General features: G+C 46.0%; 1 protein-coding gene and 1 long non-coding RNA gene across 4 annotated transcripts; both read left to right on the top strand.

Annotated features, from left to right (window-relative positions):
• The first annotated feature begins 18,005 nt into the window (after positions 1-18,005).
• On the top strand, positions 18,006-21,895 carry sox4b (SRY-box transcription factor 4b). Its single transcript, XM_023812806.2, has one exon. It carries the CDS (start codon positions 18,892-18,894, stop codon positions 20,011-20,013), a length of 1,122 nt encoding a protein of 373 aa, XP_023668574.1. The 5' UTR covers positions 18,006-18,891; the 3' UTR covers positions 20,014-21,895.
• Positions 21,896-30,079: 8,184 nt separating this feature from the next.
• LOC111844378 (uncharacterized) lies at positions 30,080-134,979 on the top strand. Of its 3 annotated transcripts, XR_011993117.1 has the most exons (8): positions 30,080-30,446; positions 31,801-32,047; positions 110,229-110,479; positions 111,643-111,931; positions 112,195-112,357; positions 126,643-126,718; positions 134,465-134,625; positions 134,861-134,979. It is a non-coding gene; the product is annotated as an uncharacterized lncRNA (long non-coding RNA). The 3 variants fall into 3 exon arrangements; XR_002838372.2 differs by having other exon boundaries at positions 134,465-134,979; XR_011993118.1 differs by lacking the exon at positions 126,643-126,718 and having other exon boundaries at positions 134,465-134,979.
• Positions 134,980-144,179: the final 9,200 nt, after the last annotated feature.

Genomic DNA, 144,179 nt, shown 5'->3' with positions numbered 1-144,179 from the left:
GTGGGCACAGACCCCTAATGGATCAGGACATGGGCACAGACTCCTAACTGATCAGGACGTGGGCACAGACTCCTAACGGGTCAGGATATGGGCAGGGGCCCCTAACGGGTCAGGACATGGGCAGGGGCCCCTAACAGATCAGCCTGCTCTCAGGTAGAATCCTGCAGCTACCTGGCCATCAAAACAAGCCACACTGGAGCTACTTTTAATATAACTGATGTTTTCGACCAACGTTCATGCACATTTGAAATTCATCAACATATTCATTTAGTTATTTTTTTGTAGATCTTTAGCAAATTAAAAATGAAGTAACATCCTAAAGGACTTGCAAGTATTAGTTATCAGGGTGCGATTTTACAAATTCATAAAGTGAGAGGAAAACCTATCAGGACGGCTTCCAAAGGAGCCTGCAATGCAAAGGAAATGTAATTAGATAATGTCTGATAAGATGTGGAAAGCAAGTGTCTGTATAAAAACCTCCTATTAAAAACCATGGTGGGGGGGGGGGGGGTGGCACATAGTCATGGATTGCCACATTGTGTTACTGAAGCTAACAGCCTTCTGATTAATTTGAGCATGAGTCATTTTATTTCACTCTGTTACCTGCTGGGCTGCCTTTACTATTATCAGTATTGACCCAGAGGAGAATATGGCAGGCTGTTTTATAGAGATTGCATCACAGAGGGATTTGTAGTCCATCTGAGAATATGCATTGATCCATCTACTAACTGCTAGTGAAGGTTGCGGGAGGGGGGTGGAGGGGGGGCGGCACTGGAGCTTATCATTGGCAGCACTGGGCACAAGGCTGAGACTCCAGTCCATCGCAGGGCACATATACTCACACACTATGTCATACTCTATAGGCAATTTAGAGATGCTAGGTAGTCCAACTATATATCTTTTGTACTTCAGGACATAATCAGAGTACCTGCATATACACATAACATTCGAACCTCCAGCCCTGGGTGTGTGAGCCACCACCTACATCATACTGTCATTACAAATTTCACATATTTAGGTCTGTTGCCTTGTGCAGCAGTAATTGGCAGGCTTTGCTATGGAAAAAAATGCATATTAAAAGTGCAGATATAAAAAAACAAAAAAAACAAATGCCTACAACCTGACAGATAATAGAAGTAACCTTTTAATTTGGCCTCCCTTTGAAAGTCGAAAATCATCACTTTGTTCTGAGGTCTGAAACGTTGCCAAGTAACTGAAAGCTATGACGTGCAGCATAGCTCACCGTACGAAGAACTGTAGAAAATGACAGAGAAAAGGGAACAATAATGAATTAGGGATGGACAAAAGAAAATGAGTAGTGTGAGATTAACCTTTAGGAAAGACGCCACAGCTGTAAGTGGGCTGGATGGTGAGCACTGGGCCTTTACCCAGCTCCTCTCAGTGAGACTGATGTGCCTTTTCTGGAAATGAGTGAAGCTACAGTTGTGTTTTTTCAACTGGCCACGCTTCTTTACCACAATGAGGATCAAAGAGGGGAGAAAGAATGCCTGAAAATGTCTAATATTTATTGCCATTTTTTTTTCTCTCCTTTTACTTTTTATTGCTTTGGGGAGGGGTTAAGACAAAGCCCCAAAGAGATTAGCCAGCGGAATGAAATCAAACACAGGCCTGTAAATCGCCAAACATGAAAGGTGCAATCTTTTGTAGTATAAAAATTCTTTGTGCAGCTTTACATTTAAATCAATTATCAGCTGTTCAAAGACCTTTTTAAGAACTCATTCAAAGCCACAAGAGAAATGTTCTTTTTTAAAATGCATTTTCCTCTCTTGTATTTTGCCAGTAACTGTAAACTGGGGGATTTCATACTGCACATTTCACAAAGACGGTACTATAGCAGGGAATTTGTGTATTTGGGTTGACGTCTTTGGTCATTCCTGGATGCAGTGTAGACAACATGACATCAGGTGGTCTCACTTTAACTCTTGCACGGATGTATGAAGCCCTCTCCTTTCAGTTCGACATTTTGTTTCAGCCAAGATTTGTAGTTTCAAAAGAACTTAGAAGAGGACTATAGCTAGCATCAGTATACCGTGTCCTAGGGAGTGACTACTTACTCCAAGGATTACACAGAGTGTTCATTTTAAACTGGACTTAACCCATTTAAGAGAAAGTGGGTCATGAAAAATCAGGAGTCAACAAATATTTACTGTAAAACATGATCTCGTTTGTAATCATTTTCTCACCCAGAGACACTAGCTTTGCCCCCTGTGCTGTGGTCTGGAGCGGCGGGGCCCAGCCAGCCAGGCTATGATCCTGCCATCTCCCACAGAGGCCTCTGGCAGATACTGGCAGGCTCAGTAACCTGGATCTGCACCAGTCATTTTAAGTTTGTGGGTTGAATCGCTTTCTTATGGCCTCCCAGGGCTCAGATCCAGCTACTTTTATGGAAGGCCGTGAGTCATAAAGTGGAAAAGATAGGAAGAGTGTTGAAGTGGTCCGTTTGAGCGTATAATGAGATCATTAAGTGCAGAGGTGAAATGAGAGGCAGTACATCTGGTGGCGGGCGAAGCAGGCCGACATTACAGGTAGGCTGAATGAAGAGACGCCACCCTCACAGTCCATCCGGACTGCCCGTTAACAGGGATGCATTCTGCAGAAACTCACTGCTCCTTGATCCATTGATATATTCTACTGAATGGGTTTCCTCTTTGATCTGAAGTAATATTGAACCACGTCTATAGGGAATCCACATTATTGGTCTTATTGCAGTTTACTAGTAAAGTATGTACTTTTGCATGTGAACTGGCAAACAAAGCTTTGATACCTTAAAATAAACATATATTAGTATTTGCAATATACATATGAATAGGGAGTTTGAAGAGCTAAATTGCAAGTTGTAAACCACATTTATTTAGATTAACTGCTTTGAAGGTGGTGAGCTGATATGTTCTGTTCCTTATGAATGTCATATGCAGACAATGCGCTTGATGTTCATTACACAGGGGTTTATTTTAGCGTTCTGAAATGTGTTACTGATTACTCACTGAGTATGTTACTGGTGAAGGAGGGATGCCAGACGAGGAAGGACTACGACAGCTGGCTGTATTTCTGCAAATGGGGAACGTAAAATGTGAACGTACTGTTTGCCTTGGATTTCACAAATACTTAATCGTATTTAATTGGTACGGATGACAAAGGAATATATTTTCAGCTTTTTCTTACTGGACCACGAGATGCAAGGCCAGTATAACCAGTTAATTTAAATATAAAAGAGTACTCACTTAAAAAGCGGTAATGACCGCATGTTTGCCAGGCAAAGACCCCATTACTTAATTTTATTTCATTTAAGTAGCTCATGGTGCTTTTAAACCCACCATCATTTTGGGGGTTTAATGAGCCTCAGACACAGAGGACCTTGGCAGAGATATCTGAAAGGCATCCTCTTGGGCACCTCTCTCTTGGGGTCCTTCCGTGCCTATTTGCACGGATGGGAGGGAGGGGGAGATTTGACAGAGATTCAGGAAAGTGAGACAACTTTCTGAGTTGCCACCGGTCACCGGGGCGTCTGTCACCTTGAGAAGCAGGGCTTAGACACCGGAGATTGAAGCAGGCCGTTTAATGGATGCTAATGTGGGAACCAAAGGCAGATGTCCAATTAAAACGAACGGCTCTGGGGGCAGGTGCAGCCACGCGCTCAGTTTACGTCCCAGCAGGGCCGTTCCCCTGTTTTTCTTCTCTCCAGTGATGGCATAGAAATTAGCGTGGGAGGTCATGCAGAGTTCTCACAGAAAAGGCCACTTTGGAAGACTTCACCAAAGAATTGTTAAGAACTGAGTTATGATACTGGGAGGGGGGGGGCAGCATTGTGACTCAACAGGTTAGCCCTCTGTGCCTGTGATCAGAAGGTCACCGTCCTTAGCAAGAAAGTCACATTTCTGTTGGGCTCCTGACCCTTAACCCCCTGAAATACTCCAAGGGCTGAAACTGCACTCAGACCCTAAGCTTGACTTTCACCTGTATATTTGTTTCATTCAGTCCCCTGTGGACTGTTTGCATTCTGTCTGATAACCATAATCTGTATTTGGGAATTGACGTTGCTTAGCATTAGCTTATCTTCACATTGCTATCATCAGTCATTTGGAGATTTTATTGAACGAATTGTAAATCTAGGTCTGACTGACTTAACAGGGCAACCAGGTAGAGTGTACTGCAGAGTGTGCAATATATATTGTCAATTTCATTGAAAAAGCAGATCTCCATTACAGCATTGATGGATTTCCATTTCATCTTTGCCATGTAAATATACAGTCTGCCACTTTACTGGCTTATGAATGGATTCAAATGACTTTGTGTGTTCATGCCTTTATGTTTTTAATGAGTTCTGAGCAAATTTCACTCTACAGTATAATTTCTAGAAGAGATGTTCAGAGGAGGATTTCTTGCCTGGAGCACCGTTGGACTTGAGCTTGAGACGGTGGTGAAAAAGAAATGCTTAATGTTAACTATATCATATATAATATATCATAAAAAATATGCTTAATATAATTTAGGGACTATGGAGATCTGGTTAGTCTAATCCTTTTGACAGCCAGCATAAAAAAACTGAATAAAGAAAAAATGAATTAGTGAACTCTTCTTATCATCAAAAGCTTGGAACAGGCATGTCTTATGTCAGAATGGCACAGTGTCTGTGCATCAGCACTGCAGACTTTGTCTAGATCTAAATTCACTAACTGGAACCTCTCTAATGTCTTATCATCTTACAGTTTGAGAAGAAAAAAATACTGATGTGGTTCTGAGGACTGAAAATCAAAACAGGGATTTAGGATCCAAGGACATGCACATACGATTTGGAAACGGGAGGGGAAAATGCCAGTCTTATCTTTGTAATTAGAATGACTGGTTTTGTTTGTTCCAATGAATGCTTTTACATGCTGGTAATCTTAAATAAATAAGCCATCCCTCTCTCAGGTAAGGCTGTGCCTCTCTTTTCCCTCCCCTGCCTCTAACAGGTCTCTGGTGGTTCACATGCAATTTGAGCACGTTAAGAGGACACCGGGGGAACCTTGGCCACCTGGTATCTCAGAAAAGCCCCAAGGAACCCTGGGAGATGTGTCAACACTGAGGGTAGGTCCACCCATGCCAATTATTACGAGACTGCAGGAGCAGCCGGCTCTCATTCTCCCCAATGGGGAGATCTCTCTCAGCACATAAAACAAGACCCTCGCTCACTGCCGCTCTGTGATGGGCGCTGTATGCCTTCTCACGGAACGCCGTCCCTGGGGAGGATATCAGATCTATACCTCCGCTGGCTGGGCTCACTCGGGAACCAGCAAGGTAACGATCAATACCTAAAGGTCATTTCTGAATCATAAGTGATACTTTCAAAAACTGAGAGGTCTGGGTCGATGATGGTAAAGCACTTCTTGTGTTTTCAGTGAAATGTGACACACACATATACAATATACATACATTATATATATATATATACACACGCACACACACACTTTCCTGGCACTGTCTATTCTGTTCTCAGATTGCATTCAACAATGTATCTCAATACCCTGTGTTTGTTTTTTGTGTAAAAAATTCAGATGCAAAGTGACCTCTTGCCTCCAGTCTCATAAATATGAATGGTTAAATGGTTAGATTTCACATTAAAAAACACAGATGTTGCCGGGTTCATGTTGTGTTCAGGCTGCCCCTTTTGTTGCCAGGTGACTCAGCTAGTCACCTAGATAAAGGGCAGCATTTAATTCCCCCTTTTCCCCTGTGATCCCGGTCCGTCAGGCACGACTCCGCGTGTCAGGTCCGCAAGGTGCAGGTGGTGATAGGAGGATACCTGGCTGGCCCATCTGGAGAAGGAGAAAGGGCACCGCGCTGACAGGAGGAGGCTGTTCGTGACAAAGGTAAGCCGAGATGAGTGAAACTGAGAGCCGTGTGTGTGCGGGTGCGGGGAGGCAGGCCTTTGCGTGTGACCCCCGGGGGCAGCCGCGTCACAGCCGGCACGGCGCGTCTTGAGCGATGGGACAGGCGCCCTCCGTGTTTACCGAAGGCCCGATACTGCTCACTAGCCAGCAAAGGGGAAGTGTGATTCATCCTGAGAGTAGTTGCTCAACCTTTGTTGTGTAATCCTCATGCTGGAGCGAGAGGCTTGTTTTGAAGGGGTAATCCGAGGGTAACATCTTGTTTATCTCTATGCATGTGGAGAATCGGTAAAACAAGGTCAAGTGTTATTGGCGTCTGTTCTCCTTTGTTTGGTCTGGAGGGTAGGACTCATGCCATGCCCCAATATATTATAAACAAGCCATGTTGTTATTCTAGTGCGTGTAGGAGAAAGAAAGTGCCGGATCTTGAAGCAAATGCTATTTTGACGGCAGACACGTGTATTGTTTGAGAGGACTTAAGCCCTGACTTTCAAATTTACAGACAAAGGTCACGATTCTCGGAAGGAATGTGAGTCTGACACGTTGTGTAAAAGCCGTCCAGCTGACTGTCAGATAGAAATCTCCGGTGTATGTTGTAGACGGTGTCATGCTGAAATTCCAGCACTTTTTATGTCATTTTCTAAGGGAGGTGGCCCCCATCACATATATACCAGAAACAGACTTAAAAGCATCCTGTAGTACAGCTCATGCATGTTCAATTTATTCAGTTCAGGCTTGTGATTAGTTTCAAGCAATCTAGTAATCCATGCAGCATTAAAATATCTCGGAAATGAACATGGAATGAACATCTCAAAAAGATGTCAAACTGCTGTATTGGAACCAAGTAATGCACCAGTACATTGTTAATTACACATAAGAAAAAAATTAAATGACAGTCAATGTATTCCCCCCTCCCCCATCTTATTTGGTTCATCCATGCAACTCGGGGGTGGGGGGGGGGATTTATTTTGAGAATGCAAAGTAAACATACCTATCGTTGAATACAGTTGGTTGATGGGATGAACTGTTGAAATCCTTGCCCAAATATCAGCCTTCTAGTATGTGATGTATTTTCAAATTATAATGATTAAATCAAAGCCCAATTCCTTTGGCATTATAAAATCATTTTTAAAGTGCTGGAAAATGAGAATTTCCTAAAGGATAGAAGACTGCCTCCCCACACTACAGGCCAGCTTCAGTAGTTTTGGCTAGGAGTGTAGAATAGTAATAAATAACACTAGTAATAAAAGCAGGTACTTGCAAGTTGCACGGCACATCTTCAGGCACTGAGAGACACTGACATGTCACACAGAAGACTGTTAACGATGCTTTGAAACTGTATTAACTGTGACATTCTTCAGCTTTGATCACCTCCTGCACAATGTACACAAAAAAGGCTCCTTTCCTGTGACATTTCAATTACTATGTCTGGACGTTGAAATTTGAGATTTGTTTACTGTACCTTGGAGACAGTTTAAGTAGGTCTGGGGGATTGTTTTGCATTTGCAACCATTTTAGATAAATTGTGAACTGCAAGACTTTAGAGAAACGGTACTGGAAAATAAACAGATCATGCTATTGGGTGATATTTGACGCTTTAGTGTACTAAACAGATTGAATTAAAGTTTATCTCTGAGGAAGCACAACAGGGAGAGAGACTGTTTCTGTGACTAATTGAGCCTCTTTCAGCAACCGACTGAAAATGGTGGAGTTGAATCTGCCTATCTAGCATAAAAACGACTAAAAATAAAGTTTGGACTGGACAAAAGGTTTATGTTTACAGCTTTTAGATGAGTGGGTCCTTCTAGGAGACTGAAGAAGTGGTCAAAATATTGCTTGTATAACAATGATCAAATCAAAGAGTACAATGGATAGGACAAAAAAATAATCCTATAATATGTTTTAGTACAAATGCCTATGCAGATATGTTATATCTGAACCAGCATTCTGATATGGAGTATTACACAATACACCCTTAAGTATTATTACTACCACTACTACTACTAATAATATGGATGGCTAGAAAAATGGATGGATAATTTAAATTAAATTCTCTTTCACGTGGCATGTATCCTCACGGCAACCCACACAGTTTTTAGCGGGAATCGATTTCTGGTTTATCTGCTAATCCAGTCAAAAACATGAAATGCAAGTATAAGAACAACTTATCTGTAAACCATATCTTTTTAATTGCCCGACCACACAGATTTATACACACACGCACGCACATGTAGGGTAAACATATCCTTATGGGGACCGCTCATTCACACACACACACACACACACACAGTTGTGTAATCATATCTTTTTGGGCACCGCTCATTCATTTCTATGGGAAAAATGCTAACGCTAACTATGACAACCTTAACCCCTACCCAGCCCTAACCATAACCATAAGTAACCAAACAAAATACAAGAGTTTTTGCATTTTTAGTTTTTTCATTGCAGTCACGGATTTTTATAAAATAGAGTCTTCACATATGGGGACCAGGGAACAAAAAACGGGTATTCATCACGTTGTGGGTACATTTGGTAAGGTATACCTGGACATACACACACACACACACACACACAAAATGCTACTGGCCCAAAATGTGCAAAATATACAGTTTATATGAATATATTTAAGGGCCACTACATTTCCATTTATTTTTGTTTAACAGACCTGCAGCTTCTATTTCATAATGGTCCCTTTACAGCTGGAAAAAAAACATGCATTTCCACCACATTTCATACGTACTGCACCCCTCTGTGTCTAAACAGCAGTTTGTTTGAAATGCCCCGTTGCACAGAGAAGGCATGCGATCCAAAGGACACGGAGACGGATTCACTGGTGTGTTTCCCCGTGTGACTCGCTGTGCGCCTTCCCCGTCTCCAGCATCACTCGCCCCACCAGCGCGTCCACTTTGCATGTTCGCTTTTCAAAAGCTCTCTTCACGGCAGTCATAGAGTCACAGCTGTAGCCTCCCATGGCCTAGGACTGCAGAAGCGGTGCGTGGCGATCCACAGGATGTTCTGACGGGACTGGGCAGCCGAGCTGGACTGCAAACTGGAGCCCAATCCCAGCTGACAGGATACAAGCACATACTTCCTCCCAAGCTTTACTCACCGCAATTAAAACAAAAAGGAAAAACATTCCTGGAGCAGGGTTCGAAAGCTGGGTGCCAACATTCGAAAGAACCAACAAACCCCTTGGAGACTGGGCTGCCTGCACCGCTTAACCTAGTCGCACCTCGTGCTCGAGCTCGGACGTCGCTCGCTCTTCCTTTGCGACTGTCTCCAGTCGTCCTCTTCAAAGCTTTGTGGATGAGAAAAAAAGGTGGCTGTAGCTGAGGAAAAGTGATGTTCTTGAGCGTGGAAGCAGTCTTCCTCGAAGGACTTTGGGTGCTGCAGTTTATGCAAATGGGATTGAGGAGTTAGTCTTGGAAGAGCAGAATGATTTAAGGATTCCGATGCTGGAAGAATGTGGGAAGCTGAAGGCAGGGTAATTTCAGCATATGAATTATTCAGCCCCCGCCTGATTCTCCCAGTCGGTTACCGCTGTAGCCGTCTCTGCTGCGCTTGTGGTTTTTATTCCTCTGACTGCAACCTTCTTTCAGGATCGAACATCCATCCCTTAAGGCCCAAGCGTTTGAAATTAGCAGAAACCAAAATATACTGTTGGCGCAGATCGCTGACTTCTGAGGCCAGCCCTTCCCCCTCGAAGATGGCTTGGGGAGGGGGGGGTAAACAACATAGCGGAGCAAGACTCTTCATGTCTCGGAGTCAAAAACCCCAAAAAACACGAAGGGTTAAAGAAAAAAACAAAGAACGTGATGTTCTTACTATAATCCAGCAGATGAGGCTGCGTGCTTTGTCCTGTGTCCTTTGTTATGCCCTGCTAGTGTCCGTAGATGCATAGCTTCACCCAGGCAGCAACTGCTAAGCCCGGCAGATAGAAGGGGGAGCGTCTCGCCTCGTGAGCGGCGGCGGACGAGATCGGCGCTGCTGACACGCTAATCCGCCGTAAAGCGCAATGATAGCGAACGTGATTGATAACAGGAGGACGGCAGAGGCAGGGAGGAGTGAAGGGAACTGGATAAAACGGCGAACCCGAGGGAGGGTGTATTCTCTCTGGCAGGCAGCGTGGTGGAGTTTGCAGTCCGTGGGACTCCCCACACGGTGGCTGCCTGGTGTGTGAGCGGGGGTGGGGGGGGGGGGGGGGTGGTCTCTGCCAGTCGGCTGCCCCCAGCCCCCCCCCCCCCCCCGCAATTCCAGAAGCGGCTGGGATTGATTTAGGTCAACGTGTCTGGCTTTCCGCAGCTGTGCTTGGCGGTGGTGCTGGTGCGACCCGGCCCGCAAAGGCACATCTCTGTCCGCAGCCAAGGTATGGATATGCTGGTGCCAGCGCCGCGGGTTGGGACGAAACGGAGTCGGGCCCCGGTCATCCTCTGCAGCTGGAGGGGGGAAGTTCCTTTGTCTGTGCCCAGACAGGTACTCCTCATCTCATGGTGCCAATGCGGTGGATCATGTCCCAGGCAAGGCAGTCTCATTCCGAGGCGATGAAGCCGATCAGTCGGAGAACATTCCCAACAGCACGCCATATTCCCTTTTTTGCTGAGCCAACCATATAGATCCAGGTTTCCGTCCATTCTGCCCGTCTCAGATTTTCCCTGCAATGGTAATTGTCTTCACCCGAAATACGAGATGCAGAAAAAAACAAGACTGAGAATACTTGGGGGGGGGGGGTGGGGTGGCGGAAAAAATCCCCACAAAAATACACCGTCTTCCAAAAAAAATCCAGTCGCAGCTGTGCCTCTTCCTCGCAGCATCTGCGTTGCCGCACTGCGGCTGGAAACTGCAGCAGGCAGAGCCCTGCCAGTCGCAAACTGTGGAAGACGGCAGCGTTGTGACACAGCAGTCAGCTGATGCACAGTGTTATCACTCACTGTCCTCTGTAGACTCGGGGACCCACTTGTCTGGGGTTGGGGGGGGGGGTGTAGGAAGCTGAGGATGGTGGTGGGGGGGTGGACGTAGGAGGTTGGGGGCGGAGGGTGTACGCAGGGATGCAGTAGCCAGACGAACACTCCCATGCCCAGCCATGTTGCCAACCAGGCTGTACTGATATCAATCCATTACCGGAAATCGGCGAGGAAAGAGGGAGGTGGGGGAAATTCCTGGGTTTCTTCTCTCTCTCTCTTTCTCTTCTGCTGCTGTGCCTTCGTTCTCTCCCGCTTTCTCATCTCTCTCTCTCTGTACTGGCCCTGCGAAGCTCGCTCCGCTGACGAGGACCTCTAAGTTTCTACGCCTCGTCTGCTGAGCGAGCGGCGAATGCAGCCAATCCTCTTAGCTCCACTCTTATAGCTCACCATAAAACCACACTCCACCCCCCCAAATCAATTCCTGGGTCTATGCTTGCCGCTTCCCTTACCTGAACTCTGTTGTTGGCCCCTACCTGAGTCGGCCATAATGGGAATTGGCTATATGTGTTTGGGAGAACTTCCATAGTGAAATGGGCAAGCCCAAATTCCAAGCCCAATTCAGAGATTAACTGACAGCGCACACGTTCCTGCCCATGATTATAATATGGCACTAAAATGGTTTCAGTAAAATGTCAGGCTGTGGGGCCTGAAATCATTTAACTTCTCATCTATCATTAAAACCATTAATGTTCTGAAAAATAAACAGCAAACTAACATTTTCCTTTGCAACTTTGTAGAAATTAGTTGTCGATTTGACTGAAGACTAAGTGAGGAAACTCAAATCAATGGCAGGATTAACCATACATCAACCATACACTATACATACACAAATGGTGATACAGCCACGTATGTGATGTGCAATTTCCACATGCCCAGTTTAGTAGGTGCACATACTTCTTAACGAGATGAGCCTGCTCTACAAAATTGCAGATTATGTGGATGCAACTGAATACGAACAGGACAAAAGCAGGGAAAAGAGGTTACGCATTAAAGCAACAAAGATGTGTGATCTGAGAAGTTTTAAATGTGGTGTGATTGTTGGTGTTAGATGTGGGGGTTCCAGCATTTCAGAAACAGCATTATTACACACTACAGTGTGTAGAAGTAGAGTTCACAGTGCATGGTGCTATAAACAAAAAGCATCCAGTCAATGGCTGGTCTGTGCGTGAACACACCTTTTTAATGATAATGAGAGAGGTCAGAGAATGGTCAGACTCGTTAAAGGTAACTGGAAGGTCACAAGAGCAAAGACCAACAGCTCTATACAACAAAGATGTGCAGGAAAGCTTTGTCTACCTTTGAAATCGGTCTGGATGGCGGAAGTGCATACTACATGGAGCTAGTTTGGTCAATAAGTGTGTCTATGCTTTTCTGTGATTTTATGGAGTGTTGAGCCCCAAACAACTGAGATGAAATGAAACGAGAGAGTGCATTCCACGATGCCTTTTTATTCTGAAAGGAAGATAAATGTGAGCTGTGAGTGAGGTAATTACTCACGTCCAAGGTCAGTTCCAGAACCTCGGGCGCATCCTACTGAGGCGAGGGTGTTAATATGCCATATGTCTTATTAATTGACCAGGATGGTTTGTGTCACCTTGCCAACAACACCCGCTTCACCTGATCTGCTGTTTCCCTGTTGTGGTCTGTTTTCATTTGATTAAGTCTGGTGTGGTGAGCTTTCGGGTGAGAGCGTTGGTCCATCTGACAGTGTTGCGCTTGGAGACAAGTGAGATTATCTCTTCAATATTAACTTACAGGTGGCATCCTGTAAATTTGAATACCAACCTGTTGTACTCTCAAAAATCAGCAGGTGTATGTTCTAAATAACCCTTTCAAGTGACCCATCCAAAAGGAGATGGCCCAAGTTATCTAGCTGTTAATTTATTACAGGATTCTCATTTGATTACCTTTCAAAAATAATCACAACAGGATGTGAACTTTCACTACTATTGATCCGTGATTATGAAGACAATATTGCTCTTTTTTCCCTCTTTTATCTGAAACCATACACTCTCACTCCTAAAGTCAGACAACTTGTTTTTAAATGATCAGAGCAGCTTTTCAACTCAGGTCAATCAATCCATTGCATTTTTTCATTTGCTGCAGGATTTTGAAATGCAAAATACACATACATGTCAACTTAGCTTGTGGTCATAGAGAAATATATATGAATTATTTCAACACTCTTTTATGCACATTTCCTAACTTTACTTAAATATTTTTTTGCCATTTTTGTTACAAATTATCCCCAACTAACCACTGCTTAACCTTATTGCATCAAACAATATGTGTGATGTTTTCATCTGTTCATGGTGCAGCACTTCAAATTATAATAGCTTGTTCCTGAATAAACCTTTTTATTGTTTATTCATTTATATAGTTTATGATCAAATGCCATCGATTATAACACTGGCACAAGATGGCAAATTAAAAAGGCATCTACAGCAATGAAATGAAAACAAAAATCACCCAAAGTGTTGTACAGTCACACTGCAAGTCAGCATATCCAAGGCAGAGACTGAAAGGAAAGGTCACTGAAGAGCTGCATTCACATTAACTCCTCTGAAATTGCTAAGCTACTGTACCATCAGCCAAACTAAAGGAGGCTGTGCACGACAAGCTGATACAATTCATACCAACCATGTCTGCTGCATAGTGGCCATGACAGAATTACTGATCCACTAATAATAAAACAAAACAGTGGGGGAATCAGTGAAAATCAGTCAAAAGTGTATCATTTCAAGTATTGATAAAAATGCAGGATGGGGAACTTATTAGACATCCAGACATACTTTTAAGGTAAAGCCTAAAATTCTGGAGCCGACACTATCTTCATAGTTATCATGTCAGGCGACTCAGGACAGCAAATTGTCATTTGAAGACCCTCTGAACTGTCTGCTGTGTCAGCAGTGGAACACATAAAAAACATATATATAATAAATAAAACGATTCTTGGAAGGTGGGAGCAGGCCTGCTACGTCATCAAGAAGGCCCTTATTTAAGCTCCGTCCATTGTGTGTCAGCTGTAAAGCTTCCCTCGGCTCCACTGTGTAATACTGGAAGTAATAAGGGGGATTTCACAGCCTCACAGAACCAATTCCACACGCTTTCTGTCTACTGTTGGTCTCCAAAACAGAAGCAGATGAGCAGATGAATGAAATGAGCAGGTCCTCAGCAGCCAGCTGAGGTGTCCCCACTGAATCATACATCACATTTGTAATAAATGGACACAATTATGTAAAGTGAGGTAACATCTCTCTGACTACAGGGTCAGCAGGGAAAACATTCTAGGAAAAAATGCTTGATTATTTAATTCATTTTGTCCAAAATCACATATATATGTATGCTCAACTGAAATATCAACACCTTTTTCAAAATCAAACAATTTAAAAATATGCATTACATAATGCATAATCTAAATGTAGCCTTTTATGTATTTATATAAAAGTACCCTGCATTTCCCTCCATTTCTGAGGATTTTTCAAATATTCTTGGAAACCTTGAAAAGCAGGTGTTCCATACACCACAGCTGAACTTAAAGAAATCAAAGCCTGACACCAAAAACACAGGCACGTCTGCAAGCCAAGGGCCAAAAAGACAGTTTAAAGATAGGACAGCTCAAACAGCTGCTCTTCAGATAAGATAGCCAATGTCCTTTGCACCTGTTTAAACATGCATATCATAATATAATGATCAATACGGTTAACTAGGGTACCACCTCATGGAAGTGCATAATACAGATTTACTCTGAATGATCTGTTTTTGATATCAAAAACTACACAGAGCAGAATAAGGCAGTAAAATCAGCTAAAAGCAAATATCATTTGCTTCAATCCACTAGATAAGATCCTTCTGTTCTGAAAATGGATATAAATTGGTGCTTGAGGGAGGTCAAGCCAAAGGGGCCCATGGAAGAACTATTGCATTTTCTAACGTGCAACCCGATGGAGTTTTATCATATTATTAATCTATTACTATCATATGTCCGCTTTCTCCAGTGCACATTTATAAAACCAAATCTCATTTCACAGATGCTTATGGCTGTTTAAAAAAAAAAAAAATAGGAAGGACAGAAAGTACAGACCAAAGGTGATACCAGCATATATATTCATATAGAAAGTAAAGAAATACTGAGGAAAGACACATATTTTAAGTTTATGCAAAAATGACCTCTACGAAAGTATAATTTATTGTCAAGGGAATTATAATAACTGCCTTTACGCTATATTGCTTTTCTTTTCAGGGGTCTTGTTTGAAACCCAAAATGCAATATTTCTACCCAAAAAGTCACTGCCACCTCACCTTTGGATTTCAATTCCGAACCGTATTAAAAAACGGCCTTCCTTTCAGAGCTGACACTAGGAAATGCCCTGTCAGGAATCACCTGGTGTAAATCTGTCAAATTATGTCATACAGATGATGCGCTTCATTCCAATTCATCATGGGCCTGACGGCTTATGAAGGGATTCATACACACTGAGTGAGCATAAGCGTTTCCTCCAGATGTGGTATAAGGCAGCGATGAAGGCGTACCTGCTCCCACTTATAAAATCCTCCATCACGGTCATGCTTTCCCCTTTCCTCTCTATCATATCACATCATTGTTATCCCACATTACAGTAATTGCCTCTCTGGCATATACTAGTAGCTGTTGTGAGTCAAATCAAAACCCCACAAACTGTTTTCTCAACACTTAAAAAAAACCTGTGATAAGTGATCTCAGATTACGGATACTTTTTCAAAATAATAGATGCATTTTTTCCCTTTGTTCCATATACACACTTTCGGTTGCCTAGATGACCCTAATAACCTGAATTTTTTTTTAAAGGTAACACTTTCCAGCCTCAGAAATGCTAGTGAATGTTTCAGAACATTTAAAAAAAATGTAAGTTGAGGAATAGATGCTTCACAACTCATTTTACTGGAAAACTACTGTTTTTTTTTTTATACACGTAATGTACACACAAGCATTTATATATATATATATATACATATGTGTGTGTTTGCGTGTGTGCGTGCATGCATAAACACATTTAAACGATCCAGCAACTTAAAAAACTCGCCGTAAATGAAGCCAGCCGTAAAATTGTTGATGATATTATCAACATGTTTATAAAAAAGACTGGAGTGGCGTTAATATTTTAACGTTCTATTTGTTTGTTTTGGGTGGTTTTGTAACGGACTGCGCCCCTTACCTGAACTGCAGACCGGTTTCGCGCCAAATCCGCCACGGGCCACACCTGCCGCGCGTCGAGCTTCCACGCGACACTCTCCCGCGCATCGCGAGCGCGCAGGCTGAACCAGGCGCCGACATACATCGCTCCAATAGAAACTAAGAAACAGGCAGAGAAGCTCCATTATAATAATTAGGAAAGGATCATCAATTACTGAGGAGCTTCCAGTCCTCTCCTCAGACAACCCGCATTCCCTGCGCAAACACACACGCTGGTGCGTGCGCCTTCACGTGCGCCTGCCACCGACTCCTCTAAGCTGCTCGTTAAATGCATGGCATTTGCTTTGATGTTACTCTTTAAACATGTTTAATAGAAATTGTTCAGGTTGTATAGAAGCTTAAATGACATTGCAAGCAATGTGCATTTTGGCTGTCCGTTCTCATTTTTGTTTTATAATCACTATAGGTTTTTTAAATATTTTTAACTCCAGATATAAGTGTGAAAACTTTAAACCACAAGCCTGAATAACCACCCTGCTGGACTTGAAAGTGATAACGTGGGCTACCATAAAGGTGATTACCGATTTGCTCGTTCATTATATGTAAATATAGTTTTAACTGTAATTTATTCTTGAGTATGACAGTAGACTACACACAGTACAGTGGAAAGATTAAATGGAGTTTTCATTTATTTGCGTCCGTGCACGTGCTACCTCCTAATTCACATAGTAATTTATTAGTTACTTGCACATTCAGTTAGTAATATACACCTTTGGGTCAGCGTGCAGGGAAAATAGCACATTAATTTATGTCATAAATTGACCTTTACCTGGTTATGCTAAGAGGTGGCTGAGGGTTGAACCTTTGGTTGTTTACTGAACACATTTGGCCACAAACACGGTTAAACAGTTCTGTAATTTGCACACTTAATAAACGTCTGAGTTACATTATGTAATTCGCTCAAAGGTCCATGCTCCGGCGCCCACTGAACGCGACATCGCCAGCCTCGTCCGTCCCTTGGCTCCATTCTGCCATCTAGCGTCGCAGACAAACACAGCTTCAAGTGCAGGCCGGTAAGCGCGCTCCCGCTTCCCACTGTCCGTTCAACCGCAGGAGTATGCCTAGGTAGCGTGCGGCTCTGCTTGCTAATGCCTGCGTTCTCCTGGATGTTGCTTAGCTTTGTGGGGAAAAAAATTAATAATTTACAAAAATAAGTTTGAAATAAACTTCAGAAGTACGGCAATTGTGTAATTAAATGTTTAAGATCGCGTTTGTAAGTGCATGTATGCATTGCGTACACGTGTGTTAGATAGGAAGAACTGGGCGATGAAGCGATTCTGGGTGCGCTCAAAGCCAAATCGCTCGCCTTAAGCGAATCGACAGACTGTGGCTGAGCCCCGTTTTCCATATGAACGCTTTCACTACGCGCCCCGCCTCCCCGAAGCCCCCGGTGTTCGCGATGGTGCGTGGCCCGCTTGATGTGACAAAGAACCGCCTGCCATTTCAGCGACTCCGCCCTCTAAGACAGTCTGAGTGCAGCCTGTGGGGACAGTCTTCTCACAACACTTAAATGCAATTCAGACGGCAGGACTGAAGCAGCCGCTAAGCTTTCCGTCTCTGTAAAGGAAAGGTAGATACTTTAAATTAAAAAAATAATAGGAGACATTGTTTGCCTTAAATTACGCGAATGTATGTTTTTTGGAAAACTACATAGGGCTGTCTGTATTTCTATACGTAAATATCTAAATTAGAATAGCTTTCTGGTGTTAGATATTTTCCATCATAAACGTTAAAGTATGCACATCCATGCCCCCAAAACACTTTGTTTAAAACATTTACTTCCATTTTTGCTATATATATATATACACACACACACACATATATATATATACACACACACACACATATATAGCTACAAAAAACCAAACTGACACATTGCTTATTAAATTGAGAATTTGAATTGTATTGGATTCAGATGTTTAAAAAACCGATGCCATTCTTTACAACCATCACTAGATTGTTCCTTTTCTGGGAGCTTAAATCTAATGTAATTTATTTCCATGTATGCCTAGAAAAAATGAATAAGTACATAAGCATGTCCCTTTAAAACTAAGTTTGCAGTGTACACTGGAATGAGGTCAGACATAAAGCTCCTCATTGCACACACTGATTGTTATTAGATTTCTTATTCCGCCAATGGGCTTGGGTGGGGCGTGGTTTTGACACAAGAAAGGATAGAGACAGTAGCCGATTGGCTGTTTCCTTTCGTCATTATATGGCTGGGAAAGGATAAAGCGGCGTGAGGCGGAACTGTTGTCTGCTAAAACTTGAGACTGCAGATGGACGGTAGAGCATAGAAAGGGAGAAAGAGGGTTTTTATAACCGCTTGGGCTTCCCGCGTGGTGCGAAAGGGGGAAGGCTATGCAAAAAACAGAGGCATCGCAGAAGCTTGGGAGAACGACTGGCGACTCGGCGGTGTGCTGAGACAAAAAGCGTATGAGTTTGGGACTCCTGTGCGACAGGTTCGGCTTTGAAACTTGCATATAAGCCGGTGCCTGGGAATTAAGAGACGCGCACTAGCAATTGGAAACATTTTTTTCCTCCTACCCGCGGAACTGAATCGCACGGCAGGTACCTGACAAGGAAGTTTCTCCCCCCCCCCTTCCCCATCTGTTAACACTGCATTATCTGCTGCATGCTCTGGTTTTGTTAACCCGACTCGGGACTGGTAGAACTTATAACTGAAGCGTATAGGAGTAGTGAAGAAGTGAAGTTTGCATCATAGCGAGCTGAAAGCCGAGGGCTGCTCTGCGTCGGAGAGGCGGAGAGACTCCGCTTGCGATAAAGTGTGCACACTTGTTACTGAACTATGGTACAGAAGACTAACAGCGCTGAGAACACGGAGGCGGTGTTCGCGGGCGAGTCGAGCGACTCGGGAACCATGGACCTGGACATGGCTTCATCGCCGACTCCTGGTTCCACGGCGTCCACTGGAGATAAACTGGACCTCGGCTGGTGCAAGACGCCCAGCGGCCACATCAAGAGGCCGATGAATGCCTTTATGGTGTGGTCGCAGATCGAGAGGCGGAAAATCATGGAGCAGTCCCCGGACATGCACAACGCCGAGATCTCTAAGCGCCTGGGCAAGCGCTGGAAGCTCCTTAAAGACAGCGACAAAATTCCCTTCATTCGAGAAGCGGAGAGGCTTCGCTTGAAGCACATGGCAGATTATCCCGATTACAAGTATCGGCCGAGGAAGAAGGTCAAGTCAAGCAGCTCCAAGTCTGGCGAAAAGGGGGATAAGGTTAACGGCAGCCCTGGCTCCAAGCCCTCTTTGAAAAAGAGCAGCGGCTCTAAGTCGGGCAAGACGCACAAGATCGTGCTGGGGAACGGGAAGGCGGCGCTTTCGGAGCCGGTCTCGCACTCGGCGGCGGCGGATCACCACTCGCTCTACAAATCAAAGTCTGCCTCGGCTGCCAAGCAGATCTCCGAGCGGAAAGCCAAGCGGGTCTACATCTTCGGCGGGGGTAGCCACAGCGTTAGTCCCTCGTCAGTCGCCGTGCCGGCCAGCCCCACTCTGAGTAGCTCCGCCGAATCCAGTGACCCTCTAAGCCTTTACGAGGACGGAGCGGCGAGCGGCAAGGAGGGACCGGAGTCCCCCGGCGCGTCCAGCGACCACCACCGGTATACCGGCATGCGGGCGTCTTCGCCAACCCCCTCCGCTTCCCACTCATCGTCGTCCTCCCAGTCCTCGTCCTCAGACGAGGAGCTCGATGACGACCTGCTGGACATAAACCCTAGTCCCGGTTTCGATGGCATGTCGCTGGGAAGTTTCGGCTCGTCGGTCTTGGACAGGGACTTGGACTTCAATTTCGAGTCGGGCTCCGGCTCCCACTTCGAGTTCCCCGACTACTGCACCCCGGAGGTGAGCGAGATGATCTCGGGTGACTGGCTTGAGTCGACCATCTCCAACCTGGTGTTCACGTATTGAGCGCGATCCCGACACGGGGAGGAAGAGTGAAATAAATAAAAAAAACCATGCATTTGCGATCCGAAGATCACCCGAGGGGTGCGTTGCATACCTCAAATGTCCTGCTGGAGGAAAGAGGACAGGGTGCGCTGATTAAAGATTATAACGCTTGTGCGAAGGATCGAGGAGCGGGGTGTCGGAAGGGCCAGAGCTGGAGAGTGTTTTTGCCGGCAGAAGAGGGGGGGCATCACGCGAGAGCTTTCCCCTATAGGAGCGACTGGGATCCTATTGAAATAAACACTCGGTCTGAACTGGAAAACTGTGATTGATTTGCACGTCGAATGCGCGGCTCCGGCCCGCTACTTTGTATCAATGTTGGACGTTCGGGAACTTTTATAATCGCCACGTGAACTTAAGAGGTACAGAAATAGGCGTCTTAAGCGGTTTCTTTTTTCATCGTGATGAATTTTTGTCCAAGGTGGGTTGACATTTTAAGATTTTTTTAAAAAAAATTATAGAAAAAAAACGCATGTTACCCTGTTCTCTTTGCTGAGATTTCTGTTGACTGTCGGACAGTAAAACTAGTGTTTAGCGTTATTTAAATGGCTAGATGGCGCCACGTTTTTTTCCTAACGAAATAAGGAAGAAAAAAATCACCAGCGGTTTTCATTAACTTCAGGATCCAAGCGGAACTCAAATCTGTGCTGAACTTTATAGTATACAATTCAGGACCAAACTTCTTCTAGAGTTGGTTTCTCAGATCTTAAGTGGGAAGATTTCTCGCCCATTTCTCCATCCTCGTGTATTTTTTCCCTTGTACATGTATTCGGATGCCATTTTTATATAGATGTATTTATACAGGCCAAACGACATTTTTCGACTCTTTTTGTTCTCGTACGTCTTGTGTATTACCCGCTCCGTCTGTCTCATCCGCCGAAGGGCTAGAGTTTTAACTTTTAATTTTTTATATTTAAATGTAGACTTTTGACACTTAAAGAGAAGAAACGTTTGATTATTTTCTCAGTGTATTTTTGTACAAATATATATAAAGGGGGTGTCAATCGGTGTATATCGCTGTTTGGATTTCCTAATTTTAACGACCAGGTGGCTGGTTATCTCAAAATCAGCTTCCTATACATGTTTACAGTTTGAATCTGCAGGCTCCTTAAAGACACAGTATCTCACCCCAATACCCCTGTAAACATGTGCTTCAACACCAGTATTTTGAGCAGCCATTTCTGCGGTTTTTTTAGTATCTTAAAGAGATCTCGTAGCTTTAAATAACAGTTTCTTGGCGTTTTTTATAACAAAAACTTCAGTTTTAACCACTGGTTGGAATATATAGGCTATATATATATATTCACAACACAATTACGATGCCGATTTGAGTTCGCAAAACTTACGTACTGCGTTTCTCATATTTGAATATTTAATCTTTTCTACTTGTCGGCTAAATAGCCAGTTGTTTTAGTATCTTATGGCATGGTGAATAGCATTTGTATTTCCAATTCAGGTTTATAGCTGTTGTGTTTTAAAAGGAAAAAAGAGGAAACGTGATCATCTTTGTACATTTGACTGTATTATAAGGAAAGATTGTGTGTTTATGTATGTTGTTGAGCTATAACGGGACAGGCACTAGAACAGCTATCCTTAGACACCCTTACCTTTTTAAGGTGGTTGTTCATGATTTTTATATACCGTTTTAAAATAACTTTATTTTCATTCATCCTGTGCAATATGCTGTGTAGAATATTGTTTCGTCTTCTCATGCCATAAACACATTTTCAAGGGGGAAACTCATGCCAGCTAATCGTGTCAAGTCACTGCCTGTCAGATTGTCGATATACTTCTGTACATAATTTTTTTTCAATGAGGAAATAAAATCAGCTGGAACTGAACCCTACTGCTGGCTGCTGGTCTCTTGAGTGTTTTTGTTCAGCGTGTGGGAGGGTTTGCTCATCTAGTATGGGAACGGCTCCTATTTCTAGACGTGCAGACGTCTGTCTAGTCTAACTTTGATGTGCTTGTAGATCATTGCTGCTCATTCTCTGACAGCTTCCGTGAGCCCTGGGTTTAACCTCTTCATGAAGCAAAGAATTTTGGTGCTTCCCAAATTTGCACAACCACCTGAAAAAAAAAACTAAATGTGTGTGCAATGGAGGTTGTTATATTATTCATATCTTAAGGTATTAAACCTGTGACTTCCCCTGTTTCCAAGCTGAATCAGCCTCCTTTGCTGAGGCCCAGGGTGGTGGGCGTCACTTCTGGTTTAATGAAAAAGTGCATCTAAAAAAAGAACGAACTTTTTCAAAACAAGGGCTGCGAGCCCTAGAAAGCAGCGGAGCTGCTTTAAGGAGTTTGCCCATGTCAGCTCTGTTTGGTTTGTCGCCCTTCCTCCCACCTCCTGGCTGCATTGCCCAGCTAAAAACTCCGCGGGAGGCTTCAGACGGCTCTCCCCCGTGGGGGGAGGAGTGTTAGACAGGCTGGAAGAAGCCAGACTGTGGGTCCCTGTGGATCGTGCAAAGGGATGATTCTAGTAGGTAATTATGCCTCTCATACATCTATGGTTTCTTTACTGGTGAATCTGATATGTGTGGAGGAATTTATTACCAAAATACCTTCCTTGCACTAATCAGCTTTTTTTTTTTTTTGTACTGAAGACTGACTATTGATTACTGTAAATGGGAAGGGGCATCAATGCTTTTTTTTCTTTTTTTAAATTCTGTTAAATCTAGTGAATGGAGTTTGATTGTACAGCCAAGCTTCCCAATGTGGCCGTTTTGCCTTGAATTTGAATACCGCCATCCCCAGCCCAGACTCACCACTGCACGTTACATGCCCAGTTAGTACATTGCATTAAAATATCTGAGTGTTATTGGTGGCAGAAGCATACTGGGAATCTCAGCAGATGGGGTAATATACATTCATTTGGACCCCATGCCCACATAATACTCTCTCCACCCTCCTCATATTTGCATATGACCACGTAAGGGTATGACAGTTTTGCTTATTTACATTTGTCAAGTGGAATCATCCAAGAGGATTGAAGGTAAGAAGGTAAAGGTCTAAGGCTTGATCACCAACAGGGCACTTTTTATCGACTAGGCCCTTTAGATCCAGCGATACCGCTGGCCCGTGGCAGCCATAATGGGAAAAAGGTGTTTTTCACAGACTCGCCTGTGATTAATTGAGAGGATCCACCCGGATCAGCCTGAAGTGCACAGCTCTCCCTGCAGTGCAGTCGACCTGCCCAGGAAGCGTCATGCTTTAATCCTGGGATGGGGTTCCTGTTTTATTTTTGGCAAATGACACGTTTTGTGATGGGTGCCATGGTGGTGCAGTGGTTAATGCTGTTGTCACACCTCTGGGAATCTGGGTTCGAGTCTCCACCAGGATTCCATGTGTGTGGAGTTTGCATGTTCTCTCCATGTCATTGTGGGGTTTTCTCTGGGTAACACCCCCCCCCCCCAAAAAAAAGGTCCAAAAAACAGACTGAGGCTGTTTGCCTGTAGGTGCAAATGGTGTGTGTGTTAGACACCCCCCCGTTGACCCTGAATAGGACGAGTGGTTTCAGAAGATGAATGGGTACTTTTGGGGCAGGGTGAAGCCTAGTGGGTTAAGACAGTGAGCCCTAGATCAGAAGGTTGCCGGTGCAAACCCCAGGAAGAGTGATGTCACCGCTGGGCCCTTGAGAAAAGCCCTTAACCCTCAATTGCCCCAGGGACTGGCTGACCTCGCTCTCTCAAAAAACATGCATCACTTTCCATAAAAGCATCTGCTAAATAAATTGTAAGTGACAAACGTGGGGATGTCAGTGTTAGCACCACATACGGTGCGGGGGCCTGGTCCTGCTCGTCCGCAGCTGCTTCCGTGTTCTGCCTTTCACTTGGTACAAGCTCTGATCACTTTCTCGAGGTAATTTATCGGGTACTGGCTCCACTCACCTGGTGTTCCTGCTGTCAGCTGCCTCATAAATTAAAATACTTTCTAGGAAGAGCCCCCAGGACTGTGGTCCGGGGGGATCCGGGCCAGGCAGCCTCAGTCTAATAAACGCAGGCCCATTCATGGACACAGCTGCACGAATGTCAGCGTGTTAATCATCGGCCGGCGTCCCAAGGGGGGGTCGCCACCCTGCCCCTACCTGGAGCTGTCCGTTGCTCCGGCTGCAGTAACAGACACATTCCTTGAGGTATATTCCTAAACATTTTAAATGACGCATTTTAATAAGTGGCGTCAGTCTAGAGGTTTGCATGTTTCATTGCGCCATTGCCAGCCTGGCTGCCTGTGCTGTACCCCGCCCCCCCCCCCCAAATTATTTTGTGAGTTAACAGACCGATGCTAAATTCATTCCCCCATTATTGTAGTTTTTGTTCATTATTTCTGTTAACGATGACCATTAACATTTGGGGGCTGCGTGTTGCCGTAGTAGCGCTGATTTCCCAGGACATCTGTGGGGGTTTGCACACTTTTTATGTTTGTGTACACTGCCTCCCCCCCCCCACCCCCCACCACCACCTTTTGTTCCTGTGTGAGTAAACATAAATTTTTGAGACGGCAGGGTCACACCCTCCCTGGAGCAACTGAGGGTTAAGGGCTGGATTAAGGGTCCAACAGTGGAATCATTCTGCCAACCCTGGGACTTGAACATGCAACCTTCCAGTCACATGCACAGTGTCGTTACGCACTGAGCCACACACTGCTTTACAGTGGGGCTTGTGTCATTCCGTCCAGCATGAGAGCTGTGCTGTAAGCTTCTGGGGCAGCGCTTACGGCTGCCTTCACTCTGCCTGAATGAAACATCATTCAAAGTCTGGGGACAAGCTGCCGAGTTAACATGCATTAGCAGTTTTTTTTTTTAATGGTATAACTTTGGGGGTAACATGATCAGACTGTTACTGTGCACACTGCCCCTGTGCAGAGCTTCTCTAATGCCCCAAAAGTACCCAGAAAACCTGAAAGCAGGAAAATGGTCTTATATGCAGTACTCTATCAAGCACTGATTTATGTCAAGCTACGAATCATTGTCTAGAAGTAGATATTTTTTTATTCGAATGAAGCGTCGCATCCTTTCCTTGTCCTTTCATATGTGGCAGTCTGGGAGATGATGATCCTCGTATTAACAGGACACACCATGTTATCTTTGAGAGGCACTTCTCCCAGTCAAGTATTTATACGTTTGCCTGCAATATTTACTTATGACTTAACATCTAAAGGAGCATGAAGTCTCTCATTAGCTGCGAAGGACCAACTTACATATTTTGGCAATCAGTTTTTCTTTTTTCGGCCTCTTAAACAAAGGCAGTAAGGAACTTTGAACAGAATTCCTAATGTGGAAATCGCCAGACAGATTTCCGCTGTCAAGTTCAGTTGGAATTGCATGCGTGAATTTCATTATGGCAGTGGAGATATCTCTTTAAATCATTAAGATATAGGAAACCTAGAAAATAATATTATTGAAACTTCATTTCTAATTATAATAATTGATACTTTATTGATCCCCATGGGGAAATTCTCTGCATGCCTCCCCCCAATTTGCTCTCTGTTGGTGTGAGCAAGCTGGTAGTGAATGGCAGCCACCACCAGGGAGCTGAGGGTCAAGGGCCTACAGCTATGGCGAGACCAGGTCTGAACCGGCAGGTTTCTAATCACCCGTACAGAAGCAGAGCCCACTGAGCCACACGCCACACTTACCTAGTTGGGTCCTTATTTATACTGTTCGTCATGTGATTAGCTTCTAGTTTTTATATAATGAATACTTACTTATCCTGGTCAGTGTCATGGACCCTATACAAAGCAGAACAGGCCACACATGGCTGGGCTACATTCTGCATGGGATGCCAGTCCATCACTGGGCCCAATAAAAGACCTGCTATTCAGTAGCACTGAGCATAGTAACATGTTATTGATTATATACTCTGGAAAAATTAATTCACTTGCTTAATAAAGTTATAAACCAGTGATTATGAATGGCCAGCTTCACAGTCGGTAACTTTCAGCAATCCATCTGTTGAACAACTAAATGAATTGGAAGAATTAACAGCTTTAATTGTCCACGATAGGTTGTTTACTGTGACGTTCTGGCTGCATTAAACATCTCATGAGTCACGGGGTTGAGTCACCTTAACAGATGAGAATATTTGACCTAATTTCGTCGCTTGTGAAAATAAGAGTGAAACACGGCTAGTCAATGTTTCCGGCTCATTAAGTGCCGTCATGCCGTGTGCGTCAGAGGCATGGTGAAGTTTTGGTGTTTGTGTTGGCTGACATACGCCGAGCTGCTTGTGTGGCAAATCTCTATCTCCAAACAAAAATGCGATCATTTCTTCCATTTCATCTTCTACCCTTACCTGTAACTTGTTTGAGATGAAGTGAGATGATCTCTGTCCAGAAGCATTCACCAGCTGATCTGTTTCCCTAATCGCAGACTCGATTTTTGTTTGTTTATTTGAAATTCTTGAATACCTAATATATTTTTGTCCAGTAATTTAGGTTGTATGATATCAGAATGCAAATTGAGAATCTCTTGCAGGCTGAACTGCAATGTGATTGAGTATATAGCAACTGAAATGCTAACAACCTCTCTAGCAAATTCAACATCAGGATGACTTGACAGTGATCACGCCCACAAGGCTGCAGTGGAAAGACATTGAAAGTCAAGCTCGCAGTAGAAATAAAAAAAGCAGGCTACAACAAAAGGAAATATGAAGGTTTAATCAGCGGTCCCTTACTGTTTCTTTGTAGTTTAAAATGAAAATAACTTTAAAGGGAGTAATTTAGGTTTGTGTTAATTATACTTTGCCTGCAGTCAAAGCTAAAGCAGATCATTTCCTCGCCAAAACTAAGTGATAGATAATATCGCACCCATGGTCTAGCGAAAATCGATAAAGTTCACAAATAATGAGGTCAGATTTTCTCAAAAGAATGTCTAAAATTTTGTGTTGCAAGAAAAAAACTCTTGATAAGCATAATAATGATAATTATTTTTAGTCCTTTTTACATGTCGAATATAAAGATATGGAATTTCCTGGCACTGGGGAATTTGTTCTTAAATTGACCTAATTTTAGTGAATAATAAAGGCTTTGAAATCCAAAAGCCACAGAACGTAACATATTTTGGCTAGCTGATTACTTGTCATAGTAGAAACTTCAGAAGATAGTAATGTAACATGTTTTAAAGTTTGGCAAAGGCCTGAAGTTTCAGCCACAACAGCAAGAGCATTTGTCCTGATGGTTAAACGTTATATAATATAACAACCTTACTGCATAAAGTGGGCTAATAAGTCATGCAGCCGTATAGCTTAGTCGCTTTAGTTCAAGCCTTTGAAAGTCATGATAACTTTGCTAACGTGGGATTGGTTAACGGTTTTTCGGTAGGCCTGCTTGAGAGAGGCATTTAAATAAAGCATTAACAGGATGGTGTTCAGTGACTGAATTCCTATTGACCAACGCTGGAGTGGGATTAAAATTTGGCCCTGGGCTTTGGGGTCCCCTGCAGTTTGTCAAGTGGGGGAGGGGTTCTCGGCGATGAATTCTGCAGACCGGGGGGAGTCCCCCATGATAAATTTCGCTGACCCACATACCCATTGGTATGTCAGATGGCCAGCCCAGCTCTGCCATGGACAGTGTTTCAGAAATCACCACTCCAGCTTCACTGACACTTTCTGCCATACACTGACAAACTTCAACTCACGATTAGTGTAGGTTAAGCAATACTCATACTCAGAGTTAGTTTGCACATTTAACTTGCAAGTTAAGATTCACTCTTGCTGAAATCACCACAGGTTAGTCTAATGAGAATGATAACAGCAAAAAGGATATTTTTATGTGATGCAGCTAACTGAATGTATCCACGTGGAAAATGTGCAGAGTCGGGCGATATTGTGAATGACATCACTCATCACAAGCCTGTCTCGCAGTGCTGCAGTGAAAGCGTCTTGTGCCAAATTAAGGTGGCAAATGATTGTATTTTGTGTGGAAGATATATGAGACAAACAAGGGGGCAATGAAAACACATTTTCCATTTGATGGAGCTTTAAAAGCAAAGTAAAACATTTTAAAAGCAGTGGGTAGTTTTGATTAGACAGCAACAGAAAGCACTGTAACTATTACCTTTCTTTTTACCCTGGTAGGAAATGTTGGTAAACATAGCAGATTAGCCAGATCAGGGGTCTCCAACTCCGGTCCTGGAGAGCTACTGTCCAGTAGGTTTTCTATCCTACCTGGCTTCTGATGACCTACACCTGCTCCTGGGATTTACCTGAGACCTGGTGTGGCTCATGAGAGGCCAGGTACAATAGAAAACCTACTCGAGTGAGTAGGTCTCCGGAACTGCAGTTGGAGACCCTGGTCTAGATACAAGCAGCATCACTGCCCCTCTATATTGGTAGGCTAACTAGTATTTAGTATTTACTGGCAAAATATTGGAGAAATGGGCCAGGACTTGGATATGGCCACAGAGACACATTTGTCTTTAGTTTGAAAGATTGACTTGTATATATACACCACTGGGCCACAACAAAAAAAAAATGAATGACTTGAGACCAGAAGGGGTAAGAACAAAATATGTTGTTATAATTGCATCAGCTATTCTTCAAGTGTGTGAGCGTGTGGAGGCAAAGATTTGTATCAAGGTATGAGGGGTACTGTGATGCATCCTGTCCAGCGTGGACCCCAACCTTGACCCCTTCGCAACCCGTGACAGGTGCCAACCCTAACCAGGATAAGTGATCAGAAGATGTATGGATGGTGTATTTTTGGGCTGTATATGCATTATGTACTAATCTGATATTGCATTGCCCTTTTTTTCCAGCATATACAAGAAGTGGTCGTTCTTAGTTCTCATCCTGGTAATAATAATGCAACGTAGTACTGAATCACACAATTGAATGTGTATTTGAAAGTGAACAAAAGAAACAGAACTGTCTCCCAGACAGTATTTTTTTCAGTACAATATACCGCACCGGGGCCTCGACTTTTTTTTTTCTTTTTTGCAACAGGGAGCAAATAGCGTCTTTTTAAAAGCATTTGATGCATAATTTTGCGTCTTTGCAACTAAATATAGAGCACAGCCCAGCGATGCATTGCTCGCGTTTTAGTTTCCTTATCGATGTATGAACAGACAAATATAATGTTTTGACTAAAGTTTAAACAAGTCATGACGTTTTTCTGTTGTTTTTATGGAACGCGACTGAAAACAAATGACTATTTACACTTAAATTAGACTGAAATACTGGCGTGGATACGTGTGGGTAAAGGCAAAAAAGCCAAGTTAATAAAAATCTGGAATGACGAAGACGAAGAAATCCTTAATAAACATCGAACTGGAAATACGCGTACTTATAAGAGGTATGATTGAATTGTAAATATGACCAACGATCCACCATTACGATGAATATCATTGTTGTCTTCGTAAATATCAATAGGGTGCAGAAGGTTCGGACGCGAAATCACTGTTATTTATTGGAGAACTGTTTGGGTTTTATTTATTTCTGTATTGATTATTGACTACGACATAACACGCGTACGCGCGTGCCCCCCCAAGTCCTTAAACGTAACAGTACGTGCACAACTCAGCAGACACGTCCATAAACTGTCTAGTTCATTTATTAGTATCATTTGCGTACAATTTGCCTATTTTAAAGAATCGTGACATTTTATATAATGGTATACGAATGTATTATGAAAGCAACACAATAGAATCACATGGATTTCCCCACAGAGACGCAACAACAAAAGCTTCATTACTTTCCAAAACCAAATAAAGAAAATTATGTTATAAAAACGATTTTTCGAGATTTTTCTCTGCGATTTGATAGACCGCGTCTGTTTAAATGTTAGGAGGGATATCCACTTTTCTTGTTGGATCCTAAGGCGCAGGACAAAGAGTTTCCTAAGTAACGGCTGAACTATGCTATTGTGTTCGGGTAAAATGTAAAACTTAAGAACGGAACATGAATAAGGCCAGATATGAGGTTTTGATTTTATTTTTCTTGCATATGCACACTTATTGCGTTATTTCACTCTCCGCCGTTGTTTAGTTGTATTTGGAGGGCGGGACTGAAACTGAGATGAACTAGGCGCGGTCAGGAACCCCCTTCACACGTGCAGACAAAGGGACCAAACAACACAACCAAAATACTCACGGGCAAACTTTTTCAGCCGTGCCCATGCTTCGTGGACATTTATGTTTATGCACATCGGCAGTAACTTACTGTAAGAAAGATCTTTTTCTGCTTTTTGGCTCAAATCGTGGATTTGTTTTTAATGCAAAAGTTGCGCAGAGTTGGTGCGTCAGCTCGCAAAGTTAAGCACAAAGCGGGGAAGAGCGCTCCTTTGTTCCGCCGAGTGCTTTGAAGGGAGATCATGGATGGACAACTGCCTTCTCGGTTGCCCTAAACCTCTGCTGAATCTACGAAGATGCAACGAATGAACTTGGGAAAACCTGTATTTACCGGGTAAGTTCGCGGTACAAGACTTTGGTTGTTGCCTGTTATCATACAAAGCTGTCAAAAGTTAGGACGCGCGACGAGTTGATTAATTAAAGCTAGCGCAGTAAATTATCGAAAAAAGACGATTTAGTTATTATCACCATTCATCTGTACAGTTACGTGTTTAGGTAGTATGCTAATAGTTTGAATAAACTATAGAATCACGTGTAGTTGAATGCGTAATTCTTTTCCAAAGTTGTAATTGTTTAAAAGTTATAATTAACGCGGGCTAAGTAGAACAAGATCGACCAAAGTGAAACAAAAATGCCAACAAAAATGGACATTGAACTCCGTAAATTCTCGTGAAAGTGCAACAGGTAGTCAGTCCTTTGTTGCAGAACTTAAAAGGCACAGTGTTCAGCATAAACCTCGTACTGAAAATGTGAATATTGAACTAAATAGCCGGTTGTGCAATATTAAGATGTGAAATACTACATGTATTACCTAACTGAATGTAGGCTTTATCTCGATTTTATTTGATTTAATATGTGTCACTAAACAAAGGCTACCCATCTAAGCGCAAGTTGTAAGAAATTTTAATTACTTTGGTCTTTTGGGAAGACGAAGACGAACACATTAGATAGTATTTAGTGCCGTTAAAATGTAAACTGCATTAGTGTATTGCTTAGATGTTGATGCTGTAGATAGCCTCATAGTGTCCCTAGCCAAGAATCGCATTCATTGTTAAGTCTTTTGTTCAGATACTTTGCCCTACCAATGTATTTTTAAAATGTTTGCTCATAATTGAATGTCAGATTAACGTAAATTACTTTGTATTCATCATAAGAGATCGAGCACTTACGATTGGTCTGCACATAAAGCGGAAAAAACGAAATTCCTTCATGAAATGTAATGGCCTTTGTCCAATACGTTGCTGTAAAACTTCCACGACTGAGATGCTTCGCCACCCGTCAATCAGGCTCGGAATGATTAAGGATATAAGATATATAAGAGAATCGGATGTAGTTTTTTGCCAATACTTAATCAATAAGGATAATAATAATAATAATAATACACAAATGTATAAAAACAATGCGTCAATACAATTTACAAGTGACTATACAAATAAAATTCAGCTTTGGGCAAACACAATACCCTAAACACGAGACAGTTAGTTTGAAAGATTTGACTTTGCATGAAATTTTACAATTGAAAAGGAAAACGAGATATAGTTATATATCTGTTCACGTTTATTGCCATAGCTTCAGTAGCAGCGCTGCTACTTTTAAGAAAACACAAAACGCATGAGACCTTTACGGGATTTTCTTTGTGAAACTCTTAAATGACCCTTTTTTCCCTTTTCCTTGGAATGACTTCGCAGGACACTCGGCCTTGGAAAACTTAACGCACCACAGCAAAGGTTTTGTTTTGTGGATTTGTGAAGATCTTTAAGTTTTTGAAAGCGCCTGTTTGGAGTTTTTAAATGAAATTTTTGCTGCAGGCCTGTCTGCTGGCGAATTTATTATTGGAATCATGAACAGGAATAGGCCCTACTAAAAGGATTACAAATAAGTCGAGATTGATTTTGGGATTTGGATGATAAACCCCGACTAAAACACAAAAGCATGGTAAGATATGTGTTTATTTCTTTTGAATGTCAGATTTTTGTTGAAGTAGTCAGGCGGCTCTTTGTTCCTAGCTCGTCTTATAAACTCGGGCACTTATGTGGCTTCGTTTGTATTTTTAAAGGTAGATAACACATACGTATGTGCATCGAAATTAAATTTCTTTTAAAGGAGAGTAATGTGTGTTTGCCTTGATCCTGCCTCCTTCTTGGACGGCGTGATATCCGTGTAGTTTTTATTCAGAAAAATAAACGAATCGCTTAGCGCGCCCACCTTCGCCTTGCTGAGAACGATCTATACATTTACAGGATCTTGCCGGCTTTTAAAAAATCGTGTTAAACTGTATTCAGCCTGCCGGAGCCTAGTGATGTTGGCTGGCTTGTGTTAGTGGGACGATGTTCTTCAGCAAGGTCGGAGCTGGACAGCGTCCCTGACTTTGGCAGAGGAGAGATGCCGCTTGCATGAAGACACAACTTGCTGGCTTTTCCAGTCTCTCGTACATTCATGGCTGCATGGGCTCGAGATCGGGGGTGGAGCGATGCCCATCATTTCGGCGATTCTCGTAGACGTCGAAACCTTTTAGTTATTAAGCTCAACTCAGTGAAAGCGGTGACGACATGTGGGCAACGGAGCGCGCGTCCAGGGTGATGTCATCGAGAGCCAATCAGGTTACAGGACGCACCCCTCCCGCCTCGCGCAGTCCCTTTCTCGTGCTGCTGCTCGCTGTTAAGTAGTTGCGTTTATTTTTTAGGCATATATGGCAATTATGTTGTCAAATGAATTTACATGGAGTATTCTTACAATCCTCTCCCCGACATGTTTGTGAATACCATGGAGACCGCTCCGTCTTTATGTAAAACAGCCAGCAAACGTTTTAATTGAACGATTAATGTTCTTGTTGATAGTACTGCATGTTTTGCGTATTTTAGGAAATTAAATTATCCTCTTTCTTACTAGGTCTTCTTGTCTCGTAAAAACAGTGGGGTTCTTTTCAGATGTAACCAGAGGCATTTTTAAGATTAATGCACTCCTTGCAAATGTATTCTGGGAAATATGCTAATTTTGGAATATTTCTGCAGAGAGTCTATTCTAATTATGTTCTAATTGAACATAAATCGTTATAGCGACTTGAATTTTTATTGGAGATCATAAATAGGTAGACTGCTGTTTCACTGCTGTATATATAGAGACGGAAAGTGATAGTGGTTGAGAAACCGGATTTAAACTAGAGTTTAAAATCCAGAAGGGGAAGTGCTGAATTTAAAGTGGGTTTTGCAATCTGAGCTTTGCTCTCAACATCCAGCCGTCTAAATGGGCCCAAGTGCAGGCTATCTGAATCATCAAGAATGAGTATGTCTGTACAGATGGAAATTAAGCAACCTGCTTTTTTTCCATTGACTAAGTTATTTTGAAAAAGTATTGTATGGCGTACTGCAAATGAAGAGTACTAAAAGATTTACTATTAAGTTCTTTAAGGCATTGACATTGCATGTCGATGTTCTTAAAGCCCCCCCACACTTGTCTATCTATAAACTTTATGTATAGGCCTGTATGTAGCGCTGTAGTCTGGGGTATATGTACATATAGGCCTGTATGTAGCAACGCAGTCTGGGGTATATGTATGTATGTATAGACCTTCATATACCGCTGCAGTCTGGGGTATATGTACGTATAGGCCTGTATGTAGCAACGCAGTCTGGGGTATATGTATGTATGAATAGACCTTCATATAGCGCTGCAGTCTGGGGTATATGAATGTATGAATAGACCTTCATATAGCGCTGCAGTCTGGGGTATATGTATGTATGTATAGGCCTGCATATAGCGCCGCAGTCTGGGGTATATGTACAGTATGTATGTATAGGCCTGCATATAGCGCTGCAGTCTGGGGTATATGTATGTATGTATAGGCCTGCATATAGCGCTGCAGTCTGGGGTATATGTATGTATGTATAGGCCTGCATATAGCGCTGCAGTCTGGGGTATATGTATGTATGTATAGTCCTGCATATAGCGCCGCAGTCTGGGGTATATGTACGTATGTATAGACCTTCATATACCGCTGCAGTCTGGGGTATATGTACGTATAGGCCTGTATGTAGCAACGCAGTCTGGGGTATATGTATGTATGAATAGACCTTCATATAGCGCTGCAGTCTTGGGTATATGAATGTATGAATAGACCTTCATATAGCGCTGCAGTCTGGGGTATATGTATGTATGTATAGGCCTGCATATAGTGCTGCAGTCTGGGGTATATGTATGTATGTATAGGCCTGCATATAGCGCCGCAGTCTGGGGTATATGTACAGTATGTATGTATAGGCCTGCATATAGCGCTGCAGTCTGGGGTATATGTATGTATGTATTGGCCTGTATGTAGCGCTGCAGTCTGGGGTATATGTATGTATGTATAGGCCTGCATATAGCGCCGCAGTCTGGGGTATATGTACAGTATGTATGTATAGGCCTGCATATAGCGCTGCAGTCTGGGGTATATGTACAGTATGTATGTATAGGCCTGCATATAGCGCCGCAGTCTGGGGTATATGTACAGTATGTATGTATAGGCCTGCATATAGCGCTGCAGTCTGGGGTATATGTACAGTATGTATGTATAGGCCTGCATATAGCGCTGCAGTCTGGGGTATATGTACAGTATGTATGTATAGGCCTGCATATAGCGCCGCAGTCTGGGGTATATGTACAGTATGTATGTATAGGCCTGCATATAGCGCTGCAGTCTGGGGTATATGTACAGTATGTATGTATAGGCCTGCATATAGCGCCGCAGTCTGGGGTATATGTACAGTATGTATGTATAGGCCTGCATATAGCGCCGCAGTCTGGGGTATATGTACAGTATGTATGTATAGGCCTGCATATAGCGCTGCAGTCTGGGGTATATGTACAGTATGTATGTATAGGCCTGCATATAGCGCTGCAGTCTGGGGTATATGTACAGTATGTATGTATAGGCCTGCATATAGCACTGCAGTCTGGGGTATATGTACAGTATGTATGTATAGGCCTGCATATAGCGCCGCAGTCTGGGGTATATGTACAGTATGTATGTATAGGCCTGCATATAGCGCTGCAGTCTGGGGTATATGTACAGTATGTATGTATAGGCCTGCATATAGCGCCGCAGTCTGGGGTATATGTATGTATGTATAGGCCTGCATATAGCGCTGCAGTCTGGGGTATATGTATGTATGTATAGGCCTGTATGTAGTGCTTCAGTCTGGGGTTTTGTGTTGCTGTATGCAGTGTACTGAATATGGTTGGTGTGACAATAAAGCTCCACTTTACTTGATTTGTTTGTATTACCTTGTCGATGGTCTTAAAAATGACTGTGGTGGAAATGACTAAAAATGTATTTATAAGTAACAGGTGTTCTTATTGCCTGATTTACACCCATACCTATAAATACCTGATTACAACAGCTGTGCAAACCAGCAAATGATGATGAAGGATGCTTTGAGTGGGATTAAGTTTAGTCATCTTGCAGTCATGGCCAGCTCGGCATAGTCAAGGGTGACTGCTGAACACAGTCAATGTCATGGAATGAAGATCACAGCCGGCTTTGTGACAGTGCCCGTCCTCGCTTTCATGGTATTAAACCGTAAATGTGATAAACCTTTTAAAATCTGAACACTGGTTGCTTTGTCTGTATTAACTCTCCATTGGATGAAGTCATATTGGTAAAAAAAAAAAACAAAAAACATATTGAGCCATTTCCAGATTCCTCCGTTTGGGTGGAAAAAAAAAAACATGAAATCAAGAATAGATTCAAACAGGAACTCTTCCAGGCAATGGGAAGTGTAATATGTTTACAGGAATCTTACTGCTTTCTCACATTTATTTCTCTCTCTGTGTTGACAAGACTGCTGATGTTCAGGAGCTGCCCTTTAGTGAGTTGTGTAGGATAGGTGTTTGGGTCCTGTTAGATTGCTCTGTGTCTTTGTAATCCTCATTGTGTTGTTTTGTTCTGAAATGCAGGACACAATGACCCATAAAGATCCCTTTGAGACTCGTCTTTTCCTTTCACGCTGGCGACTGTAGAGCAGCACAGCGCCACTGCCTGCGAGTGTCATCACTTCAGAGAGCCCTGGCTGTCCCGCTCCGCGCGCGTTCATCTGCGCACCCGACGTCTCCAGTTACTTCAATCCTTATTCCATGCAGCTTTGCCGAGCCGCGCTTCTCAGGATAAGGTTCTGGATTAGCGGAACCCTGACTGGATAAGCAGTGGCTGAAGATGGATGGATTAGCGGGCACCGTAAATAAGGCGTGTTGAGAAATTAACATCCCTCAGCGCACGAAGGAGTGGATGTTCTCAGATGGGGCAAAAGGAGCAACAAATCAGTGTGTTTAATGGGCGATTTTGGAAAAGGTTATTATACAGAAGGATCCAGTGGAAATCAGAAATTTCTGTAATGCTTGGTCTTCATTGTGTTACATTAATGTTTTGTTGGCCAAAAGTCTTATCCAAAGCACATTTTCCCACCCTGTCATGGATTAAAAAGATATTTCCCTGGAACAATCCAGATCAATGTCTGGCTCCTGAGTGCTGAGCAGAGGTCACTCTGCTGTTCCCCTCCCACGAGGCTTCCTGATGACATACTTAGGGCGCCCCCATGACATTTTGGCAGAAATCTCTGGTTCGTACCACCACCGGGCAGTTCCCAAAAGCAGGACCCGCTGTTCCTGCACTTGAGTCAGGCTGCATCTTCGTCCAGCAGCCACCTGGGATGTCAGCTTTGAAGCACTACATCACCTGTTGGACGAGGGGCTGGCGGTGGCCTTTGTTTGTGTGGAGTCTCCTGGGAGTAAACACTGCTTTTGTTTCTTTAAATGACCTAATTTTCCTTTCGAATATGTACATTTAATCACCATTGGGTTCCCTTTTAATTCTGCCTCTGTGGTTGGTGTTTTAACACACTATGGAGCAGGTGATGGAAGATTATATTTTTTCTCTCCCCCAGATGAAATTGAAAAAGTCTTTCAAGTAAAATGTTCATACCTCCATGCAACTAATATATTCACTCTACATTAAACTTTGACAATTAAAGCAGCCTGTTTTCCAGCTGCGGTTACTACTTGCCTTTCCTGTGTTATAAACAAATGTACTGCACTTGTAATCCACCTTGATGAATAGCGGGGCTCTTTTCTGAACATATATTTGCTCTCCTCCCAAGATTTTGCCGTCTCCCTTGGGAATACTCCGTTTTGCATATTACTTAATCAAAAACCCACAACACACATACACACACAACTGCACTAACATTCTGCATGTGCCAGTTTCCCATTGTAACATGTCGCGTCTATGAATAATAAGTTAATTTTTGTGGTAACAGTTTAGCATGTGCTAAAACTAGCGCCGAACAAGTATGTGTGTCTTGGCGAGGGTGACAGAGCGAGAGACGGCACGACTATCAATTAAATGCTGCCTTTTCTGAGTTTGTGACGTCTCAAGCTCTGTTGGACATTGGATTCGACTGTATCTCTCTCCATTTGTTATCCTGAGACATAATTTCAGATACTGCCTTCGTCCTATAGGCCCGGGTGACCTGCAAAAACAGACACACACGATGCGCGGTGGAGGTTTTGGAGGGAGCTGCGGATGTCGTGGATCTTAACTTGTTTTATATGCTGTTCATTCTCCAGCTACGTTGCGCCGTCTCTCGTTGTTCCCCCGCCGATAAGGCCTGCGTGGAGGTGCATTACAAATGAGGCCCGACCAGCATCACCGATTGTTGTGACAGCCCACCTTCCAGATTGTGGCACAGTGTGGTCAGGATAGGGGTGGGTTTGAGGGTGGGGATGTGGGGGGGGGGCAGTCTTTACTTCCCCTGTGCCTGTAGCTCTGAGATAAGTAAAAAGCCCCGTCTGTGTGCTCAGACTTATCCATGCGCAGAAGCCGCAAGAAATGATTTCTTTATTGCCTCACACCGGGAATGCGTTTTAAGAAACCCCCCATTTTAGCTTTCTGTGCGAGTTTATAATTATTTTAACTATCTGATTCTGAGAGCAGTTCTATTGCGGTTCCACTGCTGCCTACCAGATATGTTAATTCGATGAGCACTTTATCAGTCGACTTACATTTAAAAAAAGAAAAAAAACCTCCTTAAATTTAATTTGCATCGATGTCCGGTGGGAATATGCGGTATTTAAATGGAGTTTAGCGGCCTGTCTGTCAGGGAATTTATCGACATCATAAATGCTTTGTTTGTCAGCCCCGAAACAGCAATAATCTGTGGCAGTGCTGGTCCTCTGGCTGCTCCAATCTGCCATTGTCTAGCTATTTAGAGATTACGTCCTGACTGGCTGGCGAGTATTATCTGCCGTTAGCATCAAGCAGTGGGCCCGTCCTGGATAGGGTGATATTGGTATGCACCTCACTGAAGCACAGATTGTGTGTGTGTGTGTGAGAGAGAGAGAGAGAGAGAGAGAGAGAGTTTGGAGACCTGTTTAGGAGTACAGTACTTAATCCTAAGGCTGCTTTAAGTAGCGATGCCTTTGGAAAAGTAAAAACGACTCAAAGCCAGGCTTACATCAATTTCGATCCCAGCCTAGAACAGACATTTTAGTTGCACAGAACAATAGGAACGTGCTAATTTTGTGGGTATAAAATTGCTTGACTGGTCCAGAAATGAGAAGATTTTCGAATGTACTTTATTTCTAATATTCCTTATCAGACTTGAGAGCGATGCGGTCCTTCTCACTGTGTTTCTCGTAGTGTTTAATTGGTCCCTGTGTGGCAGACCCTGCTTATGTTGCCTGAAGACCCAACTGACCGCAGTGGGAACCCCCCCAGTGTCATCGCAGCCAGCCTCATCTCCCCTCCCCCATTTTTACCTTTTGTTTTTACCTCTCTTGAAGAATGTGGAACAGACATTCCTATGTAGTGTATTGTTTTTTTTCCTAGTCACTAAACAAATGCTGTCAAGCAGTTTCTGATTCACTAAGTGCATTTCTCTGGCCTGTATTGATTGCAGTGGATTATGGTGCGTGTGCGTGTACGTGTGCGTGCGTCAGTCATCCTTAACAGCCCAGCTCACATGGCGTCGTATGGCCCCAGCCGCCTTGCCCAGGTGTTCAGACCTTCACCACCTTAAGTGGGCAGCGACGCCGTCTCTCAGGGACACGCCGGCGGCGCATTCGTGCTGGCAGCCAGTCTGGCTCGAACAGGGAAAAAAAAAAACACAAAACGCACACGGATAGTCACACCCGCCCCCGCTGCAGTTCACAAATAGTTCAGTGCACTTGTATAACCGATAGAGATCCTCCCTGTTCCCTCTCTCTCTCTCTGTCTCTCTCTCTCTGTTTCTCTTGCTCGCTCTTCCTCTTATACAAGCTCTGTGGGCACATTCGACAGTGCATATGTACCAGCCAGGCTTCGTCAGACTGTCCTCTGCTACCCTCAATGAACTGATGCCTAATTAACTTAAAAGATAATTCAATTAAAGGGATAATTTAGGCTTTCTGCATCTCTGACATCTCTCAGCTAATCTCCCAACCTCTTATCTAAAGTGGTAATATATATATCATATTTTTATTTGTCTCATATCATGAGTGGAGGGCAGTGTGTGCCTCAGTGTGGCCAGTGCTGTGCGTGTGTTTGGAAGGTTGCTGGTTTGAATCCCAGGGTCGGCAGAGTGGTTTTAGGGTTGGGACCTTGAGCGAGGCCCGTAACCACTAAGTGCCCCAGGGATAGCCTAGCCTTGCTTTCACAAAAAAAATGTATGTGGCTTTGGATCAATAAATAAAAACAATTTGATATGGTGGAGTCAAATCTACAAGAGCAGGCAGAATTGTTTCACTTGTTTGTGAGTGAAAGTTCCCTAAAATAGTGCTAATAGTTCAGTGTGACTTTTGTCAGGTGGAGTTGCTTGACGCCTTTGACGAGCCTTGTCACTTGCCCTCTCTCTGTCCTCGTGTGGATGCTTGCTGTATTAAACGACCCCTACGGTTCATTAAAGGAAAGTGCCAGTTCGTTCTGATATAATGAATTCATTGTGTCTTGATTTTATCGAAAAAGCTTCAATGGGCAAGCAGTGTACTTTTAAAAAGGTAAAATTTGCAGTTAAAAGTCTTTTTATTTTATATAAACTGGTTGTAATGTCCTCGTTACTTTTAAGTTAAATTTTGAAACTACACTAGCAGATGTTTCTTATCCAAAGCAATGCCCAACTGAGAAAGCAGGTTAAGACCATTGCTGGAGCAATCGGGTCTTATTTAAGGGCACAATGGTGGAATCACTCAGTCTAGGATTAGAACCAGTAACCTTCTGATCACAGACCAGGTGTCTTAACCTGTTGAGCCTCACCCCCTAATTCTAAGTATTCATTTACTAACAGTTTAATAGTTTAATTTTCAGTATTCCTCTTGGTGGGGAATTGATGGTGCAGAAGGTCGCTTGGTTGTGTCCCCTGAAGGTCGCCCGCCACAAATCTCCCCAGGAACCCCAGCTGCTGTACTAGTCTTAACTGAAGATTTCCTCCAGTAAAATAGCCTAACGCTAACCCTAACCCTCCAGTAAAATAGGCTAACGCTAACCCTAACCCTCCAGTAAAATAGCCTAATGCTAACCCTAACTCTCCAGTAAAATAGGCTAACGCTAACCCTAACCCTCCAGTAAAATAGGCTAACGCTAACCCTAACCCTCCAGTAAAATAGGCTAACGCTAACCCTAACCCTCCAGTAAAATAGCCTAACGCTAACCCTAACCCTCCAGTAAAATAGCATAACGCTAACGCTAACACATCTCTCGGGGCACTCATCCAGCAGCTTAAGGCACTGTATACACTGACCCCCCTCCAGAAAAATCCTCCATGTGAGCGTGACGAACAGGACCCGTCCTGTTTACGTCTGCTGGCGACTGGGTGTACGTTAGTGAGTTAGCTGTCCGGTGGGGCCGCGGGGGCTGCGGTATGCCTTCCTGGTAATCCCTGTGGAGGTCGCACCCCATTCCCATCGTGACCTCTGTAAACTCCTCTGTGTGTTTGCAGGGGACAGCTGTGGCAGACTCTCGCAACCCCCCTCCCTCACCATACCCTAAAAGTGTTCCCATCTCGTAGCCAGGCCGGATGCCAGGACTCAGGAGACATTAAAATATCTGGGGGGGGGGGAACCGGATGGGTGCAGGTTTTAGTGAGGTGATCGACTGAGGCCGTTAAGCAGGGTCCCTGCCCCCAGAGGGTGAGCATGGCTTGTGTAGCCCCTGTCTGCCCTCACTGCAACCCCGCAGTTGGCACCATGTCACTGCAGCTGTGCGTGAGGCAAACAGCTGTATTAAAGACACAGCGTGTAGATGATGGGTCGAGAACAGCTGACTGGCGTGTCCAGCCTAGAGTTAAGCTGTGGTCAGTGTGTGAATGTGCGTGCATGTGTGTGTGGGGGGGGGGGGGGGAAGTTTGGTCTCTCAATGCTCTTTTCAGAAGGGGTCATCTTGATTTGATCTGTCTGGAGATTTCAGTAAACTTTACAAACAATCAAAATATGGCACATGGGGCCGGTGATTATTTTCTTGTTTTGTCTTAAAATGGTCAAAATCTCTAAAGTTTAAACCCAAGGAGCCGCATTGTCCTGGATGCTGGTGATGAACACTAAGTGTTACCAGCACTGCAGAAGTTTTAAAACAAAATACGCGTCCAGTGCTTAAGTCTGGCAAGCAAACGACTGGTATTAATAATCACAAATGAAAATGCTTTTATTGGTTTGTTAGCTTCACAGCAGTATATTTACAGCAGCTAGCCTCCCAGTCCTCCCAGTTTCGGTCCCCCCCCCCCCTCGCTGGGGGCGGGTGAAGCTGGGGAGTGTGTTGTAGCAGTACTGGCACGCTCATGGGGGCTAACCCGCTCTTGTAAATGGCGACGGCTGTCACAGGTGAACAGGCGATAGAGACATAAAAGATGTGGTATTCGGTACGAGGGGCAGCCTTGCGAAGTCGGGTGTGTTTTGAGGCCCATGGGGTCCAGCAGCCGGTGCTACTTTGGGCTGCTTGCAGATGGCGGGCTTAGCCTCACCATGGCGACGGGGTCGCGGGGAGCCCTACCCTGGCCATCCTGCCGCAGACCCCTGGATGTGTAGGGTTAGGCAGTTTGTTTTGACCCCCTCCCCGTTATTTCCTTCTGGGAAAAAAAAATAAGCACCTTGCTTTTCTTCCCCTCACAGTCTGTTAGTAAATGGCCCTGCAAGCTTTGTCTAATCTGTAATTTTTTTCCCCCTTCTTCCAGCAGTGGCCATTTACATGTGTACAGTCTGCCCCTAGTGGCGGTGAGGGGGAATGCACCCCTCCAGCATCTCCTGTATTTTCCACACCATCGCTCAGCCTTTGGCCATTAGATCCAGGTAATTACACAAAGGGTTCAATAAATGCATTTGACCAGAGGGAGAGAGTTTTGTACCTGATTAATCCATGGAAAATGTTTTCAGTGGGGTTTTTCTCACACACGCCACAGGGTAACAGACAGTAAACACATCAGAAAATAGGATTTCTGATGCCTAAAGTATTTAAAAACAACCTACCTTTATGAAACGTGGGGTATCCCCTGCTGCTGTATATTATTAAAGTTCAGTTCATTCTTTAAATACAGAGTGTGTCTGAATTCTCACACACGGATAGTAGGTCTGATAGGCAGTCGTGGGTCTTTGTAATCCTGTCAGTGTGGATGTTTGGTGCTGAGAAGATATAATCGGAAAGCCAGTGGTGGGCACTGCGAGGAGAGGTTTCACTCTGCGGGAGGTGTTTGCGTCTCCAGAGCCCGGGTCATAGGCATCGATCTCCCTGGGTGGGAGATCTGCACCAGTGTCCGCATCAGGGTACGAGGGGAGGCGCTTTGTCTAGAGTTTTGCGCTATGTCTTGGTATTTGTGCTCTTGTCTGCCTGCCCGTCTCCCTCTCTGTCTGTCTCTCTAGGTGCTTTCACACCGGAGTTCCGGAACCTGGTCCCTGTTTACAAGATCATGGAACTTTTATAGCTCTTGGCCATGTTCGTGTGTCGCTGCCCCACGGCACAACAGGAACTGGAACCTTTATGCTAAATAAGCATGGGAGATGCAAAAAGGTCATAGGTTATACGTCGCATAATTTTTTGCACCAATCGATCAGCCAGGGACCGGAATTGACTGATTTTCAACGTGCAACGTGCTCGGTCAGTCTCATGAATTTCTGATACTGAACTGATTTTAGGCATGCGGCATGCGTCATACTCACAGCGACGCAGGCAATAGCCTCACAGCCGTGTGCACGCGATGTTGGTATTAGTAATATTACCATGCATCTATTATTATTTGGAAGAGTACACTTTAGTTTTATTTGGAGTTTTGTAACCTATGGACATTTATTATTTTAAGATGAGAAAAAACAACGAAAAAGGTTGATGTGTTATCTGGTGAATCTAAACATACTGGAAAATGATATAAGCAACTGACATTTGTTTTATTTAAATCTGTTGCACCTGCTCTTGTTTGGAAAAGTAAAATATGTCAGATAAAGATGGGTGTACAGCAACTCATTTTCAGTTTACTGTTATTTGTAATTCAAATCCAGTCAAAGTGCTTTATTTTGAAACTTGTTTAATTGAGAGATCCTGTAACTTTTTTTGGGGAAATTTTAAAGTTTAACAATTTCTTTTATAATTAAGATAAAATTTAAAATTTTGCATTGAAGAAAAGCAGATTTTTGTTTGTATATGCTGTCAATTTTAGTTCTTAGAAAGAAAATCGTAATCTGCAAAAATCAGTATCAGCAGGTTACACGGAAATTGGAATCGGGCAAGAAAATTGCAATTGGTGCATCTCTAATAATTTCATACAAAACTGCCCCACCACACCAAAACCATGGAGGATAAATACGTCATTTTGTTAGTTATTGGGGGATCAACTGTCATCAAATTGGGAAACGGCCTTTTATTTATACGACCAGTAATGTGTTTATGATTCTTACTAAATCTGGCAAGCAAATCAATCTTTTGTTTTCCGCAAAATAAAAATGTTATCCCACTGATAAGCACTTGCTGCAACAGCGCTATTAGAGTCTCTTTTTGCCTGTCTCTCTGACTCCCCTTCTGCCTCTCTCTGTCTCTCTCTCTTTTTGCCTGTCTCTCTGACTCCCCTTCTGCCTCTCTCTGTCTCTCTCTCTTTTTGCCTGTCTCTCTGACTCCCCTTCTGCCTCTCTCTGTCTCTCTCTCTTTTTGCCTGTCTCTCTGACTCCCCTTCTGCCTCTCTCTGTCTCTCTCTCTTTTTGCCTGTCTCTCTGACTCCCCTTCTGCCTCTCTCTGTCTCTCTCTCTTGTTACCTGACTCCCCTTCTGCCTCTCTGTGTCTCTTTGCCTGTCTCTGTCTCCCCTTCTGCGTCTCTTTGCTTTTCTCCCCATATCCCCTTCTGCCTCTTTGTCTGTCTCTCTCTTTGCCTGTTTCCCCGTCTCCCTTTTGCTTGCCTGCATACCTGCCTTTCTGCCTCTCTCTCTGGGTCTCTCTCTGCCTGCCTGTCTCTCTGCCTGCCAGCCTGCTCCTTCTCTGCCTACCTGTCTGCTCCTTCTCTGCCTACCTGTCTTCCTCTCTCAGTGCCTGTCTACCTTCGCCCGCATAGGCCCTCCACTGCCGCTGCTCCGAAAGGAGCCTCATCACCGAGTTTTCCCAGCTTTGCCGCAGTTTGGAAACAATCAACTCTGGACATTCTGCCTCATTTGCCCCCCGGCTCTCCCCTGCTTTCGAGGCTTCTCCGCAACTGTGCCCCAGCCAGCCCTCGCTTTGGGGCCTTTTGATGCGACTTGCTGAATGAGAGTGACCCGGGGGCCCGTGGACAGACCTTGAGGGGTGAGGGTTTGGGGTCACATCCGGACTGTGTCAGTGGCGTCTTCCATCAGCTGGGCATGCCTTCACCTCCCGTGCCGAGTGTGTGTGGCTCTCTGAGCGTGTGCGGGAAGTGGGCTCCAGGCCACCGGCTCTACTGCTGAGAGACTGGCCGCTGCCCATCTGATCGAAGGTATACTTTCATGGGAAATCGTGGCACATATCAGCGATGTGGAATTCTCCGGAATTGTTCTGGGCAGGGAGCAAGCTATTTACTGCCGATTGTCTGCCGAGAAATGGATCGGACCCCCTGAACTGATTTCCTGTAATGGCACTTGAGACTCACCCCTGGCTGAGTCCTCAACTCGGCTTCTAACTTGGAAGTCCTTTCTGCGGAGGGGCGGGCAGCTCCTGCAGGCATATTTAAAGTCCGTCTTATCGCCAATCTCAGTCCAGGAGTGAAGGTAGTGGAGGGTCCCTTTCATTTTTGCTTTTCTTGCTGAGGGTCACGCACCACGTGTTGCGCCAGGAGGGAAAGGGCGGCAGTAACATCGGAATCCTGCCTACCTCGGAGGCTGGAATGCTGCCGTGACCCTTCGGAGCCCGGCCATCATTCCCCAATCAAACACACGTGTGCAAAGCTACCCGGTCAGTTCTCAGCAGTGAGCGAGCAGCCGCTCCCCGATAGCACCCGCCGTTTCTCGTACTTATTTTCCAAGAGTTGCATTCGTCAACAACTAAGCAGCTCTGGCTTGCAGCAATAAGGAGTCTTGTTAGTTTTGAAGACGCTCAATAATGCGATTTTGTTTTCTTTTTTTCTTTTTTATAAAGTTTTGAGGTTAGGCACAGGTTTCCTGAACTGGTGCTTTTTGTAACGTAAATGTCATTGTGGTTTGTGCAGTCACCTAGTCAGTTAAGAGCCGACTTGGGAAACGCAAGTGCAAATCAGCGACGGCCCACCCACCTTTTTTTTGGCAAGCTGGAGGTGTGGATGTCTGTAAAAACCGTGGCGGCTTTCCTGTGCATGCAGCAGCCGCTAAGAACAGGTGGCCATTAGCTAAACGTGTGTTTTCATTTTGCTCGCGGTTCGTGTCTTCATGCGATTCTTTATTTCACCATCCTTACGTTAGACTGATGTTAGGACGTTAGCTGTCTGTTTTGTTTTTTTTCTCGTAGCTTCTGGAATTGCATAATCCTTGCGTTTCCTTGCAATTCGCCTGGTGTGGCCTCGTTAACCTTTTCCGATACTGTACACATATTAATAACATTCGCCAGCAAAGGTCACGGGGCCCCAGCATGCCTTGCAGCACTCACCCGTGTCACATCCTAATACACGGCTCAGGCTGGTGCTTCAGTCGTGCATCTCTTTAATTTTGACTCTGTCGTTTTTTTTGCGTAAGTAGTATTTTTTTAATCAGTGCAAAATTCTTACGTTTTGTCAGGCTCCTCTTCATCCATTTTGCTGGCCGCTGTTGTCAGCAAAATGACTAAGAAATGGAAACAAGTTTTAAGTTAATTTTTTTCTTACCCTCAACTGACATCTTCTGTTGTTTCTTTTCACTAAAGTCTCTAAAACAAACCCTATAATAATCTTATTCTGGAAAACAGGGCCCTAAACTGTAATGATCTGAAACCGGTTGTTGACCCTTAAGTGTGAGTGTGTTTTCTGCTGAGTTCCATCTGTCTGATTATTAAAACAAACCCCTCTGCATAAATTATGCAGATTTCTGTCCCGATATAGACCATTATAACACTTCTCGTCACTCTTTTCCCGGCTTTGAGCTGCACACGTTCTTCAAACAGTCTAAGAAAGAGCTCCACTGTGGCCGCTGCAGGTACGCAGACGGCATGTTCCTTAATCAGCTTAATAAGTGCCCTGAAATACGGACGCTGCCGCCGTCTTTCCACTTCATTGGGGGCTCTCGCGAAGTGCAAGGGACACCCCCGAGATGTGGGATGACGGGAAGCCGGGGGGCGGGTGGTTTTGTTCACTTATAAAAAATTACCGGAGAACTTAGCCGGTAAAGCGTGCGGCCCAGATACGGCCGCGGGGACCGTGTGGGGGGAGCAGAAGTGTGTCAGAGTAGCGATGCGCTCAGACGCGCCCCCCCAGTTTCAAGTTTTTGCCACCTGCTATGAGATTTGTACGAGTTGGACTGGTCAATCTTGAAGTGTTGTCTGTTCTGTTTAAATTACATGTGTGCCCAAACCCCCCCAATTCTGCATCTCTTGCCATCAGTTTCTCCAACAGCCCGGGCAGTAAACGGTCTTGGAACGTTTCCATTTTATTAAAGCTTTGTTTTTTTCTTTTGCGATTTAGTGGTTCCTGCTTCTTTTTTAGAAACGAAATGTAGCCAATCCTGAGGACAGTTTGCACAGGCTGCTGCAGTGTAATGTCTGGCTATGGGCGGTATAGTAGGGGCACCAAAATCTCTGATTTGATCTGTTTTCAGTTGCAGCCACAAGATTCGTCTTCACGTCAGAGTATACAAATGCCAAAACCGTCTGCAATCCTTCAAGACGATCAGATTACATTTGGTGTCTCACTTTTCAACAATCACGATTGATAGTTATTTTTTTCTAAAAATTGTAAACAAAACCCCCCCCTTCTTGTTGATTTTTGGCGAGGACGCATTTGCGGCCTGAATGAGTAAATGAGCCGTGGACGGCGAAACCATGTGACACACACCCTGATGCTATGATTGAACGCTGGCTCATTTATCAGTATGAAGGCTAGGCTTTAGCAGCCAGACCAGCAGACCAGTCAGATTAAATCTCTTGCTTTCAGAGCCACAGTAGGTTCTGTGTGTGGTGGATGGGTATATCTTTGCAGATACTTATAGCACCTTTGTACAATGCACAGTCTGCGCAGTCTGACAATGCACAGACTGCCAGTATCCTCATTTTTTAAGTCTTATTTTACATCGTGGGGACCAGATTACACCATAATCTGGGTAAATCCTGTAAATGTTTACCTTGTGGGGACATTTTTTGAATGCCCACAAGGGGAATCTCAATTTATAAAAATGTATGACCACATTCAAAAACTAAAAATACGAAAAGTCTGGTATTTTATTTGGTTACTTATGGGTGAGGTTAGGGCTGGGTAGGGGTTAAGGTTGTCATTGTTGGGATTAGGGTTATCCCTTTAGAAATTAATGGATGGTCCCCACAAAGAGATGAATACAAATGTGTGTGTGTTTGTGTGTTTTCTTAAAGGACACTCACTGACCAGTTGGATGGCAGTCCTGTACACGTTAGTTTTGTCATAGACACTAGACCAATTGTCTTTTCACTTTTTTTCACTCCACGGCCTGAGCCATAAGTGCCTTATAGGTTAATCTTGGTGTCGTGTGCCGTTCCTCGCACGGTTCCTGTTTACCGCAGCAGGACATGGCACTGAGAGACGCCGACGTGGCGTCGGTGAGAAATAAAATCCGCGTTTTGCCGGGATCACAGTCGGCGGCCAGTGGACTCTCTGGACTCCCTGTGAGCGCCTCACGCTTCATCCTCCATGTGGCACCGAGGATCCGCGGATAAGCGGCTCTGGGAGCGAGGAGGTGCCAGCCAGGAGGCTGACCTCCATGGGGACGCCGCCATGAGAGCGACGGGGCCAGACGGTGGGAGGCAGAAATGGCCGGCTGATCCCCAGACTCCCAGTGTTCCCAGTAAAGACATCAGCTGATACTCCTCGGGGGGTGGGGGGGGTGGAGAATTGGCCAGTTTGCTGTACTGAGCTGCAAATAGTACAGTCTGCACTCGATAATACTGACTTGGGAAGTAAATACTCAAATTGAGGGGTTGTACTGGTTGTACCATATCATTTAAATCCAGTTTATTTGGTATCACTTAAAGCAAATACATGCAAGCGGATTTATTTGCTGCCACGTATTGTTGCAGCTTAAGGGTGCTGTTAAACGACTCATCACCTGTGCCACGCCATTGAAATTCGGACTTTATTGGTTTTATAAAAGGGTTATGACACAAAAATACATCATGCATCCAGTTTTTTTCTTTATTGCTGTCGAGTGTGTTAATGAATAAATTCATTCAAATGCCTCCGTCTCCGCCTGTGAATTAAGTCCTTGGTGATGTGTAACATTAAGAGGAAGGCGGTTGCCATGAAACGATGTCATGCTAGCGAGTTAATTAGCACCTTACTATAAAAAGCCATTAAGGTAACGTTGTAGACCTGCAGTTATGTGTAGCTGTTTATTAATTCATTTGTACGCTTCCATTAATATCCATAACTGGTTTGTCAGTACAGGGTTACTCTGGGCCTGGAACCTATCCCAGGAGACGGGGCGGATGGCTGGGAACACCCTGGATGGGACACCGTGCAAACTGCACACACAAGAGCCTGGGGCAAGAATCATACCCCTGGTCCAGTTTTGCCCCTCTCTGTGTCTATTGCTCCTTTTCGTGTTTTGGTGCAGTGGTTTCTCGGACGGCACTTTCCACACCCAGCACAACGTCATTCTGGTTTTTGCTGGCCCAGTGCTGATTGGTCGCTCGCTGGTGCCGCTCGCGTTTGCGGCCGGCTGTCAAATTTCTGCACGATGTTCAGTGACTTAACGCGGCGTAATCAATCCTGTCGTAACTGTAATATCAAAGGCTATTGGCACCACTTCACAATGCCCTTTAGCTACTTGGCATCAAGCATCTGAGACGTCTGTTTTATTAAGTAGAATAATGTGATTTTTAACAGACTGGAGGACATTTTCATAACATGTCCGGTTTTCCTGAAAGTGTTAAACCTCCTTTCTGTATCTGCTGAAGTGCCTGTGGATTTGGTTTTATAATGGGAAAAACTTTTACCAGTGAATGAAGATGAAGTGTTTGGGCCTTGATGGCATCTCCGTCCTTTTCCTGTCGCTGGGTCCATGTTTCTATAGCTACTTCGAGTAGCCAGCTGTCACTCGGGCGGGTGACCAAAGATCAGCACCCTGTCCGTACAAAGAGAAATGTGTCCGTCGCAAGTTTCGTCTGTGTCAAAATGTGTTTTTCGAAATGTCCGTCAGAATTCACTATTGCGATGAATGCCACAAGGGCCGCTGTCATCCTCTGCCAGGTCGGCTCAGGTGGATTGTGGTGGGGACTCCTGGGCCCTGTTTGGCCCCCTGCCTTCCTTCTGGGCTCATGGTGAAATCTGGGACCATTCCTGGAACAGCAGAACTGATCGATCATATCATATGTGCACCTTTGCTGAAGTGCTCCATGTTGTAGGTACCATGTTACGACGCATTATGTAATAATACCACGATATGTAATAACTTGACAAAGTGTGAATGAAGACATCCATCTTGGTTGTTTATTACATAATGCACAGTATTACATTTTCATTATTAAAAAGTGCCCGCGTTTTGTTATAGCCACTACAATAAGTTAATAATTTATTACATATTGCATTCTAGCTACAACAAAATGCTACAGATTATTACAAAATAGCTATTACATAATCAAGTGAAAATCTGTTACATTTTGTCGTGTTATTACATAATGCGGCGTGATTACACCATGCGTTTGTAACATACCATCTCTTCTCTCTTTTCCTGGTGATGGTCGAGGCGGCTGCCATCTTGAGCAGGTCAGACCGCACCTCTCCATCCACGGCCTCAAACGCGTATTCCCAGATAGTCCCAGTGCATCTGAGGTGTAATCCGTCCGGCACTCTCTGCGTCTCCTCTGAGGCGCAGTGTCCAGCATAGAATTTGAAAAGACAATAGAGTGTGGAAGGACACAAGTTTAGGCGTCACCTTTTTCCTTTTCAGGTTCTGATCTAGAGATCTACCAGGCAGAACCGGCCCTGAAAACGGAGCGCTCTCTAGCTGGAGGTTAATCCCAGGATGAGCACCACATGCTTGTTGTGTTTGTTTCCGATGTCGAATTATGTTAATGTTAAAGCTTGTCTCCCAGTGCCCTAGCATCTAATTACATGTCATTTCCTCCTGTGGGTGTTTCCTGCAAACTGACGATGGTCTCACATGAGCCGTTGTTTGTGTAAATAGCTGTAGCGTGAACAGATCTGCGCGCTTGATTCCTCGCAAATGTCCCGGCGGCGGTAAATCCCGCGGTATCTCGGTGCATCTCCGTGCCGTTACAGCTTTCTTTGCACGAGGCTGTCAGTGATTCCCCTTGTCGGTGTTGCGGTTTCTGGGGTCACTTGCGTGGCCATGACCAGCCTCTTATGCCGCCTTCCTTATCTGAACAGCAGCAGTGATGTGAAAAGCAGACATCCTGTCACTGCAGGACCTTCCCACCAGGATATTTACGTTTCCTGCTTGGTGTTGGGGACGCAGGAATCTTTGCGTGATGCATCACCAGGGCCGAGGTTGCAAACTCTCAGGCATCTGCCGTGACTCTCACGCTTTCACTCTCTCGCACTCACACAAGAAATCTTATGACAAATCTATATTATTCCATTATGAACCTAAAATTAATTACATCAAAAACATTGAGGTAGTTTGCAAACCCTACAGACTATTTGCAAGGTAGTAAAACTGCCGCATACTTGTAAATGCATGTGCATGTGTGTGCAGACTTGCCTCAAATTTAAAATCTGACCGATTTCAGCTCCCTGAACCATTCTACCCCATTGTCGGCGCCCCAGCGCACTATTGGCCTGGCCCTTAGCTATGGTTTCGCTGGGAATTATGTTCAACCTCCTGAGTTCGGGTCGCCCGCGGTGACATTTGGCACAGTTCCAAGCCCCTGACTGCCGGGGCGGGCAGAGAGCCGCGGCGGGCGTGTGCCTCTGTGCCGCCAAGTCGGCTCGTGCGGCTGAGCCACGCCGCGGCTGTTCCTGTCCCCCACCCCCACGCCCATCCTCGACCGCCCCTCCGCACCAAGCAGGATTATATTAGCCACCGCACGAGCGCCGCCGTGTTTGGGATGTCCGGGGGCCCGTTCCGGTGTGTGTGCCAGGGAGTTCTGGATCAGTGGAGGCTGTGGCATAAGGAGCGTCCTTGCGGGCAGGTCAGCTGGTGCCACCATACAGGTATATTGCATCAGTCATGAATCTCATTACGTTTAATTTCCTGGTAACCGTGGCAGGGATAAGAGGGTAGAAGATGGATGGATAAAGGGATAAAGCTTCATTTTTATGTTTTCCTTTCTTAGAATAAAAATTATTTTGAGTGGGTGATGAGTTATACTTTGGAGTGACTGAGGGAAAAACGGCTCCTGTGAGACCTCTCTGTGGGGGGCTTTTCCTTGGTGGGGGGCTTCTCCTGCGGTGATGCCCATGTGGATGGTTCCCTCTTGGTGCGTCAGCGTAATACCCTCCTCAACAGGGTCCTAGTGAGTTTAGTGTTTGGCTACCGGAAGGCTGTTATAAAAGGTCAGGTTTCGGACATTTAGCCCCCCCCCCCCCACCCCGGCCTGAAAATAGCAGGAGGAAATGAATGCAATGAATATAACAAGGGCCTTTTTGCGGGTGTTAATGTGCTAATTGTGGTATCCATGCTGCATGTGAATGTATGGAGCGTGTCTGAGTGTGTGTGTGTTTGGGGGGGCAGCGGGTTCTGCTGCTCATCTTCATGTGCGTCTGGTGGGGGGGGGGGGGCAGCCCGGATAAGCCGTCCGCCTGGGCTGCCGCCAACATCCCGTCCACATTAATCTGACCCGGGATGATCCCGGAGGTCAGGGGGAGGTTACTGCTCCAGCTCTGCTCCCTGTTGCCAAACCCTCAAGCTGTAGCGGCCATCGGACCCCCCCCCCCCCCCCCCCACTACAGGCCAGAGCGCCCCCACTCACACAGCAGCAGCCACTCTGGATCTGTGGAGCCCCTGTTGCCCAGTGGCTGACCTTAGGTCAGGGGAAGGTCACCCCCCCCCACTACCACTGCTGATAAATGTGCATATCTTAACCACAGCTTGTTGTCACATTATAACAGTAGCCTAGCCGATGTTTTTAAATCCAAAGTGACGCGTGGGGCGTGCAGTTCTGTACACACACAGACACGCCTGATTGTACAGCTGAGCGATTTCAGTCAGAGCCATTTGGTCCTGGCATCCTGGATGGACTTAAAACAGAGTCAGATGCCACCCTATAAGCACCTGGGCATAGGCTGATAGCGTGGACCAGAACCAGTGTGAAGAGAACCGATTTGTACGTGATGAGCTGAAATGTTCTTGGTGTCAAACATAGCTGCAGTTGGTGCTTTGGGAGGCGTGGATGAGAATGCAGTGGGTGAGAGTGGAAGGGAATGCGGCAGGTTCAGAGCTGATGGGAATGCAGTGGGTGAGAGTGGAAGGGAATGCGGCAGGTTCAGAGCTGATGGGAATGCAGTGGGTGAGAGTGGAAGGGAATGCGGCAGGTTCAGAGCTGATGGGAATGCAGTGGGTGAGAGTGGAAGGGAAAGCGGCAGGTTCAGAGCTGATGGGAATGCAGTGGGTGAGAGTGGAAGGGAATGCGGCAGGTTCAGAGCTGATGGGAATGCAGTGGGTGAGAGTGGAAGGGAATGCGGCAGGTTCAGAGTGGACGAGAAAGTAGGTGGGTCAGAGCTGATGGTAATGCGGTGGGTTCAGAGCTGATGGGAATGCAGTGGGTTCAGAGCGGATGGGAATGCAGTGGGTTCAGAGCGGATGGGAATGCAGAGATTTCAGAGTGGATGAGAATGCAGCAGGTTCAGAGAGGATGGGAATGAGGGCATGTCAGAGCTGATGGGAAGGCGGTGGGTTAAGAGTGGATGGAAAGGTGCTGGATAAAGAGCTGATAGGAGTGCTGTGGGTTCCGAGCAGATGGGAATGTGATGGGTCAGAGTGGATGGGAATGCTGCAGGTCAGAGTAGATGGGAATGCTGCAGGTCAGAGTGGATGGGAATGCTGCAGGTCAGAGTGGATGGGAATGCTGCAGGTCAGAGTGGATGGGAATGCTGCAGATCAGAGTGGATGGGAATGCTGCAGGTCAGAGTGGATGGGAATGCTGCAGGTCAGAGTGGATGGGAATGCTGCAGGTCAGAGTAGATGGGAATTCCGCAGGTCAGAGTAGATGGGAATGCTGCAGGTCAGAGTGGATGGGAATGCTGAAGGTCAGAGTGGATGGGAATGCTGCAGGTCACAGTGGATGGGAATGCTGCAGGTCACAGTGGATGGGAATGCTGCAGGTCAGAGTGGATGGGAATGCATCATATGCCAGAGTGGATCCCTGAAAATTTCCTCACTGAATTGACTCGTTATTTATAGTGATAAAACTTAACAATGGGGGAAATGTGTATCCGGGGCATAGAAATCTTTAACCCACCTTTAAAAAGACACTACCAACCATCTAATGGTATTTGTCACGATTGGCATCAGAGCCTTGCTCTTTTGTGACTTACTTTACGCATCGCACTTGTTTCTGGCTGCGTTTTTGTATGTGAAATACGGGCAAATGGTGACTCTCAAGTTTTGCAAGATCTTTTTGCATTTAGCCTTCCTTTCTCATCAGCAGATGCCGGCCGCAGAGATAGTGGTTTGTTTCTTCCTGTCCGCTTTGCTGCAAGGCTAATATTAGCACCTCATCACGGACCCCCCCCCCCCCCTTTTTCCCAAGTAAATTGCTAGCAATGGGTTTGTAAAGGAAGTAAGTATGTTTTCCATTAGCCGCTACCAAAGGAAGATGGTGGTGCTCATAAAGGTCATTTTGAACTTTTTTTATGTGGCACCGTTCAGCAGCCGTGTCACTTTGGTACATGAATGCTTTCGGTGTTAAGTAAGTCAGTTTAGATCTGCTGCTCCCTTGACCGTGATGCTTAACCTGAATCACTTGAGTAAGCATCCGGATGGGGGGGGGGGGGGGGGGTGAGCCAACGATAGCTCCCCCCCCCGTCGGAAACGTGGGCGAGCTCTCCCTTCATGTGCATCCTGTTTGGCGACGCATGCAGCGTTTCCGCGTGGGGGCTGAACACGGCTGACTATACCCCAGAGCAGGCAGAAGTTCTCAGGCTGTCTGAGCAGCTGATTCAGGGGGGTGGGGGCTCTCTCACGAGAGGCTGATGATGGTTCTTACACCCCCCCCCCCCGCCCCTTAGTGTGAGGAGAACTGCTAAAGCTTGCCAGGATATAATTTCTGGAAGGTTCACTGGGGCCGTCTCTCACAGCTGGCCAGGCCACCAGACCCTGGCCCCCAGAGGTCCCTCCTTCCGCTGTTTTTAAAGGGGGGGGGTGTTAAAATCCCTCGCAACAAGCAGAAGCCGAAGTCAAACAGGGTTATTCTGTGACACTGTTTTCATTAGCAGGGTAGAAAAAAAGCTGTGTTTTAATTACTTACAGCTGAACTGCCCTTTCCACTGTGGTCTGTAATCCACTGGCTGGGTATAAACACTGTAAAACTTTCCAGCTCTGTCTACCTGGGTGGTCACTAAGCACAGTTAACAGGCGTAGTGCACAAGTTAGCTTTTGGTGGGGGTGGGGGCGGGGGGCTCAAACGTGTGTGTGTGTTTTTTCTGTTTAACTTGAAATAAAAGTTATGGCCAAACACTTCCAACGTAAAGAGCTACTTGTGGGAATGTATAGGCCCCGATTTAAAGGGGAGTTTGAATCTTTTCTTGGTTGCCGCACATTAAAGGGCTGGCTGTTATTTGGCAGACTGGCAGATGTTTGCTTTTTTCCTTTTTCGTTTAACAAGAAGTTTGTAACAGCTCTGGGGTTTTCCAGTTTCTTTTTTGTGTCAACTCTGATCTTAAATAAGAGCCACGTTCACACGGCACGAGCAGAGGGCCGGCTGAGTATGTGTGTGTGTATGTGTGCATGTGCACATGCGCGTGTGCATACATACATGCATGTGTGTGTACATATATGTGTGTGTGTGTGTGGTTTATGAGAACCTTACCCTGTACTGGGCTCACAGCTATCCAGCCTGCATTATTATGGTTTACTGTGGTATTTCATGGTATTTCATGGTCTTTCGGACGTCGTAAAGGTAGGCAGTAGTTTTCTCAGTTCGCCTTCTTTGTCACGCATGTACATGTGGGTGGATTTTGGGTTTGGGAGGCGGTGGCTGTGTGGCTTCCTATGGGGGGAGGGGGATGCAGGTCCTTCTCTCTGTGCACACACTTTGATCTCTAGATGCTCTGGTGTAAGTCTGTCGTTTTAATGGCTTGGGGTCCGTATCATAACCCCCCCCCCCCCCCCCCCAATTTCTGCAGTATGAATTTCTGTCTGACTGACTTGCAGCTGCCTGACACGTGCCCCCCATCACACGTGGGACACCACCTGATGTCTTGTGTCATTGCTGTTCTATGGCTGGACGTGGTCTGACCAATGGCAACGTGTCGCTGAACTGTGGTTACAGTCTCTTGTGGGGGGGGGGGGGGGGGTGCACCACAGAGGGGGAGCTGAACTGGATTCACTGTTGACTCAGAGGATTGGGGGCGGCTCCCAATTGGACGTTTCGCCCTGATTCTACAGTGCAGCCTCGGCTAATGTTAATTCTATTTAAATGTTACATAATTGAGATGATTCTGTGTCTCGTAGGTTTTCATAGAGCTATTTCATTTTATTTTTTTTGCCTGTAAATGGAAGCCTGTCTGGAAGTGCAGGGAGTGTATTTGTGTTACTGCAGGCTGTGTGTGAGGGGAAATGCATTTTGCATTAAAACTCCTGAGCTAGATGTTACAATACTGGATGAAAAGTACAACAAAAACAATCTTTACCTCGGGGGTAAAGATATTTTTCCCTGAGGGAGGAGGCTTTGGAAAGCTGTGTGGAATGGGGGGGTCACTCTCTCTGCCATTTGTCTTGTAAACAGGTTGCCGATGTGCACAACTGTGGCCCCTGAGGGCCCGAGCAGCTCATTGCCTGCCCACCTGGAGACTTACGCCCTCATCTGCTGTTTTATGTGCTCTTTATTTGGTGTTTTCTGGTGGTTTCTTAGCGGGCAAACCCCGCAGGCCTATGACCCACTTAAACAGCTGGAGGTTTTCCTCGGCCAAGCAGAGTAACGACCTCCAGGCTGTAGGAGGACGGCCCGGTTCTCAGGCCAGAAGCCCAGCAGCCTGGGCACCGCTCACACGGGCTAGCTGTGCCCCATGCGCACCGCTGGACGTGGCCCAGGCTGATTCAGCGTGTGGCCGTCCCGGGTCAGGCCTCTCGTCTCGGGGACGGCGTGTGTGATGGCCGTCCCGGGGCAGGCCTCTCGTCTCGGGGACGGCGTGTCTGATGGCCGTCCCGGGGCAGGCCTCTCGTCTCGGGGACGGCGTGTCTGATGGCCGTCCCGGGTCAGGCCTCTCGTCTCGGGGACGGCGTGTCTGATGGCCGTCCCGGGGCAGGCCTCTCGTCTCGGGGACGGCGTGTGTGATGGCCGTCCCGGGTCAGGCCTGTCGTCTCGGGGACGGCGTGTCTGATGGCCGTCCCGGGTCAGGCCTCTCGTCTCGGGGACGGCGTGTCTGATGGCCGTCCCGGGTCAGGCCTCTCGTCTCGGGGACGGCCTTGTCTGATGGCCGTCCCGGGCCAGGCCTCTCGTCTCGGGGACGGCGTGTGTGATGGCCGTCCCGGGGCAGGCCTCTCGTCTCGGGGACGGCGTGTGTGATGGCCGTCCCGGGCCAGGCCACTCGTCCCTTCAAGTGCTACTTCTCCTCCACGCTCTCTGCTCTGTCTTCCTGGGCCATGTGCTTCCCCCAGCATCATGCCAAAAAAGGGGGTGCATGGGGGCTAATTTCAGGCTAAGAAGTCCTCTGGGGGGAGGGGGGGGCGGTACTGAATCCAGCATGACCTTCCCACCCCCCATATGTTCATCAGCCCCCCCAGCCCCCCTTTCTCTTGAATTCCAGCCAATTCTTCCTCCTCTTAATTTCGGCTGAAGCATCTTCTAAACAAATTACCACAGATGGGAGAGGAAATCCTCCTCTTCCTCCTCCCCATCGTCATCCTCCACTCTCATCCCTCTCCCCGAGTACCGCCAGAGACTCTGGACTAACCCCAAGCCCATCCCCTTTTTACAGACTGATCCGTGTTCATAAGGTGCTTCATATTTTAATAGGCTTAACCTTTCGCGAGGTGCACGGTCGTCTAGTTGTGCATTGCGTTCGATTTTTATTTTCCACACGGCGTGAGCAGAGCAGATGGGGAGCACGACTTAAAAGGATGTGCCCCCCCATCCCCCACCTCAGCCCTCCCCAAATTTAGGCACCATTATGCTGTGAAGCTAGACAGGCATTACCCGTAGTCAATTCTTCTCCATTCTCCAGTTTGATGCTAAAAAGAGCCCCCAGCAGGGGCCTGTACCCCCCCTCCCCCCCGTCCCGGAAGTGTACTTTATGCCCCATAAAAGCCAAGCTGTGTGGGATTTTAAATGACTGGTGCGCATTTGGAGACAAATAATTGACTTCATCGGGCCGTACGTGGTACGGCCTGTCGTCTGGTGGGCGCGGGTGGGCGCGGGTGGGCGTGGAGCGCTTATGTCTTCACGTGGGAAGCTTTTTTTCACTATTCTCAGCTCCAGCGGGCCTGCATTTCCAGCCGTGTTCTGTAGCGCCCCCTAAGAAAACGGCTGGGATCTACCCAGGAGTAACAGGTTAGCAGGGGTAAAACAGACACCCAGGCCTAAGTAATAAAAAGCAATTCCTCCGTCCTCATTTCCTCTCATTCAGCATATGAATAACATTCCCACCGAAGACAGTGTACCCACCGTGCTTTTGCGGACCAGTCCCCAACAACAGGAAACCGCTTTCCTGTTGTTTTCTTTTATTTTGAGATCTTTTCACATGGATATTCCCTGACACTCATTGTGCCGGGCAGAAAAATCCCGTGTTTGTTCTCCAGAGAACACATTTCTTTTTTTTTTTTTTTGGAGGGTGGGTGGGGGGGGGGGGGGGAGAGGTTGTTGGGTTTAACACAAAAGCTCTCGATATTATTTTTATATAAATAAAGTATTGGTCTTTTTAGCTGTCATTAACAGTAAGATAAACATTACAATTGTTTGTGAGCTTTGCTGTGAAGCTTCTTGTATTATACACAAATTAATATTTGTTTGGTTGTGTCAAGTGCATGATTGCCGGAAAAGATGTGTATGAATCACAAGATGTGTCAATTTGTGTAAAAATCGGCTGACATCAGTGGCGTGTTTGGAGTCCTCTCCTTCCTGCTTTCCGTGTTCTCACAATGGTTTATTTTTTTTTCATTCTATTGTATGAAGTAATTATCTCTCCCAGGGTAATTTAACCCTCTTTCTCATTTGAGTCAAGCGTGGTTCACTTTTGGGTCACGCAGCCTCAATTATGTCGACATAAAAACACGTCTGTCTGCACAGGTCTGCTACTTGAAGGACTTGTTCAAGGGCTGAATAATTCTTGCAATTTTGACATATAGGTGTTTCCACATCAATTATCTCATGCCTCCCGTGACTGAAATGACTGAATTTGTGTGAAACACTCTCAGCTCTCAACCAGTGAATAATTATTAGTCTGACTTTTGATGTGACGTGGGGATTTCGGTCTGAGTTGTCATTTGTATGGTGATGTGGTTTAGCCTGCATTAGAGGCACAGCTGGCCCTACACATCCAAAGAAACTCACAGTTTCAGTTTCTGAATTTTTTACGTGAATGGATTTTAACCTTGTACCTCACTTAGGAGGATAAAGACAATAAATGCCCCATACCAGGAATTTGAATGGGATCCTCTGAACCGCAAACCCAGGGTGGTTCACTTTGCCTTGGTTAACCACTGTTACGGTTAACCACCGTGTGGAGAATGCCTTTTCATCATATAACCAGATCTCCTGTATAAACACATCCCATGTTTAACCATATCTACTGTATAACCAGATCTCCTATATAACCAGATCTGCCATATAACTGTATCTTCTGTATAAACAAATCCTATGATTACCTATTTTAACTGTATAACAGCATATGTAGATGTCCTGTATAACCAATCTTCCATTATAACTGCTTTCTCTAAACCTATGTCTCAATACTGTCGGAGCACTCATCAGAATTTTAGACAAACCTGCTTTAATTAGTTAGATCCTAAGAAATCAGCCTTAAAAGCAGGTTCTGTGATGTAGCGTGTTCCTTAAAGGTTCAGCAGTTCAGGTTCTGTGATGTAGCGTGTTCCTTAAAGGTTCAGCAGTTCAGGTTCTGTGATGTAGCGTGCTCCTTAAAGGTCCAGCAGTTCAGGTTCTGTGATGTAGCATGCCCCTTAAAGGTTCAGCAGTTAAGGTTCTGTGATGTAGCGTGCCCCTTAAAGGTTCAGCAGTTCAGGTTCTGTGATGTAGCATGCCCCTTAAAGGTTCAGCAGTTCAGGTTCTGTGATGTAGCGTGCTCCTTAAAGGTTCAGCAGTTCAGGTTCTGTGATGTAGCGTGTTCCTTAAAGGTTCAGCAGTTCAGGTTCTGTGATGTAGCGTGCTCCTTAAAGGTTCAGCAGTTCAGGTTCTGTGATGTAGCATGCTCCTTAAAGGTTCAGCAGTTCAGGTTCTGTGATGTAGCGTGCTCCTTAAAAGTTCAGCAGTTAAGGTTCTGTGATGTAGCGTGCTCCTTAAAGGTTCAGCAGTTCAGGTTCTGTGATGTAGCGTGCCCCTTAAAGGTTCAGCAGTTAAGGTTCTGTGATGTAGCGTGCCCCTTAAAGGTTCAGCAGTTCAGGTTCTGTGATGTAGCGTGCTCCTTAAAGGTTCAGCAGTTCTGGTTACCTGTGCTCACATTTCACCAGAGTGCTGTTACTTCACACTGCTGGGGGGCCATGCTTATTTATTTTGTCTGTGAGGGTGTGAATGTCTGAGCGGCTCCATCCGCAGATCCCTGATGAGGACTCCAGGCTGAGATGGTGCACTGATGCTCAGATTGCATCCGCGCTGTTGGTGTCCGTTACTCGCTGAATCTTTCAGATGCACGCCTTATACTCTGTGGGGCAAATACCAGAAATATTACACCACTTTCTGCTTCATGGATCCCGGATGTTGAACAAATTGTATAATCATACACCTTCAAAACAGGGAGTTATTACTATTATTAATATTATTGTTATTATTATTATTATTAGCAGTATTAGTAATTATTATTATTATTGTTATAGGGATTTATTTATTTATAGAAAAGCTATATGATCTTGTATAACGATGCTTTTTCATGTTTTAGACAACAGTAGGATATGTACAATGCTGTCTCTTTTAAAATAATGGCTGTGCAGTTCATGCACGGTAAAGCATTCATTGCTATTCTGTTCAGAGAGGATGGAAAGTTAAGTGCTGTTTTACAATCAAAGGATATTGTTCTTAGTAAGTACAGACCCTTATCGTACAATGAGTACAATTGTCGGGTATCAGCAATGGAGCTTAATTTGCTCCTCGCTCTTTTGAGAAATTAGTCCCAGCCTTTCCTGGTACTTTTGTACTGTTTTAGCCTTAATCAGCAACATGGGCGTTTCACCGTTGATAATAGCTTGCATAATTTTCTGTCTGGCGGTTATGGAAACTGGACTCACGGTTAAAAATTCCTGTTAATTTCCCAGATGGGGAACATTTTAAAATGAACCCTGAAAAGTAAATATCTTTCTAAACTGGTCAAGGAGTAAATATTGAGAGCTTCTGAGTTCTTCACTCTTAAACATGTACTATAATTTGTAACAGCAAATTCAAGCAAGATGATCTTGTCCTGGAAAACTGCAGTCAGGCTATTGCGGCAATTTATGCGACTTCCCTGTTGATGCATGGCACACAGGCTCGCAGTCAACACATTGCATCATTAGCAGAAAGACAGCATTTAGCAAAGGCGCGGCTGGGGTGACTCTCCTGTATGTCAGACTCAACCTGTAGCAGCGTAACATTTTGGATCTAAATGGATACCAGGCATAAGAACCAAACCCTGCAAACTTTCAAGGGTTGTTGGTCTCCTGGCCGGTGGGGAGAGAATCCATTACAAGTGCAGCCACAACCCTAAGGCAGTGTTTCACAACCCAGTCCTCGGGGAACCCCGGACAGGCCGCGTTTTTGCTCCCTCCCAGCTCCCAGCCAATCAGGAACACCGAATACCTGGTACAGGTGCGCTGGGAGCTGAGAGGAAGCAAAAACGTGGACTGTCTGGGGTTCCCTGAGGACTGGGTTGGGAAACACTACCCTAAGGGCTTAGATGAAAGCTTAAAAATGTGAATATTGGAGTCTTCGTAGCTTGTGCTGTTGACAGGGTGTGGGGAGGTGATCTGTAAATGGGCCGGGTACTGGGTCAGAGCCGTGTTGGACACCTAAGCACTCGCCTGGACATGGAGTGAGGCCTCCCTAACACTGTGGTGGGGTCAGTCACCCCATCGCATGACCCACTGAGGAGATGCAGGACTCAACTCGCGGTTCCTCCATCTCGTGATGTCACCCTGATGCAATAGAGGCACTCCACTGTGCAAAGCTGAAGTGGCTTGGATATACAGCCCCCTTTGCCGGGGAGCACATTCATCACCTGCGCTTTTATTGATGTCGAGTTATTTTAGTCAGAGGACCACAGAGTGCCTGCCAGACATGACATATATCAACATTTCTGCTGATTTCAGTTCTTTAAAGACTGCATAGCCTGAGCTCTCATTGGCCACAAGTCCTAGGATTCTCAAGTCATGTGACCAGTTACATTTCCGACCTGTTAATGAGACTTTAATTAGAGCATTTGATGTGTGATGGCCGTCCCGGGCCAGGCCTCTGCATGTAAATGTTTCTGCATTTACGTAAGTTTATTTTTTACTAATGAATTTTTGGGGAGCTTTATTGTTGTCAGCACAGAAATGTACATATTATATGCGATCAACACAATTCTCCTGCACCACGGCATCATGGTTAATTTCACAGTGATGTACCTGTTTCTGTAGGTTTTTGGAGCTTGAGAGTCTAAATATTTTGAACCATGTTTGGTCTTGTTTCTCCAAACCAATCCTTTAATTAGTCTCCTAAGATTAACAGAATAGGATAGTTTTTAATGACATGAATTCAAGCTGTTGAAACATATCATTTCATTAAGCTTGATCTGCAGAAATAAAATCTCTCTATTTATTATTGAGATTGTATAATATTATCATATATAATTAAAGTTTTATCCAGGTCATCAGATTGTTCTTGAAATAGAAATAACGAAGTATTGCAACAATAACGAACAGATCACGCAGATAAGCTTCAGGCAAATACTAATAAATCTGTGGTCTTTCATTTAATAAGTTCATAATTACATTACCTTTTTTAACTATGGAAATAGATGTCAGATTTATACACAGCTGATATATTTTTTGTCCTTGTATTATATGAATTTTTCACTGTCAAAAATGTCTGAACAAGCTATAAAGGCTAATGGTCCAGGGGTTGTAACGCTTATCCTTATCTGATTGGTCTCTGTTTTGTTATGAAATATTGGAATGAGGCTTCAACTTATTTAAAATCAGCCAGTGTCCTTCTGCCCTGAACGACTTAAGGTCTCTTTAATTTTGTCATTTAATTTTTTGTTAACGCAAAGTCCACATCCGCATGGCTGGAAGGCTCTGAAGCTGGGTGGCCCGTCATGCCTCCTGCCTCATGGGATTCCCAGGTGTCACACTCACCAGAGCCCTGTCCTGGATGTGCAGCGACTGAATAAGGATGGATGGATCTTTACGTCTGGTCGTCATCTTTCTGCTACTTCTTCCGGTGAGACTTGTGGTGCCAATGTGCTGAGCAGATCAGACCACACCTTTCTTTCCAAGGCCATAGACCCTGACGGTTCCCTAGACGCTCCGAGGCCCTGCCAAGCTGGGAGATTTATCCTCCTCAGCATGTCTGGGGTCTTCCCGGGTCTCCACCTAGTGGGACGGAGCCCAGAACAGCTCTCCCGGGAGACGACCATCTGGCATTCTTATGAGATATCTGCACCACCTCATTTGACTCTTCTCAGCCTCAATGGGCAGAGGCTCCATTCTGAGGGTCCCCCAGATCTCCTTGCGTTACTGTGGAGATTGATCCCAGACCCACTGAAGTAACCACATTTTTCCAGCTTTGACTCATAACCTTGTTATTTTGGCCATAGACCGTAGGTCAGGATTTAGGGGATAGATTAACCGTTGACCATACCTGACTACCATGGACCTGCTCAGTGCCCACAAAACTGCAGTGACTGAACCCACTTGCTTGTCAGTTTCACGTTCCTCCTTACATCACTTGCATCCCTTACACTCCTTCAAGAAACTCCTTACCTGAAAGAAGGAGTCAACTTTTATTCCATGAGAACAGCATGATTATGGATTAGCAGGTGCTGATTCTCATCCTTGTCACACTTGATATGAAACCATTTCAGTTTGTCCTGAAGCTCCTGGTTTGATGGGGGGGGGGACTGCAGAGATATCACCCAGAGTGTGCCCCCCCCATACTAGATCCCCTTTTAGCCATGGTTGAGCGATGGCATCCTGTCCATCAAAACAACAAACTGCAGTGGAAAAATCACGACTTTGACTTTGTGCCAAGAAGGCTGACACAATACTCACTGCATGAAGGGACCGAGTGGCACAGTGAAAGGGCGCAAAATGACTGTGGAGAGGTGAAAGGTCAGGGTTAGGTACAGTGTTGATTGGTTGGCAAACATAAGCTGAAGGACCCAGACAGAGCATGTTCATATTATAGGCGCTTCCACTTTTGTGCTTTTAACATTTTTTGACCCTAACTTTCTTGTCCTCATGAAGTTTACTAAAAATTCAGTGGGAAACTAATGGGAACATTTAGGTTGTGATCAGAAAACTCATACACCGCAATATATAATTATAGTTTCTTAAACAGCAGAAGCAACGCAGTGTGGCTTTGTAATACAGCCAGGAGACAGCCGGCTCGAAAGAAAAGCCGTCAAGATCGACGTGTAGCAAGGCCGCTGAATCCGTGAGCTGGTAACCTCGTCCACTGTCATGGTATGAGGCTCTTTGTGGGAGGTAACGCGCCAGGGCTGTTTCTGCAGAGCCGGTCTCTTAACAGAAACACCGTGGGGCTCATATCTGCTAAGCCATGGGTCCACGTCTATATGCTCTATAGTCTGAGCAAACTCGACTAGACATTTCGCCTCAGCGGTTCTGATGCCTGTATAAAAAAGATCTCTGGAACCGCTGGGCTCGGCAATTTGTCAAACTACATCCTGGCTGCCAGTATCACCATCTGATTGGTCATGATGTGGACATTATTCTTGGCCATTAATGGACTGTTGTATGCCCTTTTTTGATTTCTTGGTAACCTCGGCAACCTCGTCAAGTACAGGTGTCAGTTGCAAATTTGTTTAAAAACGTCTCTGAAAGACCCAATGACAGCCCTGCTCAGGAAGTCAAACCATGGCTTAGGTATTGATTCCCACTGAAGTCTTTTGAGTGGATCGACCTGCCCCATACATCCAATCAGGCGGCTTGTTTTCTCTGACTCGACCACTGCATCGTCACATGACTCTCGATGGACTCCATTAAGGTCTATCACGGGAAGTCTTTGAATCTGACTGTTCGACAACCAGATGAAAACCGGTGCCTGTTGTTCGCTTGTGTGTCCTTTGTAGATGGAAAGTAAAATGTGTTGCCAGCTAAAGTAATGAAAATGAGAGAGTGGACCAGAGGTCCATGAACGTGTGAATTCATCTGGGGATGCGAGTGGAACTGGGGGTACAGGCCATTTAAAGCGATGGATTCGATTATTTGTATAATGAGAATTTATACTAGATTGAAGCCAGTAATTAATTACTTTTTAAAGTGATAGAACACAGGAATCCTGTTTGCATAAATTGATTTCTCTATTGCATTAATCGATCTGTTGTATATTTTTATGTTTCTGTTTTTACTTTATTTGTGTGGTTGATACTGCAAATCGTAGTGAGGAAATCTGTTTTCTCTCAGTATGTGAATACCAGAATTAACAAATTTTCAGTATACCAAAATGGAATTGTTTGAAATGATGGAAGGAGAGCTACAGATTATAATGTCAATTTGAGGTGAAAGGTGATGTCTAGAGGAATCGTGCAATTATTACTTTTAAGTGCAAATCAGACATCAGAACTGGCATTTCCATTGTCAGAAAGTATGTACTTTTGATTGCTACTGAACACTAAATAAGTAGATGTTCTCAAAAAAAAAACTTTTGCCGTTAATTTCTACATATCCATCCATTCATCCATCCGTCCATCCATCCATCCATCCATCCATTAATCTGTCCATTCATCCATCCATCTGCTTGTCCTATGCTGCGTTGTGGGGATCTGGAGCCTATCCTGGAAGCTAAAGGTACTAGATAGGGAATAACCCAGCATGGGATGCCAACCAATGGCAGGGCACACACACACACACACACACACACATACATGTCGGGTAAACATATGTTTATGGGGACCGCTCATTCATGTCTATGGGAAAAATGCTAACGCTAACCAGGAAACCGGTCCCCATAAGGGAAAAGAAATGGATATTTATCACATTATGGGGACATTGTGTCCCCATAAGGATAGGTAAACCCACTCACACACACACACACACACACGTCACTCAGGCATCCCTTCATACCTATGGACAATTTAGCAACTCCAGTTCACCTCAGTATGTTTTTTGACTGGGGGGGCGGGGGGTAACCGGAGTCCCTGGAGGAACACGGGGAGAACATGCAAACTCCACACAAAGTTCGTAAGTAGAGGAGCGTCTGTACTGTCGTTTAATTAAACTTAGATTAAGGATTTATATCCTGAAAATTGTAGTGCAGCCTGTAATTATGGAATATTAGATTTTGAGACTTGGCATGTTTTTCTTGAAGGTCATAACAACACATGCAGTACATTCATGCTGCGGGAACATGGTTCAGAGCCATTCCATGGCGATGGTCCATGTTAATGGCGCAAACCCCCCACCCTCCACCCCGTACTGATTGCAGTACTGCCAAGTAAAGTCTGTGTGTCTCGCCCCACATTTGAAATCGCATGGCAGGGTATACATCCAGCGGGGCCCGGCTCAAAGAGAGCCAGCCGTAAGGGGTGTTTCCAGAGCATTCTGCCATTCCGGGCTCAGGGTGCTCACAGCACGCTTCTTGCTTGGTCTGGCAGGGGAAGACCTCTAAATTGCACTTTTCATATTAGCGAGATGGGAGACAGGAGCACACGCAGGATGCCGGCGGCCGCTGGCTGACCAACGTAAGATGTTTCTCTAAAGATGATTGACTTAAGCAAGAAATGCCCTTTATGGTCATGATACAAGGGGCAACTTTTTGAGCAATGTTGCTGGGCAATTGCCAGTCAAGTGAGACAGAAGGCAACTCATCTGGATCTGGATGATCACAAAATGTTGCCAACTGGCGATTAAAGTTTTTCAAATAGCCCAGTATCAATGGGAAAGTGCCCAAGCAACATTGCTCGGCAACATTGGCCAAAAAATTGGCCCTTGTATCATGACAATAAAGGGCATTCCCTGCTTAAGTCCGTTTGATGTTCTGTGCTTTAAGGATAAAAAATAAGTTTCTTCTGAGAAACTGCATATAATGAAAGCAATCAAAGGATTGTGACTTAAGGCTGTTTGGTTACCAGCCAGGAGTGCAGAGTTTTCTCCTGTGTATGGTCTCAAGAGGCCCTGTACTGTCTTTTTGGTGATATTTGTTTGTATTTGTGTGTGCGTGTGTGCGTTCTTTTAAAAGAAGAAACTAGGTATGTAATTGCTGTTCTGTGTTTGTAATGTTCACATGACCCCAATATTTCAGTGATAACTCACAAAATATGGAATGAATGAAGCAACTTCGCTGTGCTGCCTGAGCACCAGAGTCTGTCTGTATATGATCCCATGTTTATTATTGACAGTATTAAGTCAGCTGGTACGGCTGGGGAGATTGTCATGCTAAGTCACATTACTAGTCATGTGACTAGTTATGTGATTGCTCTGTCACCGATGCACAGGTTGGGTCATGCATTTCCGCCTTGCCATCTTCTCACACAAGAGCCAAAAACCGCAATGCTGTTTTTCTCATTCCACCAGTGATAATCACCCACAGTGAAGGAAATCTGACCATTTCACCATTTGCAACTATTGTCATCCATCATCTAGCTTTTTACCCTAGTCAACGTCACAGATTGGGCAGACTCAAACAGCAGAGGGCACGGGGGTGGGTACTCTCCTGTCGGGATGCCAGTCCATCACAGGACACATACCCTCAGTCACCATAGGCAATTTGCAGATGCAAATCCACATAATATGTATGCATGGATTCTTTCGAATGTGAAAATCGTATATATATCGTCCTGGGTCTTGCTTTCTTTACAGCCAGTGTCAAAAATGAAGTGAATAACTTCAAACTAAAAAGAGACGCTTCCTTACAGGAGTGCATTCACTGAAGAAGCAGTTTCTCATTTTACCAGGCTATTTACGGGAAGGTGATTTATAGAAGGGGAGAGAAATCTATAGGCGACATTTGAATACGGCGCGCTCGGTTACATGCCGCTGCAGATCTGCGTCGCGAGGCCGTCAGGGGTACCGCCGCCTACTCCGGTCGTCTGGCCCTGGGCTGGCTTGTAATCCCACTCGGGCGTTTCGGAGAGGAGTCGTCTGGCGGGGGCGGCGCGGCTTGACGGGAAGAGGTCTCCGAGGAAACCCACTCACGAGCCGCCGTGAAGGAGCCCGTGGCATGGGGCGCCCAGGGAGCGTAATTAAGAGCGAGGTGTGCTTTGTGCACGCCGCGCGGAATGATGAGGTCCCCGTCTCTGCGCGCTCTCCCGGGCCCCGCCACTCTCCCTGATCTATTTTTCATAACCTGGAAAAGCCGTCGCATATTAAACTGCAAAGGGTTTGGAAATGGTTGGTCATTAGGTCACAACTGGTGGCTGCACACCGATATCGCGGCGAGTGGTTGGATTTGGCGCCGTGCCTTACTTTTTGCCATCGTAAATATTTCTCTGAACTGTGTCTCATGCTCTGTGTGTAATCGGAGGGGTTACATGGCACGATTCTGAGCTTTCCTGCGCTGTAAAAAGCCGGCAAAGGTGGATTAAGGATCTGTCTGTTCCCCAGCCTAGCCGTGCCATGATAACCGCCTTGTGTTGTGATTTGCTGTCACTTTGCGAAAGGCACGCTGTTCGTTCTCTTTTTTTCCCCCATTAAATTCCAAGTTTTTCTAGGTTGACCAAATGCTGACTGAAGAATCCCTCTGAAATACGGCTGGATGTACTGCCTGCCTCAGCGGCCCTTAGTCCAGGGTTTGGTGGGTTCTTTCAGAATCAATACCAGAAGCCACTGGGCTCTCAGGTTGTGTTTTAAAGCCCGATGAATTCCAGCTGTCAAATCAGCAGTGTCTGTCATCGGCGGTTTAACTGAGGTCACCCCGCAAGGAAGGACAAGCGCATGGGAGCGACCTGCTTCGCTTCGGGTGTCCCGAGTACCACTGAGCACTTGTTTACATTACCGGGAAGCCAGATCATAAGGCTTTTGCTGTTCTGAGTTTGTGATCCATAAGCGAATGTCTGACTGTAGGCAGAAAGTATGAGTCCCGAGTCTTTGGCGGAGTTAAATTTCTTCCGAAAATAACCCTGAGCCAAATACTATAGGTTTTGTGAATAGGAAGCTAAACAGATGTGCTAAAAACAGGTTCCTCATGCCAAGTGGCTTAAAGATGCCAGAGAGGCCAGCGTGTGTTCAGGGCTTTCTGCAGACCTTACGTGCGAGCAGTCCTCGTATTGCGTTTCACCTGGAAGGCTCGCGGCTCGCAGCCCTAGGTGATTAAGTGTACTTAATGACTGTGGCGTGTCTGCCGGGCCCGTTTCGGCGCTGTATTCTGTTACCGTCTGCAAAGCGCCACGCTTTCAGCGTGTCACGCTCCCAAAGAGCTCCCAGCTCTATGCCGCACTGCAATCGAGTGCCTTCGGCTGTAAAATTTACTCTGGCTGGTCATGGTTGCAGAGTCAGGGCGCCGGACTCGAGCCTGAGTCGGTCTCTGCGACTTGCATTCATGCCTCACTGACACTCTGCTGGCTTTTAATGTGTTTTTTTTTTGTTTTTTACTTCGACCCCCGTCTAAACTCTTCTTTGTCGAGTGAAACCACGCAGTGCCATAAATCCCGGGCAGGCCGGGCAGGCTCTGTTGTGGCAGCTGGTGGGAGTGGCACCCCCGAAATCCCCCTCGTGCTCTTAGACCCCCGTCTTTCTCTCCCTCCCCCCACAATGGCTGCTCTGTTCCTCGCTGATTTGCGGGCCGCATTTCAGCCGCCTTTCCAGCAAACGCTGCTCTGTCCGCTTTTCCTAGACCGAGGCTGGAGCTGAAAGAAGCTGGAGGTGCAGTGGGGGGGGGGGGGGGGGGACAAGTCCCGGCCCACTGCGGTCGGGGTTCCACCCTTCAGCGGAATATGGGAAAACCATCCTGGCCCGGCTGAACTTGTTATCCTGGGGGTGAGGCTTGCCCCTCCATCAGGTCATGGCACCCTAACTAACCCCTCCACCCCCGCCTCCTCGCCGGAGCACAGGCGGCGAATCTGTAATAGTTTCGGGTCCCTGTGGATTTACGAGGACTGCTGACTGAATCCACAAGTAGAAAACGTGTTCTGCCCTTCCTCCGACTGGCCCTGGGCTTATTACGGACATAGCCCGAGTGTTGGTAGCCATTATAGTCTTTGTATATAAGCTGTTGGTGATCGACAACTTGCATGCCAACGTCTCCTCGAAGTTAGCAGGACAACTAGGGGAGGTTCATGAATTGCCGCCAACGATGCATCTTTGGAATAACTTTCATAGATGTAACTGAATAGGCTGACCCAAATGCTCCCGGTCTGCACAGCTGGTCTTGGGGTTTGCCTTTGAAAACACGTCCCCGCATTTTGAGGTAGTGGAGCTATGCTGAGATTCATGACGACATCCCTGGCCACAAGCTGCATCGAACGGGGCACTAATGTTTCCAGAATCCAAACTAGCTGGAAGCAACAGCGGTCCATCTGCTCTCGGGACCGCGGGGCCATTTCCAGCAGCACTGGGTGCGAGTTAATGCAGTGGCCCACGCGCTTAGCACCTCCGTGTGACCGGGAGCCGCCAGAACCAACAAAAGTCTCAGAGCAGAACCCACATCCTTAGAGCTGTGATGTGACACCACATGGGACCTTCAGTAAGTCCTACATCCTGAGTCTGTCCCTGTTTCCTATGGTGGCTGTAGGAACGTTTGTTCATGAGAAGGTAAACCAGGCACCCAGTGTAGTCTTCGCACCATTATCGCCTGCCCAGTACATTCATTGTTAGACTTAGGAAGAACAGTCCTTTTATACTTCAGTGTCCCTTGGTGCCTCTTTCAACGCTGGCATTAATTTCTCAGGTCTCAGCATTTTTTGCCATCTCAAACCCTCCCTGCATCTGCGGTGACCTCACAATGGGCTCCGGTTTCGTCCAGCTCTGCGGCTGGAGAATTAGCGAGATTAGCATGGAGCTCGGCGGCCGGCCGTGTCTTTGCGCCGGCCTCTGTCAGCGTGTCCCTTTTTAGCGTAATCTGCCCTCCTTCCCAAAACCCATCTCTTCTTGGCTCGTGGACAAGCTTTGTCCGAGATATAATTACACGGAGGTTTTAAAGATAAGTCCGACCACGGCCTTCTGAAGTCCTGTTTATCAGTATGTGGTTTCTACAGTTGCAGATCAATAAGACGTCTGGAGGTTATAAGGCCTTGATTTAAATTACGTTCCTTTTCCCACCGGCACTACCAGCAGACATAGCCCATAGTCTCACAGGCTCGGTGGACTCGCTCGCTTTGGCTTGTTTATTGGTTTGTTGATCGCAGGTCGGTATACCACCAAGGGGCCGGGTCTTTACCTGTTTCACATATGTTACTGTAAAAGAATAACAGACTTGTGGACAGGAATATAGCCTTGAGTTCCCTCCTTATCAGATTCTCCTGGGAGTTTCTAGGTCCTTTTTGCTTTGGCAGAAAACACAGTTTTAAAGGAGTCGACAAAAAGAGAAACAGACTTTAGGAAAGTCCTGAGGGTACTGTGGGTGTATACTTGCGTGGAATGGCGCCTCTCACTGGGATGAGATGCTGCTCCCACGCAGGGTGTGTGTCCTACCCCCAGTGCCATCTGATTTCACAGTGGGTGGGGGTGGAAAAGAGCAGCGGCTGACTAGCCTATTGTCGCACCACTTGTGCAAATCTATCTGCATATGGTGCAACAGCGAAAGTGGTCAGCACACGCAGATCTGCCTCTGTTTCCCATAAGGCCGAGCAGCACCATGTGCTCTCTCCATCTGGATTGCCTGCGGTCAAGTGGCCACAAATACTTTAAACCTGGCGGCTAGACACAGTGACCTTTCTTAGAGAGCTGCAGAGGTGTTTTCTATTTGGGGATGGTGTGTGGCTCTGTGAGATAGGATGCTGTGTCTGTGATTGGAAGGTCGCAGGTTCAAATCCCAGGCTCAACTGATTTCACCACTGAGCCTTTGAGCAAGGCCCTTAATCTCAAATTGCTCCAGGGACTTTCTGACTCTGTTTTCTCAGAAATGTGTGTCGCATTGATTACCAGTGTCTGCTAAATAAGTAAAATGTTAATGATGTAATTGAGGGCTTAAAGACTAACTCTTTGCTGAAAGTAACTCAAACTCAAAGCATGTGCGTCACGCCCAAATGGACGTCTCCTGTAGTGCCCAGCTGCTCAGGGCATTTGCCCAAAGCCACATGCCAGTGTTTGTGTGTTGCCCAGACCTGAAAACCATTGCAAGATCAGCAAGTACGATATGGAAATTTGTCCTCTCCCCCGGAAAGCATAAATCTCGAGTTGCGGTGAGCGGAGCAGAGCCGGCCTTGGATCTGCACTACAACTTCCCTCAGATCTCAGAAGCGTCTGGAAGTCCTTGAGGAGGCCATGTCAAACATCGCTGGGTTTATAATAAGAAAAACCTTGTTGACTTCCAGTTGTTGAATGTATATATTGTGTGATGATAAATTGCATGCGGCAAGGTGGACCAGAAATCCGGCCGGGTTCCGATTCTGTGGTGCTTGCATGTTCTCCAGATGTTTGTGTAGGTAGTTCACCCCTACAGCCCAAAGACATGATATCTGGGCAGCCTGCTGACTCTCAGTTGCCTTCATGACTGCAAGAGATGTATGTATGTATTTGTATGTACATATTAAAGCTCCCCAGTTCTTCCTGACTGGATATACGACCATCAGTATGAATAGATGTATGGAGCGTATAACAGACTCACAAAGCATGACTGATTACACGCATGAAGTCATGCTAGGGATTTAAATACACGTCAAGAACTTGGAGTCTGGCCTGGTGTCCGCTAAAAGAAATTCTGGATATATTATTCACCGATCAGCTTTGTGTAAGGGGGTAAAGCGATGGTGTGGAGTTAAGTAGGGGTTGTTAATCTATCAAAAGGCGTTAATGTAAAGCACCGCTCTAGTGAGAGGTGATGGTGATTAAATTGAGCTCAGTGCATGGAGGACTCGCGGACCGTGCCGCCATATGGACGGCTGAATTATCCTCCACCTCTAGCTGTGATTTTAGTCTCAAAGATTATTAAGAGCTAAGTACCAAGTCAAGTGCCCTGGTCCCACTCTTTCACCAAATAGTGTTAAGATTGTATAACTAAGATGGAAAATGACTTAAGAATCACTTTTTATTAGATTATTTCGCTCTTCTGGATGTCAGAGCCATTAACCTTGAAATAATGTTGAATTACAGAGTAAATGCCAAAAGAAGAAGTTAAATTTATTATCAGTGTGGGAAGATTATTTGGACAGTTGAGTGCCCTGTGTAACGTGTGGATAAAAATAGCTCCCCGGTGGGGTATGTTGGTGCCTGGCTGGAAGGAATGAGCCTCTGCTTTATGCCGCTTCCCAGTCTCTCAAATCGGGGTCACGTGACCCCTGCTGGCTGCAGGAGCGGTGGAGAACAACAGCCCCATCTGCAGACCCCCTCCATTTGGGTGAGCGACCCCCACGCCGGCATCACGGACTCCATTATCGGCAGGCGGGACAGAGGGCCGGTTTGTCTACGCCAGACACCCGCGCTGCAGCCTAAAAGTGTCAGGAGCAAACCTGAGCTTTCTGTTTGCACTCTTGATGTAGGTCTTGGTTGGAGTTCAAAGGATTAGCAATCTTACTGAGGGAGCAAGATTAGCACTTCTTAAATGCCTTTCTGACTGGAGCATGGTATACGGTTCACTATCTCTCTCTCTCTCTCTCTCTCTCTCTCTTTTGAGAAGTCATTTTTCTGTCAAAGGATTCTTTTGAGGGCATTAATTGCCACCTTTACCCGTTTTTTGTCAAGCCATTAGACCGACACAGCAAAACTATGAAAAGACATTCAATAAAGCCGTTTGAACTGATTTGAACAGGAATTTGTGGATTTTGCTAATTTGCCACAAATTACCACATATATGTATTTTTTTTTTTTAAAAAAAGATGACAGATTATTCTAAATATTTACTTATCCTGACATTCTCGACATGTGTTCTAAAAATTCCCCGGCAATGAGCACTATTTATGGGGGACGCTGTTCAAACAGGCAGCCAGCTGCTCTCCCTGCACCCTTGACTCCGGGTGACTGTGTGGTTTAAGCCCTGACCCCCAGATAGGGGAAAAGATCCAGGAGCAACCCACCCGCTGTGTGTATCCTGCTGGGGAGAGATGGTCACTCCTTCTGCCTGGTCTTTCACAGGGTCGGGACTGGGGGAATGTCCAGGAGTCCTAAAATAAGTCCCAGGCGAGGGTGGCGGGGGCCCGTTAATTGTTTGCCGGGTTCAACTTTGACCTTGTTTCATTCTTGGGCTGCTCTTTGTTTGTGTTGGGCTGAATGTTTGGGTCCTGCAGCCCAGTCTGCTGCCTCTGTCCCAGTGTCCCCGCTTGTATAAAGGAAAGTCTCATTTGGTAGGCCCCAAGAGGAAAAAAAAGCACATTGATTTATTTCTTTGGTGCCCTTCCCTGAATTGTTTTAGTTTTGGGGTGCATGAGGTGCAGCTGGTAGTTTGAGGCGGGCTTTGAACAGCCGGAGCAGGAAAAGTCAGCAAACAGGGGTGGGAAAGTTATTCTCAGATCGCCACGGTAACCTGCGGACACGTGAGGCCCAGCCGCCCTTTTCTGTACGCGGCCCTGTGTCTGGCTGCCGACTGGCGTTTTCAAAGGACGCGTGGTGGGGGGGTGGGAGGCACTTGAAGGATCGCAGTGGAAATCATTCTGTGTCCTGCTTCTGGCCGTGGACTCGCTCCGAGACCCTTTTAGGTCTCTGCCCTTTTGCTGTGCAAAAAATAGAGAGCGGCCTTGGATTTTAACGGCTACGGTGGGGCGGCGTTTTTAAAGGTCCAATTTGGCACAGGAGATTGCAGGGTGTAGCCCTCCGGTGGAAAATCGCAGACTGAGGTGTGGAAGATTCCAGCAGCAGACAAGGGAGGTGCGGCTTTGGGGGCCGATTGGCAACAAGATCTGGCGATTGGAGTCACTGTGCTGTGTTTTGGCGTTGGATGGATGGGTGGGTGGGGGGGTGGTTTATGTGTGGTTTATGTTTTTTTGCTGGCGAGATATTTCTGGCAGCAAACAGCTACAAACAGCTGTCGGCTGAATTTATCGTGGGGAGAAACGTAAAAAAACAAAAACGCATGCTGATCAAATCATTTTCTGGGGATGTCCTTTTATGGAAACGGGCCTTAGTGTTCAGCCTCGTGTAGCAGAAAAGGTTCGGCCTTCGGGGCACGTTAATGACTTAATATAATCGCTGAGGGTTCGGAAAGGATGAGCGGAGAAAGCTGCCCATTACAAAAATTGCTACGTTTTTTTCAAGAAAAATCCTGGTGCTATTTGGAGATGCATTTCAGCTGACAGCAAAGGCAGAGTTATTAAAAGAATTATTCTTTTTTCCTAATTCCTAACATTTCCGTTGTTACAATTTGCACAATTTGTTTGTGCAGACGTATTTACACGAAAAACTACAATTTATGTTACAGTTACAATGATTCATTCCTTGCAGTCACTGAAAAAAATATGAAATTATCACAACTATGAATGGACTAATGTGATGTTCCTAATGTAAAAAAAAAAGGTTGATTTCTGACATGTATATTTTAGTATAAGCGTTTAGGAGATGGATGGATGTATTTGACATCCAAGGACAGGCTTCCTTCGTTTTTGAACTATGGATAATGGCTAGTAACCCCCATAAAGGAGAAAAACCAGAACTTTAGTTTTTAGTATAGTGATTCTGAAACACTGGGAAATCGCCACCTTACTGTATAAACTGTGCTATACTTTGCAGGTAATTTGCCAGTAAAAAAAGAAAGAAAAAAAAAATCTAACGGTATAAATTGTACCTTGTGGGCATTCTGAGCAATCAGGACGGTCTTGACATGAGCATTGATTTCACTAACATTTGTCCTGGAAATTTTTTTTCCACATGACTGGGCTGGAAATCAGGCCGTGTGTTGTATTTGAAATTAAGTGTAAAATACATTCCTGTAACGGGGATATTACTGGATGTGGGGGGGGGGCCTCTGGTGGGCGACCATCCTGGGCGCAGTAATCCCTCCCTCAGTCTCACTTCGCCCCTCCTGATTTATATGTACAGCGAGCCACACGCAGAGTCCACATAGAAGCAGTGAAGGCACCTTACCCCCACCCCTCATTCTCCTGACCCCCTTTTCTGTCCTGCCGTCTTAGCTGTCTCTGGGGAGGGCAACGATAAATAAAACAGACTTCTTTGCTGCACACCTCCCTGTGTTCAGCTGGCCCCTAAAGTCTGAATCGGGAGGCTTCTCATACACAGACGCTGTCACTGTACAGCTCTCTGTCAATGCATCTGTCTACATGTCAGCCTGTCTGTCAGCGCATCTGCCTGTCTATCCATCTGCCTGTCTGTCAGCGCATCTGCCTGTCTATCCATCTGCCTGTCTGTCAGCGCATCTGCCTGTCTATCCATCTGCCTGTCTACCCATCTGCCTGTCTACCCATCTGTCTGTCTATCCATCTGCCTGTCTATCCATCTGCCTGTCTATCCATCTGCCTGTCTATCCATCTGTCTGTCTACCTGTTAGCCTGTCTGTCAGCGCATCTGCCTGTCTATCCATCTGCCTGTCTATCCATCTGTCTGTCTATCCATCTGCCTGTCTATCCATCTGCCTGTCTATCCATCTGTCTGTCTACCTGTTAGCCTGTCTGTCAGCGCATCTGCCTGTCTGTCCATCTGCCTGTCTATCCATCTGCCTGTCTATCCATCTGCCTGTCTATCCATCTGTCTGTCTACCTGTTAGCCTGTCTGTCAGTGCATCTGCCTGTCTATCCATCTGCCTGTCTATCCATCTGTCTGTCTACCTGTTAGCCTGTCTGTCAGTGCATCTGCCTGTCTATCCATCTGCCTGTCTATCCATCTGTCTGTCTATCCATCTGCCTGTCTATCCATCTGCCTGTCTATCCATCTGTCTGTCTACCTGTTAGCCTGTCTGTCAGTGCATCTGCCTGTCTATCCATCTGTCTGTCTATCCATCTGCCTGTCTATCCATCTGCCTGTCTATCCATCTGTCTGTCTACCTGTTAGCCTGTCTGTCAGTGCATCTGCCTGTCTATCCATCTGCCTGTCTGTCCATCTGTCTGTCTACCTGTTAGCCTGTCTGTCAGTGCATCTGCCTGTCTATCCATCTGCCTGTCTGTCCATCTGTCTGTCTATCCATCTGCCTGTCTATCCATCTGTCTGTCTATCCATCTGCCTGTCTATCCATCTGCCTGTCTACCTGTTAGCCTGTCTGTCAGTGCATCTGCCTGTCTATCCATCTGCCTGTCTATCCATCTGCCTGTCTACCCATCTGCCTGTCTATCCATCTGCCTGTCTGTCAGCGCATCTGCCTGTCTACCCATCTGCCTGTCTATCCATCTGCCTGTCTATCCATCTGCCTGTCTGTCAGCGCATCTGCCTGTCTATCCATCTGCCTGTCTACCCATCTGCCTGTCTATCCATCTGCCTGTCTGTCAGCGCATCTGCCTGTCTATCCATCTGCCTGTCTGTCAGCGCATCTGCCTGTCTATCCATCTGCCTGTCTGTCAGCGCATCTGCCTGTCTATCCATCTGCCTGTCTATCCATCTGCCTGTCTGTCAGCGCATCTGCCTGTCTATCCATCTGCCTGTCTGTCAGCGCATCTGCCTGTCTATCCATCTGCCTGTCTGTCAGCGCATCTGCCTGTCTATCCATCTGCCTGTCTATCCATCTGCCTGTCTATCCATCTGTCTGTCTGCCTGTTAGCCTGTCTGTCAGTGCATCTGCCTGTCTATCCATCTGTCTGTCTGCCTGTTAGCCTGTCTGTCAGGGCATCTGCCTGTCTATAGGTCTGCCTGTCTATCCGTCTGCCTGTCTATCCATCTGCCTGTCTGTCAGCGCATCTGCCTGTCTACCCATCTGCCTGTCTATCCATCTGTCTGTCTGCCTGTTAGCCTGTCTGTCAGGGCATCTGCCTGTCTATCCATCTGCCTGTCTATCCATCTGCCTGTCTATCCATCTGTCTGTCTGCCTGTTAGCCTGTCTGTCAGGGCATCTGCCTGTCTATCCATCTGCCTGTCTATCCATTTGTCTGTCTGCCTGTTAGCCTGTCTGTCAGTGCATCTGCCTGTCTATCCATCTGCCTGTCTATCCATCTGTCTCTCTGTTCATCTGTCTGCCTGTCAACCCATCTGTCTGTCTGCTTGTCTATCTATCCATCTTTCTGTCTGTCCATCTATCTGCCTGTCAGTCAGTCTTTATCTGTTAGCTGTCTGTCTGTCTAATCACTGTCTGTCCTGTCTATCTGTCTCTCTGTCTGTCAGTTTATCTGTCTGTCTCTCCATCTGTCTGTCTATCTGTCTAATCACTATTTGTCTGGCCATCTGTCTGTCAGTCTATCTGTCTGCCTATATTTATGTCTGTTTTGCTATTTAGCTACCTGCCTATCTCTGTCTGTTTATGTCTGTCTGTTTTGCTATTTAGCCCTCTGTCTATATATCTGTCTGTCTAGCTGTCATTGTATCTGTCTAATCTTCGATGTTGTTTAGTTCTGCAGTCAGGTGTGTCCAGTGACTTCAGTGAATCCTGTCCTCACGTGGAAATGTAATTGAATTTTATTGGTTCTCTCTGTTCAGAACATGTTGTGAAATGTAACCCGGATGTGTATTCATCAGCCGATTCATTCCTTAGTGTGTGTAACTCACTGGCTCACAGGCAGATGATGTTGATTGACTCCTCACTACCGCGTCACTGCTTTTAGCTTTCACGGTGTGTGTTTCCTCTTTACAGATAGAAAGCATGGATGTCAGTCACAGAAAGTTCTAGCACAGCTTGAGGTCATGTTAGTCACGAATGTACTTATCAAGCTAGCTGCCAGGCGTTTATTAACCTTGGGTAACTTTAAAAAAAAAAATTTAGATACTTTGATAGTAGCTATTAGGATTTAGCCTGAGTGTGTGACCTGGAAGTCAGACTGAAAGGGTTAAAGCACACCACAGTTCAGTAGTTAGCATAATGGCACTCTTAGTCTCTGCTTTTCCACAGGGAGGAGAATCCACCCTGCTGAGGTCAGAGGTTCCCCCATCCGTTACCTCGTAGAGTTGAAAAAGACATGAGGGGTCATGGAGGTGGCTCTGGTTAACACGCCACCACCTCCCCTGCTCCCCGTCCAGAGGAGTGGCACCTTCCTGATTCGCTCTCAAAGCAGATGGGAGTGTCCGGATTATGGTCGCCGCGCGCGACCCATGTGCTGGGGAATCGAAGTGTGTTCCAGGCCTCTGACGCCTCAGAAACGGAAGAAGCGGGGATTTTAATCGAATGCTCCTCCTTCCATAGCTGGAACTTTGGAACTGAAAATATTTAACTAACGTCTTTTGAAATTCAATTGAGTTGAATTTTTCAATAAAAGAAAATTATACCATTTATATTAGCAGTTTCCCGCTGAATTCCTGTCGGAGGATGTCATTTGCGTTTTTGGCTGTATTCGAGGAGTCCCAGCGCTCTAGCTGTGGGTTTCCGGAATGTCACCAAAAACCAGAACAAATAAAAACCACCGTGCCCATATGAATGTATCCATTTTTCCTGAAAGGCCGTTTCTTATAGTGCGAAGCAGTTCAATAGCTTCTGCATTGCTTAGATCTGTGACGGCTGCCTAATGTTTCAGAGGAATCCTGTTATTTACGACCTCCCCCCTCCCCAACCCTACATTTCTTAGAGTTTGGTATCTGTAGAGTCAGAATAATGCTCCAAAACGGCGAGACTTATTTCCGCATTTTGAAATGCCCCGCAGACCCAATACGAGTCAGACAGCAGCGCGTCGATCAGTCCGCCCGCTATGGCTAAATCCCACCCGTCAGTCGGGGGGGGGGGGGAGGGGGTCCATCACTTCATTTCTGCACTCCTCTATGGCCAGAGGTCCACAGGGATGTTCAATCCATAACCATTTTAATGTCTTCTTTATCTCTGCCCCCTTTCCTTAATTTTTTTAAATCCCTACGTGTTTTCTGTCCTGCTGGATTGTGCAGAAAAGCCCGGATCAATTTTGCGTTAATAGCCTCAAACGGTGGCCCTTTCAGTCTCACGCCGATTCTTAGAAGGGCTACAAGTTAATTTCGCTCTCAGCCGGTGGATTTCCACATTGTGGCTCAGCCTTTCCCTTAATTTCGCTCTCAGCCTTCCCCTTCATCTACTGTCTCCCCGTGCTTCGCGGTGTGTCAGAGTCCAACATCGAGGTGTGTCCGTTTATATTTAATTTTCCATGTACGTAGAAATCATGTAAACTTGTAAAACCTATTTATACAGTTGTGTTTTTAAAGCGATTCTGTTTTGGGACCTTCTTCAAGGGGTCAAGCAGCCAGGACTCTCCCGGGACTCCTGAGGTCTCCTAGGTCGCTGACCTTAAGGTTACTCGTCTGTGTCCTTATAGTGACTGCATCACTCACTTCTGCACCGTTCATCCGTGAGACATTACAGGCTTCCATCTAGATGACTGGCCTACAGGAGGATATACGATACCCTTCAGGGCCTGCTGCCGCAACCAGGGCAGTTCCAGACGTGGTTTTTTTTCTTAACCATTGTCATAAACTCCTCTGGAGTGTATTACTATGTATGGCCTCCCACACAAGCTCCGCCCACTGTACTATTGCGATGAGAGTTATCAGTCAGGAGTTGGACGGAGCAGCACGTCAGGACTTGTGTGCTGTTCTCCTTTAATCTACTGCTGGTTATTTCCCTCATTTGATTGACACCTAACTTACACAATGTTTCTCTAAACAAGGCCAGTGGGACACCATCCGTACTTCGGTCCTGCTTCTTCATGCTCCGGTGAAAGTTCTCCGCTCCTCAAACACCTGCTGGCTTCAGCCGTTGCATCATTATAGGTTTACTTGATGGTATGAAACCAGTATATGTCCCATCCCTTTGATCCCAGCTTCTATCTGCCGCTCATGGAAACCCGGTGAGCCTAAGGCCTGATCCAGGAAGTACCAGGCTTCAGGCAATATGTAATTGGATAGGGTTGGATGCCAGTGCATTGCAGGACGCATGCTTAAATGCACAGTCATACACTATGGGTGATGCAGAGACTCCAGTTAGCTTAACCGCATGTCAATGGATAGTGAGAGGAAACTGGAGTAGCTGCAGGAAATCGGTGCAAACTGCACACGCATAATGGGAACAGCTATGTATTCATTACTATGTCAGCTTTTATACTGTATCGATAAATGCAAACCGAAAACCTGCTTTTCCTTTGATTGTTCAGATCTGGGCCTCGGCCTGTACCTTAATGCCACCCTTGTATGACTGATTCACCCGTTTTAGTTTTGCTTTATTTTGGTGCTTCAGTATTTAGTGACTCATTATAGCTTCTGTCCTTAAAACCAGAACAAGAAAATAGATATTTTCATAACATAGAGCAGGTACTGTTGTGCTGCTCCCTGCAGACAGTCCTGTCCAAAGCAACTCACACATTCACCCATTTGGAAGCACTAGGTGAATTTCTGGAGAGACTCAGAATGATCCTGGTCCAGTGTCTCACTACAGTGCCCTTCTCAGATAACGTTCAGGTCTTACAGCGCATGGTCTTTAGCTGCCTACCCAAAATCTCCGATTTCTGTGTTTAAAAAAACATATTTTGAGATATCTCGACCTTCTGAGTTGACACGATGCTCCGAGCCGTCTGTGTACCGCAAACATCCTGCAACTTCCGTTAAGTAGGTCACACATGTGAGTTTTCTCGGTAGGATGGATTGGTATGCATGCTTAAATTAGATATAATTAAAAATAGATAACAGGATCTCTCCCCCCCCCCACTTTCTTGTTAATGTGATTAAAACCGCCAAGCCGTGTTTTTACCGTGACTCGCAGCGATGTTGGGGGTACGGAGCTGGTGACATTACACGCTGTTATGCAGAGCTTCACTCTGGGACCACCTCTGATGTAGTATTTATGATGCTGTCGCTCCTTAGGTGTGATTCTGCCCGGATCTGAAAGCCCGGCGTCACAGCCGCCCGCGGACCTCCACGCTGGGCACCACCTCTCCTGTCTCCCTGTAATCTTATTCGCTCAGTGCCCTTCATTTAAAAATCCTCTTTGCGTGATGGGCGTGTAGGATTCGTCTTTCCACATGTAAATAAAATCAATCCGAAAATGCCACATGCCATTGAATCCTCTCCATACCTTAAGAGTTCTGAGTATCAATAAATGTGATTGAACAGTGTATTTCTCCAGTGCTGCCTTATTTGTACTGGTAAGAATGTACTGGCATGACACTGAATACTGAACATTTTTGATAAAATCTAGAACTTTATAACTCTGAAAAAGCAATTTAAATGCCATAATTAATATATATAAGTAAGAAATATCTGGGATGTATTGGCGTCCCATATTTTCTGCCTAATGCTTGTAGATTCTGGGATCGGCTGTGGGCCCCCATGACTGTGGGTATGGAAAATAGATAGATGAAAATAATACTTATGTGTGTATCTTATAGCCTTCTTCAGTATTTATACTTCCTTTTTTTGTTTTTGTTAAAGCCAGACCAGCCGTTTTTAAAAATATTAGCATCATCAAAAAAACTTGAGTTGGCACCTTATTTTCCTAGCGACCCGATGACCCTTTAATCACCCTGATCCACAGCGGAGGTCTGGCTCGCCACGGAAGCGAACGCGCGTTTTTAAAAACCGCCGTAAAAATGCACAGTTTTATAACCCATAAAGTGCAATGACATCTGTTTCATCAAAGAGCTTTTTGTGCGGGATGTTTTGCAAAAGTTAGATTGCTCAATAAAGCTCTGTCTGAAGAATGAAATTAAACCACTGGGGGTGGGGGGGGGGATTTTATTATATTATCATTCTATGAGAATGATAAGAAATATGAAATTATTTAGTAAACTATGAAAACATTTCATAAACAAGGATAGATGACAGAAAACAAGCCTGTGTACTGTATCAATAAGATTCTGACAGAAGACCCATTTGTTTTTATAATTCATCGCCTGAGATGTATTCAATGAATAATAAATGGTACGTTGACTTGTGTCTGTGGACGAGACAGTGGGTCATAAATTATGGATCGTTATTCCTGACTGGGCACAGCTTCCTGGTGGCAGACCGGGCAATAAGAGCCCTGCTGCAATTTGGCATTTTATCCCGTTAACCTCAACTCCTCCGTTCACGCAGGAATCGTTAGCGCAGGAGCAGCACGCCCATGTATCTGGATAAAAACAAGAGGCTCGCCTTGGCGTTACCGGTGGCCCCCAGTCGCCGGGGCGTCAGTCTGCTTCTCGGACGCTGACAGGAAATCGTTCATCGAGCGAGTCCGGAGAATGCAAATATCGCAGGATATATTGCAGTCGAAAGCTGGAAATCAAATTATTTCAAGTATGAGGCTTGAGATTAAAGTTTTATAAAGCTGCGCGGTTGCGTTGACGGAAGAGACTCTGCCCAGAAATGAAAAATAATTTATTTTTTCCCTCCGGATTTTGACAGTAGGAATTCTGTTTTCTGTCTTGGCTTTACGAGCCGCTGACTGGCATGGGTATGTCCTTTAACACCAGAGTAGGCTTTTAATCTGCTTTAATTTGAGTCCAGGCTTCGACCGTGGTCAGAGGCTGTACATCAGGGGATAAGGCGTCCAGCAGTCAGCCAAGAGAGTCCCAAGGAACCCCCCACCCCCCACGCCCACCAGCGGCACAATAACAGGAGGGGTAATGAGGAGGTGGGATCACACGAAGGACCGGCAGAGCACTCATGCGGTGTGACTCTCCCCAGAGGCAAGAGCTTCAAATTGGCTGTGACATACATATGCAAAACGAGGGTGTCACCTTCACCTAGATGGGGAACCCCAAAGACGTTCCTGGGCCAGATGTTGGCTTTGTCTCCTGGCATTTCGGGCCATCCCCAAACTTTCGAATAGCGGTTTATGTCTTTGGAGAGAGTTTCCCCATCCGGCTTAAGCTTCTCTCTGCAGTAGGACTCCTCTGTAGCTGGTGCTAAGTGCTAACGGGCGATATGAGCGCTAGACTCTCGGCAGCGGGTACTGTGGGCGTGGCCTCAGGCCGGGTGCCGTGCCCCGATTTCTACAGGTGAAAAGATACTTATCTGTCTTTGCAAGTAATGGGCAAAGTTTCAAAATGGCAAGTACATTCCGAGAAATGACATTATCAGAGTTTCTGCGTCGGCTGTCGTCAAAGGGAGACGTTAGCTGGTGAGTATCGGCCAGCTGTGGATGGAGGAGACGTGCTGACGATGACGATGACGAAGGCAAGCAGGCCTCCAAACCTGACAGCTTGCCCTGGTCAAAAGTACCAGGCAATTTATCTTGAATCGGACGGATCTCTTGCCATATTATGCTAATGTGGGGAATAATTTATTCCTGCTGACGAGTGTCTCTTCAAATTCATGGGTCCAGAGTGAGGCTTCAACACAGCATAGCCTCCCCCCATCCCCCCCCCCCCCCCCCGATGAATCGTATTTATTTTTTTGGTGTGTAGGACAGATTAGCCCCGTCTTGAAGGATGATTTGTTAAAACGGATCACCAAATGTGAATTATACATGGGGAGGTGGGATGGACTGAACTGACATCAAAAAGGAATTTGAACTCCGCTGTGACAGGCCTTACCTCCTGTTTGCGGGTGTGCTGTGTGGAATACTAATGAGTGTTGTGTTTTCAGGGTGGGGTGATGTGGTGGGGGGGAGGGGGGGGGTTACTCTTTTAAGCATTAAGAGAGGGGGCTGCACTGGGGGGTTGGGATTTTCCAGCTTTGTTTGAAGAATCCTCAGCATGCTTTGTTCTGTATTTATGCTCCCTTTTAATCACCTTTATAATTTTTTTGGAGCTTTTTCCACACCACAGACACTGTATCCCCCCCCCCACCCCCCATGTATTGCCGTTCCTCTGTTCGGAGTGATGGGGCTTATTTAGCTATAGATTTTTTTATTTGTATTTTTTTCCAGCCTCGGTTGATTCACGCTACAGGAGACACGCCACACCCCCCCGGCCCTGATGGCGGGACCGCGAACACCAGCCGTGTCGGCGCGGCGACGGTCTGGGCGATGTCGTCCACCCGTTGCCATGGAGACCCCCACCCCCCCCCCCCAAAAAAAAAAACCCCCAGAATTAACCCACAAGCATAATTTCATCATGTGTCAGTGCTTCCTTGGCTGAGCAGTCTGTGATTTTGTGTCTGTACTGATTTGTGTTTGATGACGTCCTAGTTTCATTAAAAATGACCATACATCAGTATTGTTAATATGTAGTGTTGCTCTCTGTGGGTCTATCCTGTTCTCTTAAACATATGAGAAATATGAATCATGTCTGAATGTGAACATAGGGCAGCACAGGGCTCGTGGGTGCAGATGGGCAGCCTCGCACCGTCACACGCACACGTATGTGTGTACAGGTGCTGACCTGGCTGCACACACACACGTGTGTAGGCTGTACATGAACTGATTATATTATGTATCTGACTGCTATTCACATAAATAATATAACAGCATAGTCCCAAGGACTAACTATATACATACATATATATACATGTATATATACACACACACACACACACAGATGTATAAATGTATAGATTATATTTTCCTGCAGGTGTCCTAGTGTAAATGCACCTGATTTATATGCCCTGCACACTGCAATCTCAGTTTTCCATTTGCAAACTCCTGCCCCGACTCTGTGGCGGCAAGAGACCTGTGTTTAAAGCTACGTAAAGGGGGCGATCTTGGTCACCGAGGTACATTTTTCACTAGGTCTGTTCACTGGCTGGATGGACTGACAGGGACAGCGGGGATGTATAAACAGAAGCCGGGACCCTCGCGCGCTGTTCCCTGGCCCAGGGAGAAATGACCTAAAGCAGGCCGCCATGAAGCACCCCCGCATGAGGGGGCCCAGGTGGGAGAGGCTGTGCATCATGGGGGGCCGAGACAGGCCTGAGAAAGGCACACACCCTATGCACAGCAATATATGGACAGCGAGACAACCAAACACATACTGTAGGGAATGCAATCACCCATATATGGATGGATGGATGGATGCATTGGACCTCTGACTCTTGTACACATGATTTCATGACTGTCTCAGGAAGTGCATACAGTGCACTTTCAGCAAAGACATGTTTGCAGAAGCCACTGTACAGGCTCTGCTAGGTGAGAATTCCAGTAGCTCATTGTGACTGTGTTGATATTTACAACATCCAGCCTCGTGACAAGAACCATTCAATGCATTTTAGACATTTAAATGAGTACAATCAATTTAATACCCCTTGTCTGGATTTTTTTGATGTTGTTTTTGCTGCAACTGAAGCAGAAATGGGGCACTGAAGCGGTTTTGATGTGGACTGTATGCAAGTTGAGCTTTTTTTTCGATTTTACTGCATAAGCATAACATGAGTTTCCAAAGGACCAGCTGCTGAATTAATGACTTGTAGCATTGCTCCTATGTCCATTTTTTCCACATTAAGTCAGGAATGAATGATGAAAGATGTTTTATGCATCCCTTAATACTGTTTAGATTAGTCTGGCTTCCAGAATTAAATGTTTTTTTTTTATTTCTTTTTCCCCCTCGTCCTACTGTGAGACTTGCACGTGTGTGTGAGAAATCTCAGCGTTAAACCGAACCGTTTTTCATGGTTTTTTTAGAAACCTTGCCAGATGTATAAACACAATTTCTTAAAGAGGTTTCTGTTGGTCTCATATTTCTGATTTGGCAGCTTGCGTTCTCACTGTTTCACTGCGCACAGGTACAGTGTGTAGGCGGGGCTGTCCGCAGTGCGATATTTTGCATAGAGGGGAAACCGCTCCGTCTGAGAGCTGACAGACGGGTACCTGGTTTTGCATCTGGGAACTAGGGCGAGTAGCAGGTGCTCAGGGTCACAGGCCTTATCTCTGAGTTTTCAGTGTCCCACAGTAGGGATACAGCAGCCTTATGCACTCTCTCCGAAGTCAGGAAGTCTCTGCAGTGAAGCTGCGTACGGTCCCCGTCTGAGAATGCAGCTGCGTTTTTGGCTGTCTAGGCGGGGCGGGGGAAATCCTGGGTAATGTAGGTGGGGCCCGGGCAAGCGAGGACTGCACAGGCAAAGCTGAACGTGGGCGTTTACATGTGCTTTTCCGCACAGCTGATGCAGGTTTATGTTTCTGCTTAGTTGGGGGTTGGGGATGGTGTAGAGCATATGAACTAATCCTGGGAAAGTTGCAACGGCTTGAAACATCCTCTTGACATTTCTTTGGGTTGGATTGAGATTTGAGTCGCATTCCAAAATACTGAATTACTTAATTACAGATCCCCACCCTATGTGCATACATCCATCCACCCATTTGTCAATCTGCTCATCCGGTTAAAGCCAGCATCGGTTTGAGGAGCATTTATGTCTAACATTATGATCTTTTTACAAGTTCAGAGAGAGAGGCCACACTCTCATTTCTTTTGTTATAACCTGATTTGAACTTGGAAGGACCATTTCTGGGTCGCTCTCTTAAAGCATCCACGAGGTCATCCTCCACACACACAAACACACACACACACTCGCCGTACGTTCGTGTCTGTCTCTGGACCCTCTTTTTATTGGTTTTAATTATAATCATTATGTAATTGTGGCGAGATTTTAGGATCGCGGAGCTGTCGGTTCATTCTGGGACGCCATTAATGCTGCTGTCTCGGTCTCGGGGTGACAGAGGCCTCCTCAGGGGCGCCAGTTAAACCACGCCGTAAATCATGAGCCCTCGCTGGTCTTTCCCAGGGTACGGATGTCACTTTTCACATAAACTGGATGGTGTTTACCACTCCACCCTGCTCATCACTTAGACCCAAGAACGAGGCAGGAGTATCCTCAAGTCGGAGGTCACTGGAGCGCTTGTACCAAATATGGATGCTTGTTTTGAGGAATGAGCAAAAAAAAGTGACCTCAGAATTGTCGTCTTTTGTACCCATGTTCTCTGTCAGCCTGCTTTAGATGGTAACCTCTGGGCAAAGTGTGACGGAGAGGCTTACAGCTGATGTTTCTGATGTGTACAAAGAGGCATACGGCCAATGTGTGTGATGTGTACAAAGAGGCATACGGCCAATGTGTGTGATGTGTACAAAGAGGCATACGGCCAATGTGTGTGATGTGTACAAAGAGGCATACGGCCAATGTGTGTGATGTGTACAAAGAGGCATACGGCCAATGTGTGTGATGTGTACAAAGAGGCATACGGCCAATGTGTGTGATGTGTACGGCCATGTTGGCGCCAGCATTAGCATTCCTACATCCATCCCAGACATCTGCCGTCACTGTATGGGCGAGTGAGTGACGCTTTTTTGAATTACGTCACTTGAAGGCATGTCTGCAAGTCCGGTACAGGGGGTGCTTGTGAGGTGGACTTAGGATTCTGTAGCCTTTTTGCTCAGCTCCCAGAGTCATGCTGTAACAATGCATGTGTGCAATATCCATTGCATGGCTCCACCCTCTGTGACTCCGCCCCCGATAGCTCAGCCTTCCCATGGTCCCTCCATAGCTTTGCCCAGTTTGGCTCCTCCCCGATAGCTCAGCCTTCCCATGGTCCCTCCATAGCTCCGCCCAGTTTGGCTCCTCCCCCGATAGCTCAGCCTTCCCATGGTCCCTGCATAGCTCCGCCCAGTTTGGCTCCTCCCCCGATAGCTCAGCCTTCCCATGGTCCCTGCATAGCTCCGCCCTGTTTGGCTCCTCCCCGATAGCTCAGCCTTCCCATGGTCCCTCCATAGCTCCGCCCAGTTTGTCTCCTCCCCCGATAGCTCAGCCTTCCCATGGTCCCTGCATAGCTCCGCCCAGTTTGTCTCCTCCCCGATAGCTCAGCCTTCCCATAGTCCCTGCATAGCTCCGCCCAGTTTGTCTCCTCCCCGATAGCTCAGCCTTCCCATGGTCCCTGCATAGCTCCGCCCAGTTTGGCTCCTCCCCCGATAGCTCAGCCTTCCCATGGTCCCTGCATAGCTCCGCCCAGTTTGTCTCCTCCCCGATAACTCAGCCTTCCCATGGTCCCTGCATAGCTCCGCCCAGTTTGTCTCCTCCCCGATAGCTCAGCCTTCCCATGGTCCCTCCATAGCTCCGCCCAGTTTGTCTCCTCCCTGATAGCTCAGCCTTCCCATGGTCCCTGCATAGCTCCTCCCAGTTTGGCTCCTCCCCCGATAGCTCAGCCTTCCCATGGTCCCTCAATAGCGCCCTGTTTGGCTCCTCCCCCGATAGCTCAGCCTTCCCATGGTCCCTGCATAGCTCCACCCAGTTTGGCTCCTCCCCTGATAGCTCAGCCTTCCCATGGTCCCTCTATAGCGCCCTGTTTGGCTCCTCCCTGATAGCTCAGCCTTCCCATGGTCCCTCCATAGCTCTGCCCAGTTTGGCTCCTCCCCCGATAGCTCAGCCTTCCCATCGTCCCTCTATAGCGCCCTGTTGGCTCCTCCCCCGATAGCTCAGCCTTCCCATGGTCCCTCCATAGCACTGCCCTGTTTGGCTCCTCCCCCGATAGCTCAGCCTTCCCATGGTCCCTGCATAGCTCTGCCCAGTTTGGCTCCTCCCCCAATAGCTCAGCCTTCCCATGGTCCCTCCATAGCACTGCCCTGTTTGGCTCCTCCCCCGATAGCTCAGCCTTCCCATGGTCCCTGCATAGCTCTGCCCAGTTTGGCTCCTCCCCCAATAGCTCAGCCTTCCCATGGTCCCTCCATAGCACTGCCCAGTTTGGCTCCTCCCCCGATAGCTCAGCCTTCCCATGGTCCCTCAATAGCACTGCCCAGTTTGGCTCCTCCCCCGATAGCTCAGCCTTCCCATGGTCCCTGCATAGCTCAGCCCCAGATAGCTCAGCCTTCACCTGACCTCCTTCCCCCATGGCTCCGCCCCATGACTGCCTAGCATGCAGCTTTTCATGGGTGATTTGTTCCCACTAGCTGCCTTGCTACTGCCCCCTTCAGAGAGTCGCTAAGCTTGAATAGCTGCACTAAAATACCCAGCCATACAAATGGAAAAAAGTGCGGACTAGGCTGGGAAATAATACTGTTTTATGATTAGAATATGTGAAGATGACATAGTTTGATGACATAGGCAGATGTCCCTTCAGAACGTCAACTGAGACTGACTAGATGGAAAGTAGCATTTTGGACCTTCTAAAGGAGTTTTTAACACTGCTGACGCGTCACACTGATCCAGTGCAACACAACTAGTTTAAGTTACTGTTTCCTCCTTTAATCTGTGGTTAACCTTCATCATCATTCCTAATCTGATGCTGCTTTCTTAAAAACTTTGCGTGACATAAATATAATTTATTTTTCCTCATTTTGACATTTGTGGTGATATGTTTTGCCACGTCTATGAGACTCACTGGGGAAAATCACATTTGGTCTTAGATCTGATGCACTTTCGACTAACTACAGGCAACTATCCAGTTGTGTTCCACGGAAAACAGTTTTAGGTCGAATTTTTAAACAGCAGTTTCCAATTGCGTACCCTATGGAGTCGAAGTTATACTGGCATAGTTATACATTACTTCACTGACTCTGAATGTGAGTTCCCAGAAATGCAAATCCTATTTCAATCCAATGCTAGTAGCTACGAAAAAAGATGTGGCTACAGCTGTCCGTTAAATATTTTTAAAGACATCCATAGCATGTACATCGAGGGCTGACGGATGGGCAGGCGCCGGTCGCGGGAACCGTGAGGCCCTTGGTGAGTAGCCGCTGCTGACCGATCGACCTGGGCTATCAGAACCATGTCTCCGTGGATCTTGGAGCTGAAGACAAAGCCCTAACAGCCAACCCTGTCAAATCAGATAGACTACAGAACCAAACGGCTCTTTTTTTGTAGCCTAGATTTATATTTGTTTTAAGCCAGGAAAGACACGTGCTAATTTTGTCCCTTAGCAGTTTGAGTTGAAATGGAAATTTAAACTATTTTTACACCCTAAAATGAGTCGTGTTGTTTTTAATCTTTTGCCTAATAATGATGCCGAGTTTATGAGAGCACATCGGTGAGCCGTGACTGTTTTACCTGCTTTTATTCTGGTGAGGTTAAATTTAGCGGGCACCATAGAGGCTGTGTGGTCCCGCTGCGTGTCCGGTTTTTCCCGGTGCCCCATGAACCACCCAAGAGCTGAGAGGAGAGGCCAAGTGGACTCAGCTAGCTGCGGCATCTAAGTTCTAAAAGCTTGGGTCAGCCAGAGATTCGCCTGGGGTCTACCAGGACTGCTTTTTACGAACCGCTGCCCCAAAGGGGCACTCGAAAGGGCCACTGGCACAGTGGTTAGTGTAACACTGCATACCAGCGCAGTGAAATAATGCCGAAGATATGGCGAGTTTCGCGTTACAAGAAGAAAAGTCACACCGGGAGAGCTTGCCAGCAATATGCTCGGGGGCGAGGAGGACCCCGGCGGCAAGTGAGAGAGAGCTGCTCCACAGCTACACTCACCTCGCTCTCCGAGAGGGAGACGCATTTTTAGCCGGGGTGGTGGCGGCGGCTGGAATGGCGAGGCTCGGCTTTATGTTACATCACAGCCGTGTGCCATATCGTACGGCCGTGAAAGGAGAGAGGAGGAGCAGAGTGGGAGAGGGTGGAAGCCAGTATCCCGTCCTCAGAATCTTTTTAAAAAGCGTGTAAGTAACATTATATGCTTAATAAAAAAAATGAAATGCTGAGTACATTTTAAAAAGGCCTTTCCTGTGGCATTGCTCAAGTACTCTTGGTGGAGAGCCCAGCCCTGTGTGTGCACACAGGGAGTGTTTGGGTATGTTTGATTGGGTATCTCTGATTGGATATCTCTCAGCCATCACTGCAAGCTAATGGGGTTTCTGCCCTTATTTTGCCTTGGGTTGCATTTAAAAGCAAAGCGCTATATTGCCCCATACGAAAGAGAGTGCATCTTTGCGGCCAAAGTGGTAAATCTGGCATTGAAGCACACGCTGGCTTTGCAGGGCAGAGTTCAGCAGCACGTCGCAGTAGGCCGGTGACTGCAGAGTGTTTCGGAAAACCCAGAGACGGGTTAAGAAGCGGGCAAAAATCTGGACTTTGAAACAGCGCCACGCCACGGGATAAAATTAAACTGTTTGTACTTCTCACTGTGCTGGATGTCCCATCGGTCCATATAGCAGCCGAGTAAAACGAGCACTGGCCACTTCGAGCCCAATGAGGTGAAGCTCTTAAACGCCGATACACAGTTAATGGACTTCACGCGAGAATCAAAGAGGAAGCGGATATGTCCCGGTGTCCACTGCAATGCAGGATCCATAAGAACATAAGAAATTTACAAACGAGAGGAGGCCATTCGGCCCATCAAGCTCATTTGGGGAGAACTTTAATAGCTCAGAGTTGTTAAAATCTTATCTAGCTCTGATTTAAAGGAACCCAGGGTTTTAGCTTCCGCTACACTAGCAGGAAGACTATTCCATACTCTAACTACAGACTGTGTGAAGAAGTGCTTCTCCTGCTAATTTCCACTTATGGCCACGAGTTCTAGTGTTTAAACAAATACTGAAGTAGCCATTTGGCTGAACAGCATCCAGACCTGTTAGAATCTTATATACCTGGATCATGTCCCCCCTTAGGCTAAGCATACACAATTCACATGTAAGAACCAAAAAAAAAGCAATTAACCATATTCTGCTTTGAATTTGCATTCTGGATCTTTCCCTCCTTTTTGATATCCACCCGCTAGCATTGCTCTGAAAACTGACATTCGTCCCTTGCTCCAACTCATAGCAAATGTTCGAAATAGCTTAACAACTTTGCATTGTTTCTGGAAGAGACGTCCTCCAATTTAAACCCACGGGGCCAGATGAGGCCAGGGGGCATAAGGTTCATATAATAGCTAGCTACATTCGGCCCACGTAGAAAGTCTAGAGAGAACACCATATTTCATTTATTATTTACTATTACCAGCAGTGTTAGTGGGTTGGTGCCCCAGAAATGCACTCTTAGTGGTTTTGCCACGCTGGAAAACATTGACATAAAAGCCAAACGCTGATCTTAGCTGAGAAGGAAACAGATCTCGTCTTGTCTGCTTAAAACACTGCAGCGTTTGTCATCCACATGGGAATTCACAATAACAACACAAATTATCCTATGCATTCCACATTTGAGCCTCAACAGCCTCTAATAAGCAGCAATCGTTAAATTGTATTAGCGAGGACCCTGTCAGTTCAGTACGGTATTCATGATTGGTCACAGTGGCCGGTTTGATCCATTCTCCTAATTGGGTAATAGTCTGTGCTCTGTAAGAAAGCATCTTTCATTGTAGGACTGTGTGGGGATGTACTATAAAAACAATCACTCTGTTTATGAGTCACAAATCTTATTCAGTACTAATTATAGCTTCCCATTGAATTCCATTGGGGGAAAATTCATTTTTATGGGTAAATGTTTGTTACTTTATTTTGCATGAAAAGACTTCTTAGCCCATGTACCTATTTTCCCAGTGACACTGTGTAGTTAACCCCTTGTTCCCAGGGCCTTTTATATGCTGTTCTGTTTAGTCCAGGGCTGCCCTATTTGGGGGTCTCTGCCTGTACCCCAAAATGCATCTCTTAGGTTATCACATTGACACTGCACCCTGACAATAAATCTGTCTGTCCTTCCTCCCATAATGCATCTGAATACATTGTGAATTTCTCTTTTGAGGGGAGCTCATAGAGCAGGATTGCCTGTTTGGGTAGATGTGGTTCCATTTACGATTCTCCTCCAGGTATCTCAGGTCCTTCATCTGTGCTCTTGACCACAGGGATGGAGCTTTGAAGGACTCTCCACATGTCCCAGAATGCAGTGTGTCGCCCAATTCAGCTCCCTGTGTAATTATCCAATAGCGGCAGTAAGTCAGGAGTTCGCAGCACGCGTGGCGGCTCGCTCTTTCAGCTCTGTGGCTGAGATGCGTCGTAGGTCAGAAGTGTCGTCAGATGAGGGGCCTTGATCTTTTACTTTTCACAGAGCACGTGGGACGGGTGGGGGCTTCAGTTGTTCCTACAAAGCAGCCGGCGCTGGGGGAGGTTAAGGTGTACAGGGAGTGCTGATGCACTGGACCGTTTGATGTCTAGAGCCTCTCATTTGCTTTGTACTGACCATTGTACATAACACACTGCTTACAGGTGTTTATGGCCTCATGTTTATGGCCTTTCTTAAAGGGAACCAGGTAGTATTAGCGTGGCATAGTATAGCATAGCCTAGAATGGAATAGTATACTACAGTTTAGCACAGTACAGAAGGGTATCGTGTAGCATAGTGCAGTGTAGTATACTATAGTGCAGTGTAGTGTAGTATAGTATAGTGTTGAGGGCCGCAAGCTTATGACTACACAGCTGCCCTTTGAAGCTACTGGAATATCTGCTGGTATACCTTTGGGCCAGTTAGCTAATCTGGATTGTTCTGGATCAAAGACCAGTTTGCTAACATGTGGCATGCATGCTAAGTTGCTTTAAGTGTATCTACTAAGTGGTGTCATTCGGCAGCTGGGTATGGCATGTTTAACAAACTGTTGCATTACCAGCTGCTGAAGAAGAAAAACACTGAAGTTTGACTGAATCCATTGAAAAGCTCCCCAGGCGTCAGGGGTAACCTCACGCTGAGAGTTTCCCGCCAAAAGCTTTCAGAAACTCGGCAAAATCCAGGAGAGCGGACGCAAACGGGGGCAAGAACGACGGAGATTCTGCCCAGACATTTATATACTTCCGTAGCACATCATACAATCGGGGGTCAGAAAGCAGGGCTAGACGGTCCCTGGGGATAAGAGCCATGCTGAAGGGCCCGGCACAGACGTCCTTCTGCCTGCGATGTCCTGGTGGGGACCGCAGAGCCCTGTCCTGCACAGCCACACACTGTCAAGGGGAACAGGGACATTCGTCATGACCAGTGCCATGTTCGGCGTGATGACCAGCCGGTTACTGATTAGCGAAGCGCTGTACTCGCTGTGTAGATGTGAAATACGGGGCGATGCATCTCGGGGATGTCGACGGCCACAGCCGAGGCCTGATGCCAGCAGACATCGGAGCTCCTACGGTATGAGGAAGGAAGGAATGGATAATTAGCGCTAGTAAGTCCTATTAAAGTCTGTACCACTGTCAGCACTCAATGTCATCTAACAGCAGGAAGCAGGAAACGATAGGAAGTGTGCCTTTATGTGTCACTTTGGGAAATCAAAAGCAAAGCGGGTAGGTTGAAAGTCAGCGTTTACATTTAAATATATATATTTTTTTTAAAGTTTCTCAGTTTTTTCGTCTCTCTTCGACTGCTCGCGAAAACGTGCGGTTCTGTCCCCGAGCCCTGGCCCGTATCTCTGTGGCATAATTTACATAATTCGTGTGTGTGCTGGGGAGCCAACGTGTGTAACTGGAGACGCCTTAATTGGGCCCGAGAAAAATGTGATCACTGGTTAAAATATATATTAAGTGGCACGGGCTGTGACGCCTTTCCCGGACGCCTTAAAGGTCACCGCGGTGGCGGCAGTCACTGGCCTCGACAGGGATTTATTTTCTGCACGGTTCTAGCTAACCAGCTTATTAACGGCTCTGTGTTTTTCTTTTTCTTTGGTTCTGTACTTGGTACTTCAGGACAGTGTATATGACTGGAATTAGAAGTGCCCACACTGAGGACAGCGTAACACCGTCATTAAAATAACAAGTTAAATTGCGAAGTCGCGTTTTGTAGACCTATCTGTTCCCAGAACACCTCTAATAGCCCACACCGCTACAAGCTCCATGACTGCCCTTAATCTCGCACTTTCTGCTGATTCGAATAGTTGTCTTATTAGGTTCTTTCTTTGTTTAGAAGATGTTATGTTGCGCTTGTTCTAATACAGCTCATACTTGTACCGGGGCCGTTCACTGGGAGTTCAGCCTCGCTGCGCTTCTGCCCGGATGTCGGCAGCATGTCTGTGATGTACGGATCTGCCTCACTAGTATGTTGCTTTGGACAAAAGAACCTGCTAAATAATTGCATGTAAATGTATGTATTTGCAGCTGAATCGTCTGCCCGCCTTGCGGCTCAGAGGGGGGTGTGGGAGACGCCACCCTGCTAGGTTAGCACACCGTGATCATCACAATGGAAACGCATTGTAGGGGCCTGCCCCCCCCCCCCTGCCTCCCCACCTTACTGGAAGGAGGTTCTGGGGTGGGGGGTTAGGTGAAGGGAAGGCATGTCCTGAAAGCCGGACTTGTCTGCCTTTGCCTGTTTTTTTTCTGAATCGTATAAGGCTCATTATCCTGGTGTTCACCTCGACAGGGGGAAGGGGGGAGGCTTGAGCCCCAGTCAGGTCACAGAGGTGCCCCCCCCCACCCCCAGCATTGACGTAGATTTATGAGGAGATGGAGTCAGACGACACGCTCATGGGGGCCCTGTCTGTACATCGCAGGAAGGACCCGGAGCTTTAACTGTTTACGCCCCTGCCTTTCTTCCTCCACTAACATCATCTTGTCAACAGCTACCCAACACCTTCCTGCCCCCCCCCCCCCGCCTCGATGGGGGAGGGGGGGAGGAGGTGAATGAGTTTTCTGACACGGGCTGCATTGGCACGATCCCCCAACATAATAAGGAGACGAAGCCTGTTGACCTACATTCCTGACTGGATGCTGCAGCAATGTGTTATAACGCGGTTAACGGCCAATGCTGATTTCAGGAACGCGGTAATGTCACGGAAAGACACGGCTCGCTCCCGTGTGCGTGTGTGATTTACCTAAATGCTGAATTACTGAGCACCTCTGCAACGTGTTTCACTGATGATTTAATGAGTTTGGGGAAGTTCACGTTTTTTTTCCAGTGGTATACAAGCTATAGTATTTTTCTCATGGTGCGTAGGTACATTTCTACTCTTGTTTCTTACTGTTTTGTGAGTTAGACATGAATTTAGTTTGTACTACAGTCCGTGTTTATCGCTGTTTATTGCGTTTGATCTTCAAATGGCTGTTGACTTAAGTGCTTTAGTGAACGATCCAAACGTAAGCACATATTATCAGTTTTCTCAGGGTCTAATCTGAACAGAATTCACCTTAATTCAGTGATTAAATCTACAGCTTACGGAAAAGCTCACAGCTGCAGGTATGTGGCTTCTGTTCGCATGATGAAATATCTCGGTAATTATCCCCAAGCGTTGCTATGCTGCACATGTCATGTGCCGCTGGCCAGCGTGTCTCGGGCCTTACATGTGCTACATGCACTGAAGGACGACATGCTCCCAGAGCAGGATGCATTAGTCCCTGACAGCCCTGCACCTCTGATCTGACTGCATGCCGCTTTCCGTATGCATGTTTACATGTTTACTTCTAAACGATTTGACCCATAACAGCGTCATTGGTCAGATAATAAGGTGCACAAGCCTGCCACCTATGGGCCTGGGGGTGCAGTTTGCCCCCCTTTGTCCCTTTACCTCTAAATTTATTAATAGATTGGCATTTAGGATGTATATAATTTATGTGGAGGTAAGAAATTTATATATAGAGCTTATATATAAACTAAGGAAAATTGATCAGTCTGATGTTCTTTCCCAAAACAAGTCTGCAAATAGCCATAATATAAAACTACCAGAAGGTGTGACATGACAGTTCTACAGCTTAAATGCCTTTCGTGACCTTGCTGTATTCTGTTGGGACCCCGATTCACATGGTGCAGTTTTTTTTGCACTTCTTTAGTAACGTTACAGATTAACTCCGCGATGCGAGAGCGAAAACCTAAACTGAAATGGACCGTTGATATGAATGATTTGTCAGACGCCCTCGGCCGTGAAACTCTGGCTGCACTGTGTCTCTGGCGGTGACCGTGTCCCGTGATTGGCCAGGGGTGGAGTCGGAGGTGGTCCAGAAGTCTTATACATTAACTGATTTGTAGTGATCACTGTTCAAATAGCAGTTCATACACATTCATTTCATTTGGTAACTCTCTCCTTGGTCATTTTGTCTGCAAACTGGCTGTTTTACCACCGAGTGTGTGTGTGTATGTGTGTGTGTGTGATGATTGAGGGTGTGGCAGGCAGTGGTCACTGTGAGGTCAGGACCCCCCCCCCCCCCCCCAAGGTCACACACATCCTCTTCCTGTGGGGTCTCGAGCTGAAAAAATACAGCAGCCTCAAAACTGTACCGTCATATAAAAACAGGCTATTTATTAAAAGAAAATCTAAAAATCAAGGGGATGTGTGATGCAAGGTTTGCGGAAGGTGGTATCAGCTCCAGTAAACTCAAACCAGCGGGGAGAAGCCAGTTTTAAACATTTAAACAATCTGCTGTAAACCAATAGCCTCAGATACAGTTGCAGTATCACCTGTGGTTCCCTTAGCTGGAGGGAAAGATGGTGTAGCGTGCTGTGATGGACGCCTTTGGTTTATGGGAACGTCCTACATCCAGTGCCTGACCGGCACTGGAATCTGCCTCGTCACAGTTAGAGTGAATAGATGAACAAATGGATGGATAGACGGATGGATGAATGGACGAAAGAACAAAAGCAGACAAACAGTGAGAGACCCTCCACACGGCATGGCTTTGGTGGTCTGGGGCGAGACCGGCCAGGCGCCCCCGGCGATCAGTTTTCCGGGCTTTAGAACCCGGGCCAGAACACCACTCACTGGAGAGTCGGTCAAGTAAATAGGAGGTATACTCAATTAGCTGAGCGAGTCGCGGCTTAATGAGGAGCGCTAATCCTGCGACTAATTAGTTAATTGTTGTTTTATCTGGCCGGGCTGATTTCACAGGGGAGGGCATTTACTTTGGCGACTGGAGTCTGTCTGTCTCAGGCAGAGTGTACATGTCAGGTTATTACAGCCTGTGGCTCCATCACGGCGTGACCAGAATGTTTTCGGCTCGCGGATGTGGCCACGAATCGCGTTTATAATCAGGATGATTATTCCTCTGTGATTCTTCTGGGGGGAATTTGTCTGCTTTTCTCCCAGCTGACTGCCTTCCCCGGCTCCTTATTTGGGGAATAACGCACGGAATAATCCGGCTGTTAGCGTGTACACGCCACTGCGGGCGGCGTGGGGCGGCCAGCAAAATAACGCATTCTCGGTAAACAGTAAGACGGGGGGATGATGCAAGCAGCAGAAACTCCCCGGCACCCGCGCAGAACCGCGCAGAACCGCACAGCGGGAGCAGGTCGTTGAGTATGCACAGTATGGTGCAATGGGGGGGCGGGGGGGGTCAAGAGGCCAGCGGGGTTCCGAACCCGCTCTCTGCCCATGCTTCATTCCCAACTCAATCACGCCCCCGCTTTCCCACTGCCTGCCCTGGCTGACGGACGCCGCATGGATGAGAATTCGACGGGAACGTTACATAATTCACTGCCGGCGGGAGGCTGGGAAGTGGAAAGGGAGACTCCGCCACCGCCCATAAATGCATCGCTGCTGCTTAGGTTCTGGCTCTGAGACACAGTCTAACCTTTAACTACTTTGTAAAGGGTGTCTGTTCCTTATGTTTCATTCCTGAGAAAACCTTCGGTCCTCCTTGACAATTTTTTGTTTAAAAAAAAATAAAAAATAAAAAGTCCCATGAAAGGTCAAGGGTCATGCATATTCAGGGCTGGGAGTCACATGATGCAGGCCAGCTGACCTGATGGTGTCGGGTGGGGGGGGTATTTTTTTTATGTATAAGCAAACTCTGTACATGATACATAATACTGTCTCCTGACTTACAGCAACAAACTGAGACCCAAAAATTGTTGTAGTTTCTGTGAAAAATAAGTGAAAATCACAGGTCTAAAAATCACCGTGCAGTAATCATCTCTGCATTCATACGTCCCGGTGCTGTCCCCCTCCACTGTTCCTGCCTCGGTTATGGACCCAGAGGTCGAAATCCTCTCCCTCCACCTCCTCACTGGATCTGCCTCATCCCTGTCCGCCTTTAATGTCTTATTAAAAACAATTATTAATAGTACGACTACATAGCTAAATGTAACTTCACAGTTATGTAAAATTATGTGATTCTTTTAGAGTTATTAACCATACTAATGACTTTATCTTTATATTATACATTAAGAAGCCCTGCATGTTTTATAACACATTTTTGCTCCATATGTTGCACTCAGAATAACATTTCAGACTTTTTTGTGCAGTATCGTACCTCTCTCCCGAAAGCGCCCCACTGCCATCCACTGCCATCCACTGCTCCAGTGACACTGGGTCCACCTGCAGCTTCCTCTAAAATCTCTCTGGTTTCTTCTTTTCCTGCTCCCATTAATTTACAGTAGTGTTATAACCAAGCTGCTCAGCTAGCTGTACAATGAACATCGAGGAAACTTTTATGCAAAATGTGACATATGCTAATCTGCTCATCATTCTATCCCCTAATGGTAGCAGTGTTCAGCCCCCCCACCCCCCCCCAACGCTAGCCGCTCACACTGCCCACCTGCTGGGGCTTTACCCAGAATGTACTCGTTATTTTGGAGCCTTTCCCTCTCTCCTTTCTCTGCGGCCGTCCATCTTTCTTGGCGTGACATAGTACCAAATTAGCTACCCGATAAGTCCATCGCTCTCCTACTTAATTAGCTGCTATCGGAGGCAAACCTCGTTTGGCCACAGGCCGCCCCCCCTCCCTGAATTACTGAGAATGCACTCATTGTTGTGACCATGGCCGTGACTCTGTGGGCACGTGTCCCTTTACACTGTATGTGGAGACAGTGACTGCTTGTGACTGTACATCTCCTGCCATCCCGCTGGCACAGGGAGACGTTCTCATACACACCATGGGGAGGCGCTGTGTGACTCAGCGGTTTGCGACGCTGTACCTGACACCGGAATGTTGCCGGTTCAAATCCCATGTTTGGCAGTGTGAAGTTACCATTGGGCCCTTGACAACCAATTGTCTCAGTTCTATATTGCTTTGTCTATGATAACATCCCTCTGCTGAAATGTGGCACAATAATAAACCGAGAGCAGAAGGGGCATCTGAAGGCTGGGAGAAGGTTCGAAACCCTCCTTTAGCTCAGGAGTGAATGTATCAAGTTACCATTTTGGCTAATTTGTAAACTTGCGCTCGTCCTCTGTAAAGACTTGTCTCCCCAGGCTTGTGTCCTGTCTTAGGCATGCCGTTTACAGGATTAATGCCTTCAATTTGCCCCCAGTTTGTGACTGCTCCGCTATAGACTGCTGGCCAGTCCTCAGCTGACATATCATAAGCCAGGCTATGGATCTCCGCTCAGCTAAGAGATGGATGGACAATTAAGGAGAGATCAATTAAAGTCACCTCGGGAGGGATTAAGCAATAAATTCTGAATCTGAAACCATTTTGCCATCATCTACACTGCCCCCATTACAAAGACAGTCATCTGCTCGCGGTGCCGTTAGCTCTGCGTGGAAACATAAATAGTTGTTGTTGTTATGTGTGCTGACTGGCGTCTGATGGAGAATAACGGGAAAATCGCCGAACGTGGTCCCGCCGCGGGATGGGGAGGGGTCCTATTAGGATAACCGGACCGGCGCAGCTCAGCGGCGACTCCTGGGCGCGGGTCAACCTCTGTCAAGCTTTGATTGACGTCCGTGATGTGGCTGAGAGTACAGAAGTGCCCTGGATGCTCGGCGTTTAATGGTATCACGCTGTCGTCCCGCTCGGAAATAACCACAACGTCTTACGGCGCGTCCAGTTCACTCAGGACCCCCTTGGGCTTCATTTCTCAGTTAAATAATTCTGCTGTTCTCCCCGGCGCCCCCCCATTCGCGGAACTCGGCTTCTCTCCTTCATCTCACACTCTTTCCTGCCTCCTTGCTCTTTTTTTCCTTTTTTTCCCTCCCTTGTTTGGGTAGCGGGGGATGGGTAATAAACGCTTTCGCAGACACTGACACACATGGCGTCTGCCTGGCTGCAGTTCCCGCCGCTGCCAGAAGAAAGAGCTGAATCTCACCCGGCTGCCTGTTTTTACTGTAGCCGCGCTGACCCAGTAAACTTTCCAGTTAACCTGGTTTCTCGTCTTCTGATTGGCTCGCTGCGTGTCATGTGACTGCAGCCCCCCCCCACCCCCCGCGCCAGCCAGCCAGCTGCTCTCAGTGGAATATGGAGTTATCAAAAAAATAGAATAAAAAGGATAATCCTGCATCAGAGTCGCTCTGCCTCCATAGGCCAAGTTCACTTGCGGCAAATGGGAAGTAGAGCTCCCACAGATCGATAGCAGGATGGTGACCGGCTACTCTGGCTGAACGTGGGCTTGCAGGAGAGAATTAGAGCTGCCCAGGCTCCGGTGATGTCATTTTCTAATTTAACCCCTCGTTTGCCACAGGCTTTCGGACTGGAATCGTCCCTCAGCTGTCTGATCAGCGTGGTCTTGCTCCACCAAACCAGTAAAACAGGAGGCCCCCTGCTAGCGGTTAGCGGGGTGTGACAGTGCCGTTCACCTGCCTGGTCATGGGAAGCTCATTTTTATTTAGCACATGCGTGATACCCAGGCAATGGGCGTGGCAGGATTCGGCCTTGCCCCCCCCCACCAGCCCCCCCTCGGCCCCATCCCCTTTCCCGTGGCCTGTCCCGCAGCTGAGGAGCTGGGAAGTCCCCTGACTTTGTCCCCATGCTGAGCTCACGCAGGGCCAAATTGTTTTCCAGTGTGTAGGACCAGGGGGAGGGGGGAAGCGGTGGGTGTCTGGACAGCGATAAACTCAGTGAGGCAGCCAGTGCCTGGTGCTGCAGGCAGAAGCCTGTCTCTCTCTCTCCGTCCGTCTGTCTGTCTCTCTCTCTCTCTCCTTATGTCTCTCTTTGTATATCTCTGTCTGTCTCCATCTCTTGCGTCTCTCTCTCTCTCTCTGAATCTTCTGTTTCTCTCCATCTCTCTCTCCTTCTCTCTCTCAATCTCTTTCATCTGTGTCTTTCTCTCTCTCTTGTCCTCTCTGTCTCTCATTCCATCTCACTTTGTCCCTCTCCATTTGTCTCTCTCTATGTCTGAACTCGTCTCTCTCCATTTCTGTCTCTCTTCATCTTTCTATGTCTCTCTTCATCTCTGTCTGTCTCCTTCTGTCACTCTCTCTGTCTGCCTCTCTTTGTTTCTCTCCATCGCTGTCTCTCCTTCTCTCTCTCCATCTCTTTCATCTCTGTCTCTCACTGCATCTCACTTTGTCTCTCTCTATCTGTCTGTATTCGTCTCTCTCCATCTCTCTCTGTCTCTCTCCATCTCTCTCCATCTCTTTTTCTCCCAGTACTGTTTCCTGTTTGCACGCTAACGGGACTGTCTGTACACACCCACGTTCCTGCCACAGGCAGATACTGTCAGATATGTAGTCACAGAGCGTTCCTGACTGAAACCGAAATCAGCCACTGTCTTCTTACACTAATTATTTATTTTTACTCTGTTTCCCGTGTCTCTTTTTATTACCTCATTTAAACACTTTCGCTACTTTTAATCATTTGCGTCATCCTTTGTTAAGTATGAACTGCTTTCCTCATGGACTGTTACGTCGATGTTCAAAAACATCAGACTGCCATTGTCAGCTCAGCGAAGATGTTGAAATTCATGTCAGATGCGCAATGGAGGCGTGGCCTGACCTTTGTGTAAACATATGACGTAATCTTGGTGGGTTTTGGAGATCAGAGGCGTGCAGATTAACCACTGGATGAAACCACCCCCCCCTCCACAGTGCACAGGATGGGTGGTCAGAGTCCACAGTTGATTCTGGTGCTCAGGTTCTGATTAGATGACAGAACCGTCGTTCTTCTCCATGCACTTTATCACAAGTCGCATCCCCCCCCCCCCCCCCTCCCCCTGGGGTGATGCTAATGCGATACTGCAGCGCTCCTTTTGATTCAGGTTACATAGCCTGTCATACACAGGCTGCGAAGGCTGCTGGGACACGTCTGGATCCGCGTCTTTATAACAAACGGCGGATCTGTCTCTGCAAACAAACGTTTGATGACTTTCTAATGAGGGATGATCACCGGCTCACTTTTGATAATACCCAGGAGCAAGCTGCGATAATATATGTATATATGTAGGTTCTCAGAGCGTGTACTGTTACTCTTTAACACAGTACCTTCAGTAGGCCTGGGGGATAGGCCTCCTACAGGGTTTGGAGAGAGTAACAGAGATCTGGGTGTGGCATTTGCCTGATTAAGTAACGGGGTACAGTTTACAGCACTCAATGGTGAGCTGTAAAGGTAATGATGCAGCGATGACAGATCATTTCAAAAGATAATTTCCCGTTGCTTTTGAGAGCAAAGCGAGGCTTTGAAATGGGTTTGGCTTCTGCCTCCAGATGACGAGATGTAAACAAGTGTAGCGGCGCAGCGTTATCGAAGGTGCAGAGCCACAAAGCGTTCAGTCACGTTCTTAGGCGCTGTGGCGACTTGTGTATACTTTAGTTTTGGTCTAGCCCCCATAATTACCCCCCACCCCCAAATAAGTAGAGGAAAAACAGATCACCGTGGTTTCCTTAATTAATAGAAGAAAGGCAGGAAATCTACGTTTAAGTGCGCAGAAACGGGAGGCTGCATGGCAGATTTCAGCCGCGTGACACAACAGACCGCGCCGGGGATGGAGATCAAAGCCGTTTGTCATCAGTTAAAGCTGGAGCGTAGAGCGGCACCCCCTCCCCACAGCCGACATCCTGTCCCGCGCATGAAAGACCGGCGCACCGCTGGGCCCCGGGCCGTGGGCGCGCGGGGATCCACGTGGAAGCTCCCGGAAGCTCGTGATGTGGGAATCCCTTCCCACCCACAGAGGGTCACTGGGTTTCTTTTCACCCACTGACACTGTATATATTATATGTCAATCCCAGTTTTGTTTGGGACGCGCTGAATGGTGTGACGTACGCGGTTACCTGGGATGTCCTCGGGAAAGTTTTTTTGTGCCGGGTTTTACATAACTGATGGGCCGTGGACAAGGGCGTAACTTTGGCTGGAACATTGGGGGGGTTGAGGTCTCCACCCATTACGGGGGAAAAATGATTATTGGGGGGGTTGGAGCAGCCACACTGGACAAGCCCTCGCTGACTGGGCCGTAAGGACAATGCAGCCATCGCATGCAAGCTGTGGGAATAAAAAGAAACCCGCTATTTGTTTTTGTTTTGATCTGTTTTGTTTTCTTCCGCGGTCAAGGTCACAATCTGGCCATATCATGGTCACACGTGGCACTTAAATAGACATGTGCAGGCAACTTATGTATGGGTATCTAATAAATATATACAGGCGAAAGTTTTCGAGCAGGTGGGCGTGATTAATAGTGCTACGGACAGACCGAAATCGAAGCCCGTAAAAGCCTCTATCAATCCGTAACACCCTTGGCTGCCTGTCCGCCCCCATACTCTGCATTGTCACTCACGGAGACGGACTCCTGCGTTTCTGCCCTCTCAGCCGTTCGATAGCTTTGCTCCAGAATGCTGATTGGCTGGGCCGATCTGGAGAACCTTCCGGAATTCCTGATGTGGCTCTTCAGCTGTTTACCTGTTTGTTACGGATAGCATGGGCTCACACCCATGATCGCGGCTGCCGACTCGGCCCTAAATCACCAGTCTGCCTAAGAAAGCCGCTTCCCAGTATGACCAGTCTAATTAACAGACTGGAGGCTTCCCATGTTCAGGACTCCAGAGCGGTGTACAATCATCAAACTGCTATGAGTCTCTGTGCAGCTTCGTTCTCACAGAGAGTCTCAATCCCACACTGGTGATTCTTATCCAGCTGGTGAGAGCAAAATCTTTTATATGTAATTTTTAAACATGCAATGCATTTATGTCTAGTAGCAGAATGCCCAGGTTAATTATAGGGTGACTGTCTGCTGTTTGCTTATGTGAGGGCCGTAACCCTCCAATGGGCTGGTATCAGGCCAAGGTGCACCCTGTGCATCATGGGATAGGCTCCAGCCTCTGTGACCCCAGCATTTGGATAAGAGTTTATAGAAGACAGAGGAATGGGTGGGAGGCAGAGTAAGTGGGCGGATAGCGGCCTGCAGCTATTTTTAAGGCCCCGTTGCACTTTTTTAGAACGAGTCATTCCCACAACACTATTTTTTGTACTTTTAACCTCTTGGCTGCTTTTCTGGACGTGGAGAGAGAGCAAAAGCCACAAACAAACAGAAACATTGCAAAATATGCTCTGTGGCGTATGAAAAAAAACAGTATTTTACATTTATTTGGTAGATGTTTTATCCTGAGCAATATGCATTTTTTGGGAGAGCCGGCTCAGCTAGTCTCGGGAGCAATTAGGGGTTAAGGGTAGCAACCCTGGGATCTGAACCAACGATCTTCTGATCACAAGCACAGAGTTGCAGCCCACACAGTGTATGAGAACCACACGCATGTGGCTTTGCAAACACGGGCTCGTCATGCGCAAAGTTTCGTCAGAGCAAAAGTAGATCTGTGGGTTAATGCGCAGACTGCAGGTTTCGCTGCCGACAGCTGAAGAGAGCGTGTCCAGACGGGCGTTCGCGGTTCACCGAGTGTCACATGACCAAAATAAATGGGGGAGGCTCCGCTTTGAAGCAGCAGCAGCCGTTGGCTGTAAGGTAACCCCGCTGTGAGTCAGTTCCCCCAGGCCGCCTAGTCAATCCCGATGGATTTCGCAGGTATCAAGCCTCACATCGGCATTGGGCTCCCAAATTTAATGGCGACGCGCAGAGGAAACGGTTACGGCGGCGTTTTTGTTTTTGTTATTTTTAAACGAGCGATTGTTGAGCAGGATGTAGGAATAGACCTAACCACTTCCAACAAACTATCACAGATTGATTGTAAATCATCTGTTTTTTAGTCACCCTACTTTTCATTGTGCGCTTGAACACAAAGGCTAATGTGATTAATGATTTATGATTTAGGAAACACTATACACCCACAGTGCAGTTATGTTTTTATCGCAAAAGATGCGAGTACGGGCATTTAACTCTCTGTGTCGCATTACTCTGCAAAGCTCGGCTGATTGATGCCTCAGAATGACGTGTGGTTTGAGTTTCATACATCTCAGACACGGTGATGTCTGTGGCATTCACAGTTCCTGTAACAATGATTTATGCAGTAGTTTACAAACCGGGGAGAGCGGCCTGGGACCACACTGACGCACTAAACTCATTTTTCATCCGCGGCCGTGTTCTCCTGTAAAATGTATGAATTCGGGAGGAGGCCCGGAATTCCTTTTTTAAAGTCACCTTGTGTAACAAATAGCACATCGGAGAGGCCCTGCAGTGCTGCTGTCCCACTCCTTCGTGTTTTATGGATGTCGTGCAAGGAAAGAGCCCCCTAGTGGCCATCTGGTGGAAATGCGGAGTGAAAGTCACAATGGGCAGCAAGGTTGGGGCACATTCACCGCAGGTTCACTGCGGCTCGATTTTTTGGGGGAGGGGGGCCTGTAGTGAGAGATTCGCCCTCGTGTGATCAACTGCATTCTTATTCCCAATATCATCTCCTTTAAGGTGTGTCAAACACTACGTCATTCCTGTTTGTTTTGTTATTGTTTTATTTCTGCGTGACAAAAGGGGTCCCTTTTGCAATTTTTTTTTTTATTTTGGGGCGGGGGGAGGCATTCAGTTTTTAGAGCTCGTCACCACTGCCATTCCCAGTATGTTTGACCGCAATTAACCACTGGCTGTTATCGGTCACGCGGGGGTGGGGTGGGGTGGGGTGGGGGGCTGTGACGATCCTGGGCTCGGTTCTGGGACCTGGGCTGGGTTGGGTTGGCGGTAGACCGCCTGCCCCTCCAACTGCACGGGACCGTAATTCTGATGCATGCTTAACTGCTCCTATTAACCGAATGACATCATTATTTATAATTGACACCTTTTTTATAGATTCCCTCAGGCTAGCTAAGGATAACTGGCCTATTATTGGCTCAGCTTTGTTATTGTTTTGCCTGTTTGGTGACCTGTGTGACCCCAGCGCGAGCGGCTCCACTTCTAGCCGGTGCACACCGGCGCGGCCGTCCGCCAGCCAGGCCTCGGCGTTCCGGCTCCGCGCAGCTCCGGTTCCGCGGACGCCTTCAGTCAGAATGCTGATTTTATTGTTTTGGAAGGGGCGGGACATTAATGCCTGGGTTCCAGACATTCAGACCTGAACCTCAGACCTCTGGTTGTTGAGCTGTCACCGGCTGGGGGTGGGGGGGGTTTATGAAGAGATTATATCACAGTAATTTGAGCTTTTCTTCCAAAGTCACCCCAAACGTTCAAAGCCAGTCACCAGGATCCTACTCTGCTGCTGCGGATCTGGAAAACAGCTCAGTGCAACATGAAAGATCTGCTATGTCCGGGCGTGTCTGTGTTTCATAATGGTAATGCATCTTAGACAGAAACAGGTAGATAGATGGTAGATAGATAGATGATAGATAGATAGATAGATAGATAATTGCTAGAAAATGTTGAACCTATTATCAAATATTCTCTTGTGTTTTCAAAGGCATCTCTGCTGCCTTAATATGGTATAAGGATAAGCTTTTCTGTCTGTAAATGCTCATTACCGCTTTAGATGCTCGGCTTTCCCACTGTTCACTTTAAATAATGCCATCAAGGCTCTGGCTCGCAGTGCGGACTTGAAAGATCTCCGCGCCACAACAAACAGCAGCTTTGGGGGAGATCCTTCCTTCCAGGGAAATGAGTGTCTTGTCACGCTTCTCTCCTGAAAGCTTTGAGGTCGTCACAAAAACAAAAACAAAAGCCACGTCTGATTAATGACGAGGAGTAAGGGCCGAATCAAGCCAAGAACCCGGGGCGGGGGGGGGTGGGGGGGTGCCGCGAACCCCCAGCTGAAAGGTAACCGCAGTCTCCTCAGAGTCCCGTGGTCGGCACACACGCGGTCCTCCTGACCATCACTGCCTGGTTTGTAGGGCAATGTAAGAATCTTCTGTCTGGCTCAGTAGGTTAACTTGCTGTGCTTGTGATCAGAAGGTCACCAGTTCAAATGCCGGCATCGGTGATGTCACCAATGAGCCCCTCTCTCTCAGCCCCCGTCACTCCAGACCCTGTCTGACCCCTGCTTCCTCAATTATATGTTACTTTATGTAAATGCATCTGCTAAACAAATTAAATGTAAATATCTCTAAACAGGACTAATATCTTCCAGAGGCCTGACTGAGGAGAGCTTAATAATGATTTTATCCATCAGTTTATTCAGTGCAGACTCAAAATGAGTTTGGATCTTCTCCCAGGAAACACATGCAATAAGGCAGGGGTTCACCCAGGACAGGACTCCAGTCCGCGGCAAATAAACCCATTTTTAAGAAATTTAACTTTTTCTCATCTGTAGTCTACAACTAAATGAACTCTAGAGAAATGAACTTTCCATTTGAGATGGAAAGGTGTATTTCATGAATGTCCAGTCTTGGTTTTACAGTGATGTGTAATAAAATGAGCTTATTATAAAAGTTGGGATCATTGTAATATTTAGTGTCCGGCTATAAGGGTTTCACAGCTAAGGGGATTCCTAAATTAACTGTCATCTGCCTTCAAGCCTCCCGGTTTTACTGTGTGCCGTAACATTAGGTGCCCGCAGAAGTGCCTTAAATTAAATCCTGGCATTTTGAGGATGCTTAAGGTGGAATGGCCATTAATTCCACCCATGTCCTTTTAACTGAGCGCTCGTCACGTTTTGTTATCTGTCATGATGTTAATAAAAATGCACCGTGTCGGGAGAAAACGGTATAAAAAATTTCTGCACTTCACAATTAATTTACGCGACATCTCTCGCAGTGCAGTTGCTTTTAGTACATGTGTGTATTTTTATTGACTCCTTCGAGAGCTGAGTATTTCTGTAGCGTGTCTGCAGTGTAATTCTCACTGTGGACTTTGCTTCTCGAACGGCCGAAGAGCTTGACAGAGGTTCGTCAATATCTGTGCGGCGGATTCTCTGGTTTTAAGATTTTCAAACCACTGCTGAAATAAGCGGCCATCTTTGACCCTGGAACCCTGAGATGGAGATGACTGAGATGAGATATTTTACCAAATACCTCAGCGTTTGTGCAGACTAATGTTGCACGGGATACCGGTACCGTGGCACCGCATTTTGGAACACTTTTTTAGTACCATTACTAATTACACTATTACAGACATCACTAATGCTAACCATGGAATCAGAACCATGGACTCGGTACGTCTGAACCACTGCCGAAACTCTTCATGCCCTGCGCCAGAATCACATGCAACATGCAATATAAAATACTGAAATGTTTGGCTAATCGCAGCTTCTTCTATCTCTCTATGCTTCCACTATCTGACACAGAGTGTCTTGGTGGGGGGGTGGGGAAGACAGAAGACACGTGGAGCGAGGGCCCCCCCATCGTGCCAGGGGAAGGGGGAGCAACTCACAATGGAGCAGCAGGAGCGGGCTGGTCGTGGGCGGAGCTCCTGGGGGCTCGCTCACAGACACCGCATGGGGGGGGGGACGAGTCGGATCAGCCCTGGAAGCCCCCTGCTGTCCGGCCCCGGGGACCCCACTGGACAATAGGCGGCTGAAAGCCAGAATCCAGCCAGGTCAGACTTTTAGTGGCTCTATTAATATTTTAGTAGCCCTGGGCCATTAAGCCTTGGCGAACTCTGACCCCCTGCCTTGTTCTCTACACTGACCTTTGACCTCTGAGCCGGATAACAGCCTCCATATGCTTAAAAGCGGGGGGGGGCAGGTGTTTGTCCCTGAGCAGATATCCCTTTTCATGTGGATTTGTCAAAAGTCACAGGACGGCCATGGACACCGATCACCGGGACGCCTCCTCTGTAGTGGCCTTCAGCAGCCGGCCTTGTAAACCAAGCACGATGCAGCCAGTAAATGAGCAGAACTGCCGCGATCTGCTTAAAATAAAGGTGGATAGCTATAACTGTAAAGTGAGTTAGCGGAGCTTTCAGGGTGACCAAAAACATTCCCCGTCCGGGGGTGGAGGGTTATCGGAGCCTTACATTTCAAATCCAAAAGAAAATTGAGCAGAATTAGTGGAAACATGTTTGCTGCATTTAAATATGTAATATATCTGAAGTGTTTTGGAAAGCTATTAATTTTGCTTGCCAAATGATAAAAAAAGGTCCCACACTGATTTTTTTCAAATCGATATTATTATTTATTTATTTATTTTTGTAAATCAGAGGCGGCTTCAGAGAGATCTGCCTTCCAGGCAGCCGCGCTTTTATTCGCACCTCGGACCCTCGCGTAAACGCCTGGGACCCATAGTACGCATCACAGGGGGTGGGGTTGGTATTTTCCACGCGACTCCCACAGCCAGTGACATTTTAAACAGGCATCTCGGGACGCCCCCAGCCAGCTCGCTTTAGTTTGAGCCCGGGGAGCCGTGGACTGGACTGAACGAGAGGAAATAAAGCTCGGCAGCTGTGCCTGAGTGCAGAAATTGGGCTCCGGGGAGAGACTAAAGCTCTTTAAACGGTGAAATACCTGCCTTATCCTCATGGGCAAACCAGATGCGCATTGATCCAAAAATCCCGTCGTTGGAAGGGCTGCAATTTGCTTACGCTGTTTAAACACAAGAGCGAACAAACAGTCTGAGTAACATAATACAGATTTTGCAATTTGCCAAACACAGATTACCTGTCTATATATACATATATGCGACTTTACGGGCATCTTAAATATATGTGAATCTATTGGATTAAAAGAAGGTAAATTTCAGTCTTTTTGTTTTTATTAACAGAATGGTCAGGCAGCGGCACGGCAACACGGATCTCACGGGCCACTCTGCCGCCCCCGCCAAGCCGGCCGTCATCTTTACACGCTGCCAAAGCAGGAGAGCTGGTGCTAGACGCCCGACGGGGACAACAGGATGCGCCGGGCATTAAACAAAAGCCCACGTGGGCCCATAGCACGGAGCCAGTCGAGGCCCCCAACAATGTGGTGTCCAGCAAAATGCCTGTCTGAGCAATTAGTGAGCGTTCGACCCATTTTCCATGCATGGAAACCAATGAAGTGGACCCCCCACCCAGGTGCTCTATTTAAAATTGTTTTGCTTGTTTCATCGAAATAACTCATCCCTTAATACTGTATGTAAAGCCTTTTTTTGATGCATTTACTGTTTTGATTTACTTTATAGTATTTACAGCTCGGCGATATGCAAACATAATTTTTAAAACTACTGTTTACTATAAAATTTGCAAAAGATATCACAGCACATTTGTTTGGAAATAGACATTGACTCAGTTTATCGTTACCTTGGTTGTGATTCATTAACTTCCGTTTGCATTAACAGGACGGAAATTTTGAGGTACTTTGGTAACGGTCCCCTGTGCCGCGATGACATCATTCCGGTCAAAGCGACCAACTCAAAAGAAGCGTGTCGATAAGCATGAGTTCATCGAGGACTGAAGTCAGTCGGGAAATCAGTGTTCCAGAGCTGGAAAGAGAAAGCGCAGGTAAGATATTGGGGATTCTGGGACCCATAAATGCAGTGGGGGTGTCATTTTACACCTGCATGAAAACAGTAGTGTGGGACAGATCTCCCGGGGTCATGCCCCCCCCCCCCCTGTCTGTCTCCCCGTTAGGGAGGGGTGAGTACTGGTAGGTGGCCTTTCTCTGCATGTTGGTAGCTCAGCATAGACGCCCTCGCTGACCCAATAGCCTGCCACTCCTAGTTCCACCAAGCGCGCCGTCGCATTGGACCATGGGCTTCGTATTGGACCCTCCTTTGTGGGCGTCGGCCTGTCCGTATTGGACCCTCCTTTGTGGGCGTCGGCCTGTCCGTATTGGACCCTCCTTTGTGGGCGTCGGCCTGTCCGTATTGGACCCTCCTTTGTGGGCGTCGGCCTGTCCGTATCTCTGGGTGTTTTTTTTTGCTTGTTACCTTGCTGACAGCGTTTTATAATTTTTTTTTTCTCCAGAAGCTTCTGTGCCTCTCGTTTACTCAGGATAACCATTGGTATGCACATCAGCCCCCCTCTTTCGCCACCCCGTGTATTTAAAGTATTCATAATATCCATGTCATTGTCATTATACGCGCGGTGTGCATCTAATACACACGAGAAACAGCTGTTAACTGGGTAATGCGTGCGAGTCTTTGTATGAAGCAGAATGAAATGTCTAATATAGCCGGCACAACAGATTAAATATTTAACATGCTGAATATTTAATAAAGTTAATGAATAGGTGCACACGTACCAGTGCAAAAATTAAGGCGGAGATCTTACTCATTTCATTTGCATGATGGGAAATATTATAATGATTAGCTGCTCATCAGATGGAGAGGGGAAATTAAGTGAGTGTCCGAAAGAGCACATACAAGCTCCCGCGGTCTGTCCTTCACCGCGACGCGACAGTGGCTCTCGGTGTCTCAGCGGCCAGGCGTAAGTGCCCTGCCTTAATGTCCTTAGTGTCTTTGGTCTGTGTCAGTCAGACGATGCCAAACACACACTTTGACTGGGGCACATGTGGAAATGTTTCAGATGTGCATGCAAAGCAAAGGGATGATGGATGCAGAGGTGGGTAGTCCAGGTCCGATGATTAATATGCAGACTAAGATTTTCTTTCAACCAGCCAGTTGAGCATAAACAGTCACAGTCACAGAGGACTCAGCTGGTTGGTTGAAATAAAATCTTGGTCTGGATATTACTCATTGGACCTGGACTACCCACCTCTGCATCCATCATCCCTTTGCTTTGGGCTTTTGGGCCTAATCCCAACAATGACGACCTTAACCCCGACCCAGACCTAACCTTAACTATAAGTAACCAAAGAATATACAGGACTTTGGGCATTTTTAGTTTTTTGATTGCAGTCACAAATTTTTATAGATATATGTAAATGTATTTTATTATACATTTATAAATATATTTGTACGTTTATAAATTGAAATTTTTACCAAAAAAAATGTCCCCACGACGTCAAAATAACAGGTTCCTACAACGCAGTATATACATAACCACACACACACACACACACACATACACACACACACGGGTACCAGTGTACCAGTTATGTGCACCCCGGATTATATCTTTGTGGGGACTATCCCTTCATTGATATGTGGAAAACTCTTACCCTAACATGACGATCTTAACCCTACCCAACCTTAACCGTAACCATAAGTAACCAAAATCTGAGACTTTTGGCATTTTCACTTTTTTGATTGCAGGCACAAATCTTTGTGGAGACCCCACAAAAAAACAGGTTGTTATTACATTTTCGGGGACAGTTGGTCCCCAAAAAGTAATATAAATCTAATCCACGCACACACACACACACACACACACACACACATACACACACACACACACTTTCACCGGTAATTTCAATGTAAAACACATGAATGCTTTTAAAATACACTCTGCAAGTCTTTCCCAAAGTGATCTATTTATGTTTATCGAAGATTACAGGTGTTCAACAAACATTAAAAAAATATTATTAAAGTATGTTTGTTTGAAAACCCTGTTTTGTCATAGCTAAATGTAAACATTCGTTACATGATCTATCGCCTGTAAATGTTACATGTATTATATTATTTAGTGGGCCACGCCACCTCTTCATTGGAGGGATTTCCTTTGAACCCCCCCCCAGACTGGGTGGGGGGATGAGATGTGTCACAGACCTGAGCCTTATGGGTTACGGCACATAGGAAGGGAGCAGGACCCATTGGAAATGTAAATGTTTTTGAAGTGGCGCTGACGGCTGTTTACGAGAGAGCCTCTCCAAATTAGGGGCCTGCTTTCAGGTGCTTATTGACCCCATGATTATAAAAAGTGTGTGTGTGTGTGTGGGGGGGGGTGATGTCATGTGTGGGGGGTGATGTGCCTTCGTGTGTAAGGGGTGGGCTTCTGCTCGAGCTGCTTCAAGTGGCCGATCTGACTCACAAGCTCTTACTGAAACTCTGTGATATCTTTTGAACGTCCCACGTCTCTTAGTTTAATTACTTCAGTCTGTGATGGAATTTAATCATCCCCCGTCGCTGCTAATTTGCAATGATTTCAAATCCCCCCCTCTTCCCACTGCTGCCACTGAAATGTTCTTTTCCTGTAGGACTCTGAAAAGAGTCAGTCTTATATGACTGGCATAATGAGATGTCACTGGAAAGTACACCAATTGCTCGCCACCTACAATTAAACATTATGCATTATTTTCTGTAATGCAGACACCCCTGTTTAATAGTTTTGAAATGGATGATGGCCGTTGAGAAGTGAAGGGGTGGGTTGGTAAATGAAGTTGGATTTTTAATCCTGCAAGAGGTCGCTGGAGGTCACAGGGACTATGAGGGGGGCTCCTACATTGCAGGGAGGCCATCTGGTCACGCAAGACGCCCAGCGGTGCAGTAAAGCCATCGCCACGGCGATCGATCACTTGTCATTCGAACTGATCGAAACGCGCTTGTTCCCACGCTTACCTGGCTGGGGACGGTGTAGCCAATGGCTGTGCGGGACGGCGGAACAATGCATTTCGGGACAGTACACTTGGGATGGAAGGTTCTACGTTGGACGTCACATAAGTTGTCCATATGTGACTTCAAACAAACATGCGTATGTTATTTATAGCACATCCAGGAAGGACATGTGGTCTTCATCATACTTTCTGTAAGAAAAACTGGAGCAAATCCCCCACCCCGCATTCACATTTGCTTTGTGAAAGCTGTCAGCTCTTTGCGTTTGGATCTTCAAACGTTTCTCTGTCCTTAAAGGACGCGTGCGTTCGTTAAACCAGAATGGAGGCCTCGGTTGGGTTAAAGAAGATTTTGGAAAGCCCCTTTTCCCTGTGTCAGCACTATAGCTCCTCTTTGGGGGGGGGGGGGGCACAGTCCTGTAGAACCTACAGTGCACTAATACAAAGCAGGAGTTGAGAGAGGTCGTTCAGCCATCAAGAGCCAATTGGCAAATGTTTGCGAGTCACATGTTGTAAAAATGAGAGTAGGTCACAGTATCAATCAGTCAGTCAATCAAACTTTATTTATACAGCATCATTCAAACAACTCAAATGCAATTCAAAGTAGGTCATAGCTTTTTAAGGTAAGCCAGGGGCATTTCTCAATGTGCGTGCTTCACCTAACTTGTGTTCTCGTGTACCTGATTTACATCATTGTCCATTGCCAAAGACCAGTTCCAATACTAAGAACAGAAGTACAGAGGACAGTAAAAATCCCCAGATGTTGGTCTTGCCCCACCCTAAATATCAAGGATACCTTAGTTGTATCCTCGCCAAACGAGACCAATCCCCCGATTCATTGCGCCCCAAGTTCGTTCCAGGGACGCAAGTTTGCAAGACTAGTCTTGCCAGGGCCACAAGTACGATCTTTGCGTTCTTGGTATTGAGAAACACCCCGGCATTATATTAGCGAAACGCCATCTTTGTGGTTCCAGGCGCAGACTGAAAGGTGTCACTGTCAAGGAGTACAAAGGCCCACGTAAAAGCACGTTTACTAAAGTAGAGTTTGGAGACCGCCCAGGGATTACTACCAAAGCAATCTTTCAGAGTCGTCACGCAGGGTTGAGAAACTCCTGCACTTTGTGGCCGCAGAGCCCCCGTCTCCGGTTTCCTGCCCTCACCCCCAGGGCCCCCCAGCGTCACGGCCTCTGCTGCGGGAAGCGCGGAGGCAGCGCTGAGGTGGGTGGCCCCCGAGAAGGCGGACCACAGCAGCTGGCCGGAACCACTACAAACCCCATTACTGAACCAGTGCAGATCGCCCCCTGGGGCCACGCGGAGGGGCCACGCGGAGGGCCCACAGGCTGCTGGGTAATCGCGGAGGGGCCACAGCTGGGCCAGGCCGGGCCACGCTCAGAACCCCTTCACTGGGTCACGTCTCGCCAGAGTGAAAATGGCGGGAATAGATGGGCCGGCTATTTCCCTCCTAGTCCTCGGCGGCATATAACCTCAGTTTGCGTATAAGCGAAGGCAGTACGTATAGGACCGTCAGAGGAGCAGTGAAATCTTCTTAAAGTTCTTCCCTCCGCTCCAAGGACCATACTCCTTCACTCTCGTGCGAACTGGCCCAGTAATGTGAAACACATGCAGGCCCGGCCTGTATTTACCGAGTTTTTCTGGAAACATCTGTCACAACGATCTTTATCTGTCATTTAACATTAGGTTTCTCCCCTATCATGTGTAGACCGTGAAGGCGAGTGTGTACATCCATGCAGAAGAGTGAAGTGAGGAGCACTATGATTGTGGTACGGCGATGTTCATGGCGGGGGGAGTTGCATGTCTGCTGGATAATCCTTTCGGAGCTCCTCCCAGCTCCTGTTGCCCCCCCCCCCCCCAACGCCTCAACAATGCCAAGGTCATGTGCTCAGTTATGTAGTATCATGTGGCAAATGTCCATGGTCAGGGGATCAGCTTCGCTGGAATGTAGATGGGTCTTTCGGGGGGGTGGGGGTGATCATGAAACAAAAGGAAAAAAAGCACATAACCCACAGATGACATGATTTGTACAGGAATTGTGACATTCCAGGTGTGACCCAAAATGACCCGAAGACGTCTCGAAGATGGAATCCAACAGGAGAGCGCAGATTTACGCCGGGAGTTACCTTCCAGCCTGTGGTCGGTACGGAGGGCCGAGGCTGTGGCCGGCTGCGGGGGGGAAGGCCACGTCACTGTCACTCACAGCAGGCTGAATCATGGGGCCTGTAAACACGCGGAACAGCACACTTTGCCGTTTGCTAAATTTGCCAGCCTGTCAGCATTGCAGTCATATACTAAATATATTTGTCTGGGACCTGCCTAGTCGTTTATGAGGTTGCTGCTGTTAGGCAGGGCCCAGTCACAACAGAATTAGCCAACAGAAGTATATTTACACGTAGGGCATATATCTTCCCTCCCCGAGTACTTGTAAATATGCATTATAAATGATTTAGTCTAATGTTTTGTGCTGCACAGAGAACTATGTCTGGCATGGTCGTATATAAACGAATGGCATGGGAAACTGAATTGTGCGTCATGTAGCTCAGTGTTTCCCAACCCGGTCCATGTTTTTGCTCCCTCCCAGCTCCCTGCCAAAGAGAGCAAAAACGTGGACTGTTTGGGGATCCCCAAGGACCGGGTTGGGAAACACTGATGTAGCTGATTAGCTAATGTGAAGAACCGAATTGGGAAATCGGATCTTTCACATTTAAATATCAGGATGCTGAATGCTGAAACCCCGGCTCTCTTCAAAGGTAAAACGACGGCGTTACCATTCTCTGCTGGGGATGGTAACGCCAGCCAGGCCGGCAGGTCCACATCCTTAAAAAGCTCGGGGCCATGGCGTACTGAATGGTGGCATCTCAGGTGGCTTGGAGAGGATTGGAGCAGAACTGCTGAATGTACTTCACCATCTAGGGAATATTTAAGGACCATACTGCTTTTTTTAAAAGTTATTTAACAGAATAATGACACCACCATGTGCATCGGCACAATTACACAAGCTAATTCCACTTTTAATATCAGGCCTCACATGCTTAAGTGAACAGAATTAGCCAAAACTTAACATGCAATCAAAATATAAAAATATAACTTCTACCAATGATCACAGAGGAGGATCACGAGCTGCGTATATTTCAATCTGCAACCGCCTATTTAAACTTCACTGCTAGCAATTTATGTTAATACAACATATGATTTTGCAGGTTTTATTTCACTCCGATCTGAAACCAAACTTACAAATTATTACTAATTATATATGACGTTTTCAGTCGCTTTGCCAGTCTAATTAATTATGTCCACGGATGACGGAAAAATTCCGTGGACGTAGCGGAGTTCCCTTCTTAGAAGGTTTTGGGGGTTCTCAAAAACTGTTTCATCTTCCTAACTCCGTGGGGGGGGGGGCACCGTGCCATGGTGGGGCAGGGGTTTGGGGCGATCACTTGCCTTTCCGTAGTGATTGATCACCAGCGCTATGCCCACTGGGCTGCTCAGTTAATGAAACCCAGTTGGCCCAGACTGGACTAACAGAGGTGGGGGGGTAGGAGGTGGTTAAAAAATCGGGTCAGTCGGCTAGAACCAGAGGAGCCAACAGTCAAGGCGGGGAGGTATATCAAATTCTTTTGGCTATCTATCTGTGTGTTTCACCCCTAGTTTATATTCTAGCTTCTTAGTCCGCCACCTACTGGGATGTCGACTCCATGTTGTGATGCCGGTCCAACCTACTCCTTGCGGCAGATCTCACATCCACCCTGTGACCTCACAAGTCGGCTCAGTCCCGAATGCATCTGGCACGTCACAGGCAGGCTAAAGAATCGCTTTCGTCTACACCCAACACCGAGCATGCGACCCAAGTCATGGGCTATCATTTTACCGTCAAAGAAAAGGGATGATGAGGTCACCCAGACGCGGGCGCGTTCGGTCGGGTGCCTCCCGTCCAGCAAGCATGCGGCATGACGCCGTGACACGCCAGCTCATCCACAGACGTCACTGAACATGTGCTTCAGGAGAGGGCCGAGTTGCTCTTCAGGGTAACTGTTATTCCTTGTCCAGAGTGCACAGAAGAATTACGATCAAAGTTTGTTTTTATGTACTTTGTAATTAGCTACGCTCCGATGTGCCTGGGACCTTTATTTTGTCCTTGTTTTTTTGAACCGTTTTCGAGGTGAAGTCCCAGGAATCACTGCTATGTGCTACATCCCATAATCGACACATTTACTGTAGTGGAGTAAAATCATTTCTATTTCTCCGGTTGGCTGCAATAGGCTGAATTTCTGTTCTTTTATGTGTTCGGGTGCGATATATGGGGACTGTTTGACTGTTTTAGTAGGAGGCAAAGAGCATCTATTATTCACTTGTGACTTTTATATAATACGGATATGCAGGTAAAGTGGGTAATGAGCGGAATAAATGATTAGAAATCTGATTTGTTGGGTTCCTGATGCTTTAAAATAGAGTTAGATGAAATGAGGCTTTGAAACCCAAGACGGGTGGAGTCACACTGACAATCACGACCCAGTTGAACCCAACCGGAACCAATAATCTAACCAGTGGGAAGTGGGTTAAGGCAGCTGATTACAGACAGAACACGATTCATGCCACTCGCCGCTGGTTTTTAAAGGCCTCTTATTGTCATTTTGAAGCACATCCTACGAGATGTCATCACTATCGTCTGAAGTTGTACTTTAAATTATGCCTGATTTATGTGCCGGTAACTAAACACCAATAGAAGAATATGGTTATCCAGCTAATCTGAAGACATTAACCTAACAACTCGTGACCCAGACTGATAAGTGGTGAGAGGATGAATGGACATTAACATGACAGTCCTACTCTTGAGTCCACAATCACCAGTCTCCCCTCTATCATACTTTAAAATGTCTGTTTCAGGAGACAGAATGGATTTGAATGCTCTGGTTGTCACATGACAGCAGTCCAATGTCTCCTTATTTACTGACATTACAAATAATAATAAAAAAAGCCTCATCAGGCAGGCGTGTAGTTTTCAAATAGGCCGTGGCTGTTTCTTATCCCCTGGCTGTCCAGCACTGACACAGGGGCTCAGATGCATTGAGAGACATGGAATTACATGTCAAAACGTACATCCTCATGTTCCTCTACTATGGAACCATGTATATTTAACAAGTCTACCTTTCACGATGCATGCTAGTACTTACATGTGGGGGTGGTGTGTGACTCAGCCAGTTAGGTCTCTCTGCCTGCGACCAGAAGGTCGCAGGTTCGAATCCCGTGCTCATCAGAGTAGCCTCGTCTCTGCGCTGGATGGATAGCTGTCCCTGCACTCAGACTCCAAGCTGCGCCCTCATCTCTATATGTGTTTTATAAACAGAGAGCATGATGGGATATACAAAAATACAATGTAGCTGCTCTCGTAGTCGTGCGAGTAAAGCTTGGACACCATTGGGCATTCCCTCTATGTGCCCCATAACACACGCTCATTCCTGAACTTTTGACAAAACATAAACATAACTCTGACTATGAAAATGCAGAGAGCAGGTCGGGAAATCGAAAAAGGCTCTAACGGAAACCGGAAGCCTGTCAACGCAGGCCGTAGTCAGCAAAGGCTAAATACAAGGTCATCACCCTTATAATTGGGGTCCATCAAAACGCTGCGTTGCGTGACTCGTCAGGGATTGCCGTCTTACTGGATTTGCACTCTGTCCTGAGTCTTTTATCACTGGAGCTGTATGAAGCCCAGATTAATGGTGTTTAGAAGTCAGCATGGGCTTGGGGGGGGGGGGGGGGGGGGGCGCAAGTTTCAAAGGAAGGAGGAAAGGAAAACTGAGATATTCCGTGTTTCAAACCGCCAGAATGGGGTCCCACTCTCGCATAATGGCCTGCCGATTTCTCGATGACATCATCTCCTTCCACAGCCCTGCACAATGGCACTGTGAATGCATCAATCAGTATAAAACCACTGACACACACTCTATTTGTTTTATATAGGCTCTTACGGGAGTTTGACTATCAAACGGGGTCTTTTCAGGCACTGGGAAAGACACCTCCAGAAAGACAGCCGTTCCGTATAATGAAACCCAAGAGCGTCACGTCGGGCTTCCCGTTCGTACCCCACTGTGCTCTGATTTGGGTGGATCGCTCTTCCTTTCAGGCATAATGATCCTCAGTCAAAACCATTATAAAAAGTACGTATTAGAAAGGAAATCCATTTACCCGTCTTTCAGTGCCGTTTCCTCTCTCCACATTTAGACCAGTTTTATTAATTCTATAAGCTTTCTTAGAATATAAATAGAATATAAATTAGCTGATGGATTTACTCTGATGTAAAAATAAAATGTCTTTTTTTAGTTTTAAAAAACATTTGACTTTCGGAAATTGGTATTTTTTAATTACGAATTCTTTTATTATATCTAGGGTTTGCAAAGGTTTTGTGCTGTTACTGCGTGTTCCTGAGAGCGCGCAATCCGAATCCCGCAGTGCTCCTTTGCATGAAATGCACTCTTGCACATTTTCAGCTGTCTCTTTTTCCTAATAAAAAACATGCATGATTTACAAGAGCAGAGAAACCCAAAACAAACAACGAAAGCGGCTGCGTATAAGTGCACGCTTGTCTGTAAGCGGTAATTCACCCGTGGGTTTTTTAGTCATGCATTTTTCTGCTCTCAGATATATTTATGTGTTCACTAGCACTGGAGCGAGAGAGGGTAATTGCGATTTTTCATAGCAGTTAATTAATTAACCGAATTAATAATTAGTTGAAATGCTGGGAAAACCCCCGATAAACGTTAGCGTGGCGCAGGAGACCCCGTCGGCTTTTTTGTGAAGATCGGCCGACGTTCTTCGGTCCTCGTTGGCATCTGACAAAGAGGGACAGACGGTACGCTCCTTCTGCCTGTTTGCCTGCCAATATGTCATAGGCACACCTCCTCCACCCCCCACCCCCCCTTTGTGGGATGAAAGGGGAAACACCCCCCCTCTTTTAACATCGCAGCACATTTGAAATTCAAATGAACGGTTTCAAATTTGGCCGTCTAGACCGCTGTCTGTGCACAGCGCCCCCTGTGTCACTCTCGTTCTCCGCGCTCTTTGAAGTCAGGTGGGGCCCTGGCCGGGTCAGTGGTGGGGGCTCCCTCTTACTCACAGGGAAAGGGAGATGGCTAGCTAGAGGCCAGGCAATTAACCATCGCAGGGATGAACGCCTATCCCACCCACCTCACAGGGTACTGTCACCAAAGTGCGCTGCTCAGCGACAAGCAGGGTCTGATGGAAGTCAATGATCAGATCCCAGATCAGCACAGATGCAGCAATTACAGATGCTAATGGCTTTCGGCCAAAACGGCCTTAGTCGCTGCCCCTGTCCTTAGTAAATTTTCACATAGCTGTTTGTTTTGCAGTCAAAGATTTTCAATGAAACACGCAAGATGTAAGACGCAATGTAAAATTTCTCCATTCGGAGGCTGACGCAGCACTTGCGTCTGCAGGCAGGTCCCTCCCCTCTAATCATTCAAAGTTATTTATGTTCGTTTGTTTGTCTATTTATTTATTTATCTGTTCATATACTCCAAGCCATAAAAAATCAGTAATAACATGCCAGCAATTGTATGAATGTGCGTGTGCATATTTCTGACAAACAATAAAAAAGGAAAACCTTTATACACACACATGTATGATATATATGTATGATATATATATATATATATATATATATATATATATATATGTATGAGATAACAAGTGCCAGGTGTGTTTGCCATTTATTTTCAAACCTAGTGATGTAACAGAGGCTCTGGGTACGACAGAAATGCTACCAATCACTGATAACTGATGCGCTGGTCACAGCTCTCACTAGGCAATAAACCATACAGTACATTAATGGCTTGGGAGCGAATGACCAGTCAGGCTGGGGGATTCCCTCGCCTCAAAGCTGTTTGTCAGACCCCCGGCCCCCCCGAGCACTGGCGTTCGCATTCTTCGCATAAATGCCGGTGAATATGTGAGTAAACATCTCGGCAAACGTCTGCAAACATTCAGCACTCTTTGTACCGGAGATGACAATGAAAAATTTGTTTCCCTAGCTAAATGTTTTTATTTGATAACGCTTTATTTGGATAGTCCGCCTACAGGGGGGTTAACAGGGTGTTTGTGACGTTCCAACAACTTTGTTGAGATTTCCCAGTTCAGCTCATTCTCTGTTTGTAGACGTTTAACAGAACGTACAGTTTATAGAGTATATGTAACGATTCAACATACCGACATATTTCTAGAATAATGTAACTGAATTTCACTACTCACTCAACCAGTGTTATATGAATTGTTGAATTTTGAACAAATAGTTGTTGAAATGTTACAAAGACTCTGTATACCCCCTGTAAGTCGGCTACCCAAATAGGGTGTCCCTTTTTTGAATCGTTAAAGGTTAGCATGCGAAGGAATGTCCGATGGGAATCGCTCCTCTCTGAGGCACGTCAGCGTGGTCCGAGACCCCTGGGCTGTCTGAGCTTGAGGCCTGTGATTTCCTCTGGTGCTGTAGTTGCCCACCGGGAAGGTGACAGTAACAATGGTTGGGCGTGGGGTTAATTTTCTTAAATAAGGTTAGTTGAGGCCCCTTTTCAGTGGGGGCCCCTGGGCTTCTGCCCGGGTGAGCCCGTGCAGTAAAGCGCCCCCGGCTACACCGATCATTAATTGAGGGGGGAAAACAAGTGTGAAAGCGGTCGCCATAGCAACTGGGCTAAATTTATCAATGAATTTATAGTTTTCAGTACCTGATGTAAGAGAGAGTACAACCTAAAATGCTGATGACTCCCCCCCCCCACCCTCAGCTACACCACTTAATAATCCGCAGACAGACCATACCTCCCTTGCCAGGAGACACTAACACCTACAGCCACACCGGCCTCCTCGAAGGGTTAAGCGCACAAAGCCGTCCCTCTTCAAGGGGAGTTTTCCTTCAGAACTGCTTCCAGAACGTTCCCTGCTGCAGCGCTGCCTCGGGTGACCGGCTGGCATCGATCCCGGCGCTGTGTCCTTGACTGAGCCTGCTCTGGCCGTGTGTGGCAAGCTGTACCCGCTCGTCCCTGGTTCAGCCTCACCTATGATCGGGGGGCCGTCCAGACAACAAGCGGTCTTATCGGGCCGGTCTTGTGGGAGCTGGGAAGTCAGACAGGAAGCGGGAGCTGTTTGTGCGTGAAATCTGAGCCGACTGTGTGGGACCTAGAGAAATATTGCCCTCATTATTAATATTTTCATCTAAACTACATGTTTTATTTTTTAATATATACTAAATTGTTTTTTGAGTGTATATACTAAACAGTCCACTTTGTTTTTTTTTTAAAAAAACCTAGACCAGATAATAAAGGGAAAAAAAACAATATAGTTGTTTTTTTGTAATTTAGATAATACCTGCTGATAAAAATGAAAATCCAAGATATTTTAATAGGAAATTTCTGCCTGCATTACTTAGTATAAATTATTTTTAATTGAGTATGTGTGTACCTTTGGCTGTGAGTGGGAGTTGAGATCCAATTAATCTTCTGCGCTTAATCAGAGCTAAATAAAAACGCTTCTGATTAAGCAGAGCCTATCTGTGGCATTCTGCTGCCCCTAATGGAAAGATGTGGCAGTTCACTTAGTGATACAGTACATTGTGTGTGCTGATTTATTTTTATTATTATTATTATTATTATTATTTGTCATGTGGTTACGTTCAAAATAAATATGGTACAGCCATGCATTAATTCCACGTTGGACGGAGGCTGGGAGTAGCTAAGGCAGAAAGGCAGTTAAAATGTTATTAATTTGTGCTGTGGAAATTGGTGTTATAATTTGGGGGAGGTGTGTGGCTCACTGGGTTAGGACACCGTGATCGGAAGGTTGCCGGATCACATCCCAGGGTTGGCAGAGTGATGTCACCACCGGACCACTGAGCGAGGCCCTTAACCTCCAGCTGTTCCAGGGACTGTCTGACACCTGCTTTGGATAAAAGCATCTGCTAAATAAAACGAAAATGGTAAAATGACTTTTAGACCGTTTGCTGGCTGACTGTGCTATGTGAGGCTTTTTCACATTTGTTTGGTTCAAGCTGTAAGAGTCCGGAACGGTTGAAGGACAGGCCGCGGCGTGTGGTGTGGCATGGTGTGTTATCGCTGCGTCCTCGCTGGGCGGGGAGGACCGGAAGACGGGAGATATTCAGAGCGAGGTGGGGGGGAGGTAAACGGCTTTCCTGTGTGCTGCCACAGGTGGCTGCAGAGTGAGTTTTTTCTTTTCTTTTCTTTAGTGTGTAATGCGCTGTAGCCAGCATGAGCCAGCCTGGCTCGAACCCGAACCTGCAGGGGAACGGCTTTAGTTCAGCCTGCCGTCGGCCCTGGGGCCCATGGCGTCCGTCCAGTCAGGGGGTGGCGGCCCTACTCTCGCACTCGCACAGGGCCTGCTTTACACATCACCAGCACCTTCAAATATTTCTGATCTACTGCAAACCTGACAAAACTTAAATAAAGGGACAAATAAACAAATGAAGAGGCTAAGGAGTTAACAGCACCCGTCTGGATGCCTAACCAATAAAAGCTAACTAGTAGATTTGTTTAGATTAGTTTAGAAATTATTCTTTAAAGCGACAGCATAACCCTAATAAAAGTGTAACCTTTAAACCACTGAAATGCCTAATTCATATTTAGGATCGATTCATATCGATGTATCTTTTGCATGAGAATCTATATCCATCTGCACTTCAATGCAAGAGATTCCCCTTCAGTTGCATTATTTCTGCAAGAGGTGAAGCCTATGCACCTTCACCTCCTGCCTTTTGGGCAAACGTGTGCACGCTGCATAAAACATGCAAAATGAAAGACCAGAGGGTATCTATATCTAGGACGTTTATTTTTCCAAATGTTGATCTTGTATGAATATGCATGCATATCATTTCAAACTCCATTACACCTTTTTTGGTCTGTTCTTAATTTGTGCTCTAATAAGTAACAAAGCCTGGAGCACTTGTCCAGCTTTTAAATAAGCATTTTTTTCCTAACGAATTGGAGTAAAACGTGCATAGTTTTCATTAACATGCAAATTGAATTAACGTGCAAGTACAATAATGATAAAACCAGCTTATGCATGCAAATTATCGCACTCCACTTTTTCAAGCATGATGGATGAACGTACACCTGAGAAATTGCACCAACAGTCACATCTGACACCTATATACTAATGACTTTTGTTTTTCTCCTTTTTTAACTATATGATAATGTCACAGTGATAAATGTGTGTTTGATTGTTATGTTTTTTTGATTTTGTTCTTCAGAAATTCAACCAAACGCTTTACAGGTAATGTTTGTCCACCCTTCTTCTAATACAGGGTCATAGTAAATGGGACACATATCCCAGGATGCACTAGGCAAGGAGGAGACACTCTGGGAGGGATCACTTCACAGGTAATATTTAAGGCAACATTGTAAGTGATAATGTATAAGCTTCCTCTTTGAGTCTTATGTGCTGTTACACGTGAAAAAAATCTATTTTGAACACCTTCGCATCTAGGCTGTTTCGACAACATCAACTTCCTCTGGTTCTGCACATCTTCAGAATAGATTTCTAAACACTGAACCATCTTTAGGCAGTAGCCTACCTTGGTCTCACCGCTTAAAGGCTGCAGAGATGAATGATAAGTGACCTGAGATTCTTCAAACATGTTAAAAACGTCACAAGCTTCTATTTACTTTCAATGCCAGTTTCGTTTGTTGGCTTTTCTGGCTTAGATGCCTTGTGCCCCCTTCATTATAATCCTCTATCGTGTTTTCAGCTGCTACTTCCTGAATATTCTTCCCAGCCCTGAGTTTTTGCTTTTGTATCGCTACATTTTCACTGTGTAAAATCACCCTTTGTTAAATCCTAAAAAGGATTTGTAACTCGAGTCGGTGAGTCGGTACAGAAATTGGAGGGGAAGATCTGCACCCCAAAAAAACAATACGAACATACGTAAAATTGGCTTCATTTCAGAACGGCACAGAAACCAGCTTCACTGGGTTTGAAGTTTCCAGATGTGGCTTTGCCAGAGAGCGGCTAAGTGCTTCCTGACAGCATCTCGACACTACTGAAGAGATGCCATGAAAGACAAACTCCCCGCCCTGCACAGGGTCCTGTGGCTGCAGGGCACATATAAACGTATACATATACATACACACGCACAATCAAAACATTGTAATGTTTGCATGTATGCGACTGATCCCGTTAGTGGGTTCTGTAGACTTGTGGTCTTTATCTGCCCCCCGAAAGCTACGCCTCGTGTTTAGCTCTGATTTTTTGAGGCCTGATCCTCAAACACAGCTGGGGGGGGGGGGGGGGGGGGGGTTTCACCCATCTTCCCTGCCCCATCTTCCCTGCCAATCTAATAAGTTAGCTTCAGTTTTGAGATACTGCTGAATGACTCAGAAAGCAGGACTCGAGTTTTCATTGTCAGGCTGGAGAAAACTAAAATATATAAGAGAAAGAGCGAGACCTATAAATGGAGATTACAGACAGCGTTCGGGGCATTTCTGAAGGCAGAGGTGCCCTGGACGAGCACACAATGCAAGGCTTGACCTACTAACATTTACATATTAGTAGATTAACTTAATTGACTGGCATTCCTATGAACACGAGAAGATCAGACGCAAAGGTTTATTTCCATTTATGCACTGGGATTTTTTGCAATTTAGCCCCTGTCATGTATGCAGGGGGGCTAAATAGACTCATATTAAATACAATTTGCATGTTGCTAATTACTTAGCTTGTTCAGTTGCTAATTAACTGATACTGCGATCAGTGTTTTTTAGCAGAAAGGCCCACGGTGTCTTTGAAATATTGACTTTTTCCATTATGTTCTGATTTGCATATTGTAATGAATATAATAGCAATTAACTCCTTAATAGTTTAGAGATATTGCTCTTTTCCTCTCTTGGTGGGAAATATCTCAGTGATTGTAAAAGGGCCCGACCTTTTTAAAACGATAACACCAGCCATTCTATGGTACAATAGACATTCTATCGCTTCCGATGTCTTCTTGCCACATACCGAGGTTTAAACATGACATCACCATCCTCATGATTCCCGATAGCTTCAGCACAAGCCAGACGACTATATTTACATTTTATTTATTTAGCGACACTTTTATCCCAAGCGACGTTCATTTTTTGAAAAGGTGGGGGTCAATCAGTCCCCGGGAGTAATTGGTAGTTAAGAGCCTTGCTCTAGGGCCCAAATCAGCATGCTGACCTTGGGCTTTGAACTAGCAACCTTCTGATCACAGCCACAGTGTCCTAACCTGCTGAGCCACACAGCACATCTACAAGCCAGCCAGACCTTTGCTGAATCCAGATCAACAGAACATGTCACAGATCAACAGAACAGTCTTCCAGGCAGTCGTAGTTTGTAGGACATGGATGTCTTTGTTGTGTTCAGTGGTTCAGTGACGCCACTTGCTGCTTCATGAGCTAAGTAAATAAACTTAAAAATGGCTTCAAAAAACATTTCCTTGCCGTCCACGTCAGGGTTGGTGGAGCCAAAGATGTCGCCACACGTTTTGTGTTGGTGAATGAATTAAATAGCTGAAAACCTATCTGGGCTGTTCCACAACATTGAGGAGGATGTTTGTAATTCTCTTTTACATCATTGAGCTGCTAAGCACCACTGCATTCTCTGTTTTGGGTGAGTAATTATGGAATTGGAATGGATGGATGGATACTTGCTAAACAGGCAATTGTATTTCGAGGTATTTATCTTGCCCGCATTTTACAGGTTACACAGCTGGTTGTAGCTAATTTCCTGATGTTAAGTGAGTCAGACTAAGTACTGTGTTCAGAGGTGCAGCGCTGGAGACTGTCCCAGGCTTTTAAGTGCACACATGTTAGGTGCAAAGGCTTACTTCTGCCCTCATGAATAACAATGAGTTTTATAATGAATTACCTGTCCAGCATAATGGTGTTTGGTTAACTCCAGTCAATAGGATGAATTTGTCCTGTTCACCAGTACCGCCTACATCCCGGTCAGTTCTGCCGCTGATGAACCAGTCTACAGCAGAGAGCTGACCCCCGCGGTGCACCTCTCGCCAGCAGTGGAGCGTGAAAACCCTTCAGGTCATCCTAAAAAACTGAAGGAAATCTGACTGGTGACACGCGACAGTTCCTGCTCCGTTTATAGCTCAGTATGCAATATGATTTATAACGCTTGGGGCTAATCGTTCTCCGATACACCGGAGGGAACCTGGCAAGCGATTAAGTGCGAGATGCGATTTAGATGCCAGTTCTAATCGCGGGAGACGCAGACGGCAGCCGCCGCGCCGGAACGGCTGAGGGATCACAGGCTCTTTGCCTTCTCATTATGTCGCTATTCAAGCAGTGGTGTCACTCGCTTTATTTCACTAATGTGTCATATTCGTCTCTCCCCATCCAAGCCCCTTTCCAACGGCTCAGACTGCAAATTAAAGAACCACTTCAGTGATTTCTTCTGCTTAAAAGCTACAGTGGTACTCCTTTACAGTAAGGCTCCCTTTTGCCACATATAAATGGTAATAACTCATTAATAAAACAAAAAGCGGTTATAACTTGTTTAAAATGGTCTAATAATGATTTACAAAGTGTAACAACGTAATTAATAAACGCATTATAAACCGTTCATAAATGCTTTATAGGGGTAGTTTCATTGTAAAGTGGCACCGCTTTATTTCCCACTTTTATCTCTACAAATCACCAAGCAAAAAAACAAACAAAAAAAAAAGATCAAGAGGTAACTGTGTTTATTTGGCTAACAAAATAACAATAATACATTAAACAGGTGCCATTTTCACCCAAAACATGTCAGTCAGTATGAAATTGCGGACTGTCTGCTTCATTTTTAAACTTGATTAAAGAGAGTTGCAAACATAATTTTCGTACTCATAATCATCTGACTTTTTCCACGTAAACCCTGGGTACATTTGGTAGCTTAACTATTTCAATATGCAGCTGTCCTACAGAGAGGACTGAACCTACCGATGTGTTGAGCAGATCATGAATATTTATAACCAAGTAATAGCACAACAGTCCCCAAAGTCACACTTAAAAGCCATTAAATGGAAAAAGGCTAACTGGCGACAGTATTAAATATTGGGCATGGTTTACATTACGGGGGAAATTAAACGTTTTCCCAGCGCCCAGTAAGTCAAGCTGGATGAGAGGCTACACCAAGTCATCGATGACAAGCCTTTTCAAAAGTTTGTGAAGTAATTCTGTTGACACTTCAGTGTGATTTACCTGAACTGATAGATATAATTAAGCTGCAATTTGCTACCTTTACTGTGCCTCAGTGAGCTTACTATGCTCCACCAAATCAGAGCCTTTTTAATTAGCACATCGCGCATTCAATGAAAAAGCTGCGTGAACTTGCGAAAAAAAAAAAACATATTTTTATGTCAGGTAAATGCATGTAAATGTGGGATGACAGGAAACGCTTCCAAAAATGGTTTACTAATGCAATTCTTGCTTAAGATGATTTTAAATATGTGCTGACTTCAAAATGTATGCAGTCGGCATAATGTACAGGTAAAAATACTGTGTGCTACTATATGCAAAAGAAACGTGGGATATCTATGAAATGGTGCGACAGAGTGCCCGAAACCATTGAGCTGTATAAAATAATATACTTGTGTTATCAATTGGTCTGGCTTAATTTTGGCAGTTTATCTAATTAGTACATACTTTTGCCCATATTGTATAACATATTTATACACCAATCAGCCATAAGATTAAAACAGCTGACAGGTGAAGTGAGTAACATCGATTATGTCATTGCAATGGCACCTTAGGCAAGTGAACATTCAGTTCTTGAAGCTGATCTGTTGGAAGCAGGAAAAATGGGCAAGTGATCTGAGCGACTTTGACAAGGACCAAATTGTGATGGCTAGGCCACACGATCAGAACATCTCCAAAATGGCAGGTCTTGTGGGGTGTTCCCAGTATACAGTGGTCAGTACTCACCACAAGTGGTCCAAGGAAGGCCAACTGGTGAATTGGCAATGGGCTCATGGGTGTCCAAGGCTCACTGATGCATGTGGGGAACAAAGGCTATCGATGTTCTGCTGGGAAACCTTGGCTCCTGGTATTCATGTGGATGTTACTTTGACAGGGATCCCCCACCTAAACATTGTTGCAGACCAAGAACACCCCTTCATGGCAACGGTATTCTCCAATGGCAATGGCCTCTCTCAGCAGCACATGGTTCAGAAAGGGTTTGAGGAACATGAAGAACAGTTCAAGGTGTTGACTTGATTCTCCAGATGTTAGTCCAATCAAGCCTTTGTGGGATGTGCTGGACAAAGAAGTCCAATCCATGGAGGCTCCACCATGCAATTTGCATAACTCAAAGGATCTGCTCCTAACGTCTTGGTGCCAGATACCACAGGATACCTTCAGTCTCCTGGAGTCCATGCATCGACAGGTTAGAGCTGTTTTGGGTTTTGGTGGCTTGAGAAGGACCTACACAATATCAGGTAGGTGGTTTTAATGGTATAGCTGATCGGTATATATACGTGCGATCTATGTAGATGTATAAAATTGACATTTTCTAGGTGTGAACTTTAATGGTAATCAGGGTACGATATCACTTGGAAAGAGAAGTGCTGCAAAAACTCACAACCCCACCAGGCGCACCATCTTATTAAACAAGAGCAAGAAAGCAATGATTATAATTCAGTCGCCATGGAAAAATACTGATACAGCTATATATTTATAAGTTATTGTACTGATCACATCAATCATCTAATATAAATTATGGCGATCAGCCAGAACATTAAAACCCAATGACAGGTGAAGTGAGCAACATCGATTATCTCATTTCAATGGCACCTTAGGCCAGTGAACAGTCAGTTCTTGAAGTTGATGTGTTGGAAGCAAGAAAAATGGGTGTAAGGATCAGAGCGACTATGACAAGGGCCAAATTGTGATGGCTAGACGACTGGGTCAGAACATATCCAAGGTATGCAGTGGTCAGTACCCATCAAAAGTGGTCCAAGGAAAGCCAACTGGTGAACTGGAAACGGGGTCATGGGTGCCCAAGGCTCACTGATTGCATGGTGAGCAAAAGCTAGCCTGTGTGGTTCTATCCCACAATATAGCTACTGTAGCACAAATTGCTGAAAAAGTTTTGCTGTCTATTTTAGAAAGGTGCCAGAACAAACAGTGCATTGCAGCTTACAATGGGCTGGACCATGGAGCAATGGGCTGTAATGTTTGCATGTATGCGACTGATCCCGTTGGTTTGGGTGCGTGTGCATCGTTTACTTGGAGAAAAGATGGCATCAGGATGCACAACAGAAAGCAGTGTGATGCCTTGGGTGATGTTCTTCTGGGAATCCTTGGGTCCTGGCATTCATGTGGATGCTACTTGGACATGTATCACTTACCTAAACATTGTTACAGACCAAGTACACCCCATTCGTAACAATATTATTCTCCGATAGCAGTGGCCTCTTTCAGCAGAATGTTCTTCAATGGTTTGAGGAACATGAAAGAGTTCAAGGTGTTGACTTGGCCTCCAAATACCCCAGATCTCAATCCGATCGAGCATCTCTGGGATGTGCTGGATAAACAAGTCCGATCCATGGAGGTCCCATCTCTCAGCTTACAGGACTTAAAGGATCTGCTGCTAATGTCTTGGTGCCAGATACCACAGGGCACCTTCAGGGGTCTAGTGGCGTCCATGCCTCAACGGGTCAGAACTGTCTTGGGGGCACGAGGAGGGCCTACACTATTTTTTACTTTTATTTTAATGTTATGGCTTATCGGTGTGTATGTGTCAGTTTTGTGGCGCCCAGTAACTCCCCTGTTTCTCTAGCCACTTCTGCAAAATGGCAGATCCGAAACAACGAGCGAGTGCTTATCTGTATCCTCCGTGCCTTTGTGGTTTCAGGGGTAGATCACCAACATCTGGGTAGCAGCATGCAGAGAGAAGCAGGGTCTACACACAAACAGTGGCAGTGGGCGGTTTTATGTATCAAATCATTCCGTTTCTGCATAGACACTAGCAGTTGTCTGTTATTGCCTTCATGCTACATTCCTGCTGCATGTCCTATAACAGAGAGAATATTCCAGTTATATATATATATATGTTATGTGAAGTGATTAGTTGTCATACAGTGCACAACAACGAAATGCGTCCACTGCATTTAACCCATACGTTACATAGCAGTGAGCAGCTATTATTTAGCACCTGGGGAGCAGTGTTTGGGGGTGGTAACTTGCTGGTCGGGGATTTGAACCAGCAACCTTTCGATCACAACCACGTTTCCCTATTAGGCCACCACTGCCCCCCTTTTAAAACTTAAAAAAAAATTGTTTTCTCCTTCAATAATGTTTAATTGATAAACCACATTTTATCAGTTGATCCAGCATTTCTGTGTCATTCTGCATGGTCTATTATGGAACTCTCATTTCTAAAGATTCTGTTATAATTTATAAGTAGCTATCACATTACCAGAGGCTTTTTTCTGTTATCCATAAAACATTCGCTTATGGAATTAATGAAATATTTACTTTGCGTGTTCGTAGTTACACTAAACGTCCGTCTTTCATTCTCAGTTTAAGCTTTCAGAGGCACATTCAGCAAAACACAGATCTTTCCAAGGCAAAGGCATATTGCAGTCTTTCCATTGCAGCAAAGTCTTAAATAAATTAATTTGCGATGGTTGCTGGTGTTGGAGACATGGTGTGGGGGAGGTGTCAGGATCTGCAGGAAGTCTCTTTCAGCCGCAGGAACCAGCTCCAGCAAGCATGCCAGTCTTGGCTAATACTCAACATACTCAGCATCAGGTTTCAGCTGGAGCCCCTTGCCATGCAAGTAAGCAGGTTGGGGAAGATGTTCAAACCTAAATCACACTGACGGGGTGATTCTTCCCGTGGAATAAAATAGCTGCTGTATCTCAGATAAGTTTCTTCACAGATATTTCGAGAAATCGAGATACCATTCACTTTGTTGACCTGTAAACATTCTCCCAGTTATTCTTCATTGGCTTTTCTTTTTGTGTCCTTCTTACCTAATTCCCTTTCTTGTCTCGTCTGACTTCGACTGGGCAAGATCAGCAGTATTTTTGCATAATACATTGGAGCGGCATGCAGACTGGTCCTCTGAAGTGCCGTTTCCTCTGCTATTCCTTCTAATTTATCATCCAGGGCGGATCTGTGTGGAGCAGCAGCCAGCCTGAAGCTTAGGGCGTGAGTGAGAAAGTGAGGGGGGAGCGGTGTGGCAGCCGGCGGCCGTGGGGAGAAGCTGAAGATGGGTGACTCTCGCATTGTCACTTTGCGCTGGGCGTGTAAAATGAGATGGGGGACAGGTATCGCACCAGCACTGACGTTCCATGCAAACTGCCATAGAAACACATTTCTCTGTTTTTAAATAGCATTTCATTACAAAGATGTACAGTGTACGTTTGCATATGTGACAAATAAAACTGTAAACTTGCATCTTTTTGACTTATCCCTGTTGTGTAAGAAATACCGCTTGTTATGTGCATATTAAATAGTATTTTCATTGTGACACTGCTTGCAAACTGACAGCTTTGGTTTCAGGTTTGGGTGCAGGACTCCACTCAGCCAGGGTGAACGCTGACACCTCCCTGATCAAAGCTCCAGTCACAGACGTTTGATTTCAGGATGCATCTGACAATAAAATGTCTGTTGCCCAGTAATCTTTATTGGCTTCGCTGTTAAAGACGTCATTTCCTACACCTGAATGCACAACAAGCCAAACTTTCAGCATAACTGAAGAAAACAGTGTTAATTTTAATCGCCATTGATTTTGCCATAGTACAACAAGACATTGTTTGTTAATTATCTTTCTGTTAAATTAAAGTACTGCTGTACTTACTTAACCTGGAAATAGGCAATCACTTTCAATCTGTATAAGCTTGCTCACCCCCCCCCACCCCCAACTCATTAAGCACATTTGTAATTACATAGTTTGCAATTACATTCTCTAGTATTAAACAATGTATCATTCTCCCAATAAGACAGTTCATGTAACTTTAAAAGGGAGCATTTGAAGACCAGTAATCACAAAGATCAATTCAAAGGGAGGACTTAAGAGCAGTCTGATTTGAGACGACAAGCCCCATTCCTTCTGTAATCACAGTTTAGATGGCGTGAGACATCAAATCCTCTGCCAAAATTAGGGGCTGCTGCGCGATGAAACAGACGATGACGTCCCGCTTTGATCCGAGATCTCAAAACTTATTTCCTGGCCTGGCAAAGTGTCAACGAGCAAATTCATACACTCTCTAAAAGAGTGTGCATGCTGATATACAATACACAGAGTGCAAAAGCCTCAGAAGTATAGACACAGTGAATCAGGATCAGGGTTTTTTTTTTTTTTTTTTTTTTTTTTTTGCTGAAGGTATTGTTTAGTTGCCAAATCCTCCTTTTTCTAAAACTCCGACAGCATGAACACAAAGGCCGACGGAAGGCTGGTGCCGCAGCATTCTCTCCGCTGCGTGCTTATTTCTCATCTGCGTCTGACTCGTCTTTGAGGCCCTGTGCTCATGCTTGTGACCTAAATACGGAACTAATCTGCTCTTCAGCCTTCCTCATAAACCCCGCACCGGATACATCGCATCCAAGGTCCCTCTCACTCTTCATGGCAAAGTACTAACTTAAGGACATTCACAGATTTCCCTACCACCTCTGAAGCTGCTTGCAAAATAAAGAAAATAAAAATCTGTATTTCCCTTCACCTCCAGGGAAGAAATGGGGATTTAACAGTGGCTTTAATTTGATCATAGTATTTAAAGGCTCCGATTCAAAATTATTTTTTGAACAAAGAAACGACTTGAAAAGGACGCGGAAATTCTCTCTGCATATCTGCATACAATCATCTGCCTTATAATTTCCTGCAGCTCATCATATGGGAGACATATTTACTATGAAAGCGGAGAAATGTGTCATTAAGATTTTGATCTCGACATCAGCTATCGAGGAGGGATATCTAAAAGACCAAGTGTCTCTGTCAGATGAGCCAGTCATAGCCTTGCTCCGGGCTTTTTCGGAATAACTAATCCTTAATTTTATACGTGCCTTGAATATCGGAGCCATTAGCCAGCCGTCTCCGATCTGATGAAGCATGGAAAGCTGTAACAAACACAATTATTTCCTCTTAGCACCCTTCCTTTCTTTTTATTCTTTAGCCGTTACGCGGAATGCTGATCAAAGGGGCCGGGGTGCCTGAGTCTGCATCCCAACGTTAGTCACACGCCGCTGATCCGCCCAAAAAACACAAAATGGGGGGGGTGGGGGGTGGGGGGGTGAGCTGTGATGAAGACCACTACAACCCTGTGGGGCCCGGGCTCCTCTCTGCATTTATCAAGGGGTGGAACCCCGGAGCCGTAACCGCCGGGAGAGGCCAATCACAGAGCAGGATAAGGGGAGGGGGCGGGACCAAAAGGGTGCATGTTTCCGATGGCGACGGGGAGACTGGGATCGGACCGCCTCCCTTCGTCGTAAAGACATATTTTTTAGGAATCTGCGGTTCTGCTGCCAGAAGGCTATGCTGAGCAGCAGGTTCCTTCCAGGTTCAAAGACCGCAGTAGACAAGAAGAAGGTAAAACGGGAGAGACCGGCAATGCCTGGAAACCAGCCAGGTAAAGGGCAGAAGTGACTTTCTAATGGATGACCGTTAACTTTTCCAACAGTGCCGCAAGAATCGGAAGATGACATCGAGTGACCTTCAAAAGGAATGGGAATCATTAAGTGGTGTGAAGTGCACTGCTAGGACAGGTCCGTAACAGGCTCTGAGAAGCAGGACTGAAGTCCCATAAAGCAAGGAAGAAGCCCTTCATTAATGAGAAGCAGGGAAGAGCCAGGTTGGAGTTAAAAAAAAAAAATTATATTTCACACAGAAGTATACTGTACCCATAAATTGAGATATGAGTATAGTTAAAATTCTGATGTGTGTCTCTAAATTTTTTCCTGAGCTGTATATGTATACACACACACACACACACACACACACGTCAGGTACACATGTGTTTATGGGGACCGCTCATTCATTTCTATGGGAAAAATGCTAACGCTAACTATAACAACCTTAACCCCTACCCAGCCCTAACCATAACCATAAGTAACCAAACAAAATACAAGAGTTTTTGCATTTTTAGTTTTTTCATTGCAGTCACAGATTTTTATTAATTTGAGTCTTCCCTTAAACTGGACCACATAAGGTAAAAAAAAAAAAAACTGGTACTCATCACGTTGTGGGGACATTGTGTTCCCATAACGTAAGGTATACCTGAACCACACACACAGAACCAGCATGGAGCAGCTCCTGTAGCAGTAGCTGCTGGCCAAAAGACTCTAACGCTTTTTGAAAAAAACAGAGCAGATCAGTGTGTCCCGGGACAAGGTACATTTCCAGTAAAATATCTGCCGGTGTACAGGAGAAAATGGCGTGCTGTTAAATCACTTTGAACAAAATTATCCATCGCAAAATGCTACTATTTATGGGAGCATGAACAACAACACTGGGAATAAAATAAACACTCCAGGCTTTTTAGATTATAATCCAGACTACTCAGATTAGTGGAAAAATACATTACGAACAGAGGCTTACATTGCTTTGACGTGGTTGCTCTATTAGATCAAATCTGCAGAGGCTATTTGTTTTAAAGACCGGCATATGAAGTTAAGGAGCACTGCGTTCCTGAACACTGGCTGAGAGAGGGTACACAGCAGAACTGTGCTGCACTGCAAAGTGCGTTAGAAATGATAATGAACTCTGCACTGGGAGGTGTGTACAAAACACTGCAGAAACATATGGGAATACCATCTTCTTTTATTGTCCATATGCTTGGAAACTTTTCATCCCGTAATGTTTCTAATCACAGTACGACTCCCTTTGTGACGTAAACCTCAACCGCATCCCCCCCCTCCCCGTCCCCGTCCCCCAGAGAGAACCAAAGCATTTTCAGATTTTTTTTTTCTTTCTGTAATATAAGTTCAGTTTAAATGTAAGTCTAATTTGGGAGCAAATTCCACGCTTTTGAATAGATATCAGATGTTTACACATTGCACAAGTAGGATAGATCCGGGCAGAGCAATAAACACTGTCTTCGCTGTCACCACACATGAGCGCAGAAAGATTTCCAGCCACTCTGGCGGGTGCGTATGTTTCAGCAAATGTTTGTCTTCGATAGCTAGAGAAGCACCTCATTAGCCATATTCGAATAATCAGCCTTTCTGTGGCCTGCATTGAACATCAAGGGTTGTGGAGGATTCGTTAATAAAGTTGGACATTGACAGCAGTCACATACAATGCTTCCTGGAATTCACAGTACTCCTTTGTCACAGCCTGGCTATCCTTGTGATCATTCGGGACCACTAAGTTCGCGACCTCCAATGCTAAGCTTAGTCAACTGGGAACGACCTTAAGAGCAATCTCTGTCTGATGGCAGTACCGCTTTTCGATCGTAAAGAGAGCAAATTTTGATTTATGACCTTGGCGTTGCCACAGCAAGGGGACAGAATGCTCATTGTACTGAATATGGTTAGCATGTGATACCATTCACACCACAAAAGGAGCGACACAAGGGCAAACCGAACGATTATCTCACGCTTTGATTCTCGTTAACCGTGACGCAATATGTTCCCACTTAAAGTGTACGTGTTTGCTAAATTTAGCAAACTTTAGAATCTACAGACACAGAATTGGCTTTCCTCAGTATCCTTTCAAATAACAATATATATTACCAAGGCTTTGTGCTCCTGTCAAATGGCAATTAAATGTAATTTTTATTTATGTCAGAAAAGTACCATTAAAGTTTTCCTTAACTCGGCCAATAAGTTATAAGCTTTGTTTTGATCAATACGAGCATGTGACTTGTTTCAAAGTAGCTAAAAAAATCAAAGTGTTTCTTTGTTGATGGACCTGACAGGAGCTTTGTGATCAGACTGATTTCAGACAGGTTCAAAGGCGTCTTGCCCCCGTCGGCCCCCAGGGTAGCACCTGACACTTGCCCTGCCATTGGGGACCAGACCCCGTGTCTCCAGAATGACAGACACGCCGGATCGGGACCCAGCCGTGTCCACTCGCATACGGACATGGGCTCCCAGGTGGGACCAAGGGCAGACAGGACTGTCCGCATAGCCACAACCCCCCATGCCCCCTGCCCCCAGCAAGCTAACACCAACGCTTTGCATTTTCTGCATAAAGGGTGAAAAAGAAAGGAAAAAAAAAAAACATTTAAGGGATACGTCACGGTTTACCATGCCGCTGATCAGCTAGCTAATCCAGAGCAGCTTAGGCGACTAACCGCTTTATGGCATAACTTATGAATACTAATAATATTCATGCGGCAGCCTTTTCCCTACGGGGAATGGCAGTCGGGCTTGCACTCCCCAATACTTAAACATTACTTTTTCATTGTAAGCCCACTTCCATAAGCAGTACACAACCCGCTGTCTCAAGCAGTGTGTCTTATAGGGTTATGGTGAAGTGACACTGTGCTCAATTCGACTGAACATGTGCATCAATCTTTATCTAGAATCTAGCCTGTTTTCGCAGCACGCTGTAATGGATAATTCCTTTAGCGCCTTTGATTCATGGCTTAAATTAATATATGGATGCACTGCTACTGTTCAATAAAAAGTTGTCGGTTTTTGCAGGACGCTGATTTTTAACATTTTTTTTTTTGTCATTATTGTTCAATTAAATCAGTCGCCATGGCTATTTTGCTTCGCATCACCCACAGATGGGCCCTCGGCACAGAGGCCCACAAGGCTCACAAATCTGTGTGGGGCCACTAGGGTTTGAGAGCCCTCTAATGGTGACTAGTCACTACACTTAGGGGGCCCTAAAGTGACTTTTTGAGTAGGGCCCCAGAAAAAAAACAAACCTAGGCGCGTGTGGCAACAACACTTTTGAAACACTGATAATTTGACACAGCCTGCTCACCCCCCCCCCAGCAACAATTATGAAGCATCAGTTTTCCCAAAACAACAGGGCCCCCATCAGCCAGTGACCCAGAAACATGGGCCAAACCACGATGCATCGCATTTGTAATAAGGACAGGTAAAAAACTTTTTTTTGGCATATCTTTGGCAGCATGTCCCCCCCCGCGATTAACGCCGGCCTCCATGGCACAGAGGGCCCCCCTCTGCTGTGACTTCCTGTCTTGTTCAGCACTTATTCTGAAATAACTCGGCACACACAGCCACTGTGTCAGGAAATCAATATAACACTCGCTTTTGCCATTAAGGCTAATGCAATCTAAAATAAAATCCAATCATGCACTGTAACTTATTTGAAAAAGGGCCTAACCCTGATGATTGACAGTGCATCCGGCCTGCAGTAAAAGCTCGCCTTCGGAAGGGAGTTCGGACATAAAACACCCGCGATGACCTAACGCGTTGACGCTCAGCTGCAGCAGTCAGTTCAGGCTTTGTTCCCTTATGTTACTCTTGTGTAGATTTCATTTTGTAGCGCATCTACTTCCCGTGCCTATTTCACATTCGTTTCTTTTGCTCAATGTAATTCCATCCACCCATCTGTCCACCGACCGTTTATCCAGTACAGGGCTGTGGTGCCCATCCCCAGAAGCACAGGGAGTGAGGCAAGCGATACCCTGGACAGGGTGCCGATCCATTAGAGAACACGCGCTTACAGACCAGAGTCACAGGCTGGCAACTTAGAAGTGTCAGTCAATGGCAGGATTTATCACCAATCAAGCCAAACTTTTGCATGGGGCCCCTGAGGTTTGGGGGCCCCCCTGTTGGCTACAAACACGTTCCTTATTAAGGAGATGCTGAAGCAGCATGTTCTGCTAACCAGCTAGCTAACAGATTTTCCAGCTGTACTCACTAGCTTTTTATTTCATTTGTGAAACATCTGCAAAAGGCCCTGAAGTACTTTATGCATGGGGCCTCGGAATCAACAATCCGGCCCCTGATGCCAATCAACATGTTTTGGACTGTGGTCGGAAACTGGAGCACAGAGAGGATACTCATGGGGGACATGCCATCTCCATGTACATGAGGTCGGGGTGGGGGTGGGGGTGGGGGGTGGGGGGGGGGGATCAGCCCTGGTATGGCTATAAATAATTATCTGGATGCAAATTTCCAGTATATTTTCCTACTTTGTTTTATCGTGATGGTAATTTTACATGTTTTAATGCTGCACAACGCTTTGTGACCTCTTATCCGTGAAAGGCACTTTATCAATAAATTTTACTTACTTACTTATAGGAAATCTTACAGTGGATTTCTGAAAATGCCTTGAATATTAGTCAATCTGCTCCTGTGACATATTATAGTACAATGTGGATATAGCAGAGTAGAACAGAGGAAATTATGAATCATATAATGTGATTAACAATTTGTATTATGAGCGTCTAGAAAGATTTGTGATTTTAAAAAGAGATTAGAGTGAGATTCTGCGGAACATTAGCACTGTGAATGATTGATTGGTAGGGAGACGAATCCACCTCATCTCACACTCTGGGACATCTCTCCCGCCATATTATTTAGCAGATTTTTTTCACTTAATTCCTGATGGTGACGGAGTTAAATCATCCATCTGTCCTTGCCTAATAAACACTGACAACCTGGAATGATGTCGGCAACGTGGGCAATTACGCTCAGTCGCACATCTGGGGGGAGATATCACAGCATCTGTCAGTCATTGTTTAACACGTCGGGAGCTCCAATGTTTCCTGGCACCCGTGTTTGTCCGTGTCGAAACGCTGAGTCCGAGGCCTCCATTCATAATGATCCAATTACTTTTCGGCAGCTGGCTGTAACACAGGAAGCTGACGACCCAAACGTGATTCGCTCCAAACCCAAACTGAGGACGTTATTCTCATAGCTACTGTGCTGCTGTTAACGAATTACCCACAATATTATCAGTAGGTATTTCTGAATGGTAGCCATGGTAGAGACTCCTGTTGCATGCACACGCATTTCTGCCATAATGCATGAGTAAAAAAATAACAGGACTTATGGGGAAAAAAAAAAACAAGTTTAGGGTCAACCACTCACAGCCTAACCAACGGCTAAACAATGCTTTACCATATTTAACAATTTCAAAATACTTTAAATATCAAGTGTTATTTTTGAGCGTTATTCTTTTACATGCAGCATTTTGTGGCAATGCAGTGGTTATAGTGACAAATAGCAGAGAGCAGCGTGGTCAGGGGTGTTACTCTGCAAAACAAGACATCAACACTGTATGAAACTGCATGCAACCCAGAGCAAGAGTCGTGTTTTAGCAACATACAGAACCAGAAACAGCAAAGGTCAAAACTAGACAAAGAAAAAATAAAAAAAAATAGGATAATTGGGATGGTTTGTCACTATATTGTTCACGTTAAAGGTAATAATTAATTTTACTTTTGACAAATTGTATTTAAGGGCATCCTGCCAGCCTTATGATAAAATGTGAGAGCTTGGGAGTAAGGTTATCGTGTATAATCGGAGCTTGGGAGTAAAGATATCGTGTATAATCTGAGCTTGGGAGTAAGGATAGCCTGTATAATCAGAGCTTGGGAGTAAGGATAGCCTGTATAATCAGAGCTTGGGAGTAAGGATAGCCTGTATAATCAGAGCTTGGGAGTAAGGATAGCCTGTATAATCAGAGCGTGGGAGTGAAGATAGCCTGTATAATCAGAGCTCGTTAAATGTCTGTCTGTCCTGTATGTAATTATTATATATTTTTTTTTATAATTACTCCCCCAAAGATAGTGTCCATTTTTAGAACAGCCGCCCCAGAGATGGGGGCAATGTTGAGCTGGGGGGGTGAAACAGCACCTCAGGGACGGGTCCTCAGACAGAATTACCTGCTAGAGGTTGACATCACCTACCCCACAGCCAACAATCTCAAAAAGGACAACTGCCCCCTTCAACTCTGGCACGATCTGTCAAAGAAACCCCCCCCCCCCCCCCATTTCATTGTTTGTATGGCACCTCCTCCCTCCCCCGTCCACGTGCAGACAGGAGGGCAAGGCACCATGGTCCCTGACAGCAGTAAGACCTCCTTCTCCCTCTGGTGCTTGTTAAAATTGAGGCCCTGCCGTTGCGCTCGCATACAATCTTCTGGAGATGCAGGACCTGAAGGCTCGGTGTTAGGGGGAGGGGAGGGGGGGGGGGGGGGTCTCTGTCTCCCAGGGCCGGGCACCCCAGCTGTCCGTCGGGAGCCTGAACGCCAGGCTGGACCAGTGTTAAAATAAAAAACACGGAGAACCACATCCGCTCCAAGGACGGTATCATCAAAGAGGCGTTTGAGGGCACTTCCTGTCGTGAAATATCCCTGTCTGGAAAGAGAGTCTTCGTCCGTCGGTGGCATGAGATGTGGCCCGGAGCCTTCTCTCCACTTGTTATCGGTCACCCCCCCCTCCCCCGCCCCTCCCCTCCCCAAGCCTCGCATTCCAGTTTCGGTTCAAGTTATTCGGCCGCATCTGTTGCTACCCGTTAAGTCCGGCAATAGCTGGTTGTGATACGATAAGACGGCTCCTCTTCAGGAGTGACTGAGTTCGCAGCTCACTGCTTTATGTCGTTGCCTAGGCGGCTGGTGGGCGGGGAGGGGGGGGGCAGCTTTCAGGAATGAACACATGGCGTCGAAGCGTGCCTTTATCAGGGCGACGTGCGACGAAAAGCAGACAGACGCGCGCCGTGGCCGTCTCCCTGTCTGCCCGCGCCGTAAATGCAGCATGTGCCATATTGTGACTCCCACACAGCACGGCTGATGTACGGGCAGCAAATTGCGGCCTGACATATTTACACTGGGCGTCTGCGAAATCTGGCCCGTGAACTGAGATACAGGCAAGGAATACATAAGAAAAAATAAAAAATGCTGACCTGGCAGGAGACAGTTCAAAGTATATTTTTACCAATCAGCTAGCTTGCTAAA

The sequence above is a fragment of the Paramormyrops kingsleyae genome, chromosome 9 (genome assembly GCF_048594095.1).
Source record: "Paramormyrops kingsleyae isolate MSU_618 chromosome 9, PKINGS_0.4, whole genome shotgun sequence".
In the NCBI taxonomy this organism is placed as follows: domain Eukaryota; kingdom Metazoa; phylum Chordata; class Actinopteri; order Osteoglossiformes; family Mormyridae; genus Paramormyrops; species Paramormyrops kingsleyae.
The sequence above is the reverse complement of the archived record's forward strand: the minus strand, read 5'-3'. Positions and strand labels throughout refer to the sequence as shown.

What these genes read in the sequence shown, in the direction of transcription:
- sox4b (XM_023812806.2), top strand. Translation starts at nt 18,892, where the DNA reads ATGGTACAGAAGACTAACAGCGCTGAGAACACGGAGGCGGTGTTCGCG.